Source organism: Chionomys nivalis, chromosome 1 (assembly GCF_950005125.1).
Source record: "Chionomys nivalis chromosome 1, mChiNiv1.1, whole genome shotgun sequence".
NCBI classification, from domain to species: domain Eukaryota; kingdom Metazoa; phylum Chordata; class Mammalia; order Rodentia; family Cricetidae; genus Chionomys; species Chionomys nivalis.
Window position 1 is genome coordinate 26,326,837 of NC_080086.1, and position 106,800 is coordinate 26,433,636.

Below are 106,800 nucleotides of genomic sequence, written 5' to 3' on the forward strand. Positions count from 1 at the left end.
AGAGAGAGAGAGAGACAGTGAAAGAAGAAGAAACCATTAACTTGAGAGGGAGTGAGGAGAGAACATGGCAGGAATTGGAGAGAGGAGCAGGAAGGGGAGAAATTAAATTTTAACTAAAATAAAAAATAATTTTTTACATATGTGTATCCTTGAGTGTGCCTATGTGTGCAAGGTACATGCAGGTGCTTGTGAAGGCTGGACGATAGCATTAGACCTTTGGAAATTGGAGTCACCAGACATGGGTGCTGGGAACCAAGTCTGGGATTTCTGCGAGAGCAGGAAGTATCCTTAACCATTGAGCCTTCTTTTTTTTCCTCTAATTTTGTTGTTCTGGTTTTTTGAGACAAGGTCTCTCAAATATATAGCTCTGACTGTCCTGGAACTCGCTTTGTAGGCCAGGTTGAGCTCGAACTCACAGAGATCTGCCTGCCTCTGCCTCCTGAGTACTGGAAATCAAGGTGTGTGCCACCACCGCCTGGCTTGAGAATGTTTTTATCATGAAGGTGTAGATGTTTGTGTGTGTGTTTGGAAGATGCGTGTAGGCAATGTGCAGTCATGCCGTGGTACCTGTGTCAACACTGTGGAGCTGGCTCTCTCCTTCGACCTCTTCACATGGGTTCTAGAGATTGAATTTAAGGCACCAGGCCTGTCAGCAAATGCTTTTATTTGCTAAGCAATCTCTCTAGTCCCCCACAATTATCACCCCCTTTTGGGAAACAGGGTCTCATGTAGCCCAAGTTGACCTCAAACTATGCAGCCACGGATGACCCTGATCCACTTCCCATGGACCACCACGCCCGATCGAACCCAGGGCCTTGTCCATGCTAGGCAAGCACTCTGCCAAGGGAGCTACATCCCCAACCCCGAGTTCTGTTTCCTGTTAACTAAAACACTGCTAATGACTGGTAGCCTATGGAAGAGACGCTACATGTGCCTTCTCCAGCTGTACTGCTTCGTGAGTGTCCAAATTCTTCCAGGCCAGTGCCAAAGTGATGCTTCAAGGTGCTTCAGCATGGAGACCATCTGGCAAAGCTTGTAAGCTTGTGGCTTCTGAGCTCCAGGATGTAGCTTCAATCTCCTCCCTCCACAAGATAAGTCACACTTTCTGGGGTTGATATAATCTCAGGCTTCGGTCTTGAGAATCCCATATTCACATGGGAGCTTGTGGGGCCCAGAGTTTCAGAGACGAAGGCCAGCATACCTTTCTCGGCTCCTGCTGCTTCTCTTGCTGCAGGATGCTTCCTCGGAGCTGTCCCCAGGAGGTTCTTGTTTGCAGGTGGAGCCCTCCCAACGGGAGGGAGTCTGGAGGTGGATGGTGGATTCCTAGGGGATGAGGTGGCGGTGCTGAGGGTGGGGGTCACACTAAATAGAGCACATGGGCTGGAGATAAACACTTTATTCGAAGGTATTCTTCAAGGCACGTGGAGCACCCATCACGGACGTCTCTGGGACTGCTGTCCCAACCCGAGGAAAATGTGAGTAGAAATCAGGTAAGAGACCTGTGAGGGGCACCTGGAAGCCTACTGATAGATGTGGTCTAAGAGCGATGGAGGAAGTGGGAAGGTCGGGCTGGGGCGGGGACAGCACAGACCCCGGCTCATCCAAAGTGGCCTAGAGCCAAAGTGTTAAATTCTTGGTTCCACCGAAGGATAATCTCCTCGCTTTTAGCCAGGCTCAGCACATTGTAGTTCTCGTTCAACATACATCTCATGCGGAACACCTACAAAAGGATGGTGTGTACGTACGCACGTACGTACGGTACGTACGTGTGTACGTCGAGAGCACGACGTGAGGAGCGGTCAGAGCCAGGGCAGGTGGTACAGGACAGAAAGGGACGCAGACGGGGTTTCAATGGTTCACCCTCCTTTAAGACAGAGGAGGCCTAAACTCGGAGAGGAAGGAAGTACTGTAGACGACCTACTGAGCAAGGCTGGGAGGCCAGACTGAAATTCAGCATCCCATCTTCAGGCCAGCCAAGGGCTTCCCCCTGGGTCCTCCTGGGCCCATCCCTCTTATCTGTACTAGCTCCCCTTGACTGCTCCTGCCTGAGAGGACCTGGCTCTCTCCAGACTAGGAAGAGGAGGAGGCACTGTCTGGAGGTCTCTGCCTCAGAGAAGCTGACAGGGAGCTGTTTCCACAACCCAGCTCCTGAAAGAGAGGGCTCAGACCAGACCCTCCCAGGAGCACTAAGGGGCTACTAAGGGGTGAGGGCAGGGTCGGAGCTCACCTTTCGGTTCTGGCTTTTCATCAGGCACTGTTGACTTTTGAAGGAACAGTAGTTTGGGTACTGGACATAGTTTGTGTCACAAATCTGAACCGGGAGCCAGGGAGAGGGACAGAGTATCAAAACCCTGACAGGACACCAGTCTCTAGATTAAGGGTCATGGCAGTCCTGGGTGGGCCGTGCATAGCTGGGGTGTACCCCACCGTGCTTTTTGTCTTCTTCCACCCTCAGTCCTGGATCCTTAGAAAACAGTCAGGAGGGGAGGGGAACCAGGAGTGTCCTATTGGTCAGCTTCCTGGGGATACAGAAGGAGGTAGCTAGGGGTCCAGCACATGAGTGGTCAAGGGCTTGCTTAGTATACAAAGGTCCTGGATGCCATGCCTAGCAATGCACACACGCTTGCATGCACGCGCGCGCGCACACACACACACACACAGATGAGAGTATAGAACATAGGAAGATGACCCAGTTAATAGTCCAATGATCAGGAGGCCTGAGGGGGAAGGCACAAGGACCTCTGATGAGTGACAGTGATCAACCATTCCCCTGCGGCCCTTGCCTGCTGTCACACCAAGGAGTGGGTTTGGGACTGGCTCTCAGCCACGATAGGTGATCAACAACTCAGAGGTGGCAGCTTAGGGGGAAGGGGAAATCCGCTGGTATCACTGATGGGGAAAGCACTGGACAAGATGGGAAGAGGGCTTCAGGAGGCGAGTCCTCAGGGCCGGGCGGAGTCTAGGCTTTCCCTGTGGCCGTGAGTGAACTCTGGCTTTCGGTAGGCCGTGACTTGACCAATGCCACTCAGCAAACCATGGGTAGAGTTGGGGTCAGAACTTCTATCTCTATCTCGCCTCCAAGTCTGGAGCTTCCTCACTGCACAGGGTTCCTACTGCTTTGTTGAGTGTGACCCTGATTTACTGGGGGGAGGGTCTGCTAAAGAATGGCAGGAAGCCACTAAGGACTGGGTCTCAGAGCCGGGGCCCCAAGTTCTGGCTTCCCAGAATAAGTTCCTAGGGAGAACCAGGAGTGCCTGAGGGGGACAAGGTTGAAGAAATGTGTCTGACCTTCGTGGGGAGATCCCCTTCCTGGAAGCTAAGGAATTCAGCCCTGAGCCAGTTGGAGACTCGGTAATCTTCGCAGCCCTTCAAGGCAAGCCGGTTACACCAGAAGTCCGAGCTGAGCCCTCCATACATATCTAGCCCGCCAAAGCGGCCTTTTTCTGGGATCTTTGCCTGTGGACATGAGACACATGAGAGGCACAGGCCTCCTACCCCCAGACCTCCTTCCCATGGTCCCTCCAGCCTTCCCTGCTGCAGGCCTCCCGGCCGAGGTACCTGGTTGCCGGTGGATATGCTCTGGGCTGAGAGGAAGGGGCTGATGAAGGGTATCTTGTGGGAAGCACCACACCGCTGCCGCAGCACGGTGCTCTCAGTGTGGCACTGCTCCAGCTTCAGGGAGCAGAAGGCACAGAGGGGACAGGCAGGTGTGTGTCGCCGCCCAAGATTGTCACAGACCTGGGACAGGAGTTGGAGTGAGAGGCTGAGTCTTGGCAGGTCACCCTCTCCCCTGCATCAACCCTCCAGAGCTCACGGCATGATGGGCGATGCTTTTTGCCCTAAGGCCTTTTGCTCATCCTTCCTAAGACTCCCTCAGGGACCTCCCCTCAGTTCTCTCGGGATGGTTTCCCAGCGCCTAAGTAAACTTCATCTGCAGGTGGAGCCCCCATCTTTAATACCAGCTCTGGTTTCTTCCCCAAGCTCCAAATTCTCCTTGCCAAGTAACTCACAGGCATCTGACATGGGGGAAGGGAATCCACCCTTGCTTAAACAAGGATCATAACTCTCCTCTCTGTTCCGTTAGTGATTGTGCTAGCAATATTTGCAGAGGTCACAGTGCTGGCCAGCAGAGGTAGGAGTGTCACAAGATTGAGACCTGCCTGAGGTACTTGGCAAGACACTGCCTAAAAAAAAAAGAAAGTAAGAAAAAAAAAAAAGAAAAGAAAAAAAACATTCAGGGATTTACCCTCTTGGAAGGCGGAAGTAGGAGGATGAGGAATTTCAAAATCTTCAAGTTCTAGACCAGCTTGGCCTATAGAGATCCTTTCCAGCTTGGACTATAGAGGTCCTTTCTTTAAAAACAAACAAAACCCAGCCAGGAATGGTGGCACACGTCTTTAACCCCAGCATCCTGGTAACACTGATAAGTGGATCTCTGAGTCAGGGCCAGCCTGGTCTACATAGTGAAGCCAAACACCAAAGGCACGCCATTAATCCCACAAGTGCTAACAAATGACACCGGCACTTACTCACGAGGAGAGCGGGGCTCCATGTGGTGAGGAACATTGCTCAGAGTTGGACATGGATCCAGGTCTTTCCACCTCTCAGACCCGCTCTCCATCACATGCCCAGTTCCTTTCGGAGTGGGGTTACCCATCTCCTAGCTGTGCTGGTCCTGAGTGAGTGTTCCTCAACACAACCAGAAACATCTGCTCAGGTGCACCTTCAGCCCACCATCACCCAACGGGCAGCCTGAAACAAGGCGTGGGCTCCTTTTCAGTCCCTGCTCACCCTGCAACAGCAGGCGAGGGGGACAGCAGCAGGACCCTGACCCCCGACTTCTATCAGTTTTCCTTTCCCTGCAGTGTTAAATGCCTCCAGTAGCAGCAAGACTTTCCACGTTAGTACCCTATCTGTTTGACTTTGTCTTCTGATACTATGTGCTCAGGAAAATGGACTCTGTTCCCTTATCCAAGCATACTACCCTGTGTCTATGACCTCTGAACTTACATTTCTAAAAAAAAAAAAAAAAACTCTCTCCAGCACACCCTCTTATAATACTGCTGACTCCACGTAATCCTCCCGCGTCAGGCTCAAGTTCCTTCCAGCCAGAGAACATGTTCATCCTGAGCTCTTCATGAACTTCTAGGTCCTGTTTGCTGCAGAGCCTTGTGCATACTATTCTCCCTACCAAGAACCCGCCACTGGGCCCCTCCTTGTGCCTTGCTAACTCCCTTCAGGTCTCAGTTTAAACCCTGGTTCTCTGAAGAACATTCTCTGATCACCGCTATCGTGCATGTTGGTGACACCAGCTGCTCTCTCGGCATTCTCTCCTTGTCCCCATAACAGTGCTGATCTCCAAGTGCCCAGCTAGGCCTGGCACCAGGTGCCTTGGATGTGAAAGCTCTCTCCCACTGAGCACACCCTATCTTTATCTCCCCAACTAGTTTCCAAGAGAGCAAGCATTGAATCTTCTTTGTATCCTGCTAGCATCCCAAGTGTCAAGCAGACATTTGGTGCCCAATCAGTGTTAGCCAAAGAAACAGAAGAATGAGTGGTAGGTTGGCTCTCAGTGGTTGTTTGCTGAATTGAAGTGTTTCAAAACCAAGGAATCGTGTGTGGTAGGGTGCACCAGCACACCCAACTACTGCCTACTCCCGAGGCCGAGAGAGCATCACTTGAGCCTCAGACAATACCAATGACAAAAAAGGGACCCTTAAAAGCACATATCTTTCTGGGACTGGACTTGCTAAATGTGGAAGAAATGTTGGAACTGGGACCATTTTACAGATTCCCTGAAATGCCGTGGTGGTAATCTTGGTTGTCAACTTGACCAGACCTAACATCAACTAAGAGGCAAGCCTGTGGGCATTTCTGTGAGAGATTTCCTTGACCAGACTCTTTGAAGTGGGTAGAGCTGTAGGGAGGGTGGTAACCCAGATAAAAGGGCCAAGGGAGAAAGCACATTTCCGTTTTGACTCCTTGCCTTCACCTCGCCCACAAGTCCATCTATCCTGTTGCTATCAAAGATGCATTCCTTCACTAATCTTAGAATCTACTTCTTTGGGATTCCAACGTAGATTGAAGACCAGCTGCTCCCTAGGAACCTCCTTCCCAGGCTTTAGTACCTGGTCGGGACTGCAGAGACATCCAGCCTCGTGGATTGAGCTACCACCAGACTGTTGGCCTCTCTAGTGTGAGACAACCGTGGCTGGACCACTCAGATCATATCATGTAAGCCAATCCAATACATCCCCTTCGGATATGCTCATTCTCCGGGTTCTGTTCGTTGAGAGAACCCTGATACAGACTATGGCACCAGTCCCCAGGATGACAACTATTCCTCTGGTGGCAGGCACCACTGTGGAAACTGCAGTGTGTTTTCCTTACTTGAATACTTATGGAGTTTCTGTTCCTGTACATGCCTCTGGTGAACTCACCCGTGGACTTACAGAGTGTCTGATCCACCACCATGGTATTCCACAGCTTTGCTTGTAGTTAAGGAACATACTTCTAAGCCAAGTAAGGGGCCAGTGGGCCCCCACTCGTGGAATTCACCGGTTCCCATCATCCTGAAGAGAGCTGGCTTGGCAGAATGGTAGAATGGGCTTTTCACTTTTTCAATTTTGTTTTATGTGTATGGATGTTCTGTGTGCATGCATGTCTGTTCACCACGTGTGTGCTTGGTGCTCTTGGAGGCCAAAAGAGGGTGTCAGATCCCCCTGGAGCTCGAGTTACAAATGGTTGTGAATCACCATACGGGTGTTTAGAAATAAACCTGGTTCCTTTGGAAGGGCAACTGGTACCCTTAACCACTGAGCCCATTGCTCCAGCCCTTGGAATGGATTTTTTTTTTGGAGGGGGGGAGTTTTAAGACAGCTCTGGCTGTCCTGGAACTCACTCTGTAGACCAGGCTGACCTCCAACTCAGAGATCCACCTGCCTCTGCCTCTTGAATGCTGGCATTAAAGGTGTGCGCCACCACTGCCTAGCTTCGAATGGCTTTTTAAGACAGTTACAGCGCCAATCAGACGGGAGCGGCGTCGTGCTTTCCGGAAGACTGCATTGCTTTGAATCAACCTCCAGTGCACACTAGGACTTCTTCCATAGCCAGGGTTCAGGGTCTGGGAATCAAGGACTGGAAATGAGGGCGGCACCACTACTCTCACCTCTAGTGACCTAGGAACATATTTTCTTCCTGTTCCTTGGACTCTAGGCTCTGCTAGCCAGAAGTTGTGGCTCCATAAGGGAGCACTCCTGCCAGGAGTCACAAACATTCTATTTCACTAGACGCTAAGACCCCCTGCTCCGCCACTTTGGGGAACAAGTTCCGAGCTAAGAAAGGAATAGATGTTAGGAGGGTGATTGATCCAGTCTACCAAGGGGAAGCTGAGTTCCTTCTTCACAATGGAGATAAGATCATGTCTGGAGTGCAGAAGACATTTTAGGGCTCTGGTTGTCAACCTTCCTTATGCTGTGACCCTTTAATACAGTTCCTCATGTCGTGGTGGCCCCTAACCATAAAATTTTTTGTTGCGACTTCATAACTGTAATTTTGCTCCTGTTAGAATTCATAGAGTAAGTATCTGATATGCAGGATATCTGATATGCGATCCCTGCAAGGGGTCGACCCACACACAGGTTGAGAACTGAGGCTTTAGGGCGTCTTCTTGGTGCTACCACGCCCTGCCCTGCAATCAAGGACAATGGGAAACAATCACCCAATCCAGGCTGGGGGACAGGATCCCAACCCTTCATGGACAGAGGAATGGGTCACCCCTCCATTCAAGGTGCTTTCTGAGGGGAGAAGGCACAGAACGAGTAGTAGAAGTTATCAGTACCACCAGCTAAGGCCCTGTGACCAGCCACGGAAATGAGGATTGTAACTGATGTCTTCCCATCCTGTTTTGTTAAGGACATGTTTGTGCATATATACACACATAGTAAGCAGACATTTGTGTTTTCTTTCCTCTATTTCTTTATCATGTAATGTTAACATCCACTGAGATATTATTAGTGCTTAGATGTTGTAAATATATATTATCCTGTGTAAATTATGGGGCACTAGAAGACGAAGTATTCCTCAAGGAATTTTGCCACCTCTTCTGAATGTGTTTAGTTATATGCAGGGTGGTTATAGCACATGTAGGCAGAAATATAATCTCGCCATTTTCATGCAGAGATTAAGCACGACAGAGATGATTGGGTGTCCACGGACAGGGCTGAGTTTCTCATGGTTAATCTTGGTTGTCAACTTGACTGGATTTGAAATCAACTGAAAACAGCCACTGGGAACTCCTGTGAGGGATTTTCTTGACCAGATCATTTGAAGGGGAAGACTGATCCTAAACGCAGCTGTACCAGGCAGTTGTAGGCCAGACAGTAGAGAGAGGGGGGAAGGGAGCTTCTCTCTGGCCTGCTTGCCTTCATGCTCGCTGACAAGTCCGGCTACCATGCGGAGGTGGTATTCCTTTACTGATACCGGAACCAGTTTCTTCGGGCTTCCAGTGGAGACGAAGGTCTGCAGGAATCCTCAGGCCTCCAGCGCCAGTCTGGAACCGCTGAGTGCGTCAGGCCGCACAGATTAAGCAACTACCAGATTCCGAGCCTCTCCAGCCATTGTTGGACTACGTAGACTTTATCACATAAGCAAATCTAATAAATGCCCTTTTAATATACACTCATTCTTTCAGTTCTGTTTCTCTAGAGAATCCTAACACAAACGGTTTCTGTAATGGATTGGTTTTGGTACTGGAGACTGAACCTAGGGTCTTCCGCATGCTAGGCAACTGTTCTACCACTGAGCTTCATCTGAGACTGGGTCTCAGTAAGCAGTGTTCATTCTGCTGCCTATTCCACAGAGTGAACTTGTGACTCTCTTGCTTCAGCCTTGTGAGCAGCTGGGACTACAGCCTGCACCACCAGAGTCAACAGGAATACATTCTATGAACCTTCTGGAAGGAAAAAGAGCACAGCTAGGTACCAAAGATGCTGACTAGGATTCAAGGGATGGTTTACAGCCTAACGACTTCAAGGGCTGAAGGATGCATTCAAGCCCAGACTGGCTTCCAGACTAGGTCTTGAACCTTCTTCCTCTGTGGCAGCTGGAGATGTCCTTCCAAGGAATCTCTTTAAGTTACCCCTCATGTTTTCCTTGCCCAGCCCCTCACCCATGGCTCACACAGTACCAGGCCCATGGGATGTCCAGTGGCATGTATCCATTAAATAGCATGGTGGACATACCGAATCCCCGAAGCCAAGGATCTCCTCCTCCATGTAGCTCCAGGCCTTGGCTGTGGGAGTCATGGTGCAGGTATTCTCCATAATGGAATAGCATAGCACCATCATGGTCTCCGTGTGGGGCAGCTGCAGGAGGCTGCAAGAAGACAGTACAGACTGGTGGGGATGGGCTAGAGGGGTGGGGCAGAAAAGCCACATCCACTCTTCCCCGCCGCGGAGCAGTTGGGCTTTGGTGACAAGCATTCAGCATGCTTAGCAGAGGACCTCCATCCTGCAGCCGGAGAGGACCTTGGACCAACTGCCTACTTTATATACAAATGAGGAACTGAAGTCCAACATGGAGAAACAGTGGCTGGAGAGATGGCTCAGTGGTGAAGAGCAGTCGCTGCTCTTCCAGAAGACCCAAGTTTGGTCCCCAGCACCCACTCTTGCAGCTCACAACCACCCATTTACTGTAGTCCCAGGGGATCCGACGCCCTCTTCTGACCTCCATGGACACCTGCACGCATGTGCATAACAGACACACACACACACACACACCTAAGTAACAATAAATATTAAAGAACAACAACAACAACAAAATGGAGAAATAACTTTCTGAAGGCTTTAGTGCTAATCAAGGCCAGAAATAAGACCAGAACCCAGGGTGGGGCTTAAAACAAGGATGGGCACAGAACAGGAGGGGCCCGCCACTGCTAGCTTCGCCTGAAGCCTAAGCAGGTCTGAGAGGGTCTGGAGACCAAAGCTGGTAAGTGGGCTTCGCAATTCCAAAGATGGCAGCAGGGATGGCAGGGCCCATGAAGAAGTCACAATTTCCTGTACCTGCCAGTGCTTGGGCTTCTCCAGGAGTTATCGCTCAGTTCATTCATTGCATCCATTTCTTGGGCTGACCGAATTAGCTCCTGGATGTTCTCCATCATCAATGGAGGAGAGTCCACTTCTCGGACCCGGGGAGTAAAGGAGGACGAAGGGTTAAAAGACAGTGATTCAGACTGAAACTTGGGCTCTGAGTCCGACTGCAGGTTGGACGCTGACTCCAGGCCCTCCTCTGTCCCCTGCCCCTCTTCCTGTTTGGCTTCCTCCTCCTCCTCCTCCTCCTCCTGCTCTTCCTGCTCCTGCCCTTCCTCTTGCTTGTGCTCCTGCATTTGCTCCTGCTTGCGCTGCTCCTGGACCTGCTTGCGGCTGCCCAGCTGCTCCTTGCCCCCCAGTGACAGGGACGACTGCAGCAGCTCCTCCACGTTATTGTTGAGGCGCTCGGGCCACGGCTGGAAGGCCTGGCGGTCCGTGGCTGCAGCAAGGTGTAGAGGGGACCAAGAGAAGAGAAGAGCAAAGATCAGATTTCCTTCCCCTGGAGAAACCACGTTTACCTGTGCCACCTTGGCAGTATCGGCCTGTAATCTTATCACCTGGGAGGTGGAGACAGGGGAGGACTTTAAGTCTAGCCTCAGCTATATAAGGAATCGAGGCTAGACAAGGCTGGAGACCCTATCTAAAAACAGTATCAGCACAAACTGTGTGTGTTTGGGGGGGGGATGAAATTGGTGCTGGAGGGTAATTGCTAAAGTGCTTGCAAGCATGGAGACCTGAGTTCAGCTCTCAAAGGATACATAAAGTCTGGGTATGGGGGGGAGGGGGCTGGAGAGATGGCTCAGAGGTTAAGAGCATTGCCTGCCCTTCCTAAGGTCCCGAGTTCAATTCCCAGCAACCACATGGTGGTTCACAACCATCTGTAATGAGATCTGGTGCCCTCTTCTGGCCTGCAGGCACACATGCAGACAGAATACCGAGAATACTGTATACATAATAAATAAATAGATTTAAAAAAAAGTCTGGATATGGCAACATGTGCCTACAGTCTGTACTGGAAAGGTGCGGACACAGGGTGCTGAGGATTTACAGGCCAGTCAGTGAGCTCCAGGCTTCTTCCTATTAATTAATTTTTATTTTTATTTATTTTTTGAGACAGGGTTTCTCTCTGTATCCCTAGCTGTCCTGGAACTCGCTCTGTAGAACAGGTTGGCCTCAGAGATCCGCCTGCCTCTGCCTCCTGAGTATCGGGATTAAAGGCAAGCGCCACCACCGCCTAGCAAGTAATTATTTCTTTGAGACAAAGTCTTGCTACGTAGTCTTGGCTGATCTAGAATTCAGAGTTCCATCTACTTCGCATGTGCTGAGACTAAAGGCCTGTGACACCATGCCCAGCAGCTCAGAGTTTCTTTTTCCTTCCTTCTTTCTTTTTCTTTTAATGTGTCTATTTTTTTATAATTTATTTTTATTTTATATGCATTGGTGTTTTGCCTGCATGTATGCACGGATGAAGGTGTTGGATCTCCTGAAACTGGAGTTACAGACAGTTGTTTTTGTTTTTATTTTTATTTTTTGTTTTTTTTCCGAGACAGAGTTTCTGTTTGCATAGCCCTGGCTGTCCTGGAACTCTCCCTGTAGACAAGGCTGGCCTTGAACTCAAAGAGATTCACCTGCCTCTGTCACCCAAGTGTTGGGATTAAAGGTTTGTACCACCACCACCTGGAGTTACAGACAGTTGTGAGCTGCCATGTAGGTGCTGAGAATTGAACCCAGGTCCTTTGAAAGATCAGCCAGTGTTCTTAGCCATGGAGTCATTTCGCTAGTCACAGCTCCAAGTTTCATGAAAGAACCAGTCTCAAAAACTAAGGTGGGCCGGGCGGTGGTGGCGCATGCTTTTAATCCCAGCACTCGGGAGGCAGAGGCAGGCGGATCTCTGGGAGTTCGAGGCCAGCCTGGTCTACAAGAGCTAGTTCCGGGACAGACACCAAAGCTACAGAGAAACCCTGTCTCGAAAAAACAAACAAACAAAAAAAACCCCAAAAAACTAAGGTGGTCTAAGCTGGACATGATGGTATACGCCTTTAACCCCAGCACTCTGAAGATTGAGGCAGATCTTTGTGAGTTCTAGGCTAGCCTGGTCTACACAGTGAGTTCGATACCAGCCAGGGCTACACAGTCACATTCAGTCTCAAAATAAATGTGGTCACTGAGGAAGACCCTCAGTGTTGACCTATGAGTTCCACACACATGCACATACAGTCACATGTGAACATATTTGCATATACAATCAATAAATGTCAAAAGATATCACCATAACAAATGTGTTGGTGGTGTCGCCTTCCCACTTGCCTTACAAGTAAGTGTGCTTGTTCCCTAGAACAAATGTTCCCTTTACTCATCTAGAGAAGACCATGTATTCTAAGGAACCAGCAACTAATTCCTTCTACTTGAACGAGGGGGATACTAGGAATCAAACCCAGAGCCTCAGACATGCTAAGTACATGGTCTACCATTGAGCTATGCTCCCAGTCCAAATACTCTCTAAAATAAAGATATTAATTTACCAAAGGCCTAGAAGGCTTTTATTTTTATTTTCATTTTATCTGTATGAATATATGGCCAGGCACCATTTCATGCAGTGCCAGTGGAGGCCAGAGCGCTGGATCTCCCAGGACTGCCATGTGAGGGCTGGGAATTGAGTCCAGGTTCTCGGAAGAGCATGCAATGCTATTAACTGGAGATCTCTATGAGTTCGAGGCCAACCTGTCTTTAGAATTAGGAAAACCAGATTCAGACAAAGACCTTAAGTAACAGTGGAAGAAACTCTAGGACGAGAGCCTTGATTTATTTCAAGCAAAGCAAAAGCTTCTCCCTTGCCCGACGACCCCCCCCCCTCCAGCCCTGGGAACTGTGGTTTCCCCACACTGGGAAGGCTCACCTGAGACATGGGATGCCATGGCAGAAGTCATGGTGGTGGGAGGGACATCTGCTGAAGAGTCTACCTCCTTCAGAGTGTTGGGTGATAGGATGGAGACTGGCTGGGAGCATCGGACCCTCTGCAAGGGAAGAAGAAAGATGGGAACGCCTTTTCCTGAGGGCAGCCATCCCTGCTCCAGGGGGATTCCTCAGACCCCTTCCAAGCAAGTAACAACTCCCACAGCTCCCGGGTAAGAGGAAGGAACACAGTTCCTCTAGGGGGCCTCCAATCCTAAGGGCGTTTATTCAGGCCTGGTGCCGGTCTTCATTCTTTCTCAGCGGACTTGAATGGAAACAACAGAAGGGCCTCTTCCTGAACCCCTTCTCTCCTTTACTCACGGGGAACTCGTGTGAGCACCCGAGGAGAGTAGTCACCTTGGCAAACTGACAGGGAGCACGAACTAACGAAGGCCTTCCTCAACTTCCCACCTCTACCTTGGTTCTGGATCACCGGATTGAACCTTTTCTCACCTTGGCGTAGTAGACATGGTTGGAGCAGCGGTACTGTGCGAACTGGCAGAAGGACTCAAACCAGGAAGCATACGGGAGGTCAGAGCAGACAGCACCTGAGGGAGGACAGCAGCCGTGGAGAGAGAGGTTACAGGAAAGCCGGGGCTGGAGCAAGGTCTCCGCGAGCAGAGATCTGAAGCTGCCAGCCATATCCTTCCCCTGCCTCCTCTATAACCACGAAACTTTTGCCTTGAGCCTAGTTGGTCTCTGGGTGTCTAGAGTTCCCACTGGTCTGGCCCTCACCATCTGGTACCAATCCATGGTTTTCATATTGGTCCAACTGGACGAGAGTGGGGTTCCGGCAGCCGTGGGTTGCACGGAGGCGGCAAGTAGTCTCTGCTTTCCAGGTTGGGGTCAGGAGGGCGAAGAAGCGTTCATATTCAGTCGATGAGAGAGGGCTGCCCGGAGTGGAGGCCGATAAATCGTCAGTTGGAAGAGGTGTTACGGGCAGGAGCCGCACTGTAGGGAAGGGGGACAGACAAGAATGGACCGTACCCCAAAACATACTCCGCGTCCAGTGGCCAGACCCAGACTAGAAGACTCCTCATGAATTAAGAATTGGTAGGTAGGTGTGTGTGTGAGAGGGGGGTTAGGCTGTCTTGGGTGATGTCTGATGACTATAGTGTCCCCAGAAGCTTCTAGGGACAAGAAATTAAGATCCAACCTTTCCCAAGCCATGGAGTGGTTCAGTTCGACCACATGAAGACAGAACCAATGAAAAAGGGTTCTCAGGAGGAAGGGACCTGAAGCCCTTTTGGGAGCATAAGGAAGCCCCAGGGAAGATCCACCCGCGTTTTCAGACCATGGCACGTCAGCCCTAGCGTCTCACCTTCCAGAAGCAGCAGAAGGAAGCCTGCAGCTAGCTTCATCATGGCCCGGAAGATCCACCCGCGTTTTCACACCGAAGCGACCTCCAACGGGCCAAGCCTCGGAGAGCTGTGGGTCACGGGCTGCTAACGCGGGTGGGTGCGGGGAGGCGCGCTACATCCGCTACGTCACAAAAGGTGAGGGCGGGGCCGGGGCACGAGGTGAACTCCCGTGAGCTGCACCAGTTTCGGGTCTTGGTCCGAAGGCAGGAGTCGCAGGCCTTCCAGTCCCTCTTAACCGAGTAAGCCCTCTGTTGCTCGGTACTGCTTTCTTTGAATTTATCTTTGCGCTGCCAGGAATTGAGCCTAGACCCTTGCTTCTCCTACCAGAGCTGAAACCCCAGCCCTGCGTCCCACTTTCAGCTCCTTAGCCCTAGACCCCGAGGTGTGTACTTATCACCTCCTCTACAGATACAGAACGTGGGCTTAGGGAAGCAATGCTGCACAGAGCCCTAGTCGTTGAGTACTGGCAGCACTCTGGACAGCAGAGCTGGAAGGTCTGAAACAAAAAAGCCGGGTCGACCTGGTAGGTAAGAAGTCGGGCAGTGGTGGCGCACACGTTTAATCCCAACAGAGACAGAGGCAGCTGAATCTTGGAGTCTGAGGCCAGCCTGGTCTACAGAGTGAGTTCCAGGACAGCCAGGGCTGTTATATAGAGAAACTGTTTGGGGTTGCGGGAGGAGAGGGACAGGTCCAAAGTTAAATTGAACACACGTGTAAGAATGGTTCAGCGGCACAAGGGACTTACTTTTTCCAAGAGGGAGGGGACCAACACAATTCATTGGGGGATGGGGAGAAAATACTAGTTTTATATTTATTTGTATTTAAAAGAAATCAAGCTAACACTATCACAGCACACACGTGTAACGCAAATACATGATTTATTGGAATCAGGTGAAAAGTGTTTCACGGAGAGCGTAATTACAAAGTTCTGAGTCCCTCGAGCAGGTGGAGAAGCTGTGGGCACCACAGGACAAGTACCATTTTGGGTTTCATGTCTTGTCCTGCTTCTGGCAAGCCATCCTCTTGCCTCTCATCCAATTCAGAGGATGCAAAAAGAAAGCTTATCACATGTAGGGAAATCGTCTCTACAATAAACACAGCAGGCTAGCATGGAGAGCTTTTATTTACCTACCCCAATTCCTTTTACATGTGAGTTATCTGTGTTCCTCCTTAGCCCTCTCCCATTCAAAGTCAGGAGAAATCCCCGGGTCACATAGGAAGGGGCAATCACTCAATTAGGGCAGAGCCCAAATGATCTAGAAGATCCCTCACCAAAGAGAAGTTTATCCTACCTAGCCCCGGGAGGGGAAGGGAAGGAAGATTTAGGAGACCGGAAGAGTGCCCCACTCCACTGCCCCAGTCCTTAAATACAAAGCAAGGGGAATGAAGAGGACCCTCCCTCTGAAATACAGCACCAACCTCCCCACGGAGGCAAAAGGACGCGAGTGGGATTACTCCCTCTGAAGGAGAGAGTGGAAGGAGAGCACATACCGTTAGTGGCTGTGGCACCCTCCCTACCGGGGTTTGGATGCAGCCTCAGCACCACGAGTGGGGAGGGGGGAGAAGGGATGACAGTACTGCACTGTCGACATCTCCCTGGACCCCCAGAGCCCCAGCAGAGGCGATCCTCTCTGTCACTAGCCCGGGTCAGGGGGATTCGGAAATCTGGGATGGAATCCAAGGAAACCTATTTCTTCTTTCGTTCTTGGGAGCAGCGTGGGCAAAACCTAAAGAGCGACAAAGAAGAGCAGAGCAAGCCAAAAGTAAGTGAAGCCTGTGTGCGCTCTTCTGCTCAGCTCTGGGACAGTTTGTCCAGCTCCTGCCACGGCTCTGTGACTTACCATTTCCCTCGAGGTTTGGTCGTCAGCCCCACACAGGCGAAGTGGAACCACTCGATGGAACACTGGAAAAAGCAGATGGAACACAGCGGTCAAGAGCCTGAGCAGGGTGGAGGAGAGAGGAGCCACCTGCAGACTCCTAAGAGGAGCCCTTCATTCCAGCCTTCTGGAAACTTCCCACAAGTCTCAAGGCAGCCCAGTCCAACCACTGTTCCATTCTGCAGTCCCTCTCTCCAATGGAATCACCTCCTCCTCTTATTTCCGCCCTCACGCCCCTCTGAGCTCCTCCCCCAATCCTGAGGCAAATGGTTCTCACATCTGGGTTGTCACAGCCAATCATCTCTCCATAGGAGACCTGGTGACAAAGGCAATATGTGGGTTCGTTGGGATCCACAGGCATATCCAACACATCAGAGGGGTGGACACTGCCAAAGGTCACTGAGGGCATCCCATACTCAGGGCTTCTGCGTGCCAAGAGGAAGACAAATGTCACCTGCAGGAAGGGAAGCTACAACCTGAGCTCTGAGGTGGCAGGAGATCATGGTGAAGCAAATGGCGTATGGCATCTTCTCCATCCAGCAGACACCAAAGTGACACACAGAGTTACTGGCACACAAGACAGGGAAGGTGGCAAGAGGCAGAACCGGCTGGGAGGTGGGTGTGCTCCGGTATACTCACGTGCGCACAAGTTTTAACTTCTTCTGGGCAGCCTTGGGGGCTTCTTCGTCTGAGTTTTTCCCTTTGGAACGGGCACGGGCAGCTTTTTTCTCCTTTTGAGTCCGGCCTTCTAGGAAGAAAGGGTAAGCCAGAAGGCAGAGACAAAGAGATAGGTTAAGTCCTCTTTGTTCTGTTCCAGGCGGTGTTGCTCCTGCTCCGTCATAGCTGAAGTTGGCCTCTTGCCCGCACCTCACAGCCCCGCCCTCCTCACTCTTTGCTGGAAGAGCTGTCCTACCGCACCTCACAGCCCCGCCCTCCTCACTCTTTGCTGGAAGAGCTGTCCTACCGCACCTCACAGCCCCGCCCTCCTCACTCTTTGCTGGAAGAGCTGTCCTACCGCACCTCACAGCCCCGCCCCTCCTCACTCTTTTTGCTGGAAGAGCTGTCCTACCGCACCTCACAGCCCCGCCCCTCCTCACTCTTTTTGCTGGAAGAGCTGTCCTACCGCACCTCACAGCCCCGCCCCTCCTCACTCTTTTTGCTGGAAGAGCTGTCGTAGTCACTCGACTCCATCTGTTTCTCTTTCAGATCAGCCTCAAAGCGGGCCAGGTCTGTGTCCAGCCGCCGGATGTGTTTGTCCACCTGCGGGGGCGGGAGAAGGGGAGAGGTACAAGGCTGGTTCCAGGAAAGGAAACAGCTAAGGCAACTGATCAATCTCCCAGACCCAAAACAGATCCCAACACGGCTGCAGGAGGGGTCTACAGCCTGAGGATTAGATGGGAGAGAGGTGGGAAGCCATGAACAGGGCCATACCATCTCATAGGTCTGCATGGCCAGCTGCACCTTGTCGTCACCAAATTCCTTGCACTTGCCATAGGCCTCCTGGATCTGTCTGAGAAGGGCCAATTTTTCCTCGGAGCTCAGGCTGCGGGCGCTACTCATATATTCAGTGGCCAACTTGTCAATTTCAGCCTTCAGGTCTACAACAGAGACAGAGGCCTGGGTCACAATGGCCCCGATGCCTAGATGAAACATACGTCTTCCTCTTGTTCTTTGGACCTTTTCCATTGGCCATCAAAACCTTCCAAGTGAATGGACTGAACGTTCACAGGTAGCGTGCCTTGTATTCAGGAAATGTAACACTGAAATTATTTGAACCGGTTTTGGTTTGAGACAGTGTCAGTATGCAGCTCAGACTGGCCTTGAACTTGGGATATCCTCTTGCCTCTGATTCCCTAGCACTGCAGTACAAACATGTGCCACCGTGCCTGGCTGAGACTGTCTTAAGGTGATTTCGAGGTGCAGAAAACATGGCTGCCAGAGCTGGAACTGAGACTAACGAAAGGCACTGTGGGATTCTCAGCCGTGTATATGTTAACATGAAGCGCATTTCTGAGGATGGTTCACGATGCTTCTTTGCAGGCTTGCTTGCTGCTTGCCTCCTGAGTTTGGTTCCAAAGGCCACCTTGTTTCTTGTCTTAACCACATCCCCCAATGACCTGACTGGGCCGGTCACTTACTGGTGCTGTGGCCTCCAGAGTTCTCTGAGATAGGATCTTGCCCAGGTTGGCCTCAAATTTATGATCGTCCTGCCTAAGCCGCCATAGTGCTGGGTCTGAAATTTTAACATCAGGTCCTAATTCCTCCAAGAAATGCTGCTTCTGCATCCTTACCACCTTACTTTTTTCTTTCTCCTTTTTTGAGTACCAAGTCTCATTCTGTAGCTCAAGATGTCTTAGAATGTACTATGTAGTCCAAGCTGGTCTCTCTCAGCCTCCTGAATATTGAGATTACAGGTCTGAGCCACCGTATCCAGCTTGCTCACCTTACTTTGCTCATCAGGTGTAACTTATAATTCTTGTCATTATTTTTCTGTTTGTTCATCTTAGATATTGCTTGAAACACCTTAATTCTAGAGGGCTGGTGATGCCCCAGAACACGGGCTTGAAGGTGTCTACTCCCTACCCTTAGGTAGGGTTCATACAAATATCAGTGGGAAGAGGCAGAAGGCTGTACACAGTGCAGCCCCAGACAACGGGGAGCATCTGGGAACATGCTATGCTCACACTTCACTGTACTCCAGGCCCTTAGAAGAAGTGGGAAAAGCATACAATTCCATAATCTCCAGCTGATCTCTGAGCATGGACTCAAGAATAAGAATTTCAATACAAGGAAATCCAGCTGGCTCTCAGCATCTGGCAGGCAGCTGTCAGTGGCAGATGTCCAGGATGTTAGGTTATAGTCACTTTTCATGAAAACACTTAGCCAGAGCAACTTAAGACATGGCTTCACATATCCTAGCCCGTTACGTCTTTGAACATGGCTACATAGAATGCAATGTGAGACTTACACATTCTGCAGTAGGTACGGGGGCCCCTTCAACATGAACCTTAAATCTGGAGCAGACCAACCTGAGCACTACCTTCCTTAGGCTCCAAAAGGATAACTCAGTGTAGCCAAATCTGCTCCACGTCCAAGGCCTGAGATAATATCTAACGCATCTATGAGTGGAAGAATACAGTACAGAGTTCCTGATGGTAACTGATGCCTTTTGTTTTCTTTCTCTTGCTTTCATTATTATTGGCTAGTTTATTTATTCATTCATTCATTCATTCATTCATTCATTCATTCATTCAGAGAAAAAGTCTCATGTAGCCCAGGCAACCTTAAACTGGGTGTGCACCTGAGAAGGGTGACCTTAAGATTTTTTTGCTTGTTTGTTTGTTTTCCGCAGACAGGGTTTCTCTGTAGCTTTGGAGTCTGTCCCGGAACTAGTTTTTGTAGACCAGGCTGGCCTCAAACTCACAGAGATTCACCTGCTCTGCCTCTTGAGTGCTGGGATTAAAGGTTTGTGCCACCACTGCTCAGCTAGATTTTTTTCCCCCAAAACAAGGTCTCACTATGTAGTCCTAGCTGGCATGGTACTGGAATTCAGTATGGAGACCAGGCTGGTCTTGAACTCACAAAGATCTACCTGCCTGTGCTACTATGCCTGGCCCTTCCTTTTTCTCTTTTTTTTTTTTTTTTTAAATATATATATTTATTTATTTATTATGTATACAATATTCTGTGTGTATGCCTGCAGGCCAGAAGAGGGCACTAGACCTCCTTACAGATGGTTGTGAGCCACCATGTGGTTGCTGGGAATTGAACTCAGGACCTTTGGAAGAGCAGTCAGTGCTCTTAACCTCTGAGCCATCTCTCCAGCCCCCTTCCTTTTTCTCTTAAGAGCTTCTCACAAAGTTCCTGTCAACTAACATGAACTGTAGTCTGAAGCCCTGTGTGTTTTATGATATCATGAAAATGCAGTGAGACATAACTTGTGTTTATCATGTGCAGGTAACACAAACGGTAAACGTGCTAGGGCTGGTGTCTTGAATTCTTGAGGAAGTACAAAAATCGTAACATCTCTGAACCTTATTTACATATTTATTTTCTCTGCATAATTTGTATGTGCACAATGGCTTACAGGTGGTGGTCAACTATGTGGGTCCTGGGATAGAAGCTGGGATGCCAAGCTTGGCAGCAAACACCTTTCTGCACTGAGCTGTCTTGTCAGCTCAGCATCTCTAACTTCTTGAAACATTGTGCCAATACTCCATCTGATGTAGAAAAGCAGAAATGAGATGACCATTATCGTCTTTCAAGAATTCCATAAAAGACAGGCTGGAGAGGTGGCTCAGTGGTTAGGAGCACTGGCTGCTCTTGCAGAGGACCTGGGTTCAGTTCCCACCACCCACATGGTGGCTTATAACTATCCTTAACTCCAGTTCCAGGGTAGCTGATACTGTCTTCTGACCTCGTTGTGTACCAGGAACATACATACAGGCAGAACAAACTCTCTCTAAGTCCCAGTCCTCCAGATTGCAGCAGGTGGTAAGGTAACAGAAAGCAGGAAAACCAATGATGACCAACAAGAGCCTGTTACTCTATACATACCCTCCGTCCTCTGGTCTAGGTCTCTCATGAGCTGAAAGTTTCTCTGTAATTCAAACGGGAGGTTTTCAATACCTGGAAAGACAGAGAAATACAGTTGCTGGACTACACAGGTCTTGGGAAGTGCTCGACCACTGAGTTATATCCCTGGCCCTACAGCTCCTTTTAAAATAAAGTTTAAGCTGGAAGTGGCAGGAAACAGAAGAAGTAGGAACTCAAGTCAGCCTCAGCCACATAGAATTTGAAGTCAGCCTAGGTTACATACGATATTGTTTTGTTTTGTTTTTTTGAGACAGCCCTTAGCTATCCTGGAATTCACTATGTAGACCAGGCTGGCCTCAAACTCACAGAAGTCCAACTACGTCTGCCTCCTGAGTGCTGGGGTTAAAGGCATGAGCCACCACGCCTGGCTTAAGATACCATTTTAAAAGACAAACCAAAATAGGACAAGCAACAAAATAAACAAATAGACAAAAGGAAAGTGCAGGGGCTGGAGGGATGCTCGGTGGGTAAGAGCACTGGCTGTTCTTCCAGAGGACCAGAGTTTGGTTCGCAGCATCCATGTTTACAAGTGCCTATGATTTCAGCTCTGGGGGGAAGACAGTGCTTCTGGCTTACAAGGTTATGTGCATTCACATGTGTACACAAAGACAACACCCACACAGATGCATTATTAAAAATTATTTTCTTGCTGGGAGGTGGTGGTGCACGCCTTTAATTCCAGCACTCAGGAGACAGAAGCAGGCAGATCTCTGTGAATTCAAAGGCAGCCTGGTCTACAAGAGCTAGTTCCAGGGCAGGATCCAAAGCTACAGAGAAACCCTGTCAAAAAACAAAAATTCATCTTCTAAAAATTTGTAATTCAAGCCGGGCGGTGGTGGCGCACGCCTTTAATCCCAGCACTCGGGAGGCAGAGGCAGGCGGATCTCTGTGAGTTTGAGACCAGCCTGGTCTACAAGAGCTAGTTCCAGGACAGGCTCCAAAACCACAGAGAAACCCTGTCTCGAAAAACCAAAAAAAAAAAAAAAAAATTTGTAATTCAACATTAAAAAATAGTGTAGTTCAGTTTCCCCTCATTTGAAACTGGATATTTTTTTTCCTTTTGGTGACAGGGTCTCTATAGCCTAGGCTGGCCTCAAACTTGTTTAGTAGGCCAGGATGACCAATAGTGAATTTCTATTGTATATCTACCTTCCAAGTGTCCTGTGTCAATATGCCAGGCTTAGGCAGTGTTGGGGATCAAACCCAGGGTCTCCTGCACACTACGTAGGCACATCCCAGCCCTGAAATGATGGACTTACTTGCGAGGGATTCTTTTGCCTTTTCTCAAAAGAGAAGACTTGCCTCTCTTTTTCAATACCTGTCTCTCTGTATAGCGATCCCATGCCCTTCGTCTTTGGGGACACCCTACACACGTTTTCCCTTTGTCTTCAGTTTCTGTCTCCATCTTCTTTGCCCTCGGCGTTCGAGAGCCACCCTAGCTCCCTTGGCACTCGTCACGCACACTACCTTCCAGGAACTATTCATTGCTTGTGCTCTGCACTTCCTCCCTGGCTTATCTCACTTGGTCACACCCCCTCTGCTTGCTCTGCTCTGGCCTTCGCAGCACCTCACCTTCACCCAAGCTCCCCGAGAGCTCACCTACTCAGTTTCTGCTCATTCTTCAAAGTTCAGCCCAGAACCTGAATTACCCAGACTCTGATAGGCTGTCAAGGTAGTCTAGCGAATACTTTAGTAGTTATTCAACCGTAATTAAATAAAACAGGGACTCCGTGTCTGTCTCCCTCACCTTCCAGGGCAGATACACGTCTGCAGCAAGTTTTAATTTCCCTCATGTTTACAATTGACATGTATATAAAGTGCCCAGCAGATACTTGAATAAAATAATAAAATACATTACTAGCCAAGCCTCCCCATAGAAGCAAAATCTCTTCCCATTACTTTACTTCATTTCCCTCCCTTTGGTGGTGGTGGATACTGAACCTCAAACCCAGGGGCTTGCATCGGCTAAGCAAGTGTTCTACTGTCAGGTTTTTTTTTTAAGGAATGGTCTCATTATGTAACCTTGGCTGGCCTAGGTCTCACTATATAGACCAGGCTGGTCTCAAAGTCAGAGAGCTTCCAAAACGCTGGGATTAAAAACACGTGCCACCACACCCACCCACACTTTTAAAGTGTTTCCATGAAGCCAGTGCAAACTTTAAAAATGTTTCTACTATCTAATCTACATGGGAAGTAGAAAAAGAGAAGATTTCCTGAGTAAATTGGGAGCATGGGGACCTTGGGAGAGGGTAGAAGAGAAGGGGAGAGGAAGGGAGGGGAGCAGAGAAAAATGTAGAGCTCAATAAGAATAAAATTTAAAAAAAAGTTTCTACTAAGTCGGGCATGGTGTCACATGCTAATAATCTTAGCACTGGGAAGATGGAAAGAGGACCTGGAGTTCAAGGTCATCCTCAGCTGTGTCTCAAGTTTGAGGCCAACCTGGGCTACACCAGACACTAGAAAAACAACAAAAAGGTTTTGAGACAGGGTTTCCTCTGTAGCTTTGAGGCCTGTCCTGGAACTAGCTCTTGTAGACCAGGCTGGCCTCAAACTCACAGAGATCGGCCTGCCTCTGCCTCTCAAGTGCTGGGATTAAAGGTGTGTGCCACCACTGCCCGGCTCAAAAAGATGCTTCTACTGTCTGAACTTCTCCAGTCTGCCGACATCAAGTCATTAGGATTACTTTAAGTCACCAACAGATTGCCAAATCAAACGACCCATCTTTTGTCTTCTTCTAAAGGAAATTTGAGGTGGCTGGTACTATCTTCTCATTCAAGTGACTTCCTCCTAGTATTGCAAATATTAAATCATAGGCCTGGTAACGTCAACACTGGTCTCGTATCCTTTAAATACTGTTTTCTTGAGATTTTGTCTCTCTTAGTTCCTGTCTTTTCCCTGAATAATCTTTGTCATAGACTTTATGCCTATGTCTAAGGCAAAAAATAATACATTGTTATGACTCCTGAATCTCCTACCCTGCTGATATGGTTTATCTTATTTTCCAAGCAGAACAATTTACCTTGATTTTTCCTAGTCTCTTAATCACGAAGTCATTCAATCAATCTCGTCATGTTTAATATCTAAAACTTTATGGCTTGCATTTCTGACTTGGACTGTTACCATAAACTGGTCAGTTACTTTCCTTTATTAAAAATACTCTATTTTAAGCTTCAAACATCTTAGTTTTGCATAAAAGACTGTTTAATCCACTTCCAGTTTATTTCTCACTTTCCAGTCTCTCAACACACACTTGATTTTATGAGAACTGGATTTTGTTCGAGCAAAGCACTCCACTTTAACAACTCAAGCGGTCGTTTCACTCCAGCCACCTTAGTTTTATGAGAAGCCACTTTGGAGACATAAATGACTGAAGGAGACAAGCTGTTCCAAATGGCAGTGAATGACAATGGCCCCGCACAACTTGGGAGGAAAATAAATCTATCCCGAGGCCAGGGACCCTGAAGAACAGAATCAGAAAATACTTTCCCTGCTACCCCTAACCCTTCAAAACACAGTTCTAAGCCTACCGGACAGCCCAGCTCTTCCCTCGCCTACAACATTAGCGAGGCCTCTATTGCCACTGCCCCGCCCCCTCCTTCTTCACCCTCGAATAAATCCTCCCACGGAAACCTTTCCCAACTGTGAGCTTCAGGCCACTAGGACCTCAAAGCCATAGACTCTGTCAACCCGGACCCCCCACACCACTCTGTGACCCATGACCCCCTTCTTCAGTCAGCTCTTACTGTCCAGATAATGTTCCAAATACATCCCAGCAGCCATCTTGAAGCAAAACAAAGCAACTTCCGATCCGCCCCGGAAGTGACTAAAACAAGACAGGCACCGGATCCATTCTCAGATTACAGCCTTTCCGTATTTAAAAGAACTTCCGCCCTTACTAAAATATTGCCCCAGAGACATCCGCCCGACATTGAACGATCGTCCACAGCGAGGCTGCTTTAGCCTGCTTCCGCCCTTAAGAAGCCAGCACCTTACAGAGACAGGTATGACATCACGCGAGGTCGCCATTTTGCATTCCCTGGCAAACTTTTCTCCCCTTCAAACAGGCATGTTTGATAAATGGGGAAGAAACAGTTCTGTCTAGAATTATATTCTATAAATACCCCCTTTCAGCCAGTAGGGAACCTAGCTATTTTGCTTTGCTTATTTTAAATTTGGTAATCAAAGCTGAAGCAGGTATGATCTCTGAGGCAAATACTTTCTTCCGAAGTTGTCAGGCTTTGTAAAGGATTTCCTTATGTAGCCCTGGCTATCTTCAAACTCAGGTATCTGCCTGTCTCTCTGCCTCGCGAATGCTGGTATTAAAGGCGTTTGCCACCACACCTAGCTAAGGTTCCTGTTTTATATACTCAACGTACTTTTTCATAGAACACAACGCACACTGGTTTTGCAGTTGTGCTGTTAACGGGAGATACCACGTTTTTGTTTTGTATTTTATATTTTTGGTTGTGAGCCTAGCCTTTAACGGCTGAGCCATCTCTCCAGCCCTTGTTTTGTATTTTATGTATGATGTTAACATGATTCTGAAAGAACTGGGTCATTAAGTTTTATGACAGCTAGACCACCTAGACGTCACCCATCCCCTTGTTAAAACTAGCATCCATTGTACAAAAGCCAGAGCCTGGCAGGCTGCTACCTTAGGGAAACAAACTCAAATCCCATAATGTAATAGTGGCGGTAGATTCTTCAAGACAGTTGTCATGCGTCTTTCACAGTAATTACACCACACAGCATTTTTTTAAAATAAAATTTTAGCTCCCTTAGACCAAATATGTAAAAAAAAAAAAAAAAGGTGGCTCACTACTGAGCAGATGCTAACACACAGGAGTAGAATGTGGACTCCATTCTAATTACAAGAGCATGCTGTTGGGATAAGTGAAGCTCTGCCCACTACTTTCTATACAGTGAGTAGCAGTAGGCAGCATTATCATTGGGTGGGAGTGGGAGTGGACATTCACCCACAAAGGTACTTATTCCCATTCTTGTGATGAAAACGGGGCTGGCAGAGACTCAGTAGTCAGCGAGAGAAGGAAAAAAGCATCAAGAAGCTAGCCAACAATGGCACACTGAGATACTGTCCTAGATGCCTAGTCACAAACTGAATGGAACTTACTTCTCCACATCACTAGGTAATGACTGTTGGTCAGTTCTCAGGTCTGAGAACTTTTGTCAACTTTCTCAGTACTGTATGAAGAAGGACTTAAATCTTCATGAAGCCGTCTTGGAAATTAGGCTGAATCCTTTCATGGTAGACTGTGAGGAGTCTTAGGTTTCTTGGTCATGCTCTGTCCAGTACAACTGTCTTCAACTGTGAGGTGAGCATGATAACCACTGTTTTATGGAAGCTTACTGCATTTTGCATTCTCTTCAGTCCTAAGCCCAGTAGCTGGCTATGGTTTCCTTCACTGGAAACCTCTGGTCTTAGGCACTGCAGTCTAACGACACACATGCCCAGTAGAATTTGGACAATAGGGAAGGCACAATTAGTGCAGGTCCTTTGAAGAGGCCATACTTCCCCCACCCCACCCCTTTTTTTGATGATGTGGAGGAAAAAGGGTAAGGAATATAAGCTGTTTTGTTAAACAAAACCTTGCTCTCACATATGTAGGCAATGCAATCCCGATGACAGAATTTATACACAAATGTTCCTAAACTTAAAATGGTTGAAGAGTCACATGGAGGCTTATCACACAAGCATTCATTCTTCACACATTCCAGTTTCCGTCCTTAATGCTGTCCTGGTATCTCCCCAAACAGTCTTTTCCCATGCTAGCTTACATCAGTAGCTCACTGCTCTCATCCTTAAACATGAATTTATTTCTATACAATGTTCTAAAAACACCCCTTAGTTTGTACATAAGATTTTTTCATTTTTAAATTGCTTTATAACAACTGTATAATTCCTGATTATTTTAATTTTCTTTTCTCTGAAATCTGCGTGATTAAAAAAATTAAAAGGTAAAAGAAAATTAAAATGCCATGGCCAGAGGACAAAGTGGAGAAAAATAAGACAAAAATAAAACATCAATATGAAAATTCTCAGAGATAATGCATTTATAAACACAGAAATGGTTACAACAAAGATGGCCGTGATGAGCAGGTATATATATATATATTTATATATATATATATATATATATTTATATATAAATCCATGTCCGGCATCTGACCGTGGCACCTAGGGAGCTAAGTCCAGTCCTTGTGTGTGCCCTGACTTCTCCCTTCTCTGCAATACCCTGGCTGGGGTTTTACAGAGAACATAGCTCCCATAGCTCCTTGGACTGGTGTGGTGAGGCAAAGTATATAGGCCCTTGGTTGGCAGGGAAGGAGGCTGCAAGGAAAAATCATAACCCACACTCTTATAACCACCCTTGGTCACCTGGAGAGTCTCTGGCACCTTGGCGACCATGTATTGCCTACTGGCCTCCTTACAAATAAAAAGGTAGTCACCACCCAATATGAAGTGAGACCATGTAAGGGAAAGAAAATGGCTCACAGGGGTCAGGCCACGTGCAAAACCTGTTCTTTTACAGGTAAGCGTAGAACGGAAGGTTGGTTGCATTTAGAGCTTCCTTCTGTATTATCTGGGAGGACCAGCCGCTAGCCTTCTATCGGCCCCAACTTTGAGGATGAGAAGAGAGGAAGGTAAGTGCCCACACTGGACAAGATGTGAGGCCAGAGAAGATCCTCTCTCAAGCACCAACCCCCAGTCTTAAAGCTCTGCTTGGATGGGGCTGTTGGATAACACTATCAGCTCAGGATCCCTTTGTCAATCAGGAGCAGCTGAGATTAAGGATGGTTATCTTGCGAAGGAAGCCATGCCTGAGGACCAAGGAGCTGGAGACAGGACTTGTCAAGGAAGAAGAGAACTTTCCCACCAAGAGGAGTTGACAAAGGAGGGACCAGAACTTCTTCTCCCTCTTTCCAGTGGATGGCAGTACGGATCTCTAAGAGCTGGCCAGGTGCTCCACCTGGATGGTGCTGGTGGTGACAGTGAGGCAGATGTCTTTATGATGCTCTGCCGTCTTATAGGGGGTCAGGTCAAAGGAACACTGGGGTGGAGGGTTCGGGTTGCTGTCCCCACCACCCCCACCCTGGGGAGCTCCCCCAGGTGACTGGAAGTGTGGTGGTTGTGGTGGTGGAGGCTGTTGCTGCTGCTGCTGCTGCTGTGATGCCTGGGAAGCCTGGGCCTGGGCCTGAGCCTGAGCCTGGGCCTGGGCCACTGCTGCCGCCGCCGCCGCCGCTTGCACTTGCTGCTGAAGATCAGGAGGGTTGTGTTTGCGCATGTGTTTCATAAGGTATGTTTCCTGAGAAAGATGGTAAAAAGAAGATGAAAGGAAGGGAAAGACATGAACTGCAACTACCACCCGGCACCCTCACTCTGTCATATCTATAAAGGGATGCTCTGGAGCCGGACCCTCACTCTGTCATGTCTATAAAGGGATGCTCTGGAGCCGGACCCTCACTCTGTCATGTCTATAAAGGGATGCTCTGGAGCCGGACCCTCACTCTGTCATGGACAGAGAGCTGGCAAAGAAAGTTATTTTTCTCAAAGTTCTCCTAGTAAAACCATTTGATAATCTTGTTCTAGAATCTCAAAAAATATCCGAAACCTTTCTTCATCACAAAACCTTGCCTTATATGTCTAAAATAAAGAATCACTGTGTATGGTGCTAGTTATCTCTAAATACTGACTCTAACAAGTGAGAGCAGGGCAAGCACATGTGGAGCTATTCACAAAAGATTTCCATCAAGAAAAGACACAGACATGGGAAGAGAAAATACCAAGCACTCACCGATGTGTATGCCCGACTACAGATTGTGCAGGTATACACCTTGGCGTGCTTCACCGTATGTGTAGATAAGTGAGCCTCTAGTGAGGCTGCATCTGTGTACGCTCGGTGACAATTGTGGCACTTGAAGGGTTTGTCTTTGTTGTGCTGCCTTCTGTGAGACTGCAAACAAATGAGAGAAACCAAAATGAATACTGTTCCTTCCTCGGCCTTTATGGAGAGAGCCCTGAGGTACGCACAGGATATCCTAGCTTCCCATTCTATAAGGTAGTAGAGCTGCTTTGAATGAAACTGCCAAGGGAGGAACTGTATCTCACAAGGCATACAACCAAGGTCCTAAAAGTTACAGTAACTTACACCTACCTGGTCTCTCTCTTCCAGTGGCTCTTAAAGTGAGGTTTGGGATTCCCCGACCCTTTATAGGGCCTCACAGAATAAAAACTCTTCAAAATAAGACAAGGACCAAGGAGAAGGGTCAGCAGGTGGAGCGTTTGCTGTGCATTAAGAACCCTACTTGAGATCCTAAGTATCCATGGAAGAGCTGGATGTGATGGGGTGCTGTGCAGGGGCAGGAATGAGGTTCCCAAAGGTTTACTGGTCTAGGCAACTATGGTGAACTCTAACTGTGGTAAAGAGCAGTCTCAAGAAGGTACAGACCCTCATACCTATGCTCACGTACAAACAGCCACGACATATCTACACACGTAAAATACAAGTGTTTGCCTTTGCACTCTTGTTCTTTCATGTTATAGACTATCAGATGAAAGAACATGTTCACTTTTAGCCAAGCAACAGATTGAAACTTGCAAAAATCCTGGGCATAACAGCACATACCTACAATCCTAGCACTTAAAAGGCTGAAGAGTTAGGATGGTAGGTCCCAACGCCAGCCTGAGTTACACAACACACCATTTAAGTATAAAAAAATCAGGTGGGTGGTGATGGCACAAGTCTTTAATCCCAGGACTTGGGAGGCAGAGGCAGGTTAATCTCTGTGAGTTTGAGAGCAGCCTGGTCTACAGAGTGAATTCCAGGAGAAGCTCCAAAGCTACACAGAGATACCCTGTCTTGAAAAACTAAAACCAAACAAAAACAAAAAACAAAAAAATCACAAGGATTGGGTATGTTGCTCAGTGGTAGAGTGCTTGCCTAGAGTGGGCTGTGGAAAAGAAAACTTGTAAAATGTGAAATAATATCATTCTCCCATTAAGTTCCTTTAGTGAGATTTAGGAATAATTTTTGTTTTGTTTTGTTTTTCGAGACAGGGTTTCTCTGTAGCTTTGGTGCCCGTCCCGGAACTAGCTCTTGTAGACCAGGCTGGCCTCGAACTCCCAGAGATCCGCCTGCTTCTGCCTCCCGAGTGCTGGGATTAAAGGCGCGCGCCACCACTGCCTGGCTGGATTTGGGAATAATTGTGTTCTATTAATGCTAACATGTAATTGGTTTATATATTGTGATTGTTTTTTTGTTTTCTGAGAGGTTTTCATGGAGCCCAGGTTGTCACTGGATTTTAAACATTTTTATGTGCATATTTGTAGAGACGCCTGGGTGGTCAGAGGGCACTGGGTTCCCTGGAGTTGGAGTTATATGTTGTAGAACAATCCTCTTGTACAGTATGAATATGTATTACTCTCAATGGCTAGTAAAAGCTGATTGGCCAACAGCCAGGCAAAAAGTATAGGCTTGGTGATCAAATTGAAGATACAGGAAGAAAGAAGAGTGGAGTTAGAGAGTCAGTGGGGGATAGAGAAGTAATGAACGGGCCATGCTCTTGTTGTAGAGTGTAAATAAATATAATAAATATGGGTTGACTTAAAATGTAGAAGCTAGTTAGTAATAAGCCTGAGCTATTGGCCAAGAATTTACAATTAATATAAGCCTCTGTGTGGCAATTTTGAAGCGGCTCCCGGGACAGGAAAACGCTGCCTACAGTTATGGGTAAGTGATGGTAAAGCTACCTGACATGGGTACAAACCCAGGTCCTCTGCAAAACAGCAAATACTCTTAACTGCTGAGCCATTTCTCTAGACCCTAATTTTTTGTTTCTTCTGTCTGACTATGTAGTCCAGAGTAGATTCGTTCCTGGCACATGCCACGATTCCCAGCCACCCAAGGGTTTTGTGTTAAAATGTGGTATGTACTAGAGCCTGAACCTACTACAGCCCAGCACATGCTAGGCAAGCATTGTCAGTGAGCTACAAAACCAATCTTTGTTTCCTTTAAATTCGATTAGTGTGTGTGTAACTGCCATGGCACACAGGTAGAAGATAATGGGCAACTTTTACGAGATATTCTTTCCTTCCACTGGTGGCTCTAGGGGTCTAACTCAGGCTTGCACGACAAGTACGTTTAACTACTGAGCCATCTCACAAGCCCCTAGTTCTTCAAAAAATTTCTGGGTGTATGTTCAGGTGTACATGCATGTGGAGGCCAGTTACAACTTTGGAATCATTACTCAGGAGCCACCCACCTTGTTTTCTCAGAGATGGTCTCTCATTGGTCTGGGGCTAGCCAATTTGGTTAAGTTGGCTGGTTGGAGAGCTCCAAAGAGCTGCCTTTGTCCACTTTCCCAGTGCTGGGATAACAAGCACATACCAAAACTACTAGTTTCTGTTTTTTGAAAGTAGGTTCTAGGGATCAATTTCACACCTTCATGTTTGTGGCAAGCACTTTATTATCTGTTGGGGAGCTAACTTCCCAACCCTTTTATTTTATTTTTTTAAATTGAGACACTATTATTAAGTTGCCAGAACTGATCTGAACACATTTTGTACCACAGGCAGGTTTTGAACTTTGGATACTCTGCCTTAGCCTTCCAAACAGCTGGGATCAAAGGCTAGCAGGCCCAGCTTCATCTCAGTAATTTTAAAGAGAATTTAGTTCTCCACCAAATGTCAGTCCCAAGTCTTAAACCCAAGGTTGTATGTGGAAACCAGATACTAACCTGCAGATTGGAGAGTTGTGTAAAGGCCTTCTCACAGCCTGGGTGTGCACATTTGTACGGCCTATCACCGGTGTGGATTCTGCACAGAAGAGAGTAAGGACGTCAGCAAAGGTCACAAAGACCAGTTTTGCACCAGACCACAGACTCTTCAGGTTTGCCTCCTGAGGAACCTGCATGAGGCACTAGCTTTAGCTCCTCTCACCTGGAGTGGTTTTAGTGCCTGATTTCTGGTTATTGCCTATAGCACTCAGCTCAAGGAGAGCCTCATTGTGCTGGTAGAAGAGGGACTGAGGCCTCAGCATCTAGGACACAGGTCATGATTTGGTACATATATCTGCTCCTACAGTAACCATCCCGTGGTGAATATTCAGAAATAAAAGGTAACTACAATTGTAAGAAAAAAGAAAAATACACAACATTTCCTCCTTGGTCCCCACCCTACAGACAAAAACTGTCCCTTCAACTTTGAGCATCATAGTCAGAGATAGTTCTGAAATCGAAGGACAGGTTATAATGACTGTTGAAAGTAGAAGAGACATTAGTGGAAACTCATGGAAATTCCTAGAGATTCCCCCACCCCTCCTACCCCGCTGCAATCTAAGCCCCTAATGACAGGAAATCCTGAAGTTAGAATCAATCTACCCTCTTCCTCAACACCACGGGACCCAACATCTACTAAGACAAGCCCAGATGTGAGGATGCACCAATATCTGTTTCTTTTCAAGGACTTCAGAACTGTCTCTACGATCAAAGTCTCAAATATACGATGACAGCAAACTCCTCAAGGCGGTGTCTGACCACTTTTGGGTAAGAACATCACATCCACAAGAAGCAGGGTGAAGATAGCCAACTGCCAGGAGTCTGGACTCCACTTCGTCTTGAGACATCACCGAAGGAAACCATCAGCTCTTTGAGTGTCAGACCCCCTTCTCCTTAGAGACTCCGTACTGATGGATTCGATGCAAGCATCCTATTTATGAAGCAGGAGCTTCTTTAGTCTGTTCCCAGTTCTTGTTGAATGTTTAGTTCAGTTTCCTTTTGTGCTCTACTCTTGGCAGCCCTTGGAATCTTGCTTGTTGCTGTTGAGTGTATCCAGGCCGATGCCACTTAAATCTGATCATATCTCCCTCTCATAACTGGTGTCTTGAGACTAGAGGTAGGTCTTCTAGAACCAAATGTCTCTGTTTCAGCACCAAAGAAGAAATGTTGTAAGATGTGTGCTTAGTATTTTCAGGGAGGAAAGTGAAGGAAATCGTCATCTTTGTTTCGAGTTTCTCTCTGTCTTTAATCAATCAAGAAATATCAATCACTGTGTCTTTTTGACAGAGTTTGTGCTCCAGAAAGGTTCTCTTGGCATCCACTTCTTGTCTGTTGCGGTCATATTCTCCTCCAGCCAGGTCTCACTCCCGCCCCCCGCATGCGGGTGGTTGTATGTGTCCGGGGCGGGGGTGGGGAGGGCATGCCAGCGGGGCGGGATCAGTAGCCCGCCCCTCTCCCTTACCGTGTGTGCTGCTGGAGGTGGGAGAGCTGGCGGAAGGCCTTCTGGCAGTAGGAACAGTTGTAGGGCTTGGCCCCCGAGTGGATACGGAGGTGCTGAGCCAGGTAGGAGGTGTTGGCGAAGGTCTTGGAGCAGTGTGGGCACTTGTGGGGCTTGATGGTCTCCGTGTGCATCTTGGAGTGGATCCTGCCGGAGAGGAGAGGAGGGAAGGGGGGAGGAGGAAGCAGTTCGACACCACGGGCTCAGTGCTCTGCTGGGTGAAATGATGTTGCTTGACGGATGAGAGCACCCCCTCCTCCCTCCTCCCAATAAAGCTCCGGCTGGAGAGGCTAATGAAGAGGACACCCACGTCTAGGTTGTTGCTGACTGCAAGTCGGTGGCTAGAATGGCAGTGAGATGATGAAGAGCTGCAACCCACGGCTCTCGGTAACCTTACAGTATTCGGTCTTGTCAACCCTCGGCCTTTTCCTAAGGCTGCACACTCACCACAGTTACCCTGTTTCCAAATAGCAATTTGAACATAGGCCAATACCGCCTGTTCCCCTGGACCTGAAGTTGAATGCACACCATGGCTCTGAACAGAAGCATATAGTAAAAGCAGGGTCTGCTCTGTAGAGGATTTCCAAACAGACACAGAGAGAAACCACAAAAATCGTTCCAGAGTTGGGGACTGGAAATAACAATTTTCAAGGCTCCCCCCGCCATTGCTAGGATACAGTTTAATTTTCAGACAGTAACAAGAGAGATTAAGATTTCAAAAGGCAAAAGAGAGAACAGCCGGCACAGGCCACATGGTCTTGGGTGTTTTGTAGCCAGGTGAGGGGAGGAGCAACCTTACCGGGTGTGCTGCTGCAGATGGGAAAGCTGGCGGAAGGATTTCTCACAGAAGTTACAACTATAGGGCTTGGCCCCCGAATGGATACGGATGTGCTGGGCCAGGTAGGAGCTGTTGGCGAAGGTCTTGGAGCAGTGCGGGCACTTGTGGGGCTTGGTCTCGGTGTGTGACTTGGAGTGGATCTGCATCTCCGACTTTGAGTAGAAGGTCAGTGAGCACATCCGGCACCTGGCCAAGCAAGGGTAACATTAGAGCCTTTCCACCAGGAGGCGCTGCTGAGCCTCACAATCCTGCCAAGAGACTTCTACCTGACCCCATGTCGTGTTCCAACTACATGAGGCTTGTAGAAGCTTTTCCTTATTCCTCTTTTCTTTTCTTTTCAAAGAAAGGGTCTCATGCAGCTCAAGCTGGCCTTGAAATCATTATGTAGTTCAGGCTGGCCTTCAACTCATGACCCTCTTATTTCTTACCTCCCTAAACTGGGATTATAGCTATGTGCCTCCATGCCCAGCCTAACACAGTGCCGAGCACTCAGAAATACCCAATAAGACAGGTAGATATTATGATCTGGGTGAATATATATCTGTGGTTCTCAACCTTCCTAATGCTGTGGTCCTTTAATACAGTTAGTTCCTCATACTGTGGTATCTTCCAACCATAAAATTATTTCATTGCTACTTCATAACTGAAATTTTGCTACTGCTATGAATCGTAATGTAAATATCTGTTTTCCGATGGTCTTAGGCAACCCCTGTGAAAGGGTTGTTCGGGTGGTGTGACCCCTAGAGGGGACACAACCCAGAGGTTGGCATTCACTGATGTAGACTTTATTGGCACAGCTAAGGTTTCAAACTTTTCACGGTACTCCTAGCACTCCATGTTGGTCTCATGATATTTCTCAAGCCCCTCCCCGCCACGCAATAAAGAAGGAAAACTGCATCTCCAGACAACCGTCTTCTTAGTGATTTTCCCTACTTCCTTATTATAGTGACTGCTAAAGAGATGGAGATGGAAAGTACCAGAATTTCCTAATCCATATCTGGTCTCTATCTTGTAGCTGATGTTTCATTAATCACCTGCCTCTGCCCCCAGCCTCAAGCCAATCAAATGAGAACCACTTTTAAAACAAGCCAAGGAAACGGTTATTACTGGATTATAATCCTTAAATCTTAACAAGAATAAAAGAATTGAAAAGCAATGATCGCAATGCTACAGCTTTCCTTTTTCTTAGCACATGAAGCCAATGCTGGCACGTCTAGGTGACATCAACAGCACCCGAATAGACTTTTACTGGTCACCTGAACCAGTGGATCACTCCTGCTCTGACACGACACAACAATATCAAATGAGCAGGTCTCTCGGCAAGTTAAGCCACATCCCCATAGATTTTACTGAGTAACAGTTATTTATACATGAGTTAGGAACAGCTTTGCCATGGCACACTACGAGTTAGCAGAAAAGGAGGTGGGCCACTAGGGTGAGCTGCTCTTCTCTTCACCTATTCTTCGTAAATCAAAGGGTATGGGATAATGATTCTTGCATTCTTTTCAGAAGAATTTTGAAAATAGCTGAGACCAAGACTAGAACAAATTCCCTCTGAGAAAATGGTATTGCTGTTGTGCTATCTGTATTAATGCTTTCACTAAAACTCTAGTAACTGATAACCAATTTTCATTCTCTACTTACTGTAAGTCTGAAGAAAAGACTCCCAGTTTATCAGTCATTGGCTATAGACTGAGACACCCAAACATTGCAGGAAAGATCATGGTCAAAAGTAAATGGTCAATGGGGAATCTAGATACCTGGGCTCTAATCCAACAGAGTTAGTTACAGGTTGCCTGTTAACCTAGACTGCAATCTTCTATTCTTTAAAATGAAGATATTGCATGCCTTTAATCCCAGCACTCGGGAGGCAGAGGCAGGCGGATCTCTGGGAGTTCGAGGCCAGCCTGGTCTACAAGAGCTAGTTCCGGGACAGGCACCAAAGCTACAGAGAAACCCTGTCTCGAAAAAACAAAAAAACAACAACAAAAAATGAAGATATTAAGTTTTGCCTCTAGAAGGGCCAGCAAGCACCCAGGACCATCAAAGGTAAGCTAAATGTTCTTTATTAATAAAATGGCATTATTGCTAACAGCCTCAGTTTTGATGGGTGAGCCAATGACAACACAAATATTTTATAAAGACTGCAGTTAACAATTGGACATAATACCACTTATAAGACACAAGTTGCAAAGTAAGTTCCTTAGATAACTAAAATTTTGCAGATTTTACAGTGTTGGGGCTTGAACCTAGGCCTTGCCACATACCAAGTGCTCTACTACTGAATTGTATCCTCGGCCCCAAGACATTCTAATTCCAGTATGAAATTTAATTAATATATTTTAATTCAAATCCCATCACCCTTGAAGTTCCTTATGAAAAAGAAAATGATTCTGGCACTCGGGAGACTGAGGTAGGTCTGTGATGGGCTTTTATTCTAGCTTGAGCTACAGAGAGAGCCCTGTGTTGAGGAATCAGAAGAATATCTTCAAAGCTTTAATTAGAGAAGAATCTGAGAAACTTAACTGAAAATAGACTGGCAAACTGGGTACAATAGTACATGCCTGTAACCCCAGCACTCAAGAAGTAGGAAGCAGGACAATCCAGAGTTCAAGGCCAGCCTGGGCTGCATGTGACCCTGTCTCAAAACAAAAGACTGGCAACAGAATAACAAGTCTAAAAAGATTTAGGGACTAATGGCAATGCCAGTGACAATGGTCAGGAGGCCATCATGATGCAGCTTGAGAATGACAGGACGGGGGGGAGGTACTTTCAAGCACCTTTGTTTCTACTCAGAATAACCTGGCAGGTACTCTCCTAATTCTATAAAAAGAAACCCCCAAAGCTCCAAAAACAATTTGTCAAAGGGCAAGCTATTCACTATAACACCACAATGTTAAGCTAACACCATGGCCTGGAACTAGAAATATACATGCAGAGGCTGAATATCTATCTACCAGGTGAAGGCACTGATCTCAGGTGACCATTAAAGTACAGGCTTTGCCTCCCTAATCCAAAAACCTAAAAATCTGAAATCCTCTAAAACTTCCTAAGCAGTGACATCACACTGTAAGTGGAAAATTCTATATGTTACTTTATGATACAGATGGAAGTCAAAACACAGGCTCACTAAAAATACTATGTACAATTACCATTAGACTACCTATATATAATTTGAAACAAATTAACGTCTTTCTCTTATTTAAAGCTTGAACATGATTTTACTAAAGTTTAAAAGAAAAACTGCAGGGAAGGCAAGATTTAAAAAAGCTTGGCAGATGTCTAAAGGAGGAAGACAAAAAAGAAGAAAGCCGTATCATTGGAGTTAGGCATGAAGGTTCAGCTACAGGACAGTCTAGCAGTTACACGGGTCGGAGAAACTTCAGAGAAAGAGTGAGCAAGTCCAGAGTGTTAGGGAGAGCCCTCCTAGGCTTGAGGCACTATCTGGAGAGGAAATGTCACACTGACTAAGACCAGCTGACAGACCCAACATCCCACAGCAGCCCCACAGCAGCTAACTGGTTTTGGCTTGAGAGGCTATGTAGACCAGGCTGGCACTGAACTGATCCTCCTGCCTCAGCGTCCCGAGTACTGAGATTGCTGGTGTGCTCCAGGTACCACATCCAGCTTAACAAATTTTCATGATCAGACTTGGGTGCCATCCCCAAGGTATCTCATTATGTATGTACAAATATTCCAAAATTTGAAAAAAAGACAAAGTCTTGACCACTTCTCGACTGGAAGTTCTAGGAAGTCAAATAAGTACTTTACTGTAGGGTGCTGGGTAGTTAGCTGATTCAGGACAGTTTTGGCAGTGGGAAGGGAACGCTAGCCCACACATCATTTACTCCACTGCTTCAATGGACACCATGTACATCAGATACAGTGAGAATGGTATGCGATATAATGGCTGGGATTCAACAGTCACTTTGAATTATTATACCAGTTTTTTTCTAAGATGCTGAAAACAATTAATTTTTATTTTTTTATTTTTTATTTTTTGGTTTTTCGAGACAGGGTTTCTCTGTGGCTTTGGAACCTGTCCTGGAACTAGCTCTGTAGACCAGGCTGGTCTCGAACTCACAGAGATCCGCCTGCCTCTGCCTCCCGAGTGCTGGGATTAAAGGCGTGCGCCACCATCGCCCGTCTCTGAAAACAATTTAAATGTTCAGATTTCTCCTCGAAATATTTTCACACAGTAGATCTGACTGACCTTCCCATTTATGTAAATGGGAATAAAGACTTCGAGCTAAGTTGACTTGTCCATAGCAACAGCACCTAATTCCTCCAAAACCCAGCCATGCTACTGACAACTGGGAAGAAGTAGTTGACGTACAATACACAAAAATCAGGATTATTTTTTTTAAGTTCAATTGCACAGTAAGAAAGTCAGGATTCTTTGTCATTTGGAAGATTCCTTTGGATTTTAGAATTTTAAGTTTCTGATGGAATTTTTTTCAACTAGGACATAATTAGTCAGAGTTCAACTTCAGGGTTCCCTTTAAGAAGTATAGGGGCTTTCCAGAATTTCAAAAACACTAAGGGCAGAAGTTCCTAGAAGGCTTCCTTCCAACTATGTACTCACAATTCTTTGTATACATATACATGTATGTATTCATACAGAGTTGGGGAACTTAGCACGGAGAAAAAAAATTAGCTTGGCAGAACTGAGGACCCTTGTCAACCAGAAGGGTTGCCTCTACTACTTCAACATGGTATATAAATGCATCTCATGTCACAATGACCTCACTTTAAGCAAATACATTAAAAAAAAAAAAATCCAGGTATCTACACAATCAAGTAATAAGGGATTTTCATTTCAACTGATATAATAAAAGAATGCCTTTAAATGAATCAAACTTGTCAGGTACCTTTATAATATGGTATGATGTAAACATTTTCCAGGAACACTTATTGTATAAAGTGGGGTACACCTGTAATAATAAAGCTACAATGAACTTCTGAATTACAGCTGGAATTCTGCAGTGCTCAATATATTCTGTATAGCAACACCGCCCTCTTTTTCACGTAGAAAGAGGTATTTAAACAGTGTACTTGTGGATACTTTCCATAGAACTATACAATTCAAGTAAATAATGCTACGTAATGATTAACTCTAATCTTTCTGACCTTCCCAACATGTTAAAAATTATCTATACTCCCAACAAATGGGAGGCATACAAAGAATTCTCCCCATTTTACAGATGAGGAAACTGAGGCGCAGAGAGGGAAAAAGGACTTGCCCAGGGTCACACAGCAAGTTCGTGGTGGAGCCGGGAACTGAATCCATGAGCCCAAGGCTCTGTCCATTTCCTGTGCCGCAGTTCCCTTCGCTCCTAAAATGGGAACAACATTGCCCATCTCGGTACACTAAGGACAGAACCAGTCTCCCAGCCATGCAAATCTGCCCCTGTCTATATACATCAAGGCTGTGATAATAATTAAACCCATTCTGCACATCGGGACCAAGTGTCCAAAACCCATTAGGGACCCTGAAAGTTCTCAGGGAGATTAAAGTTATTTCCCTTTCTAAGGGCAAGGAGTTTCTCTGTACACAAGGCCACGTGCCAATATGCATGTGCTTTTGTGGAACAACAACATGAGAGAAAGTGGAGGATCAAAATGACTTCCAGGATTTAGAAAGTGAGCAAACAAGTCACTTTATAAGTATGCTATTCCTCCCACCTTTTCAGGTAGATTCCTCCCATCCCAAACCATGCAGGGGCTAAAGGATTGCACAGGGTTAGGTAAGATGCTTACCAGAAAGATTTCTTGGAAAATAAGAAACAGAAAGGGAAAAAGGGGAGCTGCAGACATTGTCTGGAGCCCAGTTGGAAGCCTTATTGCAAGAGAGAAACTCTCCTGTCATTCAAAAATCAGCTAAGGATCATGACGTCCGAGTTTTAAAGGGAGGGTGGGCATGGAAGAAGGGGCTAAGCAGCTAAAGTGCCAGCAGCTCCACCTTCCTATCACAGGACACCTGGACATGCAAGTGGCTCTCAGGTGGATAGCTGCTGAGCAGAGCCTGACTTGGGACAGGACCCAAAGAAGATAGGGGAAGCTTGAAACAGTGGCCCCAAACCCATCCTGCCCCTGCTTTGATTCCTACCTGTAGGTCTTGCCATCTTTGTGATGGTCATCGTCGTCATCAGGGGCAAGGACATAAGGGTCATTCATCTCAGGAAGCCCTGATTCCAGCATCCGCTTCTTCTTGCGGCCCCGAGGAGGTTTAGGAGGAGCCACATTGCCACCTCCACCACCACCTCCGCCTCCTTCCTCAGCTAGGGTTGATGCTACCTTCTTGGAGAGGTCAGGGACCACCTGTAGGGCTTGTGAGCCAGGGGGAAGAGCTGAGACAATCATGGGAGCCGATATAGGGAAGGTCTGAGCTGATGACGCTGTGGTCACAAGAGAGCCTGAGGGGGATGTGATTACCAAACCAGGACCTAGGATTGGGAAAAAAAGGAGATAGGGTCATGCTGTTCACCTCTGACCTAATCTATTTCATTTCCCCCAGATAGTGTCTAATCAATCCCTCACCACCACCCTCCAGCCCATTACTATTCAGGAAATCCCAAACCCTGTACAAAAATAATGGTTTGCTAACCCCTGTCCCCAGACCCCTGGTAACAGTGAGATTTACCCCTTGATTGACTCCCTTCTCTTCTCCACCTCTGAGAACAGGAGACTCCTTGATTCAGAGAAGGAAAGAATGTCACCTCCTCAAAGGCAGGGACCGCATCTTCTACTTCTTTGTATCCCCCACAATGCCTAGCACATTGCTAGGCACACAGTAGGCACTTAATAAAAATCTGATTGAGGAATTAAACACATACCCCACTCCCCATGTCCACAGAGCCCTCCAGACTGGGGTCCTGATCGTGAGAGATCAACACCTCAGATTGGAGAGAAGCAAGGGTGCTTACCCGCTGTCATCAGTCCTGTAGATGGCACAGGGACCACAGTAATGTTCTGGGTAACAGATGCCTGACTGTGTGGGGTCAGCTGCTCTGACTTGGACTCTGTGTCCATGCTAATGCCAGAGGACAGGGACACTGAGGCAGGCACTGTCAGCAAAGTGGGATAGTGAGGTGGCGCCAGTCCACAGCCCTTTTCTGGCAATAGCTGATCCTTCATCTTGTTGATGAACATTGTGTTTTCAATCTAAAAGAAAAGGAGGGGGAAGAGGAGTACCCTCTTCAGACTGAGCAGGCCTGATTTTTGTCTGTTCCCTAAGGATGTTTTGTTGCCTTCTCCTTGGAGATCAGGGAACAAGGGGTTGATATCTGCATTTCTGGACGGGAGTCAGACCCAGACACTATGGGACTCTCAGTGATAGCGGACTCAGTGAAACAAGGTGTGTTTTACTTTGCTTCAGCCTCCATATAGTAAGAACATCATGAAGAATGTACTTTGCAGAGTTGAAATAAATACTGGGAAGAACAAAACAAACACCACTTACCTGCCCTGAGACTGTGGGGATAGAAGGCCAGAAGTACGGGTTAGAATTGAAGTGAGACTCTTCCATTCTACCTGAAAAGAGATAGACCACCACCTCACACCCGGGAATAACTGCTGAATGCTAGTAATGGAGAAGAGCAGTTGATGGAATTCGGGTCTCTGGCACCTGACCATGTAGCGGGGAATTAACAGTCAGGACCTCCACATCTAGACCAGACAAAATGGCACTGGGCTATAATTTCAGCACTCAGGACACTGCAGGCTGAGGCCAGTGTGACTACTTATTGAAACATTCTCTAAAAACAATATATGAATAGAAAGGACCACTGAGCAGTATGGCCCACCCCCAAACACAATCTTTAATATTTATGACAAAATCTATGCACATCTCTGAGCCACAAAATGTTTGCCAAACTTCAAAAAGCCAGAATTGGTATTTTACTTTGAAGAGAAATGAAGCTATGAAAACGAGATGCACCAAGGCCACACACAGTCTATCAGTCACGAGCTTGAAAACAGTCACGTTATCTTTCACCGTTCCCCCTTTCCTTAAATCCATTTTCCTCAAATTTTTTTTTCCTATTTCCAATCAACAAATCTATGAGCTACAATTCTACATAGCTTGGAAAGGTTTTAGGCTGGCAGAAACCCAAACAATCTGAACAGCCGAAGCTGGCATCAAACTGGTGATCCTCCTACTTCAGCCTCTTGTCTATCTAGGATTATAGGTTGGCATGCACCACCACACCTGGCTTATAATCAATACTGGAATAGCAGATGATACCTGGGATAACGCCACACAAATCTCACCAAGACTAAAGAATAGGGTGTCTCATTGGGTTACATACACGAAGGGCTGAGCAGAAAGAACCAAGGAATTACCAGTCTAAAAAATTATAAAGGAGTATGTATATGTATACACACACACACACACACACACACACACACACACACACACACACACACAGTGTGTACACGCATGTGCCGGTGTCGTTGGAGGCCAGAAGAGAGAACTGGATCCCCTGGAGCTAAGGTTATAGGTGGTTGTGAGCCACTCAATAAAGTACTGGAAACTGAACTTGGATCCACTAGAAGACGGCCTCTTCAAACACAGACCACCAGTTTTAAAAAGGGGTTCTGGCCAGGTGTGGTGGTGCATGCCTTTAATCCCTGCACTTAAGAGGGGAGATTTCCAGTTAGCTTTAGGTTAGTCAGGGCTAAATAGTGAGGCCCTGAAAGAGTTCTGGGGTCTGAAGAGATAGACCAGCAGGTAAGGATAAAGAGCACTTGCTGTTCCAGCCAACACCCTCTTCTGGCCTCTGCAAGGACCCTGAATGCATATGTGCATACATACATGCAAACACATGTACTCTCATGTACAAATAATAAAATGAGCCAGGTGGTGACGGAGCACGCCATTTATCCCAGCACTTGGAAGGCAGAGGCAGCCAGATCTCTGAGTTTGAGGTCAGCCTGGTCTACAGAGTGAGTTCCAAGACTACATAGAAACCTTTTCTCAGGAAAGGAAAGATAGATGGATGGATGGACGGACGGACGGACGGACGGACGATAAACAGACAGATAGATTAGATAGAATAAGGTGAAAAATCAAGAAGGTTGGAGAGATAGCTCAGCAAGCATGAGGAGCTGAGTGTGGATCTCCAAAACCCACAAAAATTACAGGTGGGCAGTGGTCCACCTGTAACCCTAGCACTCATGAGCTGGAGTCAGGGGCTGCCTGGGCAGCCAGACTATCAGAAGGAGTAATTCTGGGTTCAACCAAGAGACCCTGCCTCAATTTATATGGTGGAGAGTGATCCAGGAAGACACTCCAACTCATCACAGACACACAAAGACACACACACACACACCTCATGGTATGCATGCATATGCACACACATATATACAATAAATAACTGAGCTGCTCAGAAGGTAGAAGCAGACAGACCTCTGCGAGTTTCAAGGAACAGAAAAAGGAACAACAGGAATAAACACTGCCACCAAAGAATAAACATTTGAAGAGAAGAAAATATCAATTACTCTAATTTGATTGTTAGAATCCATGTATCAAATTATCACATTGTCCTCCATAAATATGTCCAATTAGTAAGGGTCAATTAAGAAACAACAAAAGACACTGTGCTGAGTCAAGAGCAACCAGCTTTCAGGAGAGAAGGAGGGGCTGTGAGCAGAAGCTGAGCAGCTTCCAGTGAGGACATGCTGGGGCTGACAGCAGACACCAGCCTCAAGGGAGACAGAAGCCAGTATGCCAACTCCAGAGTGGGAAAGACTTCCAACAAACAAGTCCAGGCAGGAAAAATAGTGGGTTTTTTTCTTAAGACAGGATTTCCATGTAACCCGGGCTGATCTGAAACTTGAAACGTAGGCCAGGTTGGCCTAGAATTCATATTTACCTGCCTCTGCCTCCTCAATGTTGGAATAAAAAGTGTGTGCCACCATACCCACCTTTCTCTGATTTTTAATAATTTTAAGGCTTTATTTTTACTTGTGTATAAATACTTGCTTGAACATATGTGTGCATCGTGTGCATGCAGTGGCCTCACAGGTCAATCCCCTTGGGACTAGAGTTACAGCTGGTTTTGAGCTGCCATAGGGGTGCTGGAAATCAAACCCAGGTCCTCTGAAAGAGCAGCCAGTGCTCTTAACTGCTGGGCCATCTCTCTAGTCTAACCCCCTCCCCAACCTGAGACAGGGTTTCTCTGTGTGACTCTGGTTGTCTTGGTACTCACCCTCTAGACCAGGCTGGCCTTGAAGTGAGAGATTACACCCAACTCCCTTTTCAACTTTTAATTAAAAAACAAAAACAAAACTTTTGAGACAGAATCTGATATAGTAGTCCAGGCTGGCCTGGAACTCACCAACAATCTTCCTGTCCTAACATCCTAAGAGCTAGAATTAACAGACATGAGCCACCATGACTGGCTCATCATACGGACTATTCTAGTAGGCAGCATCCTCAGTTTCCCCTCACTTCCTATGTCCTCATGTTTACACTGAGTACAGGCACACACAAGTCACAGTACACAAGTGGAGGCCACAGACAACCTGTGAGAGTTAGTTCTCTCCTACTACTATATGTGTTACAGGAATCAGTCACCAGAGTTGGTAGCAAGCGCTTTGCTCTCTAAGTTCAAATCCACACAAGGAATGAACTGTACTTCAGCCAAGGAAAGGAATGCACCAAATCTGTTGCTGACAGCTTCATACAAGTAAGGATCAATACTAAATGACCAAGCAACTCCAGGTAAATCTGGTCCTGAGTTACAAAAGTCACTCTAGGCATCCCTAAGGGATTGGTTCCAAGACTCTTTCCCAACGGACACCAAAAGTACACGTTCAAGTCCCTTTAAATTATTTAAAATTTCATTTCTGTCTGTATAAGTGTGCATGTGCATTCACATGCATGCCACATTTATGAAGGTGAGGGGGTATCTTAGGAGAGTTATTTCTCTCTTTCCATGATGGGAATCCCAGGTATTGAACTCAAGTTGTCAGACTTGGCAGCACATTTACATCCAATGAGTCATTCTTCAAGTCCCTTTTTTAAAATGACAGAGCTGGCTGGCGGACATTTCATCCCAGCGTCAGGCCTACCTCAAGCTCCTGGACCAGTTTGCAGAGTGAAGGGCCAGCAAATGTCTCGGAAATGCCCCCACTTGCTCCAGCAGCCGCTGTCTCATGCCCTCCTGTTTTTAGCATGCTGGAATCTCCACCGTGGCACTCTTACCGTGCTTAAAGACAACTGTCCCTTACTGGAGCAAAGAGGAGCAGGTAGCCTTGATAAACATGAGAAGGCCAGAATGCCCGTGAGGAGAGTGATGCTCAAACAGGCCAGCACCCCAGTGATTGCCGCAGAATAAAGCGGTTTAGAATGAGGATTTTGGGGAAAGAGGACATTTGACGAGGCTCTGACTGGGTGACTTGCTTTTAGGCTTCCTAGAACCCAGTACCTGAGAATTGAGAGTTGGTTTTCTTATGGTCCCTGGCCCCTTCTGAACTCTGAGCTTAAAGGCTTGGATTGTACCAAATGTTGCAGAGGCCAAAAACAGAATAAACTGCCTTTTCCTAAGGAGCCCCCCCACCACAAAATGACAGAGATGGCAAGAAAGAGAAATGATTCCCACATGTTCTCTGACCTCCACATGTATACTATGGCATGCATATGCCCCTGCACTCTCACACACATCACACACACAAAATAAACCAATATTGTAAGACATGTATTGGTAACATCACATATACACATCTCTACAGATTACTTATAACTACCAAACAGAATGCAAATGTAACATACATGGCTGTTGTACTATATTCGTTAGGAATCAGTCCTAACAGTTCAGAAGAGTCAATCATCTCAGGCAAACCCACACAGCACACCAGCAACAATGTAACACTTCTTATTCAATCTACAGATAGGGAGGCTAATCTGGCTAAACTTTTTTGGGGCAGTGATCATGTGTTCTACACTGATGTCTTCTCACTGACCTTGACATAGCTCAAACATTACTTTGTACTGATTTGAATATAGTGGGCTCAGGGGCTGGAGAGAGAGCTCACAGGTTAAGAGTCCCGAGTTCAATTCCCAGTAACCACATGGTGGTTCACAACCATCCATAATGAGATCTGGTGCCCTCTTCTGGTATGTAGGCATACATGCTGGCAAAATACTACCTACAAAATGAATATATAAATAATAAAAATAACTTTAAAAAATATAGTGGGCTCAATATGTATAAAATTTCAAAAAAGATACTAGCAGCTCAAACGTTAACCATAACCTTTTTCTTTCTCCTCTTCCACTGAAGAGAAATAAAACAGAAGTTACTGGGAGTGGTTGTGCACACCTTTAATCCCAGCACTCGGGAGATAGAGGCAGGCAGATCTCTGAGTTCGAGGGCAGCCTAGTCTACAGAGTGAGTTCTAGGACTTCCAGGGCTATTACACTGAGAAACCTTGTCTCAAAAAAATTGAACAAAACAAAAAGCTAGTGGGACAAGCCTAAGCTATAGGCCAAGCTTTCATAATTAACAATAGTCTCCCTGTTGTTTTTTGTGAGCTGGCGGCCCAAAGAAAAGTCCAACTATAGTGGTTACACCTTCAATCTCAGCACTTGAGAGGCAGAGGCAGGCAGATCTCTGGTCTACAGAAAGAGTTCCATAACAGTCAGGGCTATACAAAAACACTTTCTTGAAGAAACAAACAACAAAAACAGGGTACTGGATGTCAGTATATATGTGTGCATGAGCAACAGTGCACGCATAGAGGGCGGAGGACAGTTCTTTCCCCTATCTGACATGTGTTCTAGAAATCAAACTCAGTCTCCAGGCTTGACTGGAAAGTATCTTTACCTGGCTGATTCAGTACTCAAGAAAGTGACAGAAAGACCTTACAGTGTATAGCATATACTGGCCTCTACTTACTTTCTTTCTTTCTTTCTTTCTTTCTTTCTTTCTTTCTTTCTTTCTTTCTTTATTTATTTATTTATTTATTTTTCTGTCTGCATGTGTGCCTGCAGGCCAGCAGAGGGCACCAGACCCCATTACAGATGGTTGTGAGCCACCATGTGGTTGCTGGGAATTGAACTCAGGACCTTTGGAAGAGCAGGCAATGCTCTTAACCTCTGAGCCATCTCTCCAGCCCCCTGGCCTCTACTTTAATTACAAATGCTGCTGGGATTAAAGACATGTATCATCAATCCTGACAAATCTAAATAGCATGAATTATTATTTTGATTTGGGGGGGGATGCTGTGTGTGTGTGTTTAACAATTTTCTTTTCTTGGCTAGGAATGGTGACGCAGGCCTTTAATCCCAACACTCACAAGGTAGGTGGATCTCTGTGAGTTTGAGGCCAGTAGGGCTACACAGTAAGTCCCTAATTAAAAATTCTTTTCTTCACATTTTATTTCTATTCTGTAGCATGTTCATACTACCATACATGTGGAGGACAGAGGACAACCTGCAGGAGTCGGTTCTTCCCTTCCACTATGCAGTTTCTGGAGGCTGAACTCAAGTTATCAGGCTTGGCTTGGCGGGACTGCCTTCACCCACAGAGCCAACTGACTGGATGGCCTTGTTTTTGTTTCTTGTTTTTTTTGAGATAATACCTCACGTGACCCAGACTTGCCTCTACTGGGATTAAAGACGTAACACCAAGCCCAGTTTCTGCTCTTTCAAATAAGGAATCTGGAGAACAAGGAACTAAACCCAGGCAGCAAAGAACAGGTTAAGGAAAAAGACTCTGCTAGATGAGGGAATACATTTCCGTGATACCAAACACTTGGGGGGGGGGGTGCAGAAACCAGAATCAAGAGTTACAAGTCATCCTCAACTACACAGTAAATTTAAAGTCAATCTGGGCTCTAAAAGACCAGTCTCAAAAAACAAAAAACAAAACAACAACAACAACAAAAGCAATTGACTGTGGTGGCTCACACCTAGGGTCCCAGTCCTCCAGAGGATGAGGGAGTCCAGCTGCCATGAGTTTGGGGTCCATGAAGCCCACCTCTAGCCGAGGTGCTATTATTGGCAGTTAATGGTTGCTGGAATATCGGGAGCCATTTTTCTTCAGTAAGTAGTCCTACACTCATGTTCATGCAAACAACATTAATTAAATGCAGCAATTAAAAAAGACAGGAAGTAGGAACAAAGAAGGGCTCCAAAGGGAAGGGATAAAAAAGGGTAATGGGGGATGGGCATGAACAATATACATTACATACATGTATGAAGTTGTCAAAGAAAAAAATTGTATTAAACAAACCAGGAAGCTGCGAGTGGTGGTACATGCCTTTAATCCCACCACTCAGACATAGAGGCAGGCAGGTCTTTGAGCTGGAGGCCAGCCAGGTCTACAGAGCAAGTTCCAGGACAGCCAGGGCTACAGAGAAACGCTGTCTCAAAAAACCAACCAAACAACCAAACAAAAGAGGAATTAGAGAGATGGCTCTGTGGTTAAAAGCACATTTGTTCTTGCAGGACTCAGGTTCAGTTCTCAGCACCCATGCATCAGCACACAACCTCCTTTACATCCAATTCTAGGGCTCTTTTCAACACTGCAGACAAATGGTTCACATACATACATACATATCAGCCAAACACCAATACACATAAATCTTGAAAACACACATGCACCGTAAACGGGCCCATAATCCCAGCACTCTATAGGAAAGGAGAGCCACACGAAATTCAGGGCCGACCAGGACTGTACACTGAGACAATGTCTTTAAGAGTAAAGAAGAGTTTCTGGTAGAAACAAAGACCATACAAACGAAGTAACACAGTATGGATGTGAACTCATCCAAGCACTCAAATTTAAAAAAATTTGGAGGCTGAGAGATAGCTCTGTTGTCACAGTGCTAGTCACATAAATCTGAAGACTTGAGTTCAATCCCCAGAACCCACACAGTGGAAGGACAGAACAGACTCCCACTATTCATGCACTGTCCTCTATACGCACATGCTGTGGGATCCTATGCACTGTGAGTACGTTTTGTTCTCACTGGTTGATAAATAAAGCTACTTTGGCCTATGGCAAGACAGTGTAAGAGTATAAGGCAGGAAATCCAAGCAGAGATATAGGTGAAGAAGGGCGGAGTCTGAGAGACACCAGTAGCCAGAGCAAGATGCAAGATGCTAGAGCACAGGTAAACCCTATACACGGATTAATAGAGATACGTTAATTTAAATGTAATAAGCTAGCTAGTAATAAGCCGAGACATTGGCCAAACATTTATAATTAATATATACATATAACTAACCTCTGAGTGGTTATTTGGGAACTGGCAGGCAGGAGAAACATTAAGGTTTTTGTGTACCGTGGCGCGCGCACGCACGCGCACACACACACACAAAATGTTAGCAGGTGTGACCTGAGAATAATACTTGTAAAGCCAAGGTACACAGGTGGACTGACTGGCACCCTGGGACTGTCTGGCCAGCCAGTCTAACCAGTGAGTACCAAGTCTAAAAAAATAAAATAGCTCCAGAGGAACAACACCCGAGTTGTCTTCTGATCTCCATTCACTTGTACAAACACCCTTTCTAAGAATTAACTACTTGGGCTGGAGAGATGGCTCAGAGGTTAAGAGCATTGCCTGCTCTTCCAAAGGTCCTGAGTTCAATTCCCAGCAACCACATGGTGGCTCACAACCATCTGTAATGGGGTCTGGTGCCCTCTTCTGGCCTGAAGGCATAAACACAGAATATTGTATACATAATAAAAATTAAATATATATATATATATATAAAAAAAAGAATTAACTACTTTTCAGGGAGTTCTCAGCCATGTCTTCAATTTTTTTCTCTGAGACAGGGTTTCCCTTTGTTGCCCTGACTGTCCTAGAACTTGGTCTGTACACCACACTGGCCCTGAACTCTGCCTCCGGAGGGCTGGGATTAAAGGAGAGTGCCACCACCGCCCACCTCAAGTTGTTTGTTTTAATAATACTGGGAATTGAATACAAAGCCTCTCTAACTTTAGCCAAATGTGCTCTCCTACTAAGCTATGCTCCCAACTCCTAAACTGAAGTTTTGGGTTTTAAATTTTTTTTATGTGTACGAGTGTTTGTCTTCATGTATGTGCATGTACCATGTACATGCTTCATATCAACATTGAAGAACCTGGAACTGGAGTTACAAACAGGTGTGAATTGCCATGTGGATGCTGGGAATTTAATCTGGGTCCTCTGCAAGAGCAGCAAGTGTTCGTAACTGCTGAGCCATCTCCCCAGCTCTCCAAACTTAAGGCTGCTTTATATTTTTGAAATAGGGTTTCTCTATGTAGCCCTGGCTGGCCTAGAACTCATTATGTAGACCAGAATGACCATAAACTCATAGAGATCCACTTGCCTCTGCCTCCTGAGTGCTGGGATTAAAGCTGTGACAACCATACTAGACAAAGTTATTGATATCAGCAAATTGGTATGTAGCTCAAGATCATATTCTCATGAAATTTCACTTACATACCAACATAATTCACTCTGGAGCAGAGTGTGACGGCACATGCTTATGTGCGCAGCACTTGTGGGAGCAGAGATCAGGGATCAGGAGTTCAAGGCCATCCTCTCCCTTTGCGACACAAAGGTCAGTCTGGGATACAGGAGACTGCTATCTCAAAAAACAAACAGCCAAGGACTAGGAAGACGGCTCAGCAGTAAGGGTACTTGCTGCTATGCCTGACAATCTGAGTTTGACCCCATATTCCCACACAGTAAGATGAGAGAACTGACAACTACATGTTGTCTTCTGCACATGCACAGCAGCACACCCAGGTCCACAGACGTGCAGTTATTAAAAATTAAACAAACCCACCACCTTAATCCCAGCACTCGAAGGACCTCTGAGTTCAAGGCCAGCCTGGTCTACAGAGTCAGTTCCAGGATGGCCAGGGCTGTTACACAGAGAAACCCTGTCCTGTAAAAACAAAAAACAAAAACAAAACAAACCAACAAGAACCTATAATCCCAATATAGATAGCATAATCAAGTCACAAGAAGTTGCCCAAATACCTCAGCTCTTCTCTTATAGCAATGCCTTCTGCTTCCAGTCATTCAACTATGTCTCATGAGGTGTACCCTATGAGCAATTGATTGAGGTAGAGAAAAAGAGAGTCTGGTTTACTGATGGTTCTAAGTCCTATGCAGGGAGCACCGAGAAGTAGACAGTTGCATTACAACCCCTTTCTGGGACAACCTGAAGACAATTATTCACTGTAGGTAGAAGACATGGTCATGGGCTGTAGCCAATGGACCAGCTGAATGGTCAGGGACTTGGAAAAAGCATGATTAGAAAATTAGTAAGAAAGACATATGGGAAGATGTATGTGAGTAGATCTCTCCAAATAAGTGGAGGTGAAAATACTGTGTGATGAGCAAATGCTCATCAAAAGGTGACTTCAGCCGAGATGTCTAATAATCAAGTAGATGGGATGACCCATTCTGTGGACAGCAAGCTCCCCCCTTACCACCATCCCTGTCACTGCCCAATGGACCCAAGAACAAAGTTGCCAAGGTGGCAGAGATAGAAGTTATGCATGGGCTTGACCACATGGTCTTCCACTCACTGCTGACCTGGCTACAGCTGCTACTCACCACAGGCACCACTCCTGGGACTATGAGCCAGCAACCTGGTGGCAGGATGACTACGGCAGAGCACTTTCTTTTGTTTTTTATAAATCTATTTATTTATTTGTTTGTTTGTTTATTATGTGTACAGTATTCTACCTGCACACCAGAAGAGGGCACCAGATCTTACTATAGATGTTGTGAGCCACCATGTGGTTGCTGGGAATTGAACTCAGAACCTCAGGAAGAGCAGCCAGAGCTCTTAACCTCTGAGCCATCTCTCCAGCCCCTCAGAGCACTTTCTTCATGCAAAGAAAACCTCTTTGTCCTTACTGGAACAGACACTTACTCGGTCATCAATTTGCCTTTCGTGCTTCTGAACAAAGTACCGTCTGTGGACCTACAGAGTGCCTCGTCTACCGCCATGGTACTCTACACAGCACTGTTTCTCCTGCCAGAGAACTGTGACAGTGGGCTCACATTCACGGGATCCACTGGTCTACCATGTTCCCCATCATGCTGAGCAGCAGATTAAATGGTGGAATGGCCTTTTAGAGACACAGTTAAGCACCAATTAGGAGGCTAATTAGGAAGTGGAAGCATGGTTGGGGGCCAGAAAGATGGCTTGATGGTTAAAAGCTTATACTGCTTTTACAGAGGACCCAAGTTTGGTTCCTAGCACTCCCGGTAGGTGGCTCACAACTGCCTCTAAATCCAGCTCTGGGGTGTATTTTGTTTGTGTGTCCAATTCCTCTGGCCTGAGTACTCACATACACATAACCACAAACACATAATTTAAAAAAAAAAAAGAAAATTCAAGGCCATCCTAGTTTACATAACAGGTTTGAAGTCAGCCTGGGATACATGAGACCCTATCTCAAAAGAGTAAATTAAAAACAATAATTAAAAACAGGGCTGGAGATGTATAACTCAGTAGGCAGAGTATTTGCATAGCAGGCAGGAGGCCTGTGCTGGATCCCAGCACTATCAACTGGGTGTGGCAGTATACACCTGTAATTCCAGAACTTGGAAATTCAGAGGAACAGAAGGTCAAGGTCATCCGTGATTCTAAACAGCAAGGCCAGCCTGGGATAGGTGAAACCTTGTCTCAAACAAAACAAAACCCCCTATTTTTTAAAGTAACAGAGCCAGGGCGGAAGAGATGACTCAGAAACTAAGAGTACTTGTTCTTACAAAAGCCCCAGGTCCAGTTCCTAGTTCCTACACAGTAGTTTAACCATCCATACCCCATCTTCTGATACACCAGGCACACACATGGTACAAATATATACGTGTGGGCAAAATACTCATATATATTAGATAACTTTTTTGTTTTTGTTTTCTGAGACAGGATTTCTCTGTGTAGGCCTGGCTGTCCCAGAACGCACTCTAAAGACCAGGCTGGTCTCAAGCTCGTAGAGATTCCACTGCTTCCGCCTTCCAAGTGCTGGGACTTCAGTATGGAGCCTGTCCTGGAACTAGCTCTGCACACCAGGCTGGCCTTAAACTCACAGTTTGCCTATACCTCATGAGTGATGGAATTAAAGGTGTGCGCCACCACTGCATGGCAAATGCTTTTTAAACAAACAAACAAACAAACAAACAAAAATATTAAAGTAACAGAGGTCAGAGAGTAATGGCATTTACTGCCAAGCCTGATAACCTGAGTTCTGTCTCTAGGACTCACATAGTAGAGAGAGTGAACAATCACAGAATATGCTGAATTGCATGTGTGCTCTATGGTGCATCCCCTCTCCATGAAAAAAAAATGTGATAAAATTTAAAAAGTAAATAAATAAAACCCCAACCTATCAGTCATCATGGCCCGGGCCTTTAATCCCAGTACTGGGGAGGCAGAGGCAAGAGAGTCTCTTATTTTGAGTTCAAGGCTAGCTTGGTCTCCACATTTCCAGCCAAGGATCCATGGTAAGACATTTGCAATAAATAGGACAGCTCAAAATCAGGCACATAAGAACTACTGCTCACAAAGCATAAATAGTTGTAAAATGACAGGTAAGGAAAATGCTATCATTTGTGGGACACAGTAGCTCTGCCTATGATCTAAGCACCTGAGAGACTGAGACTGGAGAACTGTTATGTGAGTTAGAGCCGGGCTCCTGCCCTACATAGTTCCATGCCAACCTGGGTACCAAATGTAACCCTGTCTCAAAAACTACAGACGAGGTAACATGTTTTAGCAGATGAAGGTGCTTGCTATCAAGGCCAATAACCTTAGTTCCATCCCCAGAACAAACATGGTGGAAGGAAAAGAATCAACTCCTCTATGCTGTTCTGACCTCTGCATGCATGCTATCTCTCACATTTGTATGTGTGTGTGTACGTGCGCACACACAGACACACACAATAAATATATAGCTATCTATGCTATCCTTCTCCTGATAAGTTATCTTAAATCCATGTATTCCTTGACCTGAGGTCAGCTGGAAAGCCATGAATGAAGGTAATGGCTACAGTACAATGCAAATGGTGCCCCAGAGTCACAACACTCAAATTCTAGTTGACCTGGCATTTTACCACTCACTTTCCCTCCTCATCTATCACAGAGGAAATCTCCCCAATCTATGCAACATTCCAACAACCTAAAGAAGTCACTGATAGAATGGGGGCCATCTCGACACAAAGTATCTCCACCAGTTTTAATTGTACTGATGCATTTAAAACAAAAAAGTAGAGAGTGGTGGTGCACGCCTTTGATCCCGGCACTAGGGAGGCCGAGGCAGGCAAATCTCTGAGTTTGAGGCCAACCTGGTCTACAAAGTGAGTTCCATGACAACCAGGACTGTTAGACTGAGAAACCATGTCCTTGAATAACAAAAATGAAAATAAATAAATAAATAAAAACAAAAACAGAATACAGCTTAAGTGTGGTAGCTTTTGAAGACTTTAATCTCCAGCACTCAGGGGACAAAAGCAGGAGGATCTTGGTAAGTTTAAAACTAGCCTAGTCGATGAAGTGATAGATAGATAATTAGATACATACATACATACATACATATATACATACAAATAAATAAAGAGCAGGAGGGATTGCTCAGTAGTTAAAAGCATTAGATACCCTTGCCTAGGTTCAAATTCCAGCATTCACATGGCAGCTCAAAACCATCTGTAACTCCAGTTTCAGGAGATTCAATGCCCTCTTCTGGCCCCCAGGGCCACTAGGCATGTACAAGGTGAACAGATATACATGCCAGCAAAACAACCATACACACTAAAAAAATGAAAGGAAGAAAAAAAAGAGCCAGGTGTGGTGGTGCATGCTGCAATCCAGGATTCAGGAAGTTGGGGCAGGGAGATTATGATTTCAGACCAATCTGGAGCTGTCAAGCTGGCTCAGCAGACAAAGGTGATTGCCACCAAGCATAATAACCTGAATTTGATCCTCCAAACACGCAGGGGAGAAGAAAAAACCGACATCCACAGGATGTTCCCTGACCACTATCCTTGCACCATGACATACGCATCCATAAACATATTCTTTCACTCCCTACCACTACTCCTACATGCAAAAGACCAATCTGAGCTACAGTGAGACCATGTCTCAAAAAAGAAAAAAAAAAAAAAAGAAAGAAAAAAAGAATTTGAAAAGAACTGGCTTTACTTTGGAACGTGGAAGAAAGTAGAAGACTTCTTTTATAACCCCAGAGAACAAGAAAGGAAAAGTAATTAACAAGAAAGCCTCCAGATTAAAGGAGCTTCAACTCTGTTACTCTAGTAAGCTTCAACTATTTTGTTGATAAGAAAGGAAGTCTAAGTCCAGAGAAAGTAAGTAAAAACAAAACAAAAACAAAAACCCCAAGCCGGGCGGTGGTGGCGCACACCTTTAATCCCAGCACTCAGGAGGCAGAGGCAGGCGGATCTCTGTGAGTTTGAGGCCAGCCTGGTCTACAAGAGCTAGTTCCAGGACAGGCTCTAGAACTACAGTGAAACCCTGTCTCGGAAAACAAAAAAACCCCAAAATCCAAAACTATCATGATTGAATTAGAACTTTTCTTTCCAGTATCCAACTCAGTATGGTGATTGGCTCAGTAGGGGAAGGGCTTACTCAACATGCGTAAAGTCCTGGGTTTGATGCTCAGCACTACATAAACCTGGGTGATGTAAAATTGCTGACCCCAGCATTCAGGTGGAGGCAAAAAGATCAAAAGCTCAAGGTATTGCTCAGCTACAAAGTGAGTTTGAGGTCATCTTAGGCAACATAACAGACTATTTTTTTTCCAGGACAGCGTTTCTCTATTGATAATCACTCTGTAGACCAGGCTGGTCTATAGTTTAAAAGATTTGCCTACCTCTGTCTCCTGAGTGCTGGGATTAAAAGTATGTGCCACCACCTCCAGACAAGACCCATTTTAGCCAGGCAGTGGTGGCATACACTACCACTACAGAGTAACCGTGTCTCTTGAAAAACAAAACAAAACAAAAAAACAAAAAAGAAAAAGACCCCGTCTTTAAAAATCAAGTAAAAAAAGAGAGCTGTGGGGACAGCTCAGCAGAGAAGGCAGACTGCTAGCAGGCCTAATGACTTGAGTTCAATCCTCAGAATCAGACAGGAGAGTCAACTCCCTCAAGTTGTTCTGATCTCAATATGATTTCAACATACACAAAATAGATATAAAATATAAGCTCAAAAAAGAATTCAAAAGATTCCTTATCTCAACAGGAGATGCTAACAAAGGGGCAAGCACTCCCGCACTAAAGCTTTGTCCCTCCACCCACTATCTGTAGTGTTTCCGACCATCTGAAGGGCAAGCTGTCGTGGCCTTCAGAACTCGGATTTTACTGCCGCGGTGAGGACCAAGAGTTTCCGGTCCTTGCTATTTTATCTTCTGTGTGTGTTTATGAAGGTGCACACGTGTGTTGATGCCTGTGAAGAGAGGCCAGAGGACAACCTCAGGTGTCATTACTCAGGTGCCACCCACTCTATTTTTGGACGCTGGGTGTCTCACTGACCAAGGCCTCACCAATTCTGCTGCGCCGACTAGCCAGTAAGCCCCAGAGATCCACCTCTCTCTGCCTCCCCAGTGCTAGGCCTACCATGCCCAACTTTCTTACACAGATTCTGGGGATCAAACCCAGGTCCTTATGCTTGTATGACAAGCACTTTACTAACTGAATTACAGCCCTCTGTATTGCTTTTAAAGACGTATTTATTTTAGGTACATAGGTGTTTCACCTGCACACCAAAAGCGAGCACAGGAGCCCATGGGCTACAGCTACAGTTGTCAGCTGTCATGTGGGCACTGGGAATTGAACTTAGGACGAAAGAGCCACCACTGTTCTTAACTGCTGAACCATCTCTCAAACCCCTACTGGGTTTTTGTTTGTTGGTTGGTTTTTCAAGACAGGGTTTCTCTGTAGCTTTAAAGCCTGTTCTGGAACTCGCTCTGTAAACCAGGCTGGCCTCGAACTCTCAGAGATCCACCTGCCTCTGCGCCCCCACCCCCCCAGGCTGGGATTAAAGGCTAAAGAACCTTACTTCCTGTCATGCATAATGGCATATGCCTGACAGTCCCAGCACCTGGGTGGCAGATGCAGAAGGCTCACCTCAAGTCTGAGGTCAATCTGGTTTACTTAGGGAGTTCCATGCTAGCCAATGCTACATAACAAAATCTTGTCTCCAAAGACTAAAATACAACGTTATTTAGCATCAGGTCTCATATTTTGATTTTCCCTGACTACTACTAGGACATCATATAATTTTATCCCTTTTCTTTCAAACTACGCTAGAAGCGGTGTTCCCCCGAAACTTCCCGATACCTCAGATTCAAACAATCCCATTTACTGTCTCATCATTCAAGAGACAAGCAAACACTCCACTGACCACCAAGAGTGGGAAATGCTCTCCACACTCGGTTCTTCTTGTTTCTGGAGGCTACACCATAAAGACGATCCTTGCCGTTGGTGTCCTTGTGTCTCCACAGCAGACAAAATGCAAGTCCACTCGTGATCTCACCTGGTCATTTCACATTTCACTCCTGATGAGAACCAGTGGCAACGGAAGGCGGCAAAGGTACAGTGTTGCCTTTTTATAAAAAAAACTTCCTGGGCACCATAATAAACTAGAAAAGGCACTTTTTTTTTTTTTTTTTTTTTTTGGTCTAACAGCAAACACCAGTACCACAAGTGTTGATTACTTCAATAATTCTGTCACATTGTTAAGGAAAAAAATCAAAAACAAACGAACAAAAAAAAAATCACATTTGACTATGATCCCACCTCCTCCCAAATCATTAACCCAAGATCGTCTTACCCTCTCTCTCTCTTCCTCCTGCCGTCTTATTCCTTCTCCTTTCCAGGGCTCCTGAACTTTCTGGAAACAAATTCTCTAGGTTACAGAGGCCAGTAAGCGGAGGCCACCAGAGAACTGCACAGAACCTCAGAAGTTCTTTGACTGTCAGCAATCTAGAAAGCAGGCAGCTTCCCCAGCAACAATCCAAGGATGGAAGGACAGGGGCCCAGTGCCACCCACTACGTGGATAGAAGGGAAATAAAACCAGTTCCCCAAAACTAAGATGAATGCTATCACCAGCATTTGGGTTTCACTCCTAGGCTCGGACACTTAGTCTTCATTCCTCAGGGCTAAGAGTAACAGGGAGTCAGAGAACGGAGGACATGAAGGAGGACCCTGCTCCTGAGAAGTGGTCCAGGGAGCAACGCTGTGGGTAGGGGGATGCCCAAGCCCTTGTGTCAGGCACAGTGCCAAGTTCAGGCCCAGCCACTTCCTCTGGCCTCGCCCACCCACTCTACTTCTGTGAGGACTTCGCCCCCTGCCTACCCAAGGCCTTGTGCCAAGTAGTACCTCCTTCAACCTTCAGTGGTCTCTAGACTGGAGACCCCCAGCTGTCCCCCTAAAACCTTCGCACCCCTGAGACACCCAAATGGGTCCTTCCTCCCGATGTCAACTCCCACTCCGTCCTCAAAGGCCGGTCTTTGGGACGTCCCTCCTTCACCCCTCCAGGGAGCTGAACTCTGCCACCCACCAGACAGGCATCCGCCCCCTAAACCCCCCCATTCCTCCTCATCGCCCGCTCCTCCACAACCACTTCCGGTTCCGGGACAGACACACTTGCAGTCACATCGTGGACCACCCCCCCACCCCGCCCGCCCGCCCGCCCGCCCGCTCGCCCAAGGAAAAGGGGAGGGGGGAGGAGCGAGGAGCTTGGCGCGCGCCGACTGCAGCGGCGCGAGACTCACCCGGCGGCGGCGGCGGCGGCGGCGGCGGCGCCAGCGCCTGAGCCAGCGCGCGGGAGGGGCGGCGTTTGCAGGGAATGGAGGGAGCCGAGGGAGTGGGAGAACCCGCGGGGCGCGGGACGGGGAACGAAAGACGGGGTGCGCGGGCATGCACTGCAGGCGCCAGACGGATCTCCACACTCGCAGAGCTGCGCGCGAGACACCCGCGGGGCGGGGGCGCGAGGCAGTGTGTGGCCCCCCGCCCTCCCTCCTGAACACTCACCCGGAAGTGGTGCTGCGGCTCGTGCTCCCGGGAACCCCAGTTCCTCCACGCCCACCTTCCCCCCCCCCCAGCCTCAGTGAAGAGTCGTTTCGCGGAGAAGGCGGGAGAGCCGGAAACGAAAAAGGGGGGGGAGGGAGGGAAATAGCAAAAGGAGGGTGGTAGCAGGAAAGTGGGGGGAGAGAAAGAGTTCAAAGGCCGAGTCACTTCCGGGAGCGCCTAGAATACATCCGGCGCTGCTAAGGGCTCAGGGATACTGATGGCAGAAGTTACGACAAGTAAGGGCGGAAGTGGCTCCTACCCAGGGACGTGTGGAGCGTTCGGTAGATGTGACGCCCCAGCGGAAGTGAAGGCGGGTTCTGTTAGCTGAAGCTGAGCATTCGAAGAGCGGTCCCGGGCTTCCGGAAGAGACTTCTGGGGAAGTGGTAGCGTGGGAGCTGATCAGGTTCATGAATTATGCATCAAGGCAGTAAAGACAGTTTAGGTTCTCCCTTTTCTAGATTTATTTTATTTTTATTTATGTGTATAAATCCGTGTAGGTGTGTGCGGGTGCCCTCAGCAGCCCCCTGGAGTTACAGACAGCTTTGAGCTTCCCTGCCTAGGTGCTGAACCCAACCTCCGGTCCTCCGGTAATGCAACAAGCACTCCTTACGGCTGAGCCGTCCCTTCGGTCCCCCGTAGAGACGGTACGGATTCTTAAAAGACAGGGGTCACGGTTCATTTCTGGGTGTAATCGGCTGTGTAGGAAGTTAATTGACTTTTTCTTGAATCTTCACGAGGGTCCCTTTGACTAGTCAAGAAAAGGTAAGAATGTGTCCATAGTTGTTTGAGATCTCTGAGAATTGAACCCGTTTTCCTGTGACTACGCCAATACTCTTATCTTTGCTTTGGTCTTTTCTTGTTGCCTCCACCCACACAACACTCAGGCGTACCTCCTCCCAGCTCCATCAGGGTTAGGACTTTGAATTGCTCCTGTTCAGTATCAACAAATCCCAGAACTTAAGCTGTTCAGTAAACGTTTGTTGTATAAATACGCAATTGATTATGAACTACTCCAGGAGATCTTCCCCAATTGCTTCAACCCAAAGTTTCATTTAAAAATTTGTAGCATTTACAGCGTGTCTTTATCTTTGTTTTTGTTTTTCAAACAGGGTTTCTCTGTGTAGCCCTGGCTGTCCTGGAATTCTATCCTTAGTCCAGGCCGGCTTTGAACTCACCGAAATCCACCTGCTTCTGCCTCTCAAATGCTGGGATTGAAGGCGTGCACCACCATTGCCCGCCCAGCTATGTCTTTGTCTTTGAAACAGGATCTTGCACAGGTACAGTTCATGCTGACCTTGAATCCTAAATCCACTTTCTAAATGGATTTCTAATTTCCTACGTGATGGGATTTCAAGCCTCTCTTAGTCTATAGTTTATACTGTTAATTTTAACTAATTTGTATATCTGGTTCTCTAGTGAGATTGTCAGGGAAGAAACTGTTCACACTAGATACATAAGTGTTAAGTCACCTATGTTACCACTGTTGAGAGAATCAGCTTCCTTCTATCCTATCTTGTACCCTCCCTAAGCTGCTAAACTGCTGGCGTGTAACAGCTCCGAGGTGGGATGGGGCAATGGGATAACTTCCTGAATGCCTGCTTATATCCCATCTGCTTCCTTCACTAACCTGCTAGGCTCTGAGAAGCCCTACTCTCTAAAGGCTATAAATGTTAGTGATTGTCTTTGTTCTACAGGTTCTTGTGGGTCTCTGCTTCCTCTGCTTCAGTTGGCTGGTGTGATTAAAGGACATAATTACCAGAAATCCATCTCAGTACCAAACCTGGAACGAATCTTTAATTTTTAAAACAATACATTTATTTATTTAGTAAACCTATGTAGCCACAAGGCCAAACAGCATGATCTGGCTAGAGTCTCTGAGCTCAGGTCTGTTTTGGCTAATGCAGGATTGAGTTTCCTCAGTGAGAAAGCAAAATTACTCTAACAAGTAACTACAATCTTATTCTACAGATAGTTAAAGTGAGACTAAGTGACTCTTCCCCCCTCCAAAGTCACAGCCAGCAATAGTTAGTTAGTTAGTTAGTTAGTTAGTTAGTTAGTTAGTTAGTGATAGAGTCTCACTATGTAGCTTTAGCTTAGCCTGGGATCAGGTTGACCAGGCGGTCTTGTCTACTTTTTGAAACAGAATCTCTTGTAGCCTAGGCTGGCCACAAACTTGCCAGGATAACTTTGAACCCCCAATCCTGCTGCCTTCAGCTCTCTCCTCAGTGCTGGATTACAGACATGAACCACCACACCTTTTATTTGTTTTGGTTTGAGTTTTTGTGTATTTGTGTGTAAGTGGAGGCCAGAGGTCATTATCAGATGTCTTCTTTAATCCCTGTGCTCATTTTTTTTTTGAGGTGGGGTCTCTAAGTTAACCTAAAGCTCACCAATTCAACCACATCGACTAGTCATTGAGCCCCCCCAACACACACAAACAGTGCTGGAGTTACAAATTTGAGCCATCAGACTCATCTCCCCAGCAACATTGTGGTGGTGGTGTCTGCTTGTTTGGTGTTTTGAGATGGCCTCACTAAGTTCACACTGATCTCAAACTTACCACATTGCTAAAATGACCTTGAACTCCTAATTGCCCAAGCGCTGGAATTTGGGGCAAGCCACCACGCAGTGTTTCTTCCTGTTTATCACAATGTTGAGCCCAACACTCAGTCTGTGTTGATTTCAGTAGCAAATTAACAGGATAGGAATTTAAGTGACCCAGTTGTCATGTACCTGTAATCCCAGCTTTCAAGAAGCTGTGTCAGGAGTAAGAATTACAGGTAGGTGAGGCAGAGGTGGCACACACCTTTAATCCCAGCACTTGGGAGGTAGAGACAGGCAGATTTCTGAGTTCAAGTCCACTGTGATTTACAGAGGGAGTTCCAGGAAAGACCCCAAAGCTATGATAATTCCTGTCCCAAAAAGACAAAAAAAAAAAAAGGTTATGGGCAGGCCAGCCTGGGTTACGTTGAAAAGACTCTGCCTCCAAAAGAGAAGGAGGTGAAAGGAAAAAGGTAGAAGGGAGGAGAGGAAAAGAATGGAAACAAAATAGTAATTCCCCAAAGTCCTGGTTCTCCAGCTCTGCCTCCTGTACACATTCAAGCCCTCATGCCTCGGGCAGCCCCTCCTGCCTTTGCTGTAAGGAGCAACTTTTAAGTCCTTGGAACAAAGCTTCGATGCAGTAAATCTGGGAAATGGTGGGGAGGAGGGCTGTTAATTTTAGCCTGGGTTCTCCAGCTGGCACAGTTTCCATCTTGAATCATTTCCACACCCTGATCTCTGCTAGGAGATCCCTCCTCCCAAGGGCTTCCCCATCCCCTTCTTTGGTATGTGCCCAATGGTAAGCATTCCAGAAGTATGCCCAGGAGAACCTTGGCTGAGTCATTTGATGTACCCCTCAACAGAGTTTGGTGATAGGAGAGTCGACGCCTCCAGTCAGGCCTGTGACATGTAGACTTGACAAAACTTTCAAAAGAGCAGCTTGGCCCTTGTTTACTTTCCCCTCTATGACTCTGTTACCCACAGCCTCGAGGACTTGAGGACCCAAGTCACTGAGTTTTAGGAAAGGAAAATTCAGGTGTGCTCCCCAGACCCCACGTGGTGTCATGGTTAGCGCCGACCCAGTCTAGCACACATCCGGACTGTCATTCTCCCGTCTCTAGCCTCCTGCCTTTCCATGGGGAGAGGACGTTGAGGGAAGAGAACAGGTGAGATTTCCAGTATCTTTAATGGTGTGTTTAATTTATTTAAATTTAGGAGAACTGCAGTCTAATCAGAGAGCAATTAATTCCTTCATTAGGGGACTTCATGTGTCCCTTTTGCATATGGATGAGCCACAGGGTCACACTGTCCCTCTAAAGAGTTGTTGAAGGTGAGAGCCCCAGGAGCCCTCCAAACAGTTCCTTGCCCTTCTGCACCGGATGCTCTTTCCCCCCACTCTCTTCTGGCAAGGGCTTCCAGCCCTGTGGGAAAAGCTGCAAAGGTTAAGGAGGCTTCCTTCACCTTCCCCAGAGCCCTTCCCTAGCCCAGCCTGTCAGCACCTCACCCCGCACCTTCAGTTTCCTCCCAGCTCAGCTCCCTCTGGGTTCTCTGAGTGCGCTGTGTTGGCAGCCCTCCTCAGAAGCCTGAAAGACCTCACGCCTCTGCTGGTTGGTTCATTATTCTGGCCTGGGCTGCTTTCCTCTGGAGCAGTCTGTCCTAAACACCACTGTCATCCTGAGAAATACATTCCTTCCTCTCCACACTCGTGTGCTTTAGGGGTTCAGACACAGTTCCCTCAATAGGCAGTACAGCTCCCCAGTATCTAAAGCACACCTACCAACACACATGCACACACACACTTCCTATTTATATCAAAGATAAAATGCATGGAGGCAGGTACAGTCCAGGCAGCCCACACTGCCCTCTTGGATACTATATTGCCACCTACTTCCCTGTGGTTGCCCATTTCCAGGGAGCAGGTGAGGCACAGATTTGGGGGGGGGGGAGCAAGACCTAGGTGGTTACCACAGCAACTAAGCCTAGCAACAGCTGAAAAGCTGATGTGTGGGCTTTACTAGAGCTGTTGAGGAGCCAAACCTAGAATCGGGACCTCAGAGGTGACTGATCCCAGCTGGGCAGCCTGTGTTCCCTCCCCAGACACACCCCTTGATTCCACCCCCACACCCCAGCAAAGGCCTTTCTCAGAATGGAAAAGCTAATGAGCTAACCACACAGGGCGTCTGGTGCAGCATAGCTTTTGGCGGGCAGCTGTAGGTAGGGGCATGTTAAGAAGCAAGGATGAAAGTAAGCCAAGTAGAGCGCCCTCTCTCCTGGGGCTCCCCCAATCTTTTTTTTTCCCTCCTCTCCATCTTTCTCTCCTTTGACCCTTTATCCTCCGCCTTAGCTGTCTTGCCCAGCATGGTGACTCATGCCTATAATTCCAGCACTCAGGAGGCAAGGTGGGAGGATCTAGTACTGGCCAGCCTGGGCTAGAGAGCGAGAGGCCCTGTCTCCCATCCATCATCCGCATTTCTGGCTTGTGCCGTTGCCTGTCCTAAGAAATGTCCCCCTTTACTCCGTCCCTTTTCTCTTGGTCTCTCTTGACCTTCGCTAAGAAGGAACAAGCAAGCCACACTGCTGATTCCAGTGTCTCCTGCAAGGCCTCCCTCCTCTGGACCCTCAGCTCCTCCCGTTCTGTCCCAAGTTAAGACATCCATCAGGTTCCAGCTTCAGGTAGAGCAGGCCAGGTGACAGTCTAGTCTGAAGAAATTCCCGGTCTCCCCTTTGTTCACCATTCTTCCTGCCAGTCCTCATGGGGGGGGATAAGGCAAAACAAAAGACTTAATTATCTTGCAAAGGCTTTATTTGAAAATTTTGAAACTTACATCCCACAAGATTATCACCACAAGAAGAAAGAGATAATACAAAAATATATATCACAGCATAGGAGCCAGGTTAGAGGAAGAAGGGAGGTGGAAAAAAACGAGAAAGAAGGGAAGAACCTGAGGAGAGGATAAGAGGGAGAGGAAGGAGAGGGAAGAAGGGGACATGAGGGGACCCAGGAAGAGAAGGGTGGATGTGGAGGCAGAGCTCCCAATGGCCTTGAACCAGCTGGCTTCAGTCCCTGGCAGCCTAGGTACAGTTAGGGAGGGCTTAAGGAAAGGTGGGGAAAGGAGGACCTGTTGCGGGGCTCTGAATTCCATAGAGACACATACACACAAACGGCCAGGACAGACAAGACAAGGAACTTGGGAGGGAAGGGAGAACATGGGAGTCCCTTCTCGTGTAGTGCAGCAGGTGACTCCCCCAAACCCATATTTCAGATGGATGACAGAATTTAGCAATTGGGCCTCAGTACCTCCATTCCGATGGGGGAGCCCTCAGAGTCAGTGCCCTTGGAATGGGATAGAAGGACAGTGAGACATGGAATGAGACGGGGCCATGGCAGATGGCACTAGGAGCCCCTAACTCACCTCCCACCCACCTCTAGGGCAGCATGCAAGGGCCACAGAGACTAGACCAGTGGGTGCTGAGGCAGTGAGCACACTGTGTCATGGAATGGTCAGAAATGCACATCCCCAGTCTGAGATGGCACAGAAAATGCAAAGGGAGTGGGACATGGGCAACAAGAGGGAGAGAGCTAGGAGCCAGCTGAGCAGACATGGGTGGGGAATGGGCAGAAGAGCAGCATGGAGAGCATGACCGTGCTATGGCCTGGGAGGGTGGAGGTGAATGTGCAAGGCTTTCATGTGAATGTGCAAGGGTGGGAATGGGGGACCCCAACCACTGGAGGGCAAACAACTGGACTTGCCCATGGGGTCAGTGAGTGGTCCAGGTGGTGTGCAAGAGCAGGAGCTGGGAGCCCCCCACCATGGCCCCAGTTCCCCACGGTTGCCCCACCCTCAGTGGATGGTGGCTATGCCGGCCACTTGGCCTCCCGCTTGGCAGCACCCCAACATGGGGGAGCATCACAGATTCACCAGGGGAATCCTGAGAGGAAGAGGGAAAGGGCATAGTCAGGAACCAAGGAGCAGGCTGAAGCGGAAGGAAGAGTTCACGACAGAGGGCACTTAGGGTGAAGAGGGCAGAGCTAAAATTAAGGGTTGCAGGAGACTAGGACATGGGGTAGGAAGGGGTCCCTTTCCCCTGGGGAGGCCTGCGAGCCATGTCAGGGAGGAGATTCATGGACTGCAGTGGGGAAGCCCACCCACCCCAGAAACACCCACCAAAGGCCTGGAGATCTAAGTTGCCTTCCCTCACCCTCCCATCCCATTGGCCCCTGCCCTCACCGGTTCAACTGGAAGGCTGGAGCCCCCTTGGGCTGGGGCATCCCAGGCCGGGGTCCCCCTCGGGGCTCCTCATGGTCAGGGGTGGGGGTAGGTGAGTCCCCGAAGGCCCCCAGCACAGTGACTCCAGCAGGGGATAAGTCTGTCAGTGGTTGCTGGCTCTCCTCCTGCCTCAGGGCACCTTGCTGCCCTGAGGGCCTGCGCCGCTTCTGGCTGCGGTCCCAGCTTGTGCATCAGAAGGAAAGAGATCCTTAGGCCAGCACCTCTGGTCAACCCAGCTTCTCCTCCTTCCCTGGTGCCTCCAACTCTCCACAGTACAGAAACTGTCCTCTGGGACCATGCGCCCGTCAAGCTATTCCTTCTGCTTCCCTCCAAACCAGTTTTGGAGAGCCACAGGCTTCGTGCCTCCTCCCTGCAGTACAAAGCCCCTTCAAACTGCCCCTTGTCACACTAATGCCCAGAGGAGCCCTTTCTCTCCTCTGCAGCTACCTGACAGACATTTAGTTCAGTTTCAAAGTCAGCTACTGACTTGGGCACCTGAGTCTAATGATTCTCTCAGTAAAGAGTGAAGGACTATGTGACCTGCTATAAAATGTGTACAAAGTTCTCTACTTCCTCCTAGACAGGAGCCCTAAGACAGGGTTCTGCGACCTGGTTCAGTTTTATCTGTCTTGGAGAGCCTCCCGCTACCCTTGCATTTTTCTGGAGGAATCTGCACTGGTTTCTCTCCGTTCTCCACTCCAGTTGTTTTTCAAGCTCTTCCCGTCCCCTGTAATTTCCTACTCCCGTGTAACTGCTGTCCTTGTCCTTGCCCTCTGTCTGGCCTTTCCCAGCCTTCCTCCATCTCCCCCAACTTACCAGAACTTGAAGATGATGCCTGTAGCCACAAGAACAATGATGATGGATATGGTGATTGTGACATAAAGCTGAGGGTCCACACCTGAAAGACGGAAGACAGCTGTTGGGAGGCCTGAGGCAGGGTCAAAGTGGGGTGTGGCTGAGGACTGCCACGGGACTCTGCCTCGTGTCTACTTCTCTGGACTCTCCCTCTTCTATCAACTTCCTCCGGAGCCCTCAGCTCTTCTACATTCCCTAACATTACATGTACCAAACACCACATGTACCACGTACCACACATGTGACGAGGCCCAAGGTCAGAGAGAACTATCCTCCTGTGTATAGAAACGGAGGTAGAGGTATCAGATGACCTTCCCTGGCCCAATCCTATGCTACCATCCAGCACAGTATGTGCTAACACACTGCCTGGCAGCGACCTTCCTTCCTCCGTGGCTTCCCTCTGCCTGGAACACCCATTCCGTTTTGAAGGTCTATCTCACATGGCAGTTGTTTGATCTGTCCTGATCCCCAGGGTGAAACAGTCTCTCACTTCTCCGTTTTTCTAACAACATGCTGTACGTGCTTCTCTTAGGGTGTTTATTATGTTGACTCATCGGCACATGTTTGCACATCTGTCTTCAACAGTGGACCCAAACTCCTTCAGAGTGTGGGAGGCATCTCCACCTCTGCACGCACCCTTGCCAGCCTAGAACCTGGCACGTATACTGAAGACACTCACAGATGAGGCCTCCCTCCCCATCCCTCACATCCCTACCAGCCTTGCTCACTCACCTTCTCCACGCCCTCCAAACAGGAAGGGCCTCAAGGTAGCAGGTGTTTCCCCAAGGATGAGCCCATCTCCGTCATCCCGCATTGAGTCTGAGTTGGGGTGCGGGGTAGCCAGCCCATGTGGGGCTGCAAAACCATAGTCCAGGGGCAGAAATCCAGGATTGACAGAGTTGGGGTCCCCTCCATCCTCCCTGGAGACTGTGGGACCCCACACAATAGCCCAGGGGTACTGAGATGAGGGAGGCCCCTCCTCAAAGCCTGATGGGGTGGCAGGAGGTGCAGTGCCTGGCAGAACTTGCCGACGTGATCTTGGGACCCGTGGGGATCGGCTTGGTGGAGGAGCCCGCTCCCAAACACACACATGGCGAGGGGCTGAGGGGCCACCCCGGACACAGGGGGGACGGGCTGGGGCTGGTGGGGACCGAGGGGAGGAACCCTGAACCGGCGGTGAGAGGGGCAGCAGCAGCAGTGGCCAGAGAGGGAGGAGCTGGGACAGCAGTGGAGCAGGCCTATGAGAAGGGAGAAAAAGCAGGTGAGCCCCTGGCCACTGGGGGCTCATGTGAGAACGGTAGACTCACACCAAAATCCGGGGTACCTCCCTCCAGGTTTCTCTGCTAAAGCAAGTGTGTGTCCCTAGCTTCATTTCATCTCTTTCTAGGGGACCAGTCCTCCAGAGACCCCAAGTTGGTCCAGTCCCCCAGGGAAAGTGGTCTTCAAGCTCCCTCTGCTGGGCCAAACTTACCACATTCTGCACTCCGTATCTGAGGTCTTCCTCAGCTGTGACCCAGATTTTCAGCCTTTACTGGAGGAAAAATGAGGGTGTCACAGCCCAACCTACCCTGTGTCCTTTCCCAGCTCATCCATCCACCAGTTCTGCCTCTTCGTGCCCCACCCCCTGCCCCGTTACCAGCCACGCTGCTGCTTCCCAATATCCACTGCTTCTTAGCATCCTTTTAGGGGAAAGCTCCCTACAGTAGCCCCCAGTCCCACCTACAACACCCCAGATGGGTCCCTGCTACCTCCTGGCCTCAGTGTCTGTCTACTCCTGCCTCTTTGGCTTCCTTCCTTCTCACTTCCTCTGCCCACAGCTTCAGGCTTCTTGGATCTTAATTTAGAGCCAAGAACCTTGTGATTCCCTGAGCACCTACCGCTAGGGAGGGAGTTTGAGAGTGGGGGAGGGAAGGGGAGTCAATCTTAGTGAGTGTGAGGGGGGTGCTAGAAGCCCCCTCACCTCTTGTAGTGCTGGGCACTTCTCTGGCGATGAAGCCCGGAAGCTACCTGCCTTTTCAGAAAGATGGGAGAAAATGGTAGGTGGGAGAAAAACTAGAGAATATGATTTTTGCTCTTGGTGTTTAACCACCCAAGCACATAGGTGCATTCTGAAAGAAGGTGGAGCTCGAAGGAAGCCACCCCCTCAGCTGCTTCTTCTGGGCAAAGTCTTAGGAGAGTCTAGATGGTTGATTCCAAAGGGAAGTGCACAGTCTCCAAGCTGAGGGTGGCGAGTCCCAGGGGGCTATGGTCTCTAGAGAGAAGGAGCATGTGACGCCCTGTGTCTTGTGGATTCCTAGTTTATATGGGCATGTGGAACGCTCCAGGAAGAAGCTAGGGAAGGAACTAGGGTAGTGGACAACAGGGGTGAGAGGTGTGGGGTGCAGAGGGAAAAGGCTGGCCAAGAGTCGGAAGGAGGGTGAACAGCAGCTGGGAAGAGATGGAGGGGGAACAGGCTCCACATCTCAGAGGGCGCTGAAGGGAGAAGAGGCCAGGAGGAGAAAGTGAGAACAGGCAAGGGAGGAGGATGGAGGGGTCTGGTCAGGACAGAAGCAGAGAGAGTAGAAGGGAAAAGAAAGGATGGAGATCAGAGAGGAGGAGAAAGTCACTGAGATAGAAAAGAAAATGGTGTTGAAGGCGAAATCAGAAAAGGAAGAGAGGAACGGAGTGGTGGGGGGATGGAACAGCAAAGATGGAGGAGTTAGGAATTGTTTCTTGAAATTTAAAGGGATATGGAGACAGAGCTGGAGGCCAGGTGAAAGCGAAGGGAAAGATAAGAGATAGGCCTGGGGGCTCGGTGAGAGAAGGTTAGAGAAGGGGTGAAAGAAATGGTAGGCGAACCAGTGGAGCGGATAAAGGCTCAGAGACACCAGTGGTCCGCGGACTCCAGGATCCACCTGCCCCTTCGCCTGCTACGTCCCCCACCACCAATGTCAACTCCAGCCCCTTCACACACACCCCGTACCCCTTGGTCACCCCCTCCAGGAAGTCCGCAGTCCCCGAGCTGGTGCGCCACCCCACCCCCTTCGCGCTCCTCACCGACCTGTTGTGCGCGGAAGACGAACCGGGGGTGGGGTGGGGGAACAGGGCCCCATCCCTAGCAGAACCCCCAAGCCCGCCAATCCCACAGGCCTGCACTCCCTCCACAGGGCTGGAAAGCAGCGCGAGTAGGGAAAACGAGGCAAAGATATGCCATGGGATTCGGAGGGAGCACCCAGAGCGGAAAGGGGACCTGAGGCAGGAGGATGCCCGAATCTGCAGGATGAGCTAAAGGCGGGATGAAGGCAGCCGCGGAGACGCTGATTGCTGCACCAGGAGGGTAGGATGGAGTCGGGACAGCGAAAGGATGGAGGGCACAGTGGAAAAGGGGCTCTTCGTGTCTGGAGCCCGACGAGGGACCAGAACAGGAGGGGCGGGCGGCGAAGGGCGCGGAGCTGGCACTGGGGAGGGCAGGGCCCGCTCTCTCCGGGTGGGGGCGTAGGGTCCCCCCATGGCTCACCTGCATGCCTGGCGTAGCAGCGCGACGACTGCAGGCGCTCGGGGCTGCGCGGAGCTGGGGGGTCGCAGAAGCGGGTGGGGCGCCAGGCATGGTCGGGAGGTTTGCCTGGCAGCAAGGCGCTGGAGCCGGAGGGGGGCGGGCGCCCGGGGCGCGGGGCGGCGGCGGCTGTGGCGGCGGGAGATGCTCGCTTCGGCTGGGCTCGGCTGGGCTCGGCCGGGCTCGGGTGGGTTCGGCGGACGACTAGGACCGCTTGGTCTCCGCCTCTCCTCTTCACGTCTGTAGGCCACGCACAGTTTAACCCGTCACTTGCCAGACTGCGAGCTCAGCTTTTGTCCCAGGTGCAAGCAAGGTTGAGGAGGGCAGCAGCGATTGGGGTGGGGGGCGGGCGGAGACCTCCAGTTCTTCGGGATGTGATGGCTCAACAGACAGACCCCATGATTTCTAACCCCCCTAGCAGTTCTGAATTTCTGAGTCAGCCAGACATTTGAGTTCCCAACTCTGGCCAGGGTGGAAAGGGATGGGAGTTCAAGACCATGGATGAGAGGACCGATGGTGTAGGAGAGAAAACTGCACACACAAGTTAGGGTGTCCCAGCAGATTACTCCCCTTATTTCATTTTGGCCCTGATGTATGATTCAATTTCTCTGAAGCAACCCAGTCCTTACGTGGTTCAAGATCCAAGGGTATCAAAATATCCAAACCACTTAACTGTGGCTTACAAGGATGTAGGTCCCCATCTCTAGGTATCTCCGATTTTTCTTTCCTAGGATTTCTGTGTCTCGGTTGCAGTGCAGCTAACACACATTCCTAGAAGGAGGCAATAAAGACCTGCCTGGGGTTCTGCATCTGCTAGTCCCTGCAGAAACTTTTCCTTGGCCGTTCACAAATGGCCCACGCCAGTCTCACTTAGATCCAGTCTTCTGAGAGGCCTTCCCTAATCTCTTAAAAAAAAACTCCCCTGATGTGGGCCATGGATATGGCTCAGGAGGTAAGGGAGGTACCTTGCCACCAAGCCTGACTACCTGAGTTCTAGCCCCAGGACTCAGATGGTGGAGGAAGACTCATTTGAGCTGTCTTCAGACCTCTGAACGAGCGTGCGAGACACACACACACTAAAGATACGCAATTAAAAAAATTCCTCTGACCCGTTCTTCTCCCTATGTTACCACCCCCCAGCTTCTAGGAAACCACAGTCCCCTAGTTTCCCTCCAGCCTCCTTGCTGTTGTTTATAAGTCCTGCTCAGCTCTGACTTCTTAAGTGTTGGAGCTTAGTCCTTGGCCTTCTCTTTCCACATTCTTTGTCCAGTGATCTCATCCAGTCCCAGGGCTTAAATACTCTGTAAATGTCAGTGAGTCCTGAATTTATTTCCATAGCACCAGACTCATTTGTCCAACCGCCCACTTGACATAGCCACTCCGATGTCTAATAGCCATGCAAACCTAATGTGACTCAAACAGATGCCTGGAACTACCCCACCCCCAATTCATTCCTGCCCAGGGCTCTCCGAGACATGACAACTCCTTGCTCAAGCTAAAAGCTGTTTTGGTTTCCAGTTCCTTCCCTGTATCTGCATCACCAGCAAGTGCCACAGCCTCCACTCTCAGCGCATGTCCTCCGTCACCCCGTTCATCTTTGCTGTCCTGATCCAAGCTGCATGGCACATCTGGAATCACGGGAGCTTCTTAGACGCGCCTTCATTTCTGTGCTCATTTACAGTTACCTATAATATTTTAAAACATAAAAGCTCTTCCTTTTTAAAATATTCAAGGGCTGGTGAGATGGTTCAGCAGGTTTCTAAGCCTAACAACCTGAGTTTGGGTGGGAGGAGAGAACCAACTCCGACAGAGTTGTCCTCTGACTGCCATTATCCAGCCTGTGCACGCACACACACACACACACACACTGAATAAATATAATGTAAAATCCACCAGCGTGTACGCCCTCATATGCAGTGCTTCGACCAGATCAGACTTCCTGATGTTCCAGAACACCAGAAGCCGTTCCCTCAGAATCCCTATACTTTGGGTCCCTCTGCCTCCAATGCTTCACTGATGTCTCTGTTTTTACCTGGTTGGCTCTTTCTTGACTTTCTGATCTCTGCCCCAGGGGTCTCCACTGCATCCCTGTCTCATCATCTTTTCCGAGTCATCCCTTCCTGGCGTGGTTCTGTATGTTTGCCGTTTAGTGACATCCCACATACACTGGAGAGCAAACATCTCGTTTGTCATCTTCACCCTACATCCTGGTTGCAGTGCTTTGTCACATGGGAAAGCCTCCATCTTCATTGCTCGATGAACATGGTCTGGGACCAACCCCGCGCTCTCTGAGCCCCCTTCACTCTCCATCGCCCCCATTCCCTCATCTCTGTGCTCGCTCTGCTCTCACACATACCCCTCCGGGCCATCCTTCTCCCTCTACCCTGTCATTACTCTGGCTCTCCTGCCTCTAGGAAGGAAGCCTGCTGTTAAGACCAGCATCTGCGCGCAGTTACTCTCCTTCTTGCCTGGCCTGACAGTCTTTCATTCCAAGTCAAAACAGCGGTGAGTCAGTGAGGCATCCTCTCAGTGTCTCCCAGTGGCAAGAGAAAGACAGAGCAGTCTGATGAAAACACAGCTATCTGACCACGTGAGGGAGCTTGCACAGTTCCTGCCGCTTCCTAGGCTCCCGGGGAGCCTGCCATAGGCTCTCATGGATGCATTGGAACCTGGTGAGGTCTGCATTTATCAAATGAGTGTCAGTTCATGGTAATGCCTTGCACGTGAAGCTTTGCCTCGTGATCAATTACTTTCAGTACTTTTTATTCCTTTCAATAAATGTTTGTATGAGACAGAGTCTCATATGGTCTGGCCTGGCCTGAATTCACTACATAGCTGAGGGTAATCTTGAACTCCTGACTTCCTGTTTCCATTTCCTGAAGTGTTGGAGATTAGGAGAACGCAGCACCACAACCCAGACATCAGCAAATGTTTTTTGAACATAACTACAAGCTGGGGAGGGCACTGGACCAGGGCATACAGTGAAGAGCAACAAAGTCACCACGGTCTTTAGTAAGGAGACAATGAGCTATCACGTGATAGGCTCAGGATATGAGTCATTGGTGGAGCACGTGCTTGGCATGTGCAAGGCTCTGGGTTCTTTATTGCTATGTCTTTACTTAGACAATGTTCCCAGTGCTTATCTGATGGATCTCTTTCCCCGGGCTGGCTTTGAACTCTCAATCCTCCTACCCCAGCATCCCGAGTAACAGTATTATAGGACTGCATCACCATGACCAGTCAGATTTCCATGTTTTCCTTTTTAAAAAAATTATGTGTGTGTGCCCTAGCGTACATGTGGAGGTCAGAGGACGGCTTACAGAAGTGGTCTTCTCTTTGTCTCATGTGGGTCCCAGGGATCAAACTCAGGTCAACAGGCTTCAGGGCAGGTGCCATTACCCCCGAACCACCTAGCTGGATTCTTATTTCTATGCTTCCTTTTCTCAAATGCCTCCCCTCTCTCTCTGCTTATAGTCTTGCTGCATTACTTAAAAAAGCAAAAACAAAAACAGAGGGGGGGAAGGAGGAAGGGGAGAGGGGAGGTAGGAAGGGGGATGGGGATGTGTAGCTCAATTAAGTATAATAAAGTATTTAAAAAATTCTAGGAAAAACAAAGAAAACAGAAATCTGGGTTAGTCGTTCACACCTTTAATCCCAGCACTTGGGAGACAGAAGCAGGTGAGTCTGAGGCCAGCCTGGTCTACAGAATGAGTTTTGGGACAGCTGGGACACAGAGAAACCCTATCTGAGAAAGGAAGAAAGAAAGAAAGAAAGAAAGAAAGAAAGAAAGAAAGAAAGAAGGGAGGGAGGGAGGGAGGGAGGGAGGGAGGGAGGGAGGGAGGGAGGGAGGGAGGGAAGGAGGGAGGGAGGGAGGGAGGGAGGAAAGAAACAGGAGCAGACAGAGTAATCTTTCTCATCACCCCCCATCTTCTTGCACCACCACCCTTTGGGGAACCCTGTCACCACCCAAAGTTGTCTTTGCGGCAGCTGTCCCCCCCCCATCCTGAAACCTTCCCATCCTTCTCTCACTTGGCTATCGGCAGCAGTGTGCAGGCATGTTGAACTTCCTCAGACAGATCCTCCTCAGCTGCCTTCCTCTGCTTCCCGTTATGGGGGGGAGGCTTTCTCCGAAGATGGCCTCTACTCCCCAGCTCCCCCAAGTCTCCCCTCTCTTCCTCTCCTACAGATTCGCAAGGGTTTACATTTGATAGAGTCTCGCTACATAACCCTGGCAGGTCTGGAACGCCCCATATAGACTAGATTGGCCTCAAGTTTGCAATGATCTTCCTGCCTCTGCCTTACAGATGCTGGGATTACAGGCGGGAGCACCACGCCCTCTCTGTAATTCATATTCTTTGTAAATTAAGTTTGTAAAATAGCAGGTTTCTTTATGGTATTTTCACATAGTTCATTTTGGTTGGTTCTCCTCCCATCTACCCACCCTCTCTTGCCCCTCTGTACCTTTCTGCCCCCTTCTGCTTTCGTATCTCCTGTCCTGTATTCTCCCCTCCCCCTCACTTAAAGCCTTCTTTTCCCTGTCTTACGGACCTTTTCTAGTTTCCTAGCGTTTACCTACATTCACTCCCACCACATGCACTTATTTAACAATTAGCAGCTAAGATCCCCATCTGAAAGAGAACGTGCAGTATCCGTCTTTGGAGCCAGAGTTATCTCAATTAACATAGTATTTTCCAGTTCCAGCGATTTCCCCGCAAACGTAACACTTTCCTTTTTCTTTGTGGCAGAATGAAATTCCACTGTCTATATGTACCACATTTTCATGACCCATCGTCTATTAATAGACATCCTGGTTGACTCCATCTTCCCAGTATTGTAAAAACAGCAACCATGAACACGATCGAGCAAGTGTCTCTGTAGCAGGACACAGAATCTTTTGGGTATATGCCCAAGATGGTAGTTCTAATTCTAATTCTGTTGTTCTGAGAAGCCTCCACATTGATTCATACAGCCACTGCTCTAGTTCATCCTCCTACCAACAGTGAAGAAGGCTTCCTTTTTCCTCACATTATTGCCAACATTTGTTGCCATTTTCTTTTTAACAGGGGTGAGAGAAACTTATGAGATCTGGGGACTGAACTCAGTTCTTCCAGCGTGGCAGCAAGCACCTTTACCCATTTAGCAATGTCACCACTGCCCTATACATACACGGAGGTACAGGGGCCGATGCCCACACGTGGCGGTCAGAGCAGGTTTTTTGATGCCCTCCTCTTTCCATCTCCTCCTCGTTACCTTGAGTCGGGGGCTTCTCAGAAGTTCACCATTTCAGCTACACTGGCTGGTCAGAAAGCTCTGCGTCTCCCCTTTCTACATCCCATCCCGTCCCCACCAGGGTTACAAGCATACATCGTCATACCTAGCTCTTATGTGGATGCTGGGGATTTGAACTTAGGCCCTCAGGCTTGCAAAACAAGTCCTCTTACCCACTGAACCATCTCCTTCAGTACTTTAAAAATATTTATTGTCCAGGGCTGGAGAGATGGCTCAGCAGTTGGGAGCACTGACTGCTCTCTCAGAGGATTTGTGTTCAACTCCCAGCACCCACACAGTGTCTCACAACTGTTTATAGCTCCAGTTCCAGGGGACCTGACACCCTCACACAGACATACATGTTGCACCAATGCACATTAAATAAATAAATAAGTAGTTAAAATATTTATTGACAAGCCGGGCGGTGGTGGTGCACGCCTTTAATCCCAGCACTCGGGAGGCAGAGGCAGGTGGATCTCTGAGTTCGAGACCAGCCTGATCTACAAGAGCTAGTTCCAGGACAGGCTCCAAAACCACAGAGAAACCCTGTCTCGAAAAACCAAAAAAAAGAAAAAAAAATTTATTGACTAATTTTATTTCTTTCTATTTAAAGAATTATTTTTTAAAATTAATAAAATGATTTCTAATGATATTCTGGTATATTCCTAGATTAGTGCCTAGCTCAATCATCATCACAGAGGCTTCCTCCAGCAGCTGATGGGAGCAGATGCAGAGACCCACAGCCAAACTTTAGGTAAAGAGAGAGTCCAAATTGGAGATCTCCATCAGGTACCTCCCCTAGGAGTTGGGTGATCCTCACCAATCCCTGAGGAAGGATTATAGGAGCCAGAGGGATTGAGGACACGGCAAGAATACGACCCACAGAACCCACCAAGCAGGGCTCATAAGAGTTCAGAGACTGATGTGGCCATCACGGAGCCTGCGTGGGTCTGTGTTAAGTCCTCTGTATAGATACTGTGGTTGTTGGCTTAGTGTTTTTGTGGGACCCCTGACAGTGGGAGTGGTGGTGTCTCCGACCCTTTTGCCTGCTCTTGGGACCCTTTTCCTCCTACTGGGTTGCGTCACCCAGCCCTGGTATCAGGATTTGTGCCTAGCCTTATTTTAACTTGTTATGCTGTGTTCCATTGATCCCTAGAAGGCCTGTTCTCTTCTGAAGGGAAACTGAGGAGGAGTGGGTCTGGAGGAGAGGGGATGTGGGAGGGGGAGCTGGCAGGAGTGCAAGGAGGGGAAACTGCAGTTAGGATGTATTTTATGAGAGATAATAATTATTTTTAAAAAAATTATTTATTTATTATGCATACAGTGTTCTGCCTGCACGCTGGAAGAGGGCACCAGACCTCATTACAGATGGTTGTGAGCCACCATGTGGTTGCTGGGAATTGAACTCAGGACCTTTGGGAGAGCAGTCAGTGCTCTTAACTTCTGAGCCATTTCTCCAGTCCGAGAAAAATTAATTTTTAAAAAAATTTTAAAAATAAAGAGCACTGGCTGCTCTTCCAGAGGTCCTGAGTTCAATTCCCAGAAACCACATGGTGGCTCAAAACTACCTGTAATGAGATCTGGTGTCATCTTCTGGCCTGCAGGCAGACATACAGCCACAACACTGTATATATAGTAAGTAAACAAACAAGCAAGCAAACAAATAAATAAATCTTTTAAATAAATTATTCCTTCTATATGGATGATTTGCCTGTATATACGTCTGTATAAGGCAGGAAAGGGCATGAATCCTCTAGAACTGGAGTTGCAGATGGTTGGGAGCCACATGCGTGTGCTGGGAATCAAACCTCGGTCCTCTGGAAGAACAGGTCCTCTTAACTACTGAGCCATCTCTCAGGCCTCCCCTGTATGTCTTTTGATATTCAGCTCTTTGGTGCCCTTACCGATGGACAGGTTTGTGTGTGTGCGTGTGTGTGCGTGTGTGTGTTTAATAGTGGGAATTTAACTCAAGACCTCTGGAAGAGCAGCCCGTGCTCTTTATTTTTAAAATTTTAAATTTTTTTTTTTAAATTTATTCTTCTCAGGCTAGAGAGATATCTCAGAGGTTAAGAACAGTTATTTATATATGAAGTATAACAGACAAAGATTTTCTCTGATTCTATCAGAGAAAATTCTGTCACTTTGTTGATTTATTGTTGTAGCTTTTATTATTTATTTATTTATTTATTTATTTATTTATTTATTTTTTGAGACAGGGTTTCTTTGGAACCTATCCTGAAACTTGCTCTGTAGACCAAGCTGGCTTCGAACTCACAGAGATCCACCTGTCTCTGCCTGTCAAGTCCTGGGATTAAAGGTGTGTGCCACCACTGCCTTATTGTACAGAAGCTTTCAAATCCATTTCTAAGTTCTCAGTGCTATCTTCTGTGCTATTGGGATCCTTTTTGGAGTTCTCCTGCTTGTGCTGATGACCTGAAGTGTTTTCTCTGAGCTTTTCTTCAGTGGGGGTCAGTGTTTCCAAGTTCAGTAGGTCACTGATCCAGTCTGAATTGATTTTTGTGCAGAGTGAGAGACATGGGCCTGACCCCACCCTTCTGCAGGTGGATGTCCAGCCTGACCTCACCCTTCTGCAGGTGGATGTCCAGCCTGACCTCACCCTTCTGCAGGTGGATGTCCAGCCTGACCCCACCCTTCTGCAGGTGGATGTCCAGCCTGACCTCACCTTTCTGCAGGTGGATGTCCAGCCTGACCTCACTCTTCTGCAGGTGGATGTTCAGTCTGACGTCACCCTTCTGCAGGTGGATGTCCAGTCTGATGTCCCCCTTCTGCAGGTGGATGTCCAGTTTTGCCAATTCATTTGTTGAAAAGGCTATTGCTTTTTTCCAGTGTATATTTTCCACACTTTTGAAAAAAAAAGCCAGATGAGGTGACACATGCTTTTAATCCCAGCACTTGGGAGGAAAAGGCAGATGGATTTCTGAATTCTATGACAGGCAGAGCTATACAGAGAAATCCTGTCAAAAAAACAAAGAACAAAAACCTAAGTTTCCGTAGCTGCATGGTTCATCTCTGGGTCTTTATTGTGTTCCACTGTTCTACACGTTTAGTTTTGCTCCAGTACTGTGCTGTCCTTGTCACTATGGCTCCATAGTACAGTTTTAAATCAGGCAATGTAATACCCCTGAATGTGTTTCTTCTATTTACAGCTACTTTGGCTACCCTTGGTCTTTTGAATTTCCATGAGAATCATAAGATTTTTTTCAAGTTCCGTGAAGTATGTCACTAGAATTTTGATGAGGATTGCATTGAATCTGTAGATTGCTTTTCACAGAATATGCAATCTACAATCCAATCCAGAGCATGGAAAGTATTTTCATTGTCTAGTGTCCTCTTCAATTTCTTTTTCCAATGTCATAAAGTTTTTTTTTTTTTTTTTTTTTTTGGGTTTTTCGAGACAGGGTTTCTCTGTGGTTTTGGAGCCTGTCCTGGAACTAGCTCTTGTAGACCAGGCTGGTCTCGAACTCACAGAGATCCGCCTGCCTCTGCCTCCCAAGTGCTGGGATTAAAGGCGTGTGCCACCACCGCCCGGCCATAAAGTTTTTCTTATAAGGATTTTTTTGTTTTGGTTTTTTCAAGACAGGGTTTCTCTATAGCTTTGGAGCCTGTTTTGGAACTAACTCTGTAGACCAGGCTGACCTTGAACTCACAAGATCTGCCTGCCTCCCCTTGCTGAGGGCTGGGATTAAAGGTGTGTGCCACCACTGCCCAGCTCTTAAAAAGATCCTTGCCTCTTGTAATCCGCTATTTTGAGTTGGTAACACAAACACGTGTCCAAAGCAAGCACAGAGTAGAACTTTCCATTTTCATCTCGTCTATTGTCCTTCAGCCCCATCCAAGGCCTCAGTGTGGCTCATTGGACATATTCTTCCAAAGTTTCTCAATGTATATAAAAGCAAATAGCACTATAAAAGATTTTTGCAGGAGCTGGAGAGGTGGCTCAGTGGTAAAGAGTACCTGATGCTCTTGCAGAGGACCTGGGTTTGGTTCCCAGCACTCACATGGTAGCTCAGAATCATTTGTAACTTCAAGTTATAAATTAACCTAGTTAGAAACATGCCTAAGGTAAGGCCAAGCTTTCATAATAATAAGTCTCTGTGTCGTTTTTGTGAACTAATGGCCCAAATTAAAATCTGACTACACATGGCACCCAATGTCAGGCCATGTATATCCACATAAGGTCTGAAAATTAAAAAAAAAAAAAAAAAAAAAGTTCAGGGCTGGAGAGATGGCTCAGTGGTTAAGAGCATTGCCCGCTCTTCCAAAGGTCCTGAGTTCAATTCCCAGCAACCACATGGTGGCTCACAACCATCTATAATGAGGTCTGGTGCCCTCTTCTGGCCTGCATACATACACACAGACAGAATATTGTATACATAATAAATAAATAAATATTTAAAAAAAAAAAGTTCAAAACGTGGAGTCAAATGGAGTTTCTTAGTGACCAAGGTCTTATAGGCAGATTCAGCATACAGAGGTAGCCTGCAGACCGGAATCAGTCACCAGAACCATGCACTAAGGTGAACCCTACTGGTGGCTGACATAGCAGTTTAAGATTCATCTCTCAGCCGGGCGGTGGTGATGCACACCTTTAATCCCAGGACTCAGGAGGCTGAGGCAGGTGGATCTCTGTGAGGTCGAGGCCAGCCTGGTCTACAAGAGCTAGTTCCAGGACAGGCTCCAAAACCACAGAGAAACCCTGTCTCAAAAAAACAAAAACAAAAAAACAACAACAACAAAAAATTCATCTCTCAATCAGAGAACACTGCGATACTCAGTAAAGGCAGAGCCAGATAGGAAAAAACCTCTAAATCGATGACAGTGTTTTTAAAACATCTGCAAAGGCTTAAAAACAAAAGAAAATGTATATAGACAGCTGCAGAAAAAATATAGTAAACTCTTTGAGAGAAAATAAAATAATATAAAAAGGGTAAGCCACATACAGATGGAAAATACACAGAAAGTCTGGATTCTATGTGGTGCCTTGTTAGCTTTAAATTTTTTGATTGCTGATGAGTGACCAATAGCTGCCGAGAGACACTGAGGTCGAAACTGCTGAATTAAACCAACCTAAATGTTTTTTAAAGTGTCTTAACTTCAAAATGCAAGAAAAAAATATATTACATTCAGGAAGAGATTATACTTTTGTTTCCACTGAAAACAAAATACTGTGGATTTATTCAAGGTTGCTGGAGATCAGATTTGATTAGGGGAGACCCCTGAAAATCCTGGCTATAGACGTAAAGAAATAAACCTAAAGAGACTACAAGACAAGTGATGTCAAGCATAAAACAAACAAAAAAATCATCTTTCAAGCCGGGCGGTGGTGGTGCACGCCTTTAATCCCAGCACTCGGGAGGCAGAGGCAGGGGGATCTCTGTGAGTTCGAGACCAGCCTGGTCTACAAGAGCTAGTTCCAGGACAGGAACCAAAAAGCTACAGAGAAACCCTGTCTCGAAAAATCAAAAAAAAAAAAAAAATCATCTTTCACTAGCTTGTGTACAACACACAGTCCATACTTGTGTTAATGCAGATACATATGTTACCTTTGAAAGTCTGTGTTTTTAGAGCAAGGGGATAAGACACCAATAAAAATGGGTGGCTCAGATGAGTCGGCCTCTCAGAGAGCCTCTGTTGCAGTTTCCTGGAAGTTCTGCATCCAGAACAGCTTCAAGATTGCTGGCTGAGATGGCCCAGCCTCACAGACTATTCTACCCAGTCCCAGAGAAAAGTCTTGTGCTTTCCCATTGCAGAGAGCCTGGACAGCAAATGTTATGGCTAGTTTTTCCAGGTCTTGACCATTATTCCAATTTTTTCAGGGTCCCCCCCCCAAAGATGTCATCACCCCCAGACAATAGAAAGCAGTCTAGAGAACATGATGCCCACATCTTCTGAACTTTGCCAAGACACGGTAGGACAGCCCTTTAAAATTCCTGCTTCACAAAACAGTCTGTCAGATATTCTAGGCCTGTAGAGCAAAGATGGATACCCCAATGTTACAGAAGAGCCTTAGGGTGACTGTCTATGCAGTTAGATGTCTCTGTAAAGTCTATAGTTTTGGAAGTTGCCTTCTCTGCACTTCTGTTAAGTAATATTTTATCTTTCTTGGGTCTCTGATGGCGACTGAAGACTAGATAACTATAGTTTTACAGTTTTCTTTGATGTGGGATTCCCCTGTGTATACTGTGAATATATTTTATTACCATTGGTTAATTAAGAAGCTGTTGTTTCCTTTGGCAGGGAAGAATCGAGCGAGGTGGGAAAATGAAACCGAATGCAGGGAGAAAGAAGGCAGAATCAGGCAGATGCCATGTAGCTGCCAAAGGAAAAAGATGTCAGAACCTTACCGGTAGGCCATAGCTTCATGGTAATGCATAGATTAATAGAAATGGGTTAACCTGAGCTAATAGTCCAAGCAGTGTTGTAACTAATATAGTTTCTGTATGATTATTTGGGTCTGGGCAGCTGGGGAATGAAAGAACAGTCTTCCTTTACACCTGTTACCAAATTCAAAGAAGAAGCTTACATAGGTGATATAAAGTTTATAAGGCTAAGAAATATAAAAACTTAAGTTTTTTATCTAAAAAAGATGTTTTAAAGTCTAAAAAGAACTTTAGGATAGTAAGTAATACAAGTTATGACAAAAAATGCTTTAAATATAAAACTTTGGACTAAGATGAATAGATAATGAAGTATTTTCTCTAAATTTGCCAAATTAAAATGTACTGGGCACTGTAAATATAATTCTTACCTGATAATTGTTCTTATTTATATAGTTTTACTGTGTTAGAGTTAAAACCTTTCTTTTTTATTTGATCAAAAATGCAGAAATGTTGTGGACTGTTCCTTTACACTGTGTGAAGATATGTCACTGTGGTTGGTTTAATAAAAAGATAAATGGCCAAGCCAGGGAAGAGGTATAGCAAGAACTTCTGGACAGAGAAAGCTCGGGAAGGAGGAAGGCAGAGTCACCAGTCAGATGAAGAGGAGAGCAAGACACGCAGGAGGAGAGGTAAAAGTCATGAGTCGTGCGACAGCACATAGATGAATAGAAATGGCTTGATTTAAGTTATAAGAGCTGGCGGGGCAGGGCCGTGGTGGCGCACACCTTTAATCCCAGCACTTGGGAGGCAGAGACAGGCGAATCTCTGTGGATTTGATGCCAGCCTGGTCTACAAAGAAAGTTCCAGGACAGCCAGGACTGTTTCACAGACAAACCCTGTCTTAAAGAAAAAAAAAAAAAAGAGCTGGTGGGACAAGACAATTCTATAGTCTGAGCTTTTATAATTAATAAGTCTCTGTGTTATTTTTTGTGAGTTGTTAGCCAAAAGAAAATCTGTCTACACCACAGGAAGGTGTAGCCCCTCTGAGCCTTATCTCTTATTTTGACATATTCACTCAGTGAGTCCTTGAGTCCCCACACTCAGGAGGCAGGGACAGGTAGATCTCTGTGAGTTCAAGGTCAACCTGTCCTGTACACTGAGTTCCAGGCCAGCCAGAGCTAGGAAGTGAGACCCTGTCTCAAAAAACAAAGAACAAACACACAAATAGTTATCTTTGAGCCTGAAAAGACGGCTTAGGAGCACTTCCTACCATTCCAGAGGACCTCAGATTCCCAGCGCCCACATGGAAGCTCACCATCATCTGTAGCTCCAGTTCTAGGTGACCTGACACCATCTTCAGACCTCTCCTGACACCAGGCACACACAAGGTGCACATACAAACACTTGGGCAAAATATTCATATAAAAATAAATCTAAGAAACAAAACCAAAACTATTCAAAAATAGTAACAAAAATCTCTTTTTCTCTCTCTCCCTTCCCCTTTTTCTGTGTTCTAAAGATAAACCCAGCAACCTCACACAAACTAAGCAAGTTTTCTATTACCAAGCTATACTATGGGACCTGATGTGTGTAGCTACAAGTATTCTCGGGTCCGCGGGTCCCCCTGGACCAGTTTCTCTCCACCCACCGGGTCCTACTCACTAGTCCCGACAGTCGCTTATGAATTAACCAATCTGAGGCTTAATATTAATTGCATACTCTCTGGCCTACTAGCTCAGGCTTCTTATTAACTAACACTTGTATCTTAAAACAACCCATTTCTATTGTTCCACATTTTACCACGAGGCTCGTGGTTTGTTACCTCTTGCTTCTTGGGCAGCTACATGGCATCTCTGACTGACTCCACCTTCTTCCCTCCTCCGTTTCTGCCTCGTTTTCCTGCCTTGCTAGATTCTGCCCTACCATAGGCTTCTAGTATTAACCAATGGTAATAAAACATATTCACAGCATACAGGGGAATCCCACATCAAATGTATAAATGCTCTCTAAAGTTTTTATACATTTGTGGTGCTTATGTCACAGAACATGTGTGAAAGTTTATAAGACACCTTCTGGGAGCAGGATCTCCCTTTTAACTATGTGAATCCCAGAGGTCTAGCTAACATCATCAGGCTTCTACCTGATGAATCATTTTGTAGGCCCCAGTATAAATTCTTCATTGCTCTTTTTTAAAAAAAGGTACATTTATTATTATTATTATTATTATTATTATTATTATTTTATGTGTATGTTTTAACCTGTATTTAAGTTTACTACATCTATGCAGTTTCATCCAAGGACAGAAGAGAGCATCAAATCCCCTGGAGCTGTAGTTAAGGACAGTTGTGAGTTGTCATCCGGGTTCTGGGAATTGTTCCAGGCCCTCTGGAAGAGCAGCCAGTGGTCTAAACTGCTGAGCCATCTCTCCAGCCCTTACTGCTCCATTTTTACTTTAGCCACAGGTCTTTTGGATAAAATTTGAGTTACAGATATTGTGAGCCACCCGGCTGAGTGCTGAGAATCCAACTTGGGTCCCTGGAAGAGCTCTTCACTGCTGAGCACTTTAGCATTTTATTCAGCACGTTACTTAATATGTTCTGAACCAAATACACATCACCATAAAACAAAGTTAAAAAAACTAGATAAAAGCACAATTTACCTTTCGATTCTCCGTGTCCAGTCCTACCCAGGCGACCAATTACAACTCTCCATGGTAAGGAACTCATTTGAACAAGCCCTAAGCACCACTCCCAAAGTTTTTGTAGACCAGACTTTCTGACAGAACCCTTTTGCCAATGGGCCCTATTGAACGAAATGTTTGTAAGTATTTCTAGAAACCACTGGTCATCTTATACACTCATAGAATTCCGATGTATGGATTCCCTCTCAATACCTTTTGAATACATTCTCAAGCAGGCTTCTGCCCTATCTCACCTCCTGAAATCGCTCCTGGGAAGACTGCCTATGACCTCCATGTTCCAATCAGAGGTCAGTCACTAGGGTCATTTTACTTGGCAACTGGCAACCTTTTGCAGATTGTATTTATTTATTTATTTATTTATTTATTTATTTATTTATTTATTTATTATGTACACAGTGCTCTGTCTGCATGTATGCCTGCATGGCAGAAAAGGACACCAGATCTCATTATAGATGGTTGTGAGCCACCATGTGGTTGCTGGGAATTGAACTCAGGTCCTTGGGAAAGCAGTCAGTGCTCTTAACCTCTGAGCCATCTCTCCAGCTCCCTAGAAAGACTTTACCATATCTTTTTAACAATCTACTCTTCTGGTTGTTCCCACCTCTGCCCCCTAGGTGTCATTTCTGGCTCCTCATCTCCCATCAAATGTCTTGGTCAAACTTATGCCTCGGGTCATTCCCCAGGAGGCCATTTAGTTTCTAGGTTCTAAATATAATTTTTTTCTGATAGCTTTCCAAATGATCTGCCATTTGGCTTCATCTAGTCTTTCTGTCCGGCTATCTATTTACTACTTTTTAAACACTTCCTCTTTTAAAAAATTGTTTTTTACTCTTTTTTTAAAGATTTGTTTTTATTATTTTAAATTATTTGTATGGAATCGGTAGTGATGGTGCAGGCCTTTAATCGCAGCACTTGGGAAGTAGAGGCAGGTGGATCTCTTGAGTTGAAGGCCAGCCTGGTCTACAGAGTGAGCTCCAGGACAATCAGGGCTATGTAGAGATAGCCTGTCGAAAAATAAATAAATATAAGTAAATTATGTGTCTGTGTTGTCTGGATATGTGCACCTGAGTCTAGGTCCCCGGTGAGGCTGGAGGAGGCAGATCTCCACAGCTGGACTCACAGGTGGAAAACTGTCTTCAAAAAGAGGGGGAGGGAATAAAAGGATTGCTTGTTACTCTTGCAGAGGACCCAAGTTCAATCCCAGCATACATGGCTGCTCACCATCATCTGTACCACCAGTCCCAGGGGTCCCGCTTTTGGCCTCCATGGACACTCGGCACAAATGACACCTGTGACCCATAGACACACTTGCAGACAACACTCGTACAGAGAAAACAGATATAAATTAAAAATAACCCAAACTGATCTTGAGTTCTTTTCTTAATAATGTGTTTATTGTATTTTATGAGTTTTGCCTGAATGTATGTATCATCATCACATGTGTGCCTAGTCCCTGCAGAAGCCAGAAGAGATCAACGGATTCCCCGGGATGGGAGTACAGAGGGTGGCTCGCCACTATTTATGTCATGAGAACCAAACCTGCATCCTCTGCTAGATCAGTAAGTGCTCTTAGCCGCTCAGCCAACTCTGCAGCCCCAACCTTGAACACTTCATTTTGTTTTGTTTTTTTGAGACAGGGTTACCCTGTGTGGCCTCAAACTCGATTTGTAGACCATACTGGCCTCAAACTCACAGATGTCTGCCTGTACCCACCTCCCCAGTGCTGGGATTAAAGGCGTGAGCTACCACCACTCGGCTGTCTTGTACTCTTGATCCTCCTGACTCAATTTATTGAGTGCTAACATTATAGGTATACATCTTAGCTTCATTTTGTAAAACTGAAACCCTATACCCATTAAACAACAATCCCCTGCCCAGGGCTAATTGTCCCAGGCAACTACCATTCTATCATCTGGCCCTATGATTTTAACTGCTCTAAGAAATATGTGTCTGCTTCTGTATAATTTTTCTATGCCATATATTTAAAGGTTTTTACATTTTATTTTATTTGTGATTATATGTATATGTGTGTGGTTGGTATGAAAAGTGAGTGCAGCTGCCCTCTGAGGTCCAGAAGAACAGGCTGGTCTCCAACTCACAGAGGTCTACCTGCTCCTGCTTTCCAAGTGCTAGGACTAAAAGTATGCACCAAACATGCTTTTATAGATACTTGACATTATATATATTTGAAATTACAGATGGTATAAAAGTCAGGACGTGGCTGGTGGCACATGCCTTTAATCCTAACATTTGGGAGGCAGAGGCAGGCAGATCTCTGTGAGTTCAAGGCCAGCCTGGTCTATTCAGAGCTCCAGGACAACCAGGACTACATAGAGACTCTGTCTCAAACACCAAAAAAGGGAGGAAAAGTCAGTAAACAAGATACCATTATACATGTTAGGTATAAATAGCCTTGTTTTCTTGTTGAGATAGGACCTACGTAAGCCAGGCTGGTCTCTAATTCGCTACTTGAACTCCTGATCATCCTCCCATCACTTCCCAGATACTGGAATTATAGGCAATGCCACCAGACTCATCTTACAGTTTTTCTGCAAATGGATATAAGCATAAGCATACTGTCTGGGTTTACTTATTGTCAAGCAAGATCCATATATGTGACAACTTATGTGGCCTTCTGGAATGTTTATTTTCATTTAATATAACATTTTCAAAATTCACTCATTTTTTATGAAGCTGGAGTTCATTTTTTTTTCTTTTGGTTTTTTGAGATAGGGTTTCTCTGCATAGCTTTGGAGCTTGTCCTGGAACTGACTCTGAAGATTAGGCTGGCCTCGAACTCACAGAGATCCACCTGCCTCTGACTCCTCAGTGCTGGGATTAAAAGCATGCACCACCACCGCCTGGCTAAAATAAGCTATTCTTAATGTTCTGGAGGATCTAGTACTTATTTGTGTTGATTCTGATTGGTCCTCCGCAGGGTACAGTTTGTGGGTTTTCCTGGTTATTGTAAGGATGAGGCCTAGTCCCAGTATTGTTAGTCTGTAGCCTGTCATGGCCGCCCTAATGTTAAATTAGGCCTCTTCGGGGACAATCATGTGACCCATGCTGGCCTCTTCAGGTATGTAGTTGAGTGTGACCTTGACTTCTTTTTAAGATTTATTCCGGGGCTGGAGAGATGGCTCAGTGGTTAAGAGCATTGCCTGCTCTTCCAAAGGTCCTGAGTTCAATTCCCGGCAACCACATGGTGGCTCACAACCATCTGTAATGAGGTCTGGTGCCCTCTTCTGGCCTGCAGACATACACGCAGACAGAATATTGTATAAATAAATAAATAAATAAATAAATAAATAAATAAAGATTTATTCCATCCATCCATGTATTGTGTGTGTGTTTGCTTGTGCATGTATGTGACAGAGAGAGAGGGAGAGAGAGAGAGCACAGGTGTGTGCTACCACTGTGCATGTGTGAAGACTACTTTTTGAGGGAGCCAGTTCTCTCCTTCCACCTTGTTCGTTTTGAGACAAGGTTTCTCTGTGAAACAACTCTGGTTGTCTTGGAACTTGCTTCACAGACCAGGCTGGCCTTGAACTCACAGAGATCCTCCAGTGTGTGCCTGCCCCATCCCCACAAGTACTGGAATTAAAGGTGTGTGCCACCACCGTTCCTAGCCATCTTAGTGTTTGAAGACAAGGTCTCTCACTGAATCTGGAAATCGCTGATGGTGCTAGACTAGTTGGCAAGCAAACCCCAGGTGTTAGGATTCAGGCACTATGTTGGTCTGCCCTAGCTTCTGGAAGGATGTACGCAAATCTGTACACAGGTGCAAAGGTCCCTTTAAGAGACAAGCTTTGCCCACTCCCCCATCTCTCTCTCTCTCTCTCTCTCTCTCTCTCTCTCTCTCTCTCTCTCTCTCTCTCCCTCCCTCCCTCCCTCCTTCCCTTCCTCTCCCTCCCTCCTTCCCTCTCTTTCTCTCTCTCTCCTCCCTCCCCCCTCCTTCCCTGCCATTCTTCTGAAGAGGCAAGTTTCTGCCTCTCTCCCCCCACACACACTTGCTCCCTTACCTCTCTTCTCTCTCCACCCTCCCTCTCTCCCACTGTGTCTCTCCCTTCCCTCCCTCCATGTTACCCTCCCAACACCTTCTTCTCAATAAACTTCACACTCACATTCTCTCTGAATGGCGTATTCTGTCACCCGCTGGGGCTTGTGCCTAGCCTGCTATGGGATGCTGCAAATGCCCCTCTGGCACCATTATCTCAACACCAGGAATGCTGCCTCTGCTGCCTCAGCATGAGATTGCAAATGTGTACCTCCTAGCTAGACTAGTTCCCCTGGGTAGTGGAGAACCCAACTTAGGGCCTCATATTTGCATGGCAAACACTACCAACTGAGCTGGTCCCCCAGTCCCTGATTGCTTGTTTGAGAAAGGGTCTCAAATATTCAAGGCTGGCCAAGAATTCACTAAGTAGCTGAGGATGACCTTGAATTTCTGATTCTCTGCTCTACTTCCTGAGTGCTGGGATTATTAGCATTGGATAAGAGTCTAGGCTCTATTCAAAGCTGGGGGTTGCACTCTGCTAGCACTCTCCTGACTGGGCTATGTTCCCAGTCCCTACATACGGCTGCTTGCTTGTCTGTCTGTTTTTGAGACAGGATTTCTCTGAGTAGCCCTAACTGTCCTGGAACTAGCTCTGTAGACCAGGCTGGCATCAAACTCACAGAGATCTGCCTGCCTCTGCCTTCCAAGTGCTGGGATTAAAGACATGTGCCACCAATGCTCATAACCACTTCTTTTTGATATTGAAATTTCCTATTATGGATTTGGGTTATCTTTCCATTGATATAGGACTTCTTTGTTTTGTACAATTTGTTTATTTATATGTATGTATACCCATACATTTCAGAGTGCCTATAGAAACCTTGTCTCGAAAAACTAAAACAAAGTTCAAGGCCAGTCTAGACCACATGAGTTCCTACCTCAAAATATAAATGAACAATGAATATAATGTTTACTACAAATTAAGGAAGACTGTTTTAATTTGCTACAACTTCTGTCATGTAGGGGTATTCAATGTTTTTTTTTTAGTTTATTTCTTCTTTTTTAAAGATTTGTGTTTACTTTTTATTTATGTGTATATGTGTGTATCTGCCTGAATTTTTTTTTTTTTTTTTTTTTTTTGTTTTTTGTTTTTCGAGACAGGGGTTCTCTGTGGTTTTGGAGCCTGTCCTGGAACTAGCGCTGTAGACCAGGCTGGTCTCGAACTCACAGAGATCCGCCTGCCTCTGCCTCCCGAGTGCTGGGATTAAAGGCGTGCGCCACCACCGCCCGGCTCTGCCTGAATTTATTTGTGCCACATGCATGCAGGTGCCTGCAGAAGTCAGTAGAGGGCGTCAGATCCCTTGGAACCGGCAGTTGTGAGCCAGCCGATGTAGGTGCCAGGAACTAAACTCTGGTCCTCTGCGAGAGTAATACGTGTTCTTAACTGCTGAGCTTTCTTTCCAGCACTGAATCAAATGCTTTTAAGGCCGTTCTTATTTTTAATGTAAGACAGAACTATAAAGCTAGCAAAGCATAAAATACAGTGAGGACTTAGAGGGAGAGTAAGAGTACCCACATTGTGTGATCTCCATATGAAAACAGCTTTGAATGTAGTTCAAAAGACGACATCCGCCGGGCGGTGGTGGCGCACGCCTTTAATCCCAGCACTCGGGAGGCAGAGACAGGCGGATCTCTGTGAGTTTGAGACCAGCCTGGTCTACAAGAGCTAGTTCCAGGACAGGCTCCAAAGCCACAGAGAAACCCTGTCTCGAAAAACCAAAAAAAAAAAAAAAAAAAAAGACGGCATCCCACCCAGTTATATGTCTCATTCCTCACCAGTAGGGGGCAGTATAATGACTTTTATAAAAATTACTTTTATAAAAATTACTTTCTTTATATATATATGTATATAGTCTCTCTGTCATAGGTAATGCAGCGCAGGTGTGTGGGTTCACACAGGTCCATGGAATGAGACTCAGAGACACCTTGAGAATGAACTTAGCCTTTGCAGCCACAGGGGTCCCCAGTCTCTGTAGACTGAAGTCCTTTCCCTTAGCCCTATAGCAATTTTTTTTAAAAATATTTATTTATTTATTTATTATGTATACAATATTCTTCCTGCGTGTATGCCTGAAGGCCAGAAGAGGGCACCAGACCTTATTACAGATGGTTGTGAGCCACCATGTGGTTGCCGGGAATTGAACTCAGGACCTATGGAAGAGCAGGCAATGCTCTTAACCACTGAGCCATCTCTCCAGCCCCGCCCTATAGCAATTTTAAAATAAAGTGTCATGTTTACACTTTAGCTAGTGGATTTCCATATCAAAACAAACTGAAGTTTCCAAAAACACAATGCCAGGTGCAAATACCTGATTCATGAGGTACCTTGGTTTTCTGGGTTTCCTCTGACCTAGTTTTGCATAGGCTTTGTATCCATGGGAAACTCTCAGACAAGATTCACATAGGGCGGGCTGGAGAGATGGCTCAGAGGTTAAGAGCAATGACTGCTCTTCCAGAGGTCCTGAGTTCAATTCCCAGCAACCACATGGTGGCTCACAGCCATCTGTAATGAGATCTGGTGCCCTCTTCTGGCATGCAAGCATACATGGAGGCAGAATGTTGTATACATAATAAATAAATCTTAAAAAAAAAAAAAAAAGATTCACATAGGGCAACAAAAGGTATAGTAACACAAAGGATGGATTAGGGCTGTGTGATAACACAGGAGTTAGGTCGGGTATGGTCCAGCGGGGGTCATGGCTAGCAGTTACTTGCTGACCCTCTGGTGCCAGATCGTCATGAATTTCTGTCACAGGTCTCACTGTGTAGCTCTGAGTCAGGAAACAACTAAATTTGAGGGCAATCTGGGACAGTTATGTTGAAAAACAGAACGTTTAACCGCCAGTCATCTCATTATCTGTGTAGATGAGTCTCTTTGTTGTGTCCCAATCAACATTTGGTATTTCCAGGCTTTAATTTTAGCAGCTCTGGTATGGACAATGCTACTTATTGTGGCGGGAATTTGCATTTCCATCACTGCAAATGAAATTGAGGAAGTTTTCTCCTGTTTGTTGACCTTGCAGATTTCTTTTGTGAAGTGTTGGTTCAAACCTCTAGTTCACATTTGTAACTTTATTGTTAAGGCTTTCGGTTTTGTTTTTCTTGTTCCTGTGTGGTTCTTTATGCATCCTGGACACATCTTTAAATAAGGATAAGTATACTGAAGCATTATCTTTCCTTTCTCTTTGCAGTACGGGGGATTGGACCTGGGGCCTCATCCTGATCACATCTTGTTGTTAGCCATGTCTCTCTGTGTATGCGTATGTGCCTGCCAGAAAACAACCTTGGGTGTCACCCCTCAGGAGCCATCCACCTGTTTTGAGAAGGGGTCTCTCATTGGGCTAAGGCTTGCCAGTTCTGCTAACCCTAACTGGTCAGGGAACTCCAGGGATCTCCCTGTCTCCATCTCCAAAACTAGGGTTACGAATCCATGCTACTGTGCCCAGCATTGTTTTATGTGGGTACCGGGAATTGATAAAGTCAATACATGCGCTTGTGCCCAGCATTGTTTTACGTGGGTACCGGGAATTGATAGTCAATACATGCGTGTGTGGCTGGGCCATCTCCCTAGTCCCAGATTCTTCTTCACAGTGGTGGTCCTCCTTAGACAGGGTCATGCATAGTCCAGCTGGCCTCAAACACTAGGTATCCCAAGACGATCCTCCCATCCCAGTCTCCTGAGTGCTGGGATTACAGGCTTGTACCACCAAACGGTTTATGGGTACCAGGGATTGATCCCAGTGCTTTGTAAATATTAGGCAAACACTCTACTAACTGACCTATATCCTCATCTGGTGGCTTGTCTTTTGATGAACAAATGTTGCCAAATGTATCAATCTTTTCACCTAATAGTTGGAATGAGTATTAAATGCTCCTTGCTTGCATTATATACCAGACTAGAATCCAGAGCAGAGGCAGAGGGCCAGAGGATTCCAGGCCAGGAAGGACTACAGATAGAGATAACCTGTTTCAAAGAGCAAAAGTAAATACTTCTCTGTCTTGAATTCATGGGTATATTCTTCTAAATTATATCCTAAAACCTTTTATATTTACTCTATAATGGACTGGGAATAGATTTGTGGTAAGGATTCAATTTTATCTTTCTCATATATATCCAGTTCTCAGAATCAGTGAGAAGTACGTTATTTCTTTTCTGCACAAAAGGGCAAAGAGTCACAAAGTCATCTATATTTGTGGATCTGATCTGGGCTACTATGATCCAGTGTCCATCTGTCTTTATGAATATAAATAGTATGCTTTCTTTTATTGTTGTTGCTTTCTTTTTTTAATTATTATTTATTTATTATGTATACAACATTCTGCCTCGATGTTGCCCACACGCCAGAGGGCGCCAGATTTCAGTACAGATGGTTGTGAGCCACCATGTGGTTGCTGGGAATTGAACTCAGAACCTCTGGAAGAGCAGCCAGTGCTCTTAACCTCTGAGCCATCTCTCCAGCCCCTGTTGTTGTTTTCGAGACATGGTCTCTCTGTGTAGCCCTGACTGTCCCAGAATTGGCTCTGTAGACTACATTAGCCTCCTGAGTGTTGGGATTGAAGGTATGTACCACCACCACCCAGCAATGCTTTCTCTTTTTACTGGAGATTGAACTAGGGCCTCACATATGTTAAGCATGTAGTCTACCACAGAACTATACTACGGTCTTGTATGTCATAGTAAATGCTTTGGTATCTGATAAAGCTAGTGTTTATATCTTGGTCCTCTTTCAGAATATCGCCTTGGGAACAAGTGAGATGGCTCAGTGGGTAAAGGCACTTGGTGCCAAGCCTGATGAGTTGAGTCTAACCTACATGGTGGAAGGAGAGAACCAACTACTGAAAGCTGTTGTCTAACTTGTACAAATCCATTGTGGTACATGTGCACTCACACATACACAAGTAAATGTAAGTTTAAAATATTCTTGACCTTCTATTTCCATGTACCTTTGTAGACGGAGGCTGCTCGTTTGTTCCTGGCCACCCAGACCCAGAAAAATGACACAGAAGCTGTATTATTACAGTACTGCTTGGCCTATTAGCTCACACTTCTTATTGGCTAGCTCTTATATCTTAAATTAACACATTTCTATTAATCTGTGTATCACCACATGGTTGTGGCCTACTGGTAAGGTTCCATCCAGTGTCTTCTGAAGTGGCTACCTGGCTTCTCTCTGACTCCGCCTACTTTCTCCTCCCCTATCTGCTTGGAATTCCCACTTACTCTATTTTGTGCTGCAATAGGTCCAAAGTAGCTTCTTTATTAACCAACGGTATCACAGCATACAGACGGGAATCCCACATTGTCCCTTCTTTTTCAAAGAGTTTGAGACATCATCTCACACTGTAGGCTGGCCATGAACTCAGAACAATCCTACCTTGATGAATGTGGGTATGATAACCATGAGTCGTCATGTCTGGCTTCAAGACAGTCCTGATACCCTCCAGTTTTCACACTTCAGGATTCATATTTTGCTGATAGCTTTGGTATCAGTTAATAAGTGATGCTGACTTACAATAGTTTCTAATCTAATTTGATCTTTGTTTGATTTTATCAAAATATTTCTGGAAATTTTTTTTATAAAATTTAAATGATCTGCACTCTGTCTTTTTAGTTGTTGGCCTAACCTTTAATGGCTGAACCACCTCTCCAGCCCATGAGGCACAATTTAAAAATTTTGTACAATTGACTTTTACGTTATTATTTTGGATTTTTTTTTCCTGAACTTGTAATCCTTTTTCAGTCTCCCAACTCTTGGATTTATAGGTGTAATTCTGACTGTAATGTCATTTTCCTTTTAAGGTTTTAGGTTGATGTGGTAGTAAATGCTTTAAATCCCAGAACTTGGAGGCAGAGGCAAGTTGATCTATAAGATTTAAGCCAGCCTGATCTACCAAATAAGTTCCTGAACAGCTAGGCTGTTACACACACACACACACACACACACACACACACTCAGAGGTTAAGAGCAGTGGCTGCTCTTCCAGAGGTCCTGAGTTCAATTTCCAGCAACATGCTTACTCACAACCATCTGTAATGAGATCTGGTGCCCTCTTCTGGTGTGCAGGTAGAACACTGTATACATAATACATCTTTAAAAAAATTTTATGGATCAGGCCAGCCTGGTCTATAGAGCAAGTTCCAGGACAGCCAAGGTTACACAGAGAAACCTTGTCCTGAAGAAAAAAAACCTGCATGTGTATTAGTATTTTGTCTGCATGTGTGTATGTATATCATGTGCGTGTGTGTATGTACATCAAGTGTGTATATGTACATCATGTGCACGTGGTGCCTGTGGAGACCAGAGGTTTCTGTCCTGCCTGGTTCCCACAGTCATCAAGTCCCAAAGAAACACACAGAGGTCTACATTAATCATAAACTGATTGGCCTATTAGCTCAGGCTTCTTATTAACTCTTATAACTTATATTAACCCATAATTCTTGTCTGTGTTTGCCATGTGGCTTGGTACCTTTTTCGGTGAAGCAGTCACTTCTTGTTTGCTCTGTGTCTGGGTGACGACTGCAGACTGAAACTTCCCTCTTCCCTGATTTCTCCTTGCCCCGCCCATACTTCCTGCCTGGCTACTGGCTAATCACCATTTATTTAAAATACAAGTGACAGGGTACAAACCATTGTCCTACAGCAAGGGGGCATCAAAACCCTCTGGAACTGGAGTTAGACAGCTCCACTATCATATTGGTGCTGGGAACAGAACCCAGGAACTCTGCAAGAACAGAAAGTGCTCTTAACCACTGAGCCATATCTCCAGCCCCTATATCATTCTTAAAACCCCTTTTCTTTTACACCTTGCATCTAATCCACTTGCAAATAATGATCCCTCCACTTTTAAATTCAGAGTCCGGCTATTCATTTCTGCTGCTTCTGCTTGGTCCACATCGTCATCGTTCACCCAAACACTGTAGTTGATCTGTCTGTATAGCCATCACAATAGTAGTTTAAAATTTTTGTAATACCCATGTGTAGTTACACAACTTTAATCTCAGCACTACGGAGGCAAAAGCAGGTGGATTTCTGTGAGTTAGAGGATTAGCCCACTCTACATAATGAGTTCCAGGATAGTCAGAGCTACATAGTGAGACCCTCAAAAGAAAATTATATTATCTGGAGATAAGTCTGTGGGGTTCTTTTCTTTAAAAAACTACTTACTTGCCAGGTGGTGGTAGTGCACGCCTTTAATCCCAGCACTTGAGAGGCAGAGGTATGTGGATCTCTGTGAGTTTGAGGCCAGCCTGGTCTACAAGAGCTAGTTCCAGGACAACCTCTAAAAAAATTAGAGAAACCCTGCCTCGAAAAACCAAAAAAAAAAAAAAAAACCTACTTACTTCCCTTTAATCCCAGCATTTGGGAAACAGAGGCAGGCAGATCAGTGTGAGTTCAAAGCCAGCCTGGTCTGCAGAGCAAGTTCCAGGATAGCAAGGGCTGTTCACACAGAGAAACCCTGTCTCGAAAAAAAAAAAAAAAAAAAAAAAAAAAAAAACCCAACCAACCAAACACTACATACTTTGAGTTTGCTTTTCATAAGTGTATATATGTACACCACATGTATGTCTGGTGCCTCGTGGCCCATTCAATTACCTGAAACTAGAGTTACAGGTGCCTGTAGGTGCTAGTAATCAAACCCGGGTCTTCTCCAAGAACAAGTGTTTTTAAATTCTGAATCAGTTCTCTAGCCCTGGGATTACTTTCTTGATTAATGATTTATGTGGTAGGGCCTAGCCCACTGTGGGTGATACCAGCACTGGGGTAGTCCAGGAAGTGTGTAAGAAAGTGTTGACCGTGAGCCCTGAAAGCGAGTCTGTAAGCAGCATCCTCATGGTGTCTGCTCATCTGGACACTAAGCCAAATTAATTCTTTCCTCCTCAAGTTGTTTTGATTTCAAGGCCAGTTTGAGCTACGGTGTGAGAGACCCTGTTGAAAAAAAATTTTTTTTAAATATTTATTTATTTATTATGTATACAACATTCTGTCTGTGTGTATGCCTGCAGGCCAGAAGAGGGCACCAGACCCCTCTACAGATGGTTGTGAGCCACCATGTGGTTGCTGGGAATTGAACTCAGGACCTTTGGAAGAGCAGGCAATGCTCTTAACCTCTGAGCCATCTCTCCAGCCCTTGAAAAAAATTCTTAATCTCGGGTGGTGGCGCATGCCTTTAATCCCAGCACTCGGGAGGCAAGGCAGGTGGATTCCTGAGTTACAGGCCAGCATCTACATAGGAAATTTCAGGATAGCCAGAACTATTACAGAGTGAGAGTGTGTCTCAAAAAAGACAAGCAAAATCCTTACAGAAATCCTAGAAGGCAAAGCCAGATGTACTGGTACACATCTGTAAATCCCATCACTCCGGAGGCAAGGCACAAGAATAGAAAGTTCATAGAATGACCTTGTACCTTGAGAGAGTGTCAGAGATCTAGAGATACAGGCTTTCTAAGTAACCTGTGAGACAAAGGAACACAGGATCCAAGTGCATGCGTGTCTGATCACAGCACTTCCATAAAGAATGCGAGGCATTACATGTTTGTAATCTAGCACTTGGGAGGCTAAAACAGTACCTTAGGTTCAAAGGCAGTCTGGGCTACAGAGTGAGTTTCAGGCCAGTGTGGGTTATATATTGATCTGAGAGTGTTGGAGAGAGGGAAGAAAAAGGACTAGGACAGAAGGCAACAGGAAGGGGAAATGAGAAGTAATCTGATGCTTGATTCGCCTCAAACCACCTGTTCAAAAACAACTTGAAAGCCAGGCAGAGGTGGGGCGCACCTTTAATCCCAGCACTCGGGAGGCAGAGGCAGGGGGATCTCTGTGAGTTCAAGGCCAGCCTGGTCTACAAGAGCTAGTTCCAGGACAGGTTCCAAAGCTACAGAGAAACCGTGTGTCGAAATTCAAACGCTCAAAATATAACTTAATGACTACATGTGGTAACCATAACCAAAAGTCTGGTCACGCAGTACAACTCTGAAAATTTAACGAAAGAAAACCTGACCAATACACCCCACTCCCTTACTATTTGGGGTTTTGTTGTTTCCATTTGAGACAGGTTTTCACATAACCCAGGAACTTGCTATGTAGCTGAGGCTGGTTTTGAACTCCTGATCCCGCTGCCTCTACCTCACAAATGCAGGGAGAGGAGGCATGTGCCACCAATCCCGGCTCCTTTACCTTTTAAAAGTTTTTTTTTTTTCTTAAAAACACGAGTGGTTGGGGCTGGAGAGATGGCTCAGCGGTTAAGAGCATTGCCTGCTCTACCAAAGGCCCTGAGTTCAAATCCCAGCAACCACATGGTGGCTCACAACCATCTGTAATGAGGTCTGGTGCCCTCTTCAGGCCTGCACACAGACAGAATATTGTATGCATAATAAATAAATATATATTTTTTCCAAAAAAACCTAGTGGTTGAACTACCCAAATTATAACTACCGCTAATTTCGTCACATTTTCCTCCTCTCTCCATATATATTGCGTCTTCTCGCCTGCCACTGAAGCTCAAGTCGCCGCAGAGACTTCGTGCCTCCCTCTCCCCTCCTGCAGCACCCGAGCGGCCCGCGACCCAGGATCTCCCCCGAGCTGGGGTTTCCTCAGCGCCCCGCTTGCACCGCTCTGACACCCACAAATCTTATCTACAGAGCGGAAGAGCGCACGTCCCGGGCCGTCGGAAAGCGGAAGCAGTCCGTAGCCGCCGAGAACCCGCCTCCTGAAAGCGGAAGTACGGCCATAGAAGCTGGCCAGAGACGCGGGCGGCTAGAGCGACCCAGCGTGAGGCCGCAGGAAAGGCTGGGAGTAGCTGCCGGAGGTGACGGAGCGGCCGCCCCGCCCCTTGCGCTGGAAGACGAGGCTTCCAGGTAGCCGCCGCCGCAGTCTGTTCCAGGGTACGACCCGGCCTTGGGCGCGGACCCGCCGTTCCGGGGCTGCCGCTTTAAGGGAGGGTGGAGCCACTAGTGAGGAGAGTGGAGGTGAGGTCACGTGGTTGCGGGCACGTGCAGGACACGAGTTCAGAGCTGGGGGTGCGTCGTCGTTGGGGTGGACACCATGTGCCACCGCTTCCCTCACCGCCTCTTCTGTTTTGGGGCTCAATGGGGTGCACGTGGTGGGGATTAGGCCCCGGATTGGGGGACAGGGTGGGTGTGGCGGACTTTAAGGAACCCTAGAGCTGAGTTTTAGACCTCTTGACCTGATTTCTCAGTGCATTTGTGGCTTGGTGCCTCTGGAGTGCATGCAGTTCCCTGCCCTTGAGCTGAGCAGGTCCTGACAGCGCCCAGGGACCTTTAGCTTCACGTTCCTCTTTCCTTGCAGCTCCAGACAACTTGAAGCTAGAGCCCCGCACCTCGGTGCCGCCATGAGTGCGGAGGTGAAGGTGACAGGGCAGAACCAGGAGCAGTTTCTGCTCCTGGCCAAGTCGGCCAAGGGGGCAGCGCTGGCCACACTCATCCATCAGGTGCTGGAGGCCCCTGGTGTCTACGTGTTTGGGGAACTGCTGGATATGCCCAATGTTAGAGAGGTGGGTTGCTTGCGTGGGGAGTCCACGGAGAACCTTGGCCCCGAAGTTTCTTCTAAGCGTGGGCCTGTTTTGTAATCAGTAACTACGCAGGTGAACAGGGTACTGATAATTAACCATCAATCAAATAAAGGTCTGTGCTTCTCTGGAGATGGGGGGATCTGTAAACTTAATGCCCCTCCCTCTGTACACACACTTTTGAGACGGGGTTTCACCGTGAAGGCTTGACTGCCCTAGTCTAGTGTCAGTCACAGCCTGGCTTGACGTTGGGGCTTGTGACAATCTTCCTGCCTGTGCCGTGTGCAGAATTTAAATTTTTTTGTTATTTAAAAACGTGAAACATTTCTCAAACTTGAGTGTCATGTACCACCACCACCCAGCTGGATTTTTAATTTTTAGGCAAAAGAGCAGGTCATTCAGAATGCTACTTGTAAGTTCCAGCTTTTCCACCAGTGTGATACCTTTTAATAATGTCACCAGCAGGGTGGTGGTGGTGCACTCAGGAGTCAGAGGAAGGTGAGTTCGAGGCCAGCCTGGTCTACAGAGTGAGTTTTAGTACGGCCTGGGCTGTTTTACAGAGAAACCCCGTCTCAATAAACAAAACAAAAACAAAAATCATGCCACCTTGATCAGAGAAACCATATTAAAAGGCTCAGTTTTCTCTTAAAAATGGTGACAAGAAGCTGGAACATAACTCCACTGATAGAATGCTTGCCAACTTACTGTGCATGGGACCTCAGGGTCCGTTTCAGAACTTAGGGTGCTAAGGCAAGGGCATCACAAATTTTAGGCCAGCCTGGGCAACTTAGACTTCACCTCAAAAAGGAGTAGGGATGTAACTCAGCGAAAGAGCCTTGTCTGTAGTATGCGAGGCTCTCTATGGGTTGAATTGTCAGAACTGCAAAAAGGAAAAACTATGCCGGGTGGTGGTGATATATGCCTCAATCCCAGCACTTGGGAGGCAGAGGCAGGTGGATCTCTGTGAGTTCAAGGCCAGCCCTGATCTACAGAGCGAGTTCCAGGACAGGCACTAAAGCTACACAGAGAAACCCTGTCTCTTGAGAGAAAAAAGAGAGAGAGAAAAGAAAAGCCTAAGAAGCAGTTTTCCTCACAGTTACAGATGTGGGAAAGTCTAAAATCTCCTAAAAGTAGAAAGAATGTGCAAGTCGGTTATTTAGCAAGCATTTACTTCGAGGGCCACGGTTCTGCTGCATCCTTGTAGGCCAGCAGATGCTGGGGCTGTAGCCTTGTTAAAAGGTACTGTTCTGTGAGAGCCTGCAGGGATGGCGTGCCAGGGTGAGTGAGGGGCGGTATGAAACGCTAGTGGATGATGTATGACCCTCTCACTGAGGACAGTCTGAAACAGGCCACAAATCTGTGACCTCTGGGGGCCAAAATAGAGTAATTTACAATGTCTGATGTCTGCAGGTGATCCTCTGAACACTGAATGTTTCAACCCTGATTTAGAGTAAGAATTCAATGTGTAGCATGTCGAAGGGCTAGAGGTAGAAGAGAGTGAGCCTGTAGAGCAAGGGTGTATGTTTGAAGACGTAGAGAAAGCCTCTTGGTGGACCAGGATAGGTTTTTTGGAAGGATGGGGTCAACAAGTTGAGTTCAAAATAGGTCCTTCCTGTCACTTCCCTTATGTTCTTGCAGTTGGCAGAGAGCGACTTTGCCTCCACCTTCCGGCTGCTGACAGTGTTTGCCTATGGGACCTATGCTGACTACTTAGGTAACTAGGGGCTGGAGCCGTCATGCTGTGGGGGCAGGAGAAGGGTGGCTTCTGGAGAGACCTGGAAGAAACTCCTGGGGTGCCCTACTTAGATGCCATAAGTGAGCCGGGCAGCCTAAGATCGTGATGGTGCAGAAAACTTGGAAGAAACTGCTAATAATGAGACTTCTGGGCTTCTGTTCCTTTCCTAGCTGAAGCCAGGAATCTTCCCCCACTTACCGAGGCTCAGAAAAATAAGCTTCGACATCTCTCAGTTGTCACTCTGGCTGCCAAAGTCAAGGTAAGTGACAGTCCTGAAGCCTGCCATCCTATTGTCTGTTCCTGGGAGAGCCATTGACCTCCCTCTGGCTCGGTCAGTACCAATTCTCCATTACTGCAGTCAGTTAGGGGTGATAGTCTCTCAGTGTGGACCTGAGTTCTAAGTTATCATCTCTTGTGTTTGGTGTCAAACTAGCCACCAGGACACTGTCCTGTTTATTGCCATATAGAGTTCTAGGGCTCAGAGCTGGAGATGGGGTTCTTCCTCCGTGAAGCAAGCACCAGGCTTCTGTTTGCTAAACTAAGACGTGTGTATCTCATAAGTATCCCTGTGGTCGCAGCCTTTTGTCACAGTACGTCATGTGTCCCTAGTTATCTCTTCCGCTTGCTCACTAGAATTGAGCCGTGGTGATTTTTGCTGGAGTCAGGCTCATAGTTGTGGATGCCTTGACTAAGTCTGTGTGCTAAGCACAGTAACTCCAGACCCCTCCTATGATCCTCTGATGTAATACAATACCCTTAGCTGCTGCCAAAGAAATGGCACCAGGAAGATGTCATACTCTTGCTGTGCTGTAGGAGGTGAGGGCTAGTAGAGCATCTGTCATGTGTTGAAGAGGGTCTTTTTTGAGTCTGGTGTCGTATCTCATGTCACCTGAGCACTTAGGAGGCTGAGGCAGAAGGATTAGTGTGACATCAAGTCTAGCCTGGACTACATAGTGAGTTCCAAGCCAGCCTGGGCTGTAGCATGAGAACCTGTGTCAAAATACCAGAAAAGAAAAGAAAGAAAAAAGGGTATTCTTTTCTGCTGATGTTCTTGGGATGGTACCACGTCTTGCTTTAGAACTAACTTTTTCTAGGAAATAGTTTAAGGATAGGAGATGAAGGCAGGTGGGACTTGGCCTTGTGGGGCAAGTGGGGAAAAGAGGAGAGGATTATGGAAAGACCTTCTCTGCTTTTGAACCCTCTCTGCTCCTGGCCCCAGTGCATCCCATATGCAGTGTTGCTTGAGGCTCTTGCCCTTCGGAACGTGCGCCAACTGGAAGACCTTGTGATTGAGGCTGTGTATGCCGATGTCCTTCGTGGCTCCCTGGATCAGCGCAATCAGCGGCTAGAGGTTGACTACAGTATTGGGCGGGACATCCAGCGCCAGGACCTCAGTGCCATTGCCCGAACCCTGCAGGAGTGGTGAGAACTTGTCAGGCCTTGACTGCTTCCTTATACAAGGAGAGCGCAGGGCTGGGCTGCGGAGGGTTAGCCCAAGAGTAGAGAAAGAGACCAGTACTTTCCTCCAGAGGCTTCCGAGGGAACAAGCTTGACAGGGATGCTGGGTGCTAAGAGGCAGGATTGTTGCGGCAGTAATTGGGGAAGGGAATGGGAGTGGTGCTCTTGAGGTTTCTTAATGGGAGGCTTATCGCTGTCATAGGCTGAATTTAGTACAATGGCACATAGCACCATGGGTTATGGGTCTCTGTCTCCTTTTCTTTTTTTGTATCCCTGTTTAAATGTATTATGATCTCACTGTGTATTCCAAAATCCTCTGCCTCTTCTTCCCAGTATTGAGATTACAAGCATGCACTGTTGCATACCACCGTGGCTGGCACTCCTGTTTCGTGTGTGGTTCCTACCCTCATCTTTTTGTTGTTTGAATTTTAGTTTGTCATTTTTAGCTGTGTGTGTGTGTGTGTGTAGTAGAGGGGTGGGTGTGCAGATGAGTGCAGGTGCTCACAGGGCCAGAGGTGTCGGATCCCCTGGAATTGGTGGTTGTGAGTCACCCGGTGTGGGTGCTGGGAATCGACGCAGGTTCTCTGGAAGAACAATACATGTTCTTTATCACTGAGCCATTTCTCCAACACCCCCGGTCCCACCCACGTTGTATGTATCACTCAACTTTCTTATCCAACTCCAGGGTTTTTGCTGATGAGAATCTGTAGGAGCTGCTCCCCAGGTGCCCTGGTGAGGGCTCCCAGCTTAGGCCAGGGTTTCGAGTCCCCCTCAGAGGCTTGCTCTTGAGTTTCGTTATTGAGTCTTGTGATCTCAGCCCTCTTCTGCTGACACCTTTCATCTGCCATGGTTCCCACAGGTGCGTGGGCTGTGAGGTTGTGCTGTCCGGCATTGAGGAGCAAGTCAGCCGTGCCAACCAGCACAAGGAGCAGCAGCTGGGCCTGAAGCAGCAGATCGAGAGTGAGGTAAGCAGGCAGGGACTCCTGACTTGTGCACAGGGGCTGGGATGTGGACAATCAGGACCTGTCAGGCTCTGGAACCTGCTTTGCTATCCCCATTCCTTTCATCCTGATAGGTTGCCAACCTTAAAAAAACCATTAAAGTTACAACAGCAGCAGCTGCTGCGGCTACTTCTCAGGATCCTGAGCAGCACCTGACAGAGCTGAGAGAACCAGCTCCTGGCACCAACCAGCGCCAGCCCAGCAAGAAAGCCTCAAAGGGCAAGGGGTGAGCCCGTGCGGGGAGCCGCTTGTTTCTGGGTACCTCACTCTTACCTTGGGGACCTCAGCCTGGCTGCTCCACTTGCTTTAGTCATTTGCATGGGGTTGGGAGTGGGGATGTCCTCCAGGAATTAGGGGACCCTTTGCATCCCCTCTCTCTCTCTTCCCCTTGCCAGACTCCGAGGGAGCGCCAAGATTTGGTCCAAGTCGAACTGAAAGGACTTGTTTCTTCCCTGGGAATGTGGGGTCCCAGCTGCCTACCTGCCTACCCCTTAGGAGTCCTCAGAGAGCCTTCCTGTGCCCCTGGCCAGCTGATAATCCTAGCTCATGACTTTTCATCTCCTCCACCCCCAAGCATAAGCCACATCCTCTATAGGGAGAAGGCCAGTACAGGTCACGTTTGGTTGGTACTTCTGTGTTCCATTTCCTCTTCCTGCCACGCTTGCTGTCATCTTCACTCACACTGTTGGTGCCCATTTCCCATGTCATTGAGCAGGTTGGCAGGCCTATGGAGAGTGCTGGCTCCTCACCACCCACAGGTGTTCTCTACCACGCCTACCCCTGCATGCCTAATCTGCAGTTCCTCCTCCCTCCCTGTGCCTATTGGGCTGCATCTGAAAAGCCATGGGGAAGGGTGTCCTCCACCTTCATCCCAGCCTTAGAGTTCTGGGAGTGGCTGACGCTTTGGTCCCAGAACCCATCACACTACAGTTGTTTCTTGTCCTCCCTTGTCTCCTTGGGTCTGGGAGTACTGCTTCAGCGACCCTAGAGCCTGAGAACAGCTATTTTTGAGATGTTAAGAAATGGTTCTTTGTTAACTAATCATCTTAGGAAACCCAATGGAAATCCTGGAAAGATTTATATCTCTTCTTGTGATTTTGGTGGGGAAGAGAATATAGATTGTATATTTTAAAAAAGGAATATATGAATAGGTCTATATATAACATGACACAGAAATAAATCTATGAGAAATCTGTGTACAAAAATGCCGGGAACTGGGCCTCTTCTGTCTTTGATGTTTGTTAACAGGGAGAAGACTAATCCCCAGCCCCTCTAAAGCCGAGTGCTGGAAAGTGAAAGGAACCAGATACTGTTTGCAGACTCCTGGCTAGCAGCCGGGAGGCAGACCCTGGGCAGGTTGCTCCTACCTCAGCCCATGCTCAGAAGTAATGGGCGCCTACTGAGCACCACCATGTCCTAACAGTGGAGCTGAGGACTGACCGCCACTGTCCCTACGCCCAAGGACCCGCAGTGTAGGTACTGAGCACCACCATGTCCTGACAGTGAGGCTGCAGACTGACCACCACTGTCCCTACGCTCACGGACCTGCAGTGCAGTCTGTTCCTTTCACCTCAGAATCACAAGGGGAGGTGTTGGTAGTGAACTTGAATTTTCACATTGAAAACACATAAAACTATTAGCTTTGTTGGTCTTTGGCCCTTTTGTTTCCCAAGAAGTATGGCAGGAGGTCGGCCTAGAAGCGCTGCTTGCTTCCTAGAGGTGGGGGTGCAGTTGAAGATGCTGTCTTTGAAGAGCCTAGTGGGTCTAGGTAACTGGGCCTGGGCTGTTCTCTAGCTGGGGATTTAGAACGAATTTCCTTTTCTGTTTTGGACAGCATCTATGTATGTAGCCCTGGCTGTCCTGGAACTCCTGTGTTGAGCAGGCTGGCCTAGACTCACAGAGATCCACCTGCCTCCGTCCCCAGAATGCTAAGAATACAGACAGGTGTCATCCTGCCTGACTACAGACAAATTGCTCTTAACTGCTTAAACTAGCAGTCATTGGGCCAGACAGTAGGGGCAAAGTCCTTTTGTTTTTTGTTTGTTTAGGGGTAGTTATTATTGAGACAGGTCTTGTGCATTTCAGGCTAGCCTTGAATGGCCTTGAGTTTAGGATCCTCCTGCCTCCAGCTGAGTGCTGGGATTCCGTGTGTTTACCACTCTTGGTTTCTCAGCTTTGCCCTAGATAAGCAAGCTGCTTGACTCTCTTGCTTCTGAAATAAACCTTTTTTGTTCCAGACCCTGTAGTGTACGGAAGGTGCCAGTTTCTGGTGTTCTGAGCCTGTCCTCTGACCCCTACCCATGCCCCGGCTTTTCCCTTGGAACTTAGTTGTCTCCTTTCGTGGAGACCGGTTCCAGACCACTGCTTCTTCATTCAACATTAACAGTCTGAAGTGCCAAGATAGCTTTGAACTGCCGGGGGTGGGGGGGTGCGGGCACGACACACGACGCACCATTCCTGTCCCTCAGGACACAATAGTGCAGCGTGGATTTGCGGCACTGAGAGCTCCTGTTTTAAATCATAAGGGAAGGGAAATGATTGCTAGGCAGAGTGAGGGCTCAGTTTTGTTCGTTTCTTTTTGTTCTGTTGTGTTGAGACAGCATTCCTCTGTGTAGCCCTGGCTGCCTTTGGATCTCTGTAGACCAGCCTGGCCTCAAATTCACAGAGATCTCCTTGCCTCTGCCTCCCAGGTGCTGAATTAAAGGTGTGTCATTATGCCTCTTGAGGGCTTGGTTTTTAATCATGAAATTTGTTCAAAGGTTGAGGATTCCATGTGCTCAGGGTACATGGAGTCCTAAACAAGCATGCCACCTACCCAAATACTCACATGTACTGACCCCTCCTGTGCTGCAGCCCTAAGTCATGAAAGTTCAGAGTTCACATACATGAAACATGCCAAATGAGTGTGCCAGAGGCTAGAGGGAGACATGGCTGAGTGGATAACATCTCTGCTCTGCAAGCTTGAGGGACTGGGTTCAGACACACAGAATCCACTGTAGACCCTGGGATGGCGGGGGTGACTGCAACCCAGTGCTTCTGGGAGGTGGGCCCTGAAGACTACCCTGGAACTCGTGGGCAGCTAGCGGGCATTCGCGGGGGAGGAGGAGGAGATCTTCCAAGAAACCACTTTCAGATGACACCTGTCACCTAAGGCTGCCCTCTGACCTCCCAGACTCTCAGACTTAGCAGGTGAAGCCAGGCAGGTGCAATGGTATATCCTTTTTCCAGCTTGGGAGGCTGAGGCAGGAAGCTCTCAAGTTCAAAGCTAGTCTGAGCTACATGTTAAGGTCCTCAAAAAAAAAAAAAAAATACAAGAGCTGGGGCTGTATAGCTCCTTGCTAGGGTATTTACCTACTGCTCCCAAGACCGTGATTTTGATCCCTAGTGCTACCACCCTGTGTCGTAAGTACCCATTCCCTTGAGCTGGAAAAGAGGGCTCAACATATAAGGGTCTCTTGCCTCCA

At 46.9% G+C, this 106,800-nt stretch overlaps 5 protein-coding genes across 24 annotated transcripts; 1 reads left to right on the forward strand and 4 right to left on the reverse strand.

Annotated features, from left to right (window-relative positions):
* Positions 1–1,597: 1,597 nt before the first annotated feature.
* On the reverse strand, positions 1,598–15,135 carry Acrbp (acrosin binding protein). The gene is made up of 10 exons (XM_057785604.1): positions 14,362–15,135; positions 13,776–13,991; positions 13,494–13,588; positions 12,985–13,102; positions 10,062–10,527; positions 9,243–9,375; positions 3,559–3,738; positions 3,289–3,456; positions 2,228–2,311; positions 1,598–1,720 (listed from the first exon to the last, which is right to left on the reverse strand). Exons 1-10 carry the CDS (start codon positions 14,402–14,404, stop codon positions 1,598–1,600), a joined length of 1,626 nt encoding a protein of 541 aa, XP_057641587.1. The 5' UTR covers positions 14,405–15,135.
* A 189-nt stretch (positions 15,136–15,324) lies between these two features.
* Ing4 (inhibitor of growth family member 4) lies at positions 15,325–24,669 on the reverse strand. Of its 2 annotated transcripts, none has more exons than XM_057785618.1 (8): positions 24,618–24,669; positions 20,836–20,907; positions 17,710–17,876; positions 17,430–17,538; positions 16,918–17,026; positions 16,556–16,703; positions 16,243–16,304; positions 15,325–16,128 (listed from the first exon to the last, which is right to left on the reverse strand). In XM_057785618.1, exons 1-8 carry the CDS (start codon positions 24,652–24,654, stop codon positions 16,089–16,091), a joined length of 744 nt encoding a protein of 247 aa, XP_057641601.1. In that variant the 5' UTR covers positions 24,655–24,669; the 3' UTR covers positions 15,325–16,088. The 2 variants fall into 2 exon arrangements, with proteins under 2 accessions (XP_057641601.1, XP_057641610.1); XM_057785627.1 differs by having other exon boundaries at positions 15,329–16,128; positions 16,918–17,023.
* Positions 24,670–25,805: 1,136 nt separating this feature from the next.
* Znf384 (zinc finger protein 384) lies at positions 25,806–59,205 on the reverse strand. Of its 15 annotated transcripts, none has more exons than XM_057767964.1 (12): positions 59,017–59,205; positions 57,814–57,873; positions 41,467–41,533; positions 40,931–41,168; positions 40,648–40,695; positions 40,114–40,450; positions 39,248–39,340; positions 33,966–34,190; positions 33,131–33,313; positions 31,630–31,708; positions 28,689–28,847; positions 25,808–28,199 (listed from the first exon to the last, which is right to left on the reverse strand). In XM_057767964.1, the coding sequence occupies exons 3-12, from the start codon at positions 41,530–41,532 to the stop codon at positions 27,840–27,842; spliced, it is 1,788 nt and encodes a 595-aa protein (XP_057623947.1). In that variant the 5' UTR covers position 41,533; positions 57,814–57,873; positions 59,017–59,205; the 3' UTR covers positions 25,808–27,839. The 15 variants fall into 15 exon arrangements, with proteins under 15 accessions (XP_057624002.1, XP_057623965.1, XP_057623983.1 ...); XM_057767910.1 differs by having other exon boundaries at positions 41,467–41,537; positions 59,017–59,204; XM_057767928.1 differs by lacking the exon at positions 59,017–59,205 and adding an exon at positions 58,758–59,006 and having other exon boundaries at positions 41,467–41,537.
* A 5,182-nt stretch (positions 59,206–64,387) lies between these two features.
* Positions 64,388–70,443, reverse strand: Pianp (PILR alpha associated neural protein). 2 transcript variants are annotated; one of them, XM_057770375.1, is made up of 6 exons: positions 70,216–70,443; positions 68,191–68,250; positions 67,452–67,957; positions 66,681–66,762; positions 65,826–66,047; positions 64,388–64,930 (listed from the first exon to the last, which is right to left on the reverse strand). In XM_057770375.1, exons 2-6 carry the CDS (start codon positions 68,193–68,195, stop codon positions 64,888–64,890), a joined length of 858 nt encoding a protein of 285 aa, XP_057626358.1. In that variant the 5' UTR covers positions 68,196–68,250; positions 70,216–70,443; the 3' UTR covers positions 64,388–64,887. The 2 variants fall into 2 exon arrangements, with proteins under 2 accessions (XP_057626358.1, XP_057626366.1); XM_057770383.1 differs by having other exon boundaries at positions 64,388–65,526.
* Cops7a (COP9 signalosome subunit 7A) lies at positions 69,853–105,748 on the forward strand. 4 transcript variants are annotated; one of them, XM_057770346.1, is made up of 9 exons: positions 69,853–70,035; positions 98,256–98,471; positions 98,923–99,127; positions 100,781–100,856; positions 101,048–101,136; positions 102,097–102,299; positions 103,195–103,300; positions 103,411–103,562; positions 104,585–105,748. In XM_057770346.1, the coding sequence occupies exons 1-9, from the start codon at positions 69,995–69,997 to the stop codon at positions 104,610–104,612; spliced, it is 1,116 nt and encodes a 371-aa protein (XP_057626329.1). In that variant the 5' UTR covers positions 69,853–69,994; the 3' UTR covers positions 104,613–105,748. The 4 variants fall into 4 exon arrangements, with proteins under 4 accessions (XP_057626329.1, XP_057626320.1, XP_057626339.1 ...); XM_057770337.1 differs by lacking the exon at positions 104,585–105,748 and adding an exon at positions 103,732–104,566 and having other exon boundaries at positions 69,859–70,035; XM_057770356.1 differs by lacking the exons at positions 69,853–70,035; positions 104,585–105,748 and adding an exon at positions 103,732–104,566 and having other exon boundaries at positions 98,331–98,582.
* Positions 105,749–106,800: the final 1,052 nt, after the last annotated feature.

Excerpts from the sequence above, each read along its gene's own strand:
- Acrbp (XM_057785604.1), bottom strand. The coding sequence starts at position 14,404 with ATGATGAAGCTAGCTGCAGGCTTCCTTCTGCTGCTTCTGGAAG. Across the intron at positions 3,457-3,558 it reads GCATATCCACCGGCAACCAG|GCAAAGATCCCAGAAAAAGG; the intron begins GTACCTCGGCCG and ends TCATGTCCACAG. Across the intron at positions 2,312-3,288 it reads AAGGGGATCTCCCCACGAAG|ATTTGTGACACAAACTATGT; the intron begins GTCAGACACATT and ends CTCCCGGTTCAG.
- Ing4 (XM_057785618.1), bottom strand. The coding sequence starts at position 24,654 with ATGGCTGCTGGGATGTATTTGGAACATTATCTGGACA. Across the intron at positions 20,908-24,617 it reads TTTGGAACATTATCTGGACA|GTATTGAAAACCTCCCGTTT; the intron begins GTAAGAGCTGAC and ends CTGTCTTTCCAG. Across the intron at positions 16,704-16,917 it reads AAGTTAAAACTTGTGCGCAC|AAGCCCTGAGTATGGGATGC; the intron begins GTGAGTATACCG and ends CTTGGCACGCAG.
- Znf384 (XM_057767964.1), bottom strand. The coding sequence starts at position 41,532 with ATGGAAGAGTCTCACTTCAATTCTAACCCGTACTTCTGGCCTTCTATC. Across the intron at positions 40,451-40,647 it reads AGAAGGGAGTCAATCAAGGG|GTCCTGGTTTGGTAATCACA; the intron begins GTAAATCTCACT and ends TCCCAATCCTAG. Across the intron at positions 33,314-33,965 it reads CATCTGCAGCAGCACACCCG|GATCCACTCCAAGATGCACA; the intron begins GTAAGGTTGCTC and ends CCTCTCCGGCAG.
- Pianp (XM_057770375.1), bottom strand. Across the intron at positions 66,763-67,451 it reads GTTTGGAGGGCGTGGAGAAG|GTGTGGACCCTCAGCTTTAT; the intron begins GTGAGTGAGCAA and ends TCCGTCTTTCAG. Across the intron at positions 66,048-66,680 it reads GGCATCATCTTCAAGTTCTG|CTGGGACCGCAGCCAGAAGC; the intron begins GTAAGTTGGGGG and ends CTGATGCACAAG.
- Cops7a (XM_057770337.1), top strand. The coding sequence starts at position 69,995 with ATGAAGGCAGCCGCGGAGACGCTGATTGCTGCACCAGGAGG. Across the intron at positions 70,036-98,255 it reads CTGATTGCTGCACCAGGAGG|AGCGGAAGAGCGCACGTCCC; the intron begins GTAGGATGGAGT and ends TCTTATCTACAG. Across the intron at positions 98,472-98,922 it reads CTGGAAGACGAGGCTTCCAG|CTCCAGACAACTTGAAGCTA; the intron begins GTAGCCGCCGCC and ends CTTTCCTTGCAG.